Here is a 144,179-nt window from a genome sequence, read left to right on the forward strand (position 1 = left end):
CACCAGGCAGTCATTTGAAATTCATATGTATGTAATTGAAAGCTACATTTCCTCCTGCAGTGCAGGAACCCACCAAGCAGTGACCACAGTGGTGATTAATAATATAGCTCCCCCAGCCCCCAGCCCCTAGGTTCAGGGTGGAAGTCAATTAGATTTCCACCTCTAAGTTCTCTGCGGCTCCGAAGCATATTATTTTATTCAATCTGTCAGTAATTTCCAACAATCTGGTTATAAAATCAAAGTACAATCTGTGGGGCTTCCCCCCCCATCCTTCCTCCTACAGGTTCTTTCTCCCCCCAGATGAAATAGTGATGAAATCTGCACAATGAGGCTCTGATCCTGGGTTGCGCGCTGTCCTTTGCATGTCCCCGTGTCTGTGGGCTTCTCCCGACAGAGGGCTGGTCCTTCCCCAGCCCCGTTCACGTCTTGTGGCAGACGTGTCCCCCGGGGCGGGACTGCAGCTTTACTGTCTCTGCCACTGGTGCAGACTGACCTGTCGCAGCGTGAGGAGCCTGTGATCCTCTGTAACTCCCCTGCTGGGAAGCGTTTCGCTTTGGGTCATGGGCACAGGTCAGGGCGGGGACACGGACAGCGGGGACAACCAGCCCTACCCAGGGGCCCCGTGCCACCTGGAAGCCACCAGTGGTTTAAGAACTTCAATGTTCTTCATTCTCAAGTTTCCTTAATTAAACACCAATACGCACCTTCTGTTCCCAGGCTCCCATCCCTGGCGTGTCACCTTCTGACACTCAGAAGATGACACATTCTGAAGTGCTTCCCCCATATCCGATGTGCCCCTTGGCAGATGTGGACCATCTTTGTGAGTGCCGACAACTCATCTACACTGACCCAGGAATTGGTTTTTTAATTGGATGATCTCTGTGGGGGGAGAGCTCAGCTCCTAATTGAAAAGGTTAAGCTTTCCAAACTTTAAAACCTGTGTTAAATAAGGACTCAGCCTGTAGAAGGAATAAAGCGGCCGAGGCAGGTGGGAGAACCCTGAGAAAGACCACAAACCCTCACAGACTGTTCCTCCTCAAGCCCAAAAATAGGCTTGTTTTTCAAATGCTTCTCCACAATTCTCAGTGAAGATGGAATGAGGGATAGAGAGAGAGAGAGAGAGGGAGGAAGGGAGGGAGAGAGAGAGAGAGGGAGGGAGGGAGGGAGAGAGAGAGGGAGGGAGGGAGAGAGAGAGAAGGAGGGGGAGAGAGAGAAGGATGGGGAGAGAGGGAAGGGGAGAGAGACTCCAAATGTAAGTCCCTTCTGGAATCTTATCGGATTCCAATTGATCTAGACTCTGTTCCTACACAGGTAACACTCCACAAGACATGACACCAGACAGCAGACATTTGGAATCTTCTGGATGTCAGAGCCACCTTTTTCTTTCATCTTTCCAACCAGATGAATGCCAAACTTGCAAGGCGGGTCAAGGTATCCACTCCTTTGTTAGAAAGTTTACGGACAGCAGTTCCCAAGTCCTGTGGTTGATTGACCCTTTAAGTATTTCATTTTACAGCCTAGGTTATCCCATGTAGATGGGCTGCTGTGAAAATGACAATGGCCAGGTTCAGTGGGATGACAAAAACCTAAATCAGTCTGTCTGGAACTTTGGGCAGTCCTGCCCGGTCTCCCTTAGGCCACACTGAAAGAAGCCAATTCAATCTTGGGTACCTCGCATTCTCAAAAACAATACAAACTTTCGGAGCAAGATTGCCATTTACATTTTAAATCAATTTCTAGGGGCGCCTGGGTGGCTCAGTCGGTTAAGCGTCAGACTTCAGCTCAGGTCATGGTCTCGTGGTTTCTGAGTTTGAGCCCCGTGTCGGGCTCTGTGCTGACAGCTGGGAGCCTGGAGCCTGCTTCGGATTCCGTCTCCCTCGCCCTCTGCCCCTCCCCCGCTCATACTCTTGACTCTCTCTCACTCGAAATAAACAAACATTAAACCAACTTCTAGTTTTCCAGTCCCAGAAGAACCTTCCTACATCCGCAAGCATGGCATGGATTTTCAGGTCATGCTGTTTCGGATCAAAGCACGCTGCTTCGCTCTGCCCATGGAATCCTCCAGATCCAGCCCTCACCCCACAGTTTCATTCCTGCTTCCCTGTGGCCCACGGGCCTCACCTCTCCTCCTAGTCTCCAGCTCGGAGCCTCCTCCCCCGGGAGCACCGTTCTCCTCATCCCAGGTCAGCCTTCTGGGTTCAGCCCAAAGTCTCCCTGATTCTTTTGGTTCCCCCAGATTCTTCTCTCTTTTCTCACCTGGCATGGTCCCTTGTTAGCGTTTGTCCAGTTGTAAATAAATAATGGGTAATATTTTGTCTAATGACATCTTCTCTACCAGGCTGTGCTGGGCAGATGGCAGTTGTTCAGTACGTATTTGCTGGGTAGTAAGGAAGGGAGGAAAGGAGGGAGGGAAGGAAGGAGGGAGGACAGTAATGGAGCCTCACTGGAGTTGACACTGTGACGTGCTTCCTAGCCCCTCTCATGAACGATACCACCCAGCTGCTGGGAGGGCTGTCTGCAGGCAGAGACTGTAGCTGTTGGTCCCTCCAAGGACTGCCTTGGCTACAGAGAGCCGCCTCTCCCAGGGGCACACCCTTCTCCAGCGCACCCCGTGGGTTGGCCAAGGCTCTCTTTGTATCAGAGCTCAGCCCCTCCCTCCGCCCCTTCTGCTTCCCCACACTCCTTTGCACAGGTGTCGCTCATCCCAAGGGCCCTCCCAAACCGACCTCCAACACTGAACTCTGTTTCAGAGCCTGCTTCCAGGAAAACCGACGTGAAACCCTCCTAAACCTCTCCTTGCAAACGGGTGCTCTCCAAAGCCTAGGATGCCCCAACCCCTAAAACTCAAGTTCCGGTGGGGAAAATGCCGAGTGATATTCCCCAGCTGTGCCTCGAAGCCAAACCATAAGTCTTGGCAAAAACCTTAGAAGAAATGGCCTTACTGGAACCACCGCTGGAATCAGCAGTGAGGCATCTAGAAGTTTCTTTGCCATGACTGAAAGTTATTTTAAAAGTAGAAAAAGTCCCAGAAAGTGTAGCCAGGTACCTGGCAACATACCAAAAACCCAAGAAATGTTTGTTGAAACAATGAAAGCTCCTTTTTTCCTTGTTCTCTGCTTCTCCCCTAAGAATTTAAAAACCAGAAAAAGATAATAAGACTCACACACTCAGCCCCATGCAGTTATCTCCTCCAAATCACTTGTTTTTAGCACAAAAGGGATAACTACGTATGATGTATTTTTCCATTATTTTCTTTGTGCAGGAGGTTTTTAAATTAATTTATTCTCTCTCTGCATCAGGTTGTCTTATAATTGAAGATGTGAAGTGTTTGTCTTCCAGAGGCTTTCTGGTGATGTCTTTCTCGCTGTTAACATCTTCTTTGTCTACGCTTGTGATCCCTGCCAGATTGCCCACGGAACAGCAACTCAAGTGCATAAATTATGAGACCACATAGGCTCCGCTCACATCTCTTTGAGTCTAAATGTCTTAGGAGAGAAGTTTTCTTTTTGCAAAACAAACACAATCAAACCTTAATTAACTGGAATATTTGGGGAATGGGATAGTCTAGATAATTTAATTTTCTGAGTTATTTCCAGCTAACCAGAAATTCGTCAATAGTTTCAAACCCTGATGCAGAGGATCTTTAGAAAATGTATTGTTCTTTCTTTGTGCTTTTTAGTAAGGACAGTAGAACATAATGGAAAATTTTCAGAGGCAGAATGTGATCACGTCACGGCAAGAATGTTGGACGTCAGGGCCGAAGCGCAGGTGTTAGTCACAGCTAACTCTGACTCAAGCCAGGACAAAATCCTCCGGTTCTCAGTTTCCCCTAAAAAAAAGAAAGCACGCACCGACAAACCTCATCTTAGTCAAATCTGAAAGCTTCCTGGTGCCTAGATCAGCACCTATCTCTTACTTTCCTTTTGGCTCCGGAGGTCCAAGGGGACTGTTCTAGAGTTTGGGCTGCATTCATCCTCCCCGCAACATCCGAGCTTTTGCTCTAGAAATATTTTTTGAATGTCTACTCCATACTCAAACATCTGTTCGTGTGGATCGACCTTCCCGTGTCCTGGTTCTTTTTCCTCAAGGTGGAATAAAGAGTAGAAAGAGCAGATGAGGTTTGCGATAAACCCGACCATAGCCGGCAGACGGCCTACTGTGCGCAGACTCTGGAAGCGTGTCCTCGTGTGCCCCTGAAGGTGCAGACGTGATGCTGTGGAAGGGGTGCCGGCCTGCGCCTGGGACACGGAGCCTGCACTCTGCTTCGGGTCCAGTCTCACCAGCACGAGGACCAAACTGTTCTCGGGCCTCTTATGGACTATGTAGCCTCACCGCCTGAGCCCCAGACTCTCAGCCTCAGTGCTCGTGGCTTGGTGAACCAGATGCCGTTCTGTGGGGACGGCCTGTGCACTGCAGGGTGTTGAAGAGCATTCCCGGCCTCTGCCTACGGAGGCCAGAAGCACCCCTCACCCCAAGTTGTGAAATCAAGACTGGCTCAGACCTTGTCCGATGTTCCCCTCCCTTTGGCCAGCCACCCTCTTTTGAGAACCACTGCCTTTAAGGGTGATCTCTTCACCTTTCCTGAGAAAAAGAACCCAGGACTGAGATCCCCAAGCCTCAAATGTTTGATGGCTTGTGTCAAGGAAACTGGGTCTAAAACAGTGCCCACCTGCTACTATGGGATCCGAGAAGCCTCCATCCAGAAGTGCTGGGGTACCTGCAAATCAGCGGGTCCGCGTAGCAGACCCAAGTTGCCACATTCCGCCGGGGGGTCCACCAACTACACTAACTGAAGCTATCAAGAAAGTGAGGGAACGTGTAAGCATGAGACGCATGAGCTCACTCAGCAACACTCTGCTTCACGTGAGAACGAAGGTGGCTGCCATGAAGCAGGGCACATCTTACTGCATAGGACTCCTCTCGCTTTGCTGAGGACGGCAGAAGAAAAACGTACGTTTGCATGAAATGGTTTGAATTAGGGCAAGATACTTTCTCACGCCCCCTTCGGTTTTCTCAGCCCTCAGCACCACCTGATATTACACTGTTTACCTACTTGTCTGTCTGGTTGGTTCATCCATCGACATTCCCTCCGCCCAAACAAAAGCTCCATGGATTCGGCCTGTATTTTTCAGTCCTATATCCTCATATGCCTACCACGTGCTTAAGCACTCAATAAATGTTGGGTGAACAAACAGGATGGAGCAGGTAACGGGAAAGCGTTGCTAAATTCTGAAATGGGGGGACAGAAAGTTCTCCATATGCTCTCGTTCATCTCTGATAATGAGGCAAGGGGTGGGGCCAAATCACTCATCTTAGAATCTTTCTTTCGGGGCGCCTGGGGGGCTCCGTCGGTCGGGCATCCGACTTCGGCTCAGGTCATGATCTCACCGTCCGTGGGTTCGAACCCCGCGTCGGGCTCTGTGCTGTCGGCTCGGAGCCTGGAGCCTGCTTCGGATTCTGTCTCCCTCTCTCTCTGCCCCTCCCCCGCTCAAGCTCTGTCCCTATCTCTCTCAAAAATAAACAGACATTAAAAAAAAAATTAAAAATAAACTTTCTTTCCTCTCCTTGACCAGCAGTGGGCCACTTCATCCACTGACTTAACAAATGTGCACCAATACCCGCTATGAGCCATGCACTGTTCCAGCTACGGAGAACGCCAACATGAAGTCACCATGGGCCCTGCTCCAAGGCGATCCCTCCTGGGCTGTATATGTGGTTATCTCGTTTCCTAGCTCACTGGCCCCACTCTACTCAGTTCTTGAACAAGAAGACAACTTTTTGAGCAGGTCCCCAACAGATGACCTCTACGTGAGTGGGGGGCATGGGAGACATAAGGGGAGCAACCCTCAGAGCACAAACATGTCTGACTGGAACTCTAGTCTATAGAAAAAACAAGCCTGAATAGCCAGCCTTTCATTTGTAATGGTGTCGAGAGGCCTCATTTTTGCTGAATTATATACCCTATTTCACACTACGTACACACAGGACAACTAGATCTCCACTGTGGCCAGAGACAGGATTGGGCCACTCTGTCCCAGAGGCCACATGTACAAAGCCACCAATTTCTTATAGGAATCCATTCACTCATGCATTCATGCAGAAAAACAATTCACTTACTTCGGGGCAGAAATCGCCAAATGCTCAACCATAAAGGGTGTTGAATTTGCCTCTGGGAGGGAGACTGAGAGCAGATGTCCGTCACAGCTGGAGACAAAGGTCCGAGACGCCACAGAGCCAGTCCTTCTGCGTTCAAAGCCCAAACATCAACAGGCTGCCACCACGCAGGAGACTGGAAAGCTGGTCTCCTTGATTGTTGGAGCCGCCAAATTCATCTGCTTCAAATCCAAAAGTATGGAAGCAGGTCCTTGAGAGGAACGGATTCGTCCTTGCGGCTCAGCATGAGTCCCTAACTGTGCTTTCCCGTGTACCATTTGGTACTCACCAACCAACCAATCGACCGACCGACCAACCACCACAACAAAAATGTGTTTATACCACAAGATATCACGGGACTCTTCCTTTGAGACTGAAACGTGGGCTAATCCCTTCACTTGGAATGGTAGTTACTTACCTGTAAAGTTTGACTGAAGAAACTTACATGATTAACCTACAACGCTACTTGTGGCCTCAGTTCTATGGGCTCGGAGAAAAAAAATGGGGAAAGAGTTGTGCTTAAGAGGAACTAGAATAACAAAAGTAACAAACGATGTGTGTACCTTTCAGATTCGCTCAATACTTCCCCCAGGGTGAGGGAGATACCACTGCTGGTATGAAGATAGTATGTCACGTGGAGGAACAATTTTTAAGAGTTTAGTTTAATGCAGATCAGAAAATATACAATACTATCAAATTCAGGCTGAGATTTCACACATAATTATTATTTAGGGCAGTGATCCCTTCTTTAAGACAGAGGTGACAAAGAAGGTGTGGTATATACACAAGGGAATATTACTCGGCCATAAAAAAAGAATGAGATCTTGCCATTTGCAGTAACATGGATGACCCCAGAGGGCATTATGCTAAGTGAAATAAGTCAGACACAGACAAATACCTTATGACTTCACTTACATATGGAATCAAAAAAACAAAAATAAACTGACACTCTTAAATACAGAAAACAAACTGGTGGTTGCCAAAGGAGAAGTGGGTAGGGGGGTGGAAGAAAGAAGGGGATTAAGAGGTACAAACTTCCAGTTCGAAAATAGGTCACCGACGTGAAAAGTACAGCATCGGGAATATAGTCCACAGGATTATTATAAAGTTGTATGGTGACAGATGGTGACTGACTGAACACTGAGAAGTGTTTAAAACTGTTGAATCTCTATGTTGTACACCTAAAACTAACACCACGTTGCATGTCAACTACATTTCTATAAAAAAAAATTTTAATAATAAAGGCATGGGACAAAAAAGACAGATGATTTAAACAAAAGTATCAAGTAAATAATATACCCACATGTGGACACATATGGCAAAAAGCATTAAATGGTTCTCAAATGACTGAAGGTTGGAAATAATGGGCTAATTTATTACTGTTTAGAGTCGGAGGAGTTAGAATAAAAGCTCCTCAGATCCATCAATAAGTGTATCTGTGCCTTCTATTGTTCCTTTCCTACTTTTTCTCCCAATCCCTGTGTCTCCGTGGACTTCAAGTGCCTTCAAGAGGTATAGATGTAGAAGACTAGGACTGTGTTGGTTCTCCTGTGAAGAACACATAAGCTATCTTCATAAGGAGGTACTGTTTTGACTTATGAATGTTTTCTGTGTTAATGAATACCATTAAATATCCAAGAGACATCAATTCTAAGGGGAAAAGTTCTGGATTATTGCACTGTGGATAGTGCCCTCATGTGGCTTCAAAACTTAGCTACATTTAAGAATTTAAAAACACATTTTTAAGTTAAGAAGTCTAAAATATGGCAGACTACGACAAATGAGCCACGTGGGAAAAGGAAACAGCACAAGAAAATGTGGTGATTCGCCATCACCTAATCCTTTTGTTGAGTGGAATGGGATACCAATATGGCGGACAGGATGTCTGGGTAACTACTTGGGAATAATCAGATATCAAATTCATACAGGATACTGCCTGTGTCGTTTGGGTTAAAATGTTAACAAATCACACGAGACGTTTTTCTTTTCAATTTTATTTTTATCAAAACAAAATAATTTAACCATATAAAGAAGAAGATAAATTTCAACAACCAACCAAGAAGCCAATAGCTTTCCTGATTACGAACAGTCAAAAGAGTAGCAACTTCTGAACAACTGATTGCATGTAGAAGATTCTGAGTCATGCCCTAGGGCTCCAAGTGACAGAGACTATTTTTCCTGGCTCCTTTCCTTCCAGTGGTGAAACGCTACACTCAAATGTTCCTAGGCTTCTTCAGATCAAATTATACATATGCCCACAGAAGTACAAAGCATGGGAGAAGAGAACTGTACAGGTGCAAATCTAGCACACGAGATTTTCTGGGTCCTGACGCCTACATTTAATGAATTCTGAAAGATAAAGGCAGGAAATTTGTGCTTAAATATCAAGAAACGTAGTGTTTCAAAAGCCAAAGAGGCTCCCTCACAAGAACCGTGGGAATCCCAACTGAAGTGAGGAAGAAACACCAGTTCTGTTCGCTGCGGCTGCAGCAATGTGACCGCCACAGAGCCAGGCAGACCGTTTTCTCCTCACCATATTAAATTATGTCTGGAGAGTTGAGCAGCAGCACATTCCAATAATGATGACAGTTTCCATAACTATGAAAATCTGCTGCACCAGGCAGATTTTGTGCAAGATGCAAATTTCTATGCCGGGGAAAAAAATGAATAATGTGATCATTCTAAGTAATGAATGTAAATGCGAGGAAATTCTTTTTGGCATAGGGCTCCAAGTCGTTCATCTTTCATGCCAAGAACTGTGGTCGCAATGCTCTGGCAAGGCTACTCTTCTCAACTGAGCCTTAAAGGAGGGAGGGATTTTAGGAAGGGGAAGTGTAACTCGCCCTCAGTGACCCATCATGCTATTGGCAGGGTTTGATGAGAATCTAAAGGCACCCCTCCGCCATCTTTTTTTTAATCCCTTGGCAAATGAACCATAGGTTCTCCTGGGTTGTTGAGTCAAAGGGATATTAGCTTCATCCAGAATCTCGAAGGTTATGAATGACAGGAGGCATGAGTCGTCCTCCATCGTGCCTTACAACAAGGAGCATCTGGGTTGCCTGTTAAACACCAGGTGACTTTAAGAGTCACTTAACAGTACCGGCTGCCAAGGGGGGGTGTGGGGGGGGGTGAAGCCTCTTTCCCCCACACATCTTTAACAAGGGATGTCTGGCCGGTGTAGATGAAGCTGCAGAGGTAAACCTGGTGGTGAGTCTTGAGCATCATGGGTCATGGCACTTGGATACCTTGCCCTGAGAGAACAGCAAGGAGTTCAAAGTGCACTTGACTTTAGTCTATGCCAGAGTCCCTAGAGTTATTCTCTGTGGAAGAAGCTGAGCACCAATTGACTTAAGACCCTGACCCAAAGGTACAATAAAAGTAACAGCCCTGGGGAGAGACAGGAATGAATCCCTGATCTGTAAACTCTAGTTTGCCTTGTTTTAAAGTCAATCTGTTTTACACAGGATGCACTTGAAGAGTAAAAACTGCAGCAGTTATCAATTAATAACACTGAAATTTTATTTTCAATAACCCAAAGCAGCGATACAGATCGCTGATGTTATCCCCAAAAGGTAGCCCTGGTGTTGCATTTCTCTTTATGAAAACCCCATAGGAAAGCTAAGACTTATAAAAGCAGACATTATTGGGGATTTATAAAAGGATTCTTTATTTTAAAAAAATTGTGTTTTAGGATGATTTCCAATAGCCAATTCTGCTAGAGTCATTCAAAATACTTTGTTGTTGCTGTTGTTTGATCCACTGGAATGTAGCTTTTCACAAATTCATGCTAACACAAAGTAAGGCGCACTTGGAAACACTGCCACCTGCCAGCTAAATGACCAGCTGACAGGATGGTTTGGCAACCGGCTCACCTTGGGAAGAGACACGAGGAGGCAGAGAGATGGAACCAGTGTTCCGCCATATTTGATCTAGGGTGGGATGTGGCAGCCAGCAATGGTGGCTCTTAGAAGGACAGGGCTTCCGTCACCATCTGGAGGTCAGTGTTATTTGGAGCTGTGACTTTACTGAGTTGGAACAGCAATCCTGCGGATAGCTTAGCAGCTACCAGGAAAGAAGGATCTGGAAGATGGTTTTCTTCCCCTGATCAGTGCCTCCCAGACAAAGTACTCAGGTCAGCCTCTAGACACGTTGTCTTCCCCTCACACAGCAGTGTTCTGGTTTTGCTTCTCATCTTTGAATTATCAGCCAGACTTGTACCCTGAATGACTGCACCCCCAAAATCTGGAACTCTGGGGGAAAAAAATCATATGGAGCTTCTCTGAGCTCACGTTCTTTAGGGCAACACTTGGCAGCAGGTGTTCATGCTTCGGTTCTCCCCGGTCTCCACCCAAATGTCTTGTGTGGGGGACCCCTCCCCATGGGGGCCACCTCTGAGCCCCCGAACCCCCAGAGGTAGAGGAGAGAGAGCTCATCTCACAAGGAGATCACATAAGCTGGAGATGCATCCAGTTCGTCTGGTCTAACTCTCATTCTCAGCTGGAGAAACTGAGGCACAGAGAGGGCACGTGTCTTACCCAAGATTTCCCAGCTCACTGCGGACAAGGTCAGGCCCTCACTCTCTCTCCCTCCAAGACTCAGACCACTCTCCTAGACCTCCTCTCTCATTACAGGAGCACGGGTAATTCAGAGGGTAGATAATCACCACATCACTTTTGTTTGGCTTAAAAAGTACAAGACGAAGAAACAAATAGTACACAAAATGAATGCCTGGCATCCTTTCATCTCCCTTCTTATGTTTTTCCTGGCTGGGCTTGAAATCACTCGGATATTTATGAGCGCACCTGAAATGACCACAGACACGTGCTAAGCCACCCGGGGAAGCTGGTCCTGCCTTGAAGTTTTCTATGAATAACCCTAAATTTGGAAAAGTCACATGATGGTCCTTGAAACGACCACCCTCAGGCCCAGGAAAGGACGCGTTAAAGCGCGTTCGCGCCTGTGTGCTGCCGCTTTGGATACGGGATGTCATACAAACATCGTCACAGCGCAGCTAAGCCAAAAGAGCTCGGCTGTGCGTTTCAAATGGTACAAAATCACACGAAAAGAAAGTATAAAATGTTATCGAAATGCAGCAGTATAAATCTCGGTTAAGTTTTTCCTCTCCTCTTTAAGGAGAAGGAGAGGAACACAGTAAAACACAGTAAATCCGAGGCTTTGCTCACTGAGTTGGCTGACGTAGATCAGCTCTTCTGTTCTGCACAGGGGTGCGCTGGCTTGGAATACTGGGGAATTTTATCTGTACTGTTCTGACTTGCACAATACAGAGGCTGATTTAATTTGACAGCAAAGTAACACCAAGCCCCCAAAATAAAATTACTGAGATGTAAAACAGCGTCAAAACTCCAATTAGTTTTGTATCCTTGAAGCTTCTGGAGGAAATCTAAAAGGCTCCCGTCACGATGAGCAGGCATCAATTTAAGCTGTACAGATTACTAAAATGTACCCCTCTAATTGAAATTGCTCAGAGCACAATATGACAGAGAGAATCAGAGAAAAATAAGTGAATTTTTCCCCCTCAAAAAATGACTCATTCCAGAGACTGTTCTATCAACTTTTAACACGGCGTTCCTTTGCAAGAGCTAAAAACACCGAGGGTTTCGGAGGCCTCAGCACAAAAGGCACCGGGCCCGAAAGCACGACATGCTTTTGCTGTAGGATCGTAGGTAAGCACTGACCACTTGGGTGACATGTAAGGACAATCGGCATTTCACCAGATCATAGGCATTTTGAAGGATATTTACAACTTCCACTAAGGACGCAAGTTATTCTAGCCAAACTTCAGTTTTTTAATGCATCTCGATTTCGTTTCTAGACTGAACAGAAGTATCTTGATGCCCACGTCATACCCCACCTCCTCTGCCAAGCTACCCCAGTGACCCAAGCATGCTTACCACCTTTGAAGCAAACCCTCAGCTTACTGATGGAGGAAGTCGGCCGACTCGACTCTATGGGTTCACTTATACGTAAACGAGTCGACTGTGACTGTGGCTCTCCTGGTTAATGCCACGTGACTGGAAGAGGCAGCGGGGGCCGATGCAGAGGACGCGGCTGGGAGTCCAGCACGGTCACCGTGCGCCAGGCGTTCTTAGGCTCTGCTCCATTGCGACCCCTGCCCTGCCTGGCGCCTGGTATACCGCCAGGGGATCTGGGGAAGGGAGGCTGGAGCCGGCTGGGGATGTCTTGCAAAGATCCCCCAATGGCTCTCCTAACATGGAGGTGCTTGGCGAAATAGAGTTCAGCCTTCCTGCCAGCCCGACAGCATGCGGTCTCTGACTGCAGACATCAGAAGCCTCACATCTCTATCACTAACCGGTCCTCATCATCACTGCTGGTGTCGCTGACCTCCACTCGCGTCTGCTTCCTGAGTCCTTCCAGGCCCCTCCTCTTGACAGTTTTCGAAGGGGCTTCAGGGGATTCTCGGGGCTGCCCTGGCTTAGAAGGAACCACACAATCCTTTAGGGAAGTTAATCCAGAGACTTGACATTTCCCACTCTCATTTCCTAAAGGAGGGCAGGGGACCACCATTTCCCCACCCCCATACTGTCCCCCAGTGGGAAAAAATGTCTTGTGTTCTCCTTCCTCTTGGTATGAACTAGCTGAACCTGGTGCTGGCATTTCCAGATGAGTCTTTCCAGTTGACCCCAACAGAAGCAAACCTGACCTTCTTTGCCCACATGAAGGTTTCCCTGGCAAGACTGATGGCGACACGGCCGCGGCGATAGCCTTTCTATCTGGGGAACTTTGCGTCAGAGCCTCCCCCGCCGCTCTGTGGTCCTGTGGCTCCGCACTGTGAAGTCCCAGGGTTGTGTGACCTACTCTCTCCCCCAGAGCACAGATGGCAGCCACACAGGGAGCAACATCCTGGCGGAGAGGGGTCCCTCTGGACCCAAGGGAAGAAGGCTCTTGAGTATCTGAGAAAATGGACGGTTTCAGATCCACCGAGACTTGCTCCCGGGTGGGCGGAGGGCGTGTCTCCAGCGTTCCCACGCCAGGACCTCTGCCTTGAGACGGAAGGCTATCAGTAGCCATGGCCACACAGGAGTCAGAGCGCTCAGACGGTCCCGACCCGGAGGCAGTGTTCTGCGTGCAGCGGTCACCATGCCCACTGGGAGCTGCCGAAATCTGCAGAAAAGTGCAAAGGAAAACAAATGGGGGGGGGGGGGCGGTGGTTAATTGGTACAAACAAAAACAAAAGCTTGTGGTCAGAAACGTGGTCCTCAATGAAACTAGGTCCTGAGTTCCTAATGATTCTTTCCCAAGCGTGAACTTCAATAGGATGTCCTCAATCAGGTCCCATTAATAACTAATTGGTGCGGTAACTCGAGTAAAACTCCCTGTTGACACAAAACAAGTCTCTGAGATTGCTGTGTGTTATCTGACTTTGTGAAAAACCACATTGCTCCAGTCCCTGTCCAGTCCTGCGCATCCAATTTTAAGCTACCACCGCGCGTGAGGTAGATGTGCTATTTCACAGCACCCTGTACTTAGGTTTTTCCACAGGAGCATTCCTAGAAGTGTGGTCTGGATTAGCATCTTTGTGCTTTGCAGCCCACGGCCCTCCCAACCTTGCCTGGCGGTGACGTCACGTCACGGAGATGCCCACAGCGCGACAGCTTCTCTACCCTCTTCAAGTACAAATTCAAAAGCCTATTTAGGATTTTTAGTGATCGCCCCATTCTTTCAGTGCCTGGTGTCTGGAGGTGTTTGTGTACCTGCCAGACTTTGTGTGCCGGGCAGGGAAGCGAGCTCTGCCACACGGGACGCCAGCAACCAGGAAAGGAGAGCCATTCATCGACACGACCGACGGACAGAGTCAGCTCAGAACCACGGTTCCCCCCTTCACGGTTACCTGGTCCATTTCACTGCCGGCCCTTGAACTGGTGTTGGGAGAGAAGCTTCCGGAAGCTGGTCTGGAGACATCCTCCTCCTCCTCTCCATGCCCACAACAAACAGGCGATTCTGAGGCGGTGCGAGATGGCTCCCCTCGCAGATTTAGACCTAAAATGGGGAGGTACATTTACACACACCGGAAAACATCAGCAAATGGTGATTCCCCAGGACTCTGCCTTCATCACCCACTCCGATGAGCTCGTCAATCCTTGTCTCCCACAATGTGTGCGGGAACGTTGACCTTGAGGCACTTCACACAAATAGAAGGTCTAAGCAATGGCAAAACCAACTCCCAAGGCAGAAAAATCCCCAAACTGTATATATATATATATATATATATATATATATATATAATATATATATATATATATATACGTATATATGTGTGTATATACACATATATACACACACATGTATACATATATATATTTCACATGGCTTTCTTCTATCAGAGCCATCTTCCTGGCCACGTTTGTTCAGGCTCACTTCAGACTGGCTTGAAGTCTCTGGCCATGCATCCGGGGTCAAGGGTAGAAATCTCCATCTATGTGGTGTATGAGGTTCTGTGTCCATCCGAGCACTGGGCAGCAGGAAGCAAGGTCAGTTTTGGTGCTGCTGTTGTTGTTGAGATGGTTATTGCTGTGATCTGGGTGGGGAAAGGGGCACAAAGATGGGGCCTTGATAACATCTGCAAAACAGCAGCTCCCTTGCAAGGGCCTCACCCTTACTCTCTCCTCTGTCTGCCATGGTGGCCTGGGATACGGGTCAAAAGGACCACAGAATCGCAGGCAGGATGGCTTACAACATGAGATGAGATCAGAAAAAATTCCAGAATGGCTGGGCCACCAGAGACAAACATCTGATTCACTCTCAAATTTGCTTCCATTTTATTAAAGTTACATAGGCACAGAGTTTCAAAAAGTTGAATCTGTCAACTTACTAAGAAAAATAGCGACGCTTGCCCGCCCACTCACCTTTTCCCACTTTGCATTCTTCTGATATTTATCTCCCTCGCTTTTAACAACATGCTTCATAGCACTCCTTGACTTCTTTTTTCCAGTTTGGAGGACAGTCTGTGATTTCTCCCAGGGGGACAGGAGCGTCGATCCCTTCCTCCAGCCCCCTCGGTCCAGAACCTTCATGCCCCGCCGCGTAGGCACACTTGCCACCCCGTCTCAACAGTTACATAACTATGACGTCATAGTTTCGTTTAGGAGAATATTCGGTGTTCACATGCTCGGGACCATGTCTCTCACTGCCGAGCCACGTCATGTACTGTGATGACAATGCCTTGCTGGCCAACATGGTTTTCCCTGGAGTTAATAATTACCTTGTTTTTTAAATTGTGCTTAGTTTTCTGTAGACCCAGTACTAAAACCCTCCTCCTACCTCCTTCTCAATTGTCTACGGGTTTCATTTCCTTTCCCTGGAAAGATCTCTCTGGAAGTTCTCTGAAATGCCTACAGGGGACTGCTGCTCCCCGGGCCCAATGTGTGGCCATGCCCCAGGACCCCCTTTCATGCCACTGTGGCAATTCTTCTCACCTCCTTGGTTCCTGGGGCCCCACACTTCTTTTTCCTTGCTTTCCTAATGCAACCCTCCCTGCATCTTCAGGAGAAAGGGTGCGTGAAATAAAATTGTTTAGACTTTAATCTGCCACTTGTTTGGATACAGCATTGTGAATTAGAATTCATTATCTTTCAGAACCCAAGACACGGCTCCACTGAATTCTAGTTGTTCAGAAGTCTGGAGCCAACCTGATTTATGATTCATGATCCTTTGGGCAAAACCTTTTTGTTTTTCGTCTCTCTGGAAACTCCTAGACTCTTCTTTGTTCAGTGTCTCTATGGGACTGGCTCTATTTTCATTCATTGTTTGGGCATTCAACGTGACCTTTCATTCTGAATCCTGTCCTTCGGTTTGGGGAAAATGCATTGCTATTTCTTTGATATTTATTCTCCTTCTGTTTCATCTTTTCTCTGTTTCTAGAACTGTTCTTGGTGAGTTATTGGGTTTCCTTGTCTAACCCTCCTTTCTCTTCTCTTTTCTCTCTTTCCTAGCTGTCTTTTTATTTTACTCTTGGGAGAATTCCTTCAACTTTCTATTCCAACTCATAATCTTCTATTTCTATCATGTTTTTTTAATTTCTAAGAGCCCATCATGACTCCCTTCTGTAGATTTAATTTCTAAGAGCCCATTATGACTCCCTTCTGTAGATTTAATTTCTAAGAGCCCATTATGACTCCCTTCTGTAGAGAGCCCTGTTATGACTTCAGAGCTCCAGGGTCTTCCGTTGTATCACTGGCAAAATTAATGACGACTTGCTGTCCCTGCCGTTAATGCCGAAGTTCGCTTCTCCATACAGAGTCTCTCTCTCTTCCAAGTTCCTTTTGTTCTCATTTGTTTTTTTCTTTCTCTTTCACATGAAAGACTTTCCTGAGGTATCCAGCAACCTTAATATCTGTCCACGTTCAGAAAACAGGCGCTCGACAACTGACTGGGAGCTCTTTACATGCGCAATTTGTCAGCTGGGGCCGCCCTACAGGGTCATCTGGTTTGCCGCATTCGAGCGGGAAACCCTAAAGGAATTCTCTGGGTCTTCCGAATTCTCAGGTTGGCTTCTATGCAGGGAGTCCTCCAAGCTCCTGCCTAGAAAGTACAGACCTACCTCTTCTATCTCGAGGGGTAGGTCACTAGATTATCAAGTGCATTAATCCTGAGCAAATCAACTTGGAAAATCTATAGAAAAGTACAGCGGCTTGGGAAAGGAAGCAGTAATTTTTCCTGTAATACAATTTTCACGTGAGCACCTGTGTATTGACACAGAACCAGGCTTTTGGTATTCCATTCGTTTGCTCAACAAATACGTCTTGTGCCCATTCGATGAAGCGGGCACCACGCTGCTCAACCCCGAAGCACCGGAGAGCAAGGCCAAGGCGCCCTGGCCCCCAACAGCCTCTGCTCCAACGGGGAAGAGAAACGACAAGTCAACTGGTAATTCACAGTTGTGCCGGGGGGTCATGAAAGAAATGAACACAGGGTGGGGATGTCACAGACAGTAAATACAACCAGGTGGCTATGACAGTGACTGGCAGCAAACAGGGGAGGTAAGCACGTTCCAGAGAGTCACAGTAAACGGGGGTCTTAACGGAGAGTCGCAGACAATGGCGGCATACCACAGAGAGTGGTGGGCGGGTGACTGTTCCACATAACTGAGGAAGGCCTCTCTGAAAAAGCGACATCCGAAATGAAACCTTGGGGACAAGAAAGAACCAGCCCTCGGAGGCCATGTGGGGTGAGGAAGGAACCGATGAAGGTGGAAAGAAGCCCAAGGGATTAAGGAACCAGTGGGAGGGCACCCTGGCGGAAGGGTGGTGGGCAGGGGGCAGGAGGCAAAATGAGGGTGGGGAAGCCACCCGGGGCTCAGGTCTCGTGGGGTGCAGGCAGCCGCGGGGAGGGGTTTAGATGTTATTCCACGTTCGCCGTGAAGAAACCAACGTGGCTACCGTGCGGACGGTAGAGCTTGCTGGGGTAATCCAGCTGCCAGAAGAGATGGCTAGCCAAAGCAGTGGAAACTGAAGCGGAGAAAATGGATGGATTCAAGCTAGATTTTCATTCTCCCCCAAGAAGAATCACCGAAGGATAATAACGATGATAAACGTTTCTCTAGCCCTGTACTTTACCAAAGCATAAGCGCCCCACCGTAAGTGGATTAAGCTGTGTCCCCACAGTGACAAAACAACGAGGCAATTCATTCAATTCAATGAAGAAGGAAAACCAATTAGTATAGAGAAAATAATCAGATTGGCCAAATGTCTTCTCAGCAGGTTGTGTGGGTTCTGAAGCTTAGCGGAAAGGCCGTGTGCGCGTTCGACCAATGCTTTCTGACTCATCCGAGAAAGCGAAGGAAGAAAATCCATTGATTTAATTTGCTTTTGACCTACAGTCTACAGAGAAAAGTCGGTTATCTTTAATAATTGTGAAAAATGCCCAAATAATGTCACTGAAGTGTGTTAAACTAATTTGGATTATTGAAGAAGGAGGCTAACTTGCTTTTAAATGCATGGCCCTTTCCAAAAAGTTAAGTAGCGCCCTGGCCAAATGTTAAAGCACAGAATGTAATCCTGTTGAGGGCACAGCGTCACTCTGTGAATCACTTCCTCCATCTTCCGAAATGATGGACTCCTCCGTCTTAATGCAATCTTCAGAAACCCGACCGCTCTTGCACGATCACGTGGATCTCCTTAAGAAACCACCTCTCATCCAAGCTCTGTGTGCCGTTCTGTTCTCCCCCTTGATTAAAGGCTGTGCTTTTAATAATTTCCCTCAGAAATAATTGCCAAGCCACGGTGAGAGGAAGAGACTGCTTAAAAACGTTGTAGCAAATTTAAATTTAGCCATCTTGAAAAGGCTACCAGAAACCGTAAAATAATTAGGAAGAAAATGGAGTGAAGCAGCCGGATGAAACTCACAACAGAAGCGTAGACCTCTTTAGTGCCAACCCTCTTCCCACTGTCTCAGTTCCTGGGCTTTATTTTTAAAAATGCCAATAGACATATGACTTAAATATCATTATCTGAAAATGGAAGTACTTTGATGCATTTCCTTCGGTTCCCCCAATACACCAAGAACTCCATTAATTTGGAGTCCACAGGCTCTGGAATTGTACATAAGGAAGGGCTGAAAATGAGTCTATCATGTTGGCCTTCTAAGCAAGCTAGATGCATAATCAAGAACACAGAAGTGATCTCCTAGACTATTACCTGATCTGAGATTGAACTGTCTAGAAGCGTACCTGCCACTGAAGGACGCACAATGCGTTAGCAATTAAAATTTACAGTTACTGGAGAAAAGCTGGGCAGAACTCTAAAAGCTACCACCAAATGGGCAGATACTTGCTCATTTATTCAAATATTTGTCGAGCCCACTTTTCTGGAGTCTGTATTTGTCAAGCCCATTTATGAGCCCATAATTTTAAGCCTAAAGAGTCAGTGAGCCCATGTTTACGGAGTCCTGAGTACAGCCAGTACTCTGTGCCAAGAACTGTGCCAAACACAGGCAATTAATTCAGTGGCAAACGAGGCGGACACCTCGTGGAAATTACAGTCTAATGGGGGAGCAATTCGGCCAGCAAATAATGACACAGGAAATGCACCAAGAAAATGCAGTCAACGCTACGAAGGGAAAAGTGGAAGGAGCCATGAGGTGGTGAAAACGGAGCCCTGACCCTACCCAGACTACAGAGAAGACCAGAACCACACACACTGTAAGACTGTTCCGACAATGCACCTGCCGAGGCTGGTTTTCTCTCTACAAAGCCACAATCATTCACTCATGTAATTATTCGGCCACTATCTTCTAAGTCTCTATTTCATGCCGCACACTGCACTAAAATTTTTTTGCAAGCAAATTCACCCGCTTCCGTCCATCCTACTACAATTTTGGTTTCTATGGGAAAGAGAAGAGGAAAGATCTTGCCGAGGATGATGGAAGACAGGACTTCTTCCTCTCAGACAGAGCCTGGAGGATGTCGATTCCAATCAGAAAATGATCATGAGCCCGTGGGCAGCAGGCAGCAGCCCGAGACCTCAGTTCCACAGGCAGGGGGGTGGCGTGAGGGAGAACCACAGAAACATCTTCATCAAGTAGAGCCTTGGTATCTCTGGGCCATCCTAACGCAATCTGTTCAAAGTCTGCCTCTAAGTAATCACAAACACATCTTTTATTTCAGAAACCACTTTTCTTCGTGGTTTTCATCTCTTTTCTATTTCTTTGATGAAAGGCAATCAGGGCGACAGTCCTTCCCACGCAGAAATTGTGGGAAATACACTAAAACTGTGTTTAGTGCAAAGTGAGGTTCAAAATCTTGCTTTCAGTTAAAAGTTCTGTGGTGTCCAGGTAAGAGCGTGACTTTAAGATGCCCGGCAAAAGCAGGATTATGAAATCACATAAGGAGAAAAGAAGACTACGAAAGAAGCGCCACTGGAAATGTTACAAATGCCAAGGCCGCCCCTCGCCAATCTACTTCGTGTGTCATTATTCCAGAATCTTCTTGTGGCTAAATGAGAATTATCTACGCAGGTCTCTTCTCTAGGACATTCGCCAGATAGACCCGTAGCATCCTCTCTTTTCTTCTCCAGATTTATGCCTTAGAATGAAGGAGACACTCTTCTATTTCAGCAATTTTGGAGCGCTAAGACCTAACTAAGAGCTTTCGGGAAAGAATTAATACTTCTCTATTAATTCTAATGGGAAAAGATGTAGAGAAGTCATTAGCTCCTGTCAGAGAAGGAGAGCGAAGGCATGGGGAGAAGGGCCCTGGAGAGACTCCTCCCCAGCCCTACCGTGTCTTCCTGACACGTTCGGAGGGGGACCCGGGTGAGGACGGGAGGGGGAAAGGTTAGCTGCCGAGGCCCCATGGTGAACCCACCGAGGGAAACTACTGCCGAGAGCCCGAGTGAACACAGGCAACAGCTACCTTTATTCCGGGATCTGTTCAGCCTCTCCACACGCTGGTTAGAAATTGTACCTTTTATGTGTGTGTAATTAGGTAAAGCTTTTACTTCAGAAACTACCTGTAATCACAGTGTCTCTACATTTCTGTTCCTGAGATGAAAGCAATGTGTTTTGATCACTTGCTCCTCTCAGATATTTTCTCCAAACTCGGTGCATGGGGCTGGTATGAAACATTTCAGGGACTCTAAAGCTTGGTCGTGGGCAGAATTCAACAATGTGCCTTCACAGAGTAAGATGTTAGGCCCACGGAATATAGAAACATAATGAAAATGGCTCAGGACCACTCTGAAAAGTTTACGTCCAAACTGCCCCAGGAAAATGGGTTTTGTGGACCTGTCTAAAGCAGTGGTTCTCAACACGGCTGCTTAACGCTGGCCAGTGCACAGGATGGCCCCACAGGGAGGGACCGGGCCCACAGGTCAGCAGATTCACGGCACAGACACCCTGCTTTAAACCAAGGTCACGATCTCAAATGCTATAGGGGCCGGGCAAATAACATAAACGAGACAAGTTGTCTGGGGCCGGGGACCGTGGGGAATGGAGGGACGCCCAGGTTCCGGCACGCGGCTGACCCTTAGCTCCACCAACTGAGACCATGAAGAACCAAGGATCCGGTCGGTCACATCTGTCCATTTTCCAAGAGAAACCAGAAATGTCGATTCCATGTGTTTTTAAACACGGATGATGAATCCGCTTTCAGACAATAACACGGTGCCAAACGACGTGCCCGTAGCCTGAATTTGGCCAGGGAGGGGGTCAGTTTGTGACCCCCCGTTAGTTTATGAAGCTTAATAATCCGCCCACAGTGACGGTTAAGACTTTAGGCCTTACCCAGGCCTCACTCGTACAGAAGCGAAGTTTCTGTTAAAACAAAAAATGCCATTGAAAACTATGGAAGAGTAAACATGTTTTTGCCAAGTGCTCTGGTGGTGTCTTACGCAGTGAAACATGTAATCATGAAACACGTTGATCCACGTTTTGGGAAACTGACCCAGAATGTCTCCTGCAGCAAAAGAGCTGTGGCAGAAAAACAATAACATAGCAATCGACAGGAACACAGGAACATCCACGGACACAGGAAGGGCTGGAGAGAAAAAAAACTGCGGTGCAGCTAAACCATGGGATTTTATGCCATTATTAAAATGATCTATCGCTCATCTATCTATCTTTCTACGACACAGGCCTAGAATTTTACACAAGATATATGAAGAGAAGTCGCAGATTTCTACATATGGGATGATTCTATTTGTGTAAAAACAAAACAAAACAAAACAAAACAAAACAAAACCAGAGACCAACACGGTCTGTTCATGCTTGTATGCATGTGGAGGTGGGTGCGCAAGGAACATCAGCTGGCCTCTGGCTGCCGCCGGGGGTCATGAGGCTGGGGACCGTCAAACCTCCCTCGGATATGTGGATGAAGCTTTCTTTGTTGCAACAGGCATGGCATGGCTTTATTCATTTGAAAGAAAAATCAGAAACAAATAATGACACTGGCCCCCAAATTCAGGCTGAAAGTCATAAGGAAAAGCCCCCGGGTGTGCCCGGCGTGTCCAGGCAAAGCTAAGGGTCGGGTCGGTTCGGTCAGAACACCCCGCTTAGACGGGGATCTGAAGCCTCGCACTCTGGTACGTAACGAAAGTTCTGCTTCTCAGCCAGAGAACAGACGAGACTTGCCAAAGGAGAGAAAAACACATTTTTCCATCTCTAACCAAATCTGGAGCCTTTCTGTACTCTCCTAATTTTTTTCTGAAATCTTGCCTCTTCCGAGTAATCATTTTTCAAGTTTTTTTGTTTTTTTTCCAGAAACCACTTTTCTCTGTGGTTCAAATTTCTCTTCTCTTTCTCTGATGAGAGGCAATCAGTTTGAGAACACTTCACTGACCGTTTTCTCCAGAAAAAAAAAAAAACCAACATATTTAGGGGGAAAGTATGCTTAAAATCTTTTGGTAGGTTGAAACTTGAATCACGCTCAGACAATAAGAGAATGCTCTAAAATGAAGAGAGGACAAATTGTAGGGAGGAAGGAAAACTAAGTGGAGAACAAAAAAATTGCTAATGTTATTTGAATTATTTAGTGCCAAAATTTAGTCAAGAAAATTCACTTTACAGACCATTACTTTCAAAGTTTCTTAACTCTAAATGAAACTGTAGAGAAAGAAGTCCAGACTTGGGAATATAATTGATGTGTTTAAGCAATTGTCTTTTCATTTCTTAAGATTTACACCCTGGAGAAGGAGGTGTTATCCTGTTTCAAGCAATTCTGTAAGCAGTATTACTTAACTAATGGCTTTAGGAAAAGAATATCTCCCCATTAATTCTGACAGGAAAAATAATGGTACAGAGCCATTAGCTCCCGTCAGAGAGGCAGAGAGGGAGTTCGTGGATGAGGGAACCCTGGAGTTCAGGCTGCCATTTTGTTTCTCTGAGGAAAACACTCTGAGGTGATTTGTGACAGAGGGAGCAGGGCACGAGTGACACCACGGGAGCCCCACCCCTCCCACTCCACTCACAGCAGACTAACAAAAGTTTAAAGGCTAAAAGGGGGGTGGGAATCTACTCTCCTTCATTTCAGAGAATTACATCACCATCCTCACATAATATTTAGCCATTCTACCCCTTCAACATGATTAGGTAAACCTTTTATCTCACAAAGTACCTGTCAGAGAAGTTCTCTTTACCTTTTCCATTTTTTTTTTTTCAACGAAAGACAGCTGCTTTGATAACTGTTACCCTCGGAGGCATTTTCCCTAAACTATGTCAGTGATTAAAAAAAAAAAAAAAAAAAACTAGTTAAAATCTTTCAGTCACTTAAAAGCTTGGTTATGTGCAGAATTCAAAAGAAGAGATTCTGGTGAGAAAGGAAGTAGAGGAGACAAAGAGAATAGAGGGGCTCCCTCACCCTGCAATTAAATGCGGGTTTACTGTCAATGATTTAGAAGCTCAATTCTACCTAGTTGATGCGACGTACGCAGAGCTGACGAGAAGAAAATTAGGACATAATTACACGATGATTGGCATTGTGGTGAGTGCCAGAAAGGAGAGGAGTTATGAATCATACCACAAGGACATCTCCTCTGGCTTGAGACTCAGGAGTGACCAGCCGAAGGACCCACTAAAATGTCACCGCACAAAACCATCCAAGGAGCCAATGTGATCAAGAAGCCTCAGCCTGGTTCTTCAGAGAGAATGTGGCTGGGGGATAGGAAAGCAGAGGGACACAAAGATACATTTATCGAAAATCTGACTACATGCCCAAGTGTTTCCCTCTCCTAATGCAATTTTCTAAAAGTTTGCCTCTTCCAAGTAATCATATATTTTATTGCAGAAACTACTTTTCTTAGTGGTACTCATTTCTGTTTCTTTGATGAAAGGCAATCAATTTAAGATGTTCCTCTCAGAGAATGTTTCTTTCCCTGGAAGATGTTTAGTGGAAAGTCATGTTGAAAATCAATCCTTAAGTTGAAAGTTTATGCCCAGACCATAATCCCGTCCCTAAAATTCAGAGAGCAAATGTGGACAGTGAGGTGAAGTCGGGGGAAATACAATCACTGGAAATACCATTTGAAATCTATAACGCCAAGACTGAAAGTCAAGAGTATCTACTCTTTGAACTATTATTTTCAACACTTCTCATTACTAAATGAGTCTATAAAAGACAGTTCATTGCTCGAAATATAACTGAGGTATTTGAGAGCTCATTTTTCCTCAGGATTTGCATCCTTAAAAAGAAGAAACTGATCCATTTCGATGATAATAGCTGGGAAGAAAAATCTTCCCTTTTCTACTTCATTAATCCTGAGAAGGCGGAAAAATGGACTAATGTCAAACTCGAAACAAAGACAAGAAAGAAAATACTGGAGTTGGCCTCATCAGTTTTGGTTTTCCAATCACCCTAGGAAAGAAAACGTTCTCGGCCCAGTCTCGGTGAAAAGATAAATGTTCAGGGAGAATCTAGCTCTTTCTTCAATCCTAAATTGTAGATGACTAACTCAACTGGACCAGAAACCCAGGAAAAGAGGAGGAGGGAACACTTCTCTGTTTTCCTCACACAGTCAGATACTCTCTACCTCATGTGGTGCTGAGGTAATTTCTTCCTTGGGAATACCTGTCAGTGTGGTTCTCTCTGCTTTCTTGAGGAAGGGTGGGTGTTTGTTTGGAAAGCTGGAAACCCTCTTCCACTCAGATACTTTTTCTAGACAACACTAGTGGAAGAGCCTGTTTAAGATACTCCAGTAATGTAAAATCTTGCACACGGACGGAATTCAACAGCATTTCTTACATGCTATTTAAGAGTAAGAGGGCCGGGAAAGAAGAACAGTGGCCCCAAAACGCTCCTGAAAGGCTTTCGTACCAAAGTTTACTCAAGAAGGTGTGGTTTTCTTCACAATGGAAGAACCTGGGCCGGGTGGACTAGGCCGCCATTGAAAGACTTTCAACGTGGCTTCTCTTTTCTCAAGATCTCCACCTCCAAAGAAAGAGGACTTCTGTAAGTGTGATCCTGTAGCAATGCGGCTCCAGTAGTGTTCTCTGAGCCAAAGCCTCTGCATGATTTCTACGGATCATGATAAAGAAATAAAAGGGGATGAGTTCTTTCAGACCAAAGCGGGGAACGAAGGATGAAATGGGACCTGTCCTGCTTCTGAAGGCCACGGACACTTGCACTTGACTGTTCCCTGTGCCGCGGAAGCTCAGACGCAGGCAACAAAGAGAGGAGGAGGAAAAACAGGAAGACGTGGGCCAAATTCTCACAGAATTCTATGAAATCACTCTTTTGTCCTCATACCAGCTTTAGAAATCCTGCCTTTTATGATGTGGAACTTGAGGTACAGGGTTTTTTCTTTCTACTTCAGCAACTACCTCCCAGACTCAGAGTAGCGCCTTTATCCTCTCTAAAACCTAATCAGTCTGCAAATTCAAAAGCTCCAGTACACAAGCAAGCAAAAGCTTACCTAAAAATACAGGTAAGACCCCTCGAGGCGACAGTAAGGAAAGACAAGAGACTACAAAAGAGAGACTACTGCCTCAGAAGTCATTTTTCAACCCAACGAATCAAGAAATCGAATTTCTCGTTTTTGTTTGTTTTTTTTTTTCTGAGAGTAGCAGTTGACGTGTTGGAACCATCTAGAAGGTCCAAGCTTTGAGACATTTAAAAAAATCTTTACACCTTTCCTGAAGACTTCTACTCCACCACCCCCCAAAAGAGGCATCTATTTTGCAGTCCTAAAGCAACATCGGGAAGGAAATCCACGGTCTGACAGAAAATGGAAGGTGCCCTTTGACTCCTGTCTGGAAAAGAGCGCAAGCAACATCACACCCAGACATTCCACCTGGAGGGGGGGTGGAGGGTGGAGTGGGAGATGAAGCTTGAGGCAGACACACAATTCCTCACAAACGACCTTACAGGGACCGAGGGGGTGTGGGGCAAGAACGGAATTTAAGCCACGCAAACGATCTTTAGGAACCCTTGCCTTGGAGCAGCTCCCAGAATGCTCCCTGGTGGCAGTCTCGGGCAGGCTTGGGGTGGGGTCACCGGCGCCCCTTATCACACAGCTGTCCACTTGCTCATTTTCTCGGAGAAAAGTCAGCTAGGCAGGTTAAGGGCAGCTCTCCGAAATTTTCTCCCAATAGAAAACTCACTTACGTACGGAAAATGAAGGTCCCGCGACAGGAAACTCAAGGTGGGGGGGGGGGGGGCGCAGGATGCCAACTGCCACTGAAGCCATTGTCATTAAAAAATCATTCAGGAACTCCTCTTGACTTGTCTTTAAAAATATGTTATTACCAAATTCAAATCAGAGACAGAGTAACACAGCTCAAATTATCATGGGGTAAACTAACATAATGGCTCTGAAATAAAGTAGTTTCCACTGTTTCTGCGGATGCTGACAGGAAAATAATGAGAAAATTGCACGAGCATCCATCAAAGACGGAGGGCGGGAAGCGCCGAGAGCGGGTTCTGGGAGACTTGCTCACTCGGGCCCCTCACGAGCAGTTGAGAAAAAGGGAGGAGAGAGCAGGAGCAAATGGCAAGTGGGCTTCAACCCCAAAGGATGCTGGTCCGCAGAAAGAGAGCGCCACGGCAGCCTGCCACGGAAAGAAATACTCATAATCACGGGATCCCACACACTCTCACTCTGAAGAGGGCTCAACTTCTCTACGCAAAGGCAACCTTGAAAACTTCTCTTTCGAGAGGTCATCGGCCCATTTTACCTCAACTATTCCTCTCCTACAGGAGAAAACAAGGCTATCTGCCCATTTCCCTTGCAGAATATCCTCCACTGCTGTATTCGTGGGGAGCGCCCGTGAATGAAGTACACTTCGTTACTGTGAAAGTTCTCTCAGGGAGAGGAATCCACACCCGGCCTCTAATAAACACGAGGGGGAGAGGACGAGACGAGGCGAAGCAGCATGAGGTGCGTCATAAAACTGAAAACAGGCTGTAGCGCAGAAATGTACCCTGTACGTCAGATCGCAGCTCGCCACCCATTACAGCTTCTCGATTACAGATTACAGCTTCTCCGAGCACATTTTCTCAGCCAGAATGCAGCAGCTTTGATGCTCTCTTCCTCACAAATTTCAAAGAGAAGAGAAAATGAACCCCTTTCCTTCCGTGAGTTAGCTCTGAAAAGGAAGGGAATGAAGGTGGCCTTTCACCACCGGTGAGGTGGTGGGCGAAGGCCCCGGAAAGCCCCTCCACCTGTCTGCCCTTCAGTTGTGGTGTGGGGCGGGGAGGCCTCAGGCCCTGGGAAGAAGGAAACCCCTTGCGTTTGAGCCAAGGACCCAGAGGGAAGATGGGCAGGGACACTCGGAGGGACACTGGAGGGTCCAGACGCCCGGTGACTGGAACCAGCCTCCCATCCCTCTGAAGAGACAATCCAGTGACGGTGTCACAGTCCAGAAATCAACCCGGCCACAAGGAGGGCCCCAGGGAAAACCAGGCAGAAACGAGCAGGAACCCCCAAACTGACCGGGATTCAGAAGTGCAAACAGATTTGAAAGAAAGTTCAGGGTAAATTTTGAAACACATGGAGTCCCCCAGGGAGGTCTAAGCCAGCAAGGGTGCTCTGAGGGTCCTAGGGACAGTTGCCAGATAAAATGTGGCCGCCTGCTTAAGTTTAAATCTCAGGTCAGCAAGGAATCATTTTTAGCGTTAAGTATGTCTTCTACAATGTTTGGGGCACACTCAAGCTGAAAAAGAAGGTATCATTATCCGGAATTCAACTTTAACTGGGTGCCCCGTATTTCCATTTGCTCACTCTGGCCACCCCGCCTTAGGGTGTAGGGAAAGGGGGAGCTGGCCGGGGGCCGGCTGTGCTCAGAAAAGTCGGACATCTGACTGAAGGTACCAGGTTGGGCAGGTGACCTCGGCCCCTGACTGGCTCCAGGCACCGCCCTGGAAGGCTACGGGGTCTGGACGGGGCGATTATTATCAAGCAAGACATCTCGTGACGGGGCCCCTCACAAAGGCCCTGACAGTCAGACGGCCCCGACTGGTCTTGATGGAGACACGGCTCACGGGCCCTCCAAAACACTCAGGAGCCAAGCCCACAGGCAAAGGGCAAAGCAGGGGCCGGCGTGGACAGCCAGCCAGCCAGCATCCCGCAGCCCATCCCCTGTTTTCAAGACGTTTTTAATGCCACCATGAAGAGACGACCTTCAGGCTGTTCTGGAAAATTATCAGGCTCTCTGGTGTCATTAATTCTCCCACTTCTGTGGATACAAGGACCCAAGGTTATTTTTTTTTTCCCCCAAAAGGTCCCCTAACCCATACCCACTAGAAAAGGCCTTCGGGTATAGTCTGTTAGCAGGAAGGTTCTTTTCTGGGTGAGAAGCCTCAGCTCGCCTCTAACCAACGCGAGCGGCAAGGACGCGCACAGCGGAAATGGCCCGATGCAGATAATAACACCGGAAAGGAGCATTACGTGGAAATGCATTCTAGAGTTCTGCGTGAGGCGGCCACACTCCAGTAATTGCAGGCTTGGGGACATTTTCTAGACGAGAGTTCCGTTATGCTCGTTGCTTCTCCCTCAAGGATTTTCACACACAGGGAGGGGAGAGAGAGACAAAGAATAAGCCCCTTTTTCTTCTCCTTTGAAGCCAAGAGGAAAAAAACCAGGGCAGGCCCTCAGCCGTTACTGGTGGGCTCGCCAACGGCACCCACTTCAGAAAAGGACAAGGGTCGGCTTTGTTTCTGCCAAAAAAAACCACGTCTCTTTCCCCCAGAGGGCAGAGGGCTCCTAAGAAAACGATCCCCTGTCCGGAGGAAGGGACTCTGCCCTCAAGGGGGGCGCCCTGAAGGGACAAGTCAACAGCCCGGGAAGACGCTTGGGCTTTCATTTCCCCTCTCCACCTGCCAGAGGACAGAGGAGAAGGAAAAAGGACAAAATGAAAGGTTTGGTCCAAATGCTCACTTTTGGGTTCGTCGTCGGTTACGTACAGCAACGCCAGGAAAACGTCTGGGGGCTGCAGGGGACCTGGGACAGGCCCAGAAGGAGAAACGAGTTTACGAGGACTTCAGGTGGACCCAGAAGGCCACAATACAGAGACAGAAAGTACCGGACTGACCGATGGCCAGGCCGAAAAATCAGTACCCCATATCCCTCCCGTCAGTTCAAGACATTTTTAACCTCACTATGCAAAACCAGCCTTCAAAAATTCTCTTCTAGAAAATTATTAGTGTATTTACCTCAGAAATCTCTCTGCCCCATATATGAGGCCCCAAGGCTATCCATTCTTCTCACTGAACGTCGCCTTCCTTGCCTGCCTTGTGCTCCCTGGAAGAGAATCAGATGTGTGCTCCACGATCGTGAAGGTCACTGAGGCACAGAAGGCTCTGCCCACCTGCTCGTAAATTCAGGGAGCAGAGATGGGAGTCGACGAAACAGCACAGGGTAAGTGATGAAAGTTAAAGCAGGTTTCAGTGCAGAAACGTACCCTATGGTTCTCCGTTTTTTCTGGTTGGTATCTCTCCTCTGATTACAGGCCTTGCATACATTTTCTCAGTGAGGACTCTATGCAGTTCACACCACATATTTTCAAGGAAAATAAAAGTAATTTACTTCTCCAATAATGTTTGGGTTCAGGTAAAGACTACACAAACTTGGTCTCACACAGCAGCTCTGGGTTATCTTTGTTCCAGAAATCCTGATTACACCATGCATCACGAGAGACAGAATCAGCTGAACGGGGACACCCTTGGAGGGCAGAGGGCAGAGTCTTGTAACTGAAGGGAAGCCATGCAAGAGCAGGGGAGCAGAGGCCGGACGCTTGTGGGAGACGGAAGCCAAGTCCCTGCAGGGAAGAAGTCAGAGGGTGGGCATACGGGTGACCGTGCCATGGAGAGCCTGCCAGACCTCAAGCCAGAGAGGGTCAAGGTCAACATCAACCGAGGTAAGTCAGGCTGAGAGCCTGCATTCTTGGTATGATAGGTCAAGGAGGGCACTTCACCTCTGGAGTCTTGCTCCCCAAACCATTACCCCAAACTAATCATGGGGAAAACATCCGATAAAATCCCAATACAGGGACATCCTACTGTTAATACACCTGGCCGGTTCTCCTCCAAACTGTCAAGGTCATCACAGACAAGGAGAGTCTGGGAGACCGTCAGAGCCAAGGGGAGCCTAAGGAGACGGGATGATAAATGCCATGTGGTGTCCGGGGTGCGATTCTGGGCCTGAACAAGAACATGAGGGGGAAAAAAATAGGGAAATCTGAATAAAGTGTAAAATTCAGTTATTGATTCTTTACCCATAGTTAATGTATGGTTAACTGTAACAAATATGCCATATTAATATAAAAAATTAAAAACAGGGGAAACTGGGTGTGGGCTATATGGACCTCTCTGAGCTATCTTAACCACTTTTCTGTAAATCCAAAACTATTCTAAAATAAAAGGTTTACTGGGGGAGAAGGCCAATGGGCCAGGTGCTATTCGAAGGACTGTGCACACATGTCTCCTGGGGGCAGAGCTTTGTGGCTCTGTGGAAGCCTTTTGTGGAAGGGGGTGGTCTCCCCCTTCCGTTGCTCTAGATGTCTCAAGACCTAGACAAAATCTAAGAACCTTCTAGAAGCCTACGCCTTCTCCCTTACTCTCTAGGACCCGTATGACACAATGCAGCTCTTCTGAGAGGTGACCGTGGGGCCTCTTTCCTCCCAGATGGGCCCTGAAGCAAACCTAGGCCTTGCCCCCCATTCTCCTCTCCAACCACTTTCCTCGACGGAATTCGGGGTACTGTGTCATCCAGACAAACTGCCTCATTGGCAGGCCTCATGCAAATGAAAACGTGGGCTCTTGTTCAAAATGATGGAGACCTTCAAGCCTCACGGCAGAGCCTGCCTGGACCACGGCGTGGGTCACACATGGGTCCAGACCCCCGGATGAGCTCTACTCTCAGGAAGAAACACGGGAGCCCACGGTCAGATCCATGTCCCTGCTATGCACATTCCCCCCACAGCACCCGACGGGCTCGAAGGCAAACGCTGGGAGGAGACCCCCGGCCACGACGGCAGCTCACAGAGATGGACAGGCACGGCCTATGCCCGGGGGGGGGGGGGGGGGGGGGGCGACCGCCAGTGAGCCCCGCATGGCATAGCTGTGAGGACGGCCGTCCGCTCTCGCCTCCATGCAGAGGTCCTGTGCCTCTCTGTGCCCCAGTGTCCTCGCCTGTGCGATGGGACGATCCTAGCCCGTCCTGCGAGGGTGGTGGAGAGGCTTCAGCAAGCTAACACAAGCGCCACGCTCAGGCTGCAAACGTGTGGGGCTCCTACTGCCCTCACCGCTGCCCCTACCTCCACCGCTGTGACGTCTGGGTGTCGACCGGCTCACTGCTCTGGCCTGGACCCATCCCCATTCCAGTACAGTCAGCTCCGTGAGGGACAGGCCCTGCTCTGTCCTGATTGTAGCTTTTTCTGGCACCTAAAACACTGTGAGCGGCGTATAATAGGTGCTCAAGAAACAATCTGTTGAATGAACTCACTGAGTGAAGACCAGTCTGACTCCAAACCCCAACCATATGCTGCTTTTCCACTTCACTCCTCAAGACCACAAATAACAATCTTTACAGAGCCTTTCCCCTTTGATGAGACTGCAGATCCCGGGGAGGCTCATCAAGGGTTAACCAAGTGTCCAACATCCTGGGGGGCCGGGAGGGGGTGTCCTGCAGCGGGGGCGGACCCCAGGGAGAACTCACAGTTGGACAGGCTTTCCAGAAAATCTCTTCTGATTAATGTGCCATTCTTCCCTCCCACCCCCACGAGTGAGATCAATAATGATTTGACTCTGCTCTGCTATTCTCACTGATTATAATCATATTTAAAAACCCTGATCATTTTCTTAAACTCCATTTAGTGTCAATTTGCATTCATCAAGGGTTTTTCTTTAAAGGGGTAGTTCTCTTTAACGGCGAACTCTGAATTTCGAAGGTAACGGGCCCTGTGCCTGAAGAGAGTCTGAGGAAGGAGATGAAAGGCACCCACGTTTTCGGCCATGTTTCCGCCAGGAGCCTCACCCTGCAGGGATGCACAGTGTCCCGGGTTACAAGCCAGTGCACGTCTGCGTGTCCCACAGCGTTTCTCCCCTCCCAGTTACACAGATATCAATGCTCTTTTTAGGGGGCATATGGGTACAGCCATGAGCCGTCCCTGGGCCATCGGTGAAGCCCTGGGAAGGAACAGGAGAATACGTACGTACACACAATGGGCCGCTCCGTGTAAGTAACTGCAAGGTGTTTTTACCACTCTTAGCTACTGCGGAAGCTCACCATATAATTTGAGATTTCTTCGGCGGGCAATGGTGGGAAGCAGCGAGGACCGAATGGAAATGACAAAGATGAAGCCAGCCACCATCGGTTGCGGCGCCTCGAATCTCGGGGACAAAGGAGGAAGATGTGTGCCTGGTTTTACCATCCGGGGCGGGGGCACACAAAAGAGGTTCAAAACAGAAGCGTCTGAAAGTAGAAGGGCTCAGGAAAGAAAGACACATGCCCAAGGTTATCAACACGAATGTAGCTGTTTATCTTAAAAAAATTTTTTTTAATGTTTATTTATTTTTGAGACAGAGAGAGACAGAGCACGAACAGGGGAGGGTCAGAGAGAGGGAGACACAGAATCTGAAACAGGCTCCGGGCTCCGAGCTGTCAGCACAGAGCCCGATGTGGGGCTCGAACCCACGGACCGCGAAATCATGACCTGGGCCGAAGTCGGACGCTGAACCGACTGAGCCACCCAGGCGCCCCCCCCCTTTTTTTTTTTAATTCTTTTTTAATGTTTATTTATTTTTGAGACAGAGAGAGACAGAGCATGAACAGGGGAGGGTCAGAGAGAGAGGGACTGAATGTAGCTATTTAGTAACAAGACCCTTGAAGCGGGATCACCTGCCTTGATGCGGATAAACAGACAAAAATGTGCTCTTCTCCAATGAGGATTTCAAAGTTCTAGCTGTATTTTTTTTTCTAATTTGACTCATTTTTGCGACAGAGAATACAATCACGAACACGATTTTACTGCTGCCTAGAGAGGCACATGGTCAGGGCCCAGAGAGAAATCGAACCATGTGAACAGTATCTGGAAAAAGGCATTATTGCACGAATGCTAACTGAAATGTTTCCTTCTAAGGAAGAGATTTCTGGACGTCCAGCCTGTCTGCATCTCGAGCTCATGTGGCAGAGCGTGTGCGTCGCCTCCTTATTTCTGTTCCTTTTTCTTGGGAGTGAGAACCCACTTTCTAGCTGAGGCGTGTTACCGCTCTGCTTAAAAACTCCATTTTTCAGTTTTTCTTGCAGACAAGTAGGACCAGGTAATTAAGTTCTGGCCAAAAAGATGTGAGAAGACATGATCTACGGAATTTGTAAAACATGCCCTTAAAGGGAGGGTGGATACTCTCTCCTTCCTCTCTCCCCTTTTCTCTTGGCTGGAATGCAGACCTAATGGCAGGAGTTAGAGCAGCCATCCTGTACCGCAGCAACAGGAAAACTGATGGCAAGGAGAACAGAGCAACAGGACAGAAGGAACCTGGTCCCCACCACACTCCGGAGCCATCATACCAGACCAGGGTACCTACCCCGACAGTTGTCTGTAAGAGAAATAAACTATGTCTCTTTGAAAGTCATGGCTACCTTCAGCATTCATGAGAGAAGCCAAAGCCTTATTGTGCCCGATACCATGGTAATGAAAACTACTATACTGCGAGAGTCTCAACTTCAGCCTGTTTCTTTTTTTTTTTTTTAATTTTTTTTATGGATCAGCCTGTTTCTTAAAACTCTGATTATCCACACACGACCTTGCTCAGTACAAACGCCATGTCTGCTGACTGCTAAAAGTATTAAGCCTTTATCATTTTGCCATATTTGAAAATTATGTGGACCAGGAATCAGCAAGCTACAGCCTGTAGGCCAGTCCGGCCCTCCACCTATTTTTATAAATAAAGTTTTATCGGAACACAGCCATGCCCATGTATTTACCATATATACATATATGGCTGTTTCTGCCCCATAATGTCAGAGTTGTGTAGTTGCAACAGGGCCTGTATGGCTAGCAAAATTCAAAAAATAAAAAAAGTAAAAAATTACAAAAAAATTTTATCTGGCCTTTTATAAAGTTTGCAGACTCCCAATCTACACTATTAATTACATGAAAACTTCTAATTAAGTCCCTTTCTCACTTAAACGAGACTCTTTTTAAAAACCAGATTATGTTTTAAGATCAGCTCTACATCACTGCCTCGGATGAAATGCTGGTGTCGCTTAGGGGGCAGGCACTGCACGTTGTCTATCCGCTACTATTCTCTATTCCTTCCTATCAACGGAACCCCAGAGATGTTTAGTGCACCTCTAGAATGCTCTTTTCCTGGACTCCCTGCAGCCAGAGGTGTCCTTGCGACCCAGCCCAGACAACAAGACATAAGTAGGGGCCGCTGACTGCCCCCGAGAAAGCTTTCAAAGGCACACCCTTTGGGGCCTCGGGCCCTTTTTCCTGCCTTTGGTGCAATCTTGGGGTCAGGCTACCCACAGAATAAAGGCCCAGGGTGGGGACAGGAGGGCAGAAAAACAGAAGGGCCCTGGGTCACTGTGGGGTCACTGCTGGGCTCCCTGGCCAGCTGTACTAGCCCAGACCACTTATCCTTAGCCTACTTGTTATAGGAAAAGACGAACCACTTTTTTTTTAAGAACTCCTGACAAATGTGTTCCAAATCGCTACATGTGCCACAAAACAAACAAATAAACAGCCCCAATGCTTCACCGTTTCCTGTATCCACACCCCCTCTGCCATGTGATTTTCAAGGTCTCTCATGGGATGTGGGGTCAATTTCCTCACCCTTGAATCGAGGCTGGTCCTGTGATTCTCCTTGGCCACTAGAAAGCCACAGAAGTGATGTGCCAGTTCCAAACCTAGGTCCCCAGAGGTCGGTGTGAATCTGCGTTCGTTTTCTCTCTCTCTCTCTCTCTCTCTCTCTCTCTCTCTCTCTCTCTCTGAAATATGGCAGGTTGGGAGACCCAATCTTCACTTCACCCTCATTCCCCATGCTGATACCCAAGGAACCTCCACGCATGTGCGTGAGGCCGGCCTAGACCAGCCAGCTCCCCTCCAATTTCCCAGCGGTTCCCCCCTGTGACCCCGCAGATGTGTGAGCAAACCCAGCAAAGCTCAGACATGCCAGGCTCCGGTCAACAGAATGCCCGGCGAGCCCAGAGACTCACAGACAATGATAAATGCTTACCGTTATGAACCAGTGAGTTTGCTCTGTACGCAGCAGTAGCTAACTTAAATCATAAGTAAACATATATTTGATATAAGTTAGCTACTACTATATAGAAGATAGATGTACGGTTATTACCTTTGCTATTTTATATATATATATATACACACACACACACACACACACATATATATACACACACACGTGCATAGTGTGGGTATGTGTGTGTGTGTGTGTATATATATATATACACATATATATACGTGTATATATATATATCTTCTCCAACTCTATGAATCGTTTCCACGAGAACCCGAGATAACAGTTACCTACAAACCCTGTAATGGGGCTACTCACCCCTTCCTCCCCACTGTCTGTAAGGCTACCCCTCTCTTCTCAACACAAAGATCAGAAGGAGTTTGGGGGCCAACCCGAAATACGATAAACAGAGATACGGATGAAGTAGGCATATGTCTACTGACAATATTCGATTTAAACCTAGTGGCGTCCACCCTGTAAGATCGCCCGTCACATCAGCTATTAATTTAGCAATCTTGTGCTTCCGGCTTCCACTTCCCGAGGCCGTTCTAGCCAGACTTGCAGCGTGCTCCTCTGTATGGCCATTAAGATATGTATTTTCCTGACTGATGTGTCTACTTTTTGATAATTTAAATTCTTTCTGAATATTTGATTATAAATCACAGAGGTAAACATACTGTACGTTGGGGCTTCCAATGATAACTAGTGAGGTCTGGAGTGAGAAGCATGGTGGCTTATGACCTGGGACTCTCTCTGTCCCTCTCTGGCTCATGCTCTGTATCTCTCTCTCTCAAAAATAAGTAATAAACATTAAAAAAAAATTTTTAATATAATTTAAAAACAGTTTAAAGGAGATGATAAAATGGCTCAGAATAATGACTAGTCCATAGGAAGTGTCCCAACTATATAAGCTGAGTCCTAGGATTCTTAATAGATAATATGCGACTTGACAAGCAAATTATAATGTGACTGAGCACTTAATAGAACCAGAGTTTGAGAGTAAAGTTGTTCACACTAAGGAAGGCTGAAACAAATGACTGTTTCCAATAACGCACAGGAAAACGTCACTGCCCCAAACAGCCTCCTCCGACTGAGTCATCGCTTAGATGTGGGGTCCCCTTCTGCTTGTTGTGAAGTGCAGAAAGCATTCCTTGTCCGTACCCTCCGACGTTTCACTGTACTTTCCAGATGTCACCTCTGAATCAAGCGAGGCCGGTTGCTCGCACTCGAGCTCCTTGGCCGAACACTCAGAGGGTGTGTTATCTAAGGACCAAAGAAGTCACCTGAGTGTAAGAGGGGCTCCCCCACATTCATCCTTCAGAGAAGATGGAGCTGCCTCACAATCAAATCCTTACCAAGAGTCCCATTTTAAGAGGAACTCTCCCCATTACTCCATTCTGAACTACAAAATACCGTTTAGGAAGGTGTGCTGCCCTGAGAAGAGCCCAGTCCGTGGCCGTTTGGGTCCCTGACAGACATCAGCTGATAAAATCAGTGTTAGAGGTGATGGGAGGGGGACTTTAATTCAGTCATCCTTCTTGGGCACCTGGGACACAGTTATAAGCACTGACTATTGTAAATAAGTCTCTTGAGGACTGCCTCAAAAAGCAAAATAGGCCATGACTCTTTGGTGCGAATTACCAACGGCCATCTACCAAGAGGAATGGAGGTGACAGTCTGAAAACAGCCGTGGGCAAGCTGCTATGACAGCACTGCACTCAGACTCTAGAAACACTAAGTCTCCAAGAGCCGAGATGGAAGTGAAGGCACTGTGCTCTGAAAACTTGGATGACTCAGGCAGGTGGCTCTTGTGGTGACAAAGGCCATACAGAGGAGCACGCTGCAAGTCTGGCTAGAACGGCCTCGGGAAGTGGAAGCCGGAAGCACAAGATTGCTAAATTAATAGCTGATGTGACGGGCGATCTTACAGGGTGGACGCCACTAGGTTTAAATCGAATATTGTCAGTAGACATTTGCCTACTTCATCCGTATCTCTGTTTATCGTATTTCGGGTTGGCCCCCAAACTCCTTCTGATCTTTGTGTTGAGAAGAGAGGGGTAGCCTTACAGACAGTGGGGAGGAAGGGGTGAGTAGCCCCATTACAGGGTTTGTAGGTAACTGTTATCTCGGGTTCTCGTGGAAACGATTCATGGAGTTGGAGAAATGGGAAGGAGTCAGACAGAAGTGGGATTTCTGGAGAAGTCCAGCCCTTGCCTGACCCCACGTGAGGCTCTGCAGTGAGTGCTGCTTTGCACAGTATGCCCCGGCCAGGGGTGAAGGACTGGGGGGTGGGGGGGGGGGTCCTACCCTGCATCGGTCAGTGTCGCATGTTATGTTGATGGCGAGGGGGGCACATCAGCCAAGGGCTATTTGGAGAAGGGCACGGGTGAGGGCCGGAAGCAGCTGAAACCCACGACAGCAAGCACGGGGGTGGGGTGCACAGGTGCCTGGCCGGAAAGGGGATCTGGGCAGGGCACCAACAGCGCCCGCCTCAGCTACGACACGGTAAACCTGCAGCAGCCCGCAGGGAGAACAAACCTGACCGCCAGGTTCTGAGTTCCCGCACCCAGGAGCAAGAGAAGCCGTGACTGACGTCTGTCATTCGGAGCCAGTTCATCCACCTGGATTCTCCATCGGGGAACATCGCTTCTCAGCAGAAGTGGGCTGGCTTACGATCACCTGTCCCCTCCCCAGGTATGGGCACATTCTACCCATCTGACCGAACAGAAGGTTCAGGACTAGGCACATGACCCCAGGAGCCGTGGGCCACGCCAAAACATTCTCCTGACTCGTGCAGACCTCCGCACCTTCCTCGTGCCCCAGAGAAAGAGAGGGGTGGGGGCCAGGAATACCTGCCCACCCTGAACTCCCCCTTAACCATACTGAAGGTGGGATTACAGATTTCCTTAACGTTACCTAACGACAGATTTAAAATTCAAACCTTGATTGTCTGCTCCCACCCCTGGAAAACCATCTAATGTGTTTGCATAAGAGACGCAATCATGGCTTTGATGAAAGAAGCCAGTCTTTTTCATAAAGAGACATTTCCAACAGACATTGATTAATCTAGTTTCCCATTCTTCTAAGCAAAATAATAGAGAAATCATCATTTTCTTCCTTATCTAACTACACAGATGACTGCTTCGTGACTCCTCAAATTTATTGAGTGGCAACACCGGAAGAAATATGAAGAAGAAATACGTCCTGTGTCCTCAGAAGCATCGAGATCCTCAACGTGTCAGGACCAAAGCAAGCGCTGCTAAGCCATCTGAGGACCATCTAAGGAAAGGTGGGGATCGGTAAACACAAAATCAGAACGAGCCTCCTCCTCCCCCTCAAGGAGACTTCCAGAACAAATGGAGGGAGCTAAGCAGGTTTTCTCAGCTTGAATGCAGAATGGCTTAAAACTCACTAAAAATGTTCCCCATTTATTAATTAGACAAAGAAAAAAAAAACGGTATTTATGCACTGATCTAGAATGAAACATTACTTAAATGAATCCAAATTAGTGGAAATTAAAGACCATGCAGAATGTAAAAGGCAAAGCGGATGGAGATTAATAAATGGGAATGAAGTGCGCTCCTCCCCTCCCCCTCCCCCCCACTCCCCCCCCCCCGCCCTGAGCGGGAGTGGGTCCGCAGAGGGGAAAAAGCGGGGCGGGGACCCTGCAGCAGACGCAGGAAGCAGTTTCAAAAGGGCAATCATTGTTTTCACACGAAAACATACAAAACCAATTTCTTCTGAACCACTAACGTGTGGATTTGTAGAAATCAGTAACATAGTATATTTAATCCAGTTGAACGGAGATAAATGGGACTAGGGGTCTTCGGTTCTCAGGAGTCTCAGGAGTCACCGCCAACGCTTTTTGGAATCGCCGTAGCATGCGGTTTCTGTTGTTGTTTTCTCTATTCAACTGGGAAAAGCCTGGAAGTCTCAACACTCTCCCCACTTAGGAGACAGGGGGAACGCAGCGAAGCGTGTCGATCTGCCCTTGGGAAAACCATGTCGGATGCGACGCTGTAGGTGCTCAGTAAACAGCCAGGATGGCACGGACGCCTGGGTGAAGGGAACTACGTCTGCCAGGGCTGGAACAGGCACAGAGCACAGTCGGACCGATCACAGTCACAGGGCAGCACGAGCGGAGGGCAACTGGCCACACCATCAGGGCAGAAGGGCACGGTCTCAGGAAGGGACAAAGGAAACCCAGAGGGGGCTACGGGCAGAAGCGCGGCCCCCGGCTCCCGCTCTCCTGGTGCAGGGGGGTGCCGCTCTGCCCCCCGCACCCAGAGTACGGGAGAAGCCAGCCTGGGAGCGGATGGCAACAAACCACAGACAGAAGCCAAGGTGAGCCTCGGAGCACCGAGGCTGAAAGGTGTCTGGGCTGGTGAAAAGCACGCACCTGTCGGGAGGGGAGCACAGGGTCTCCAGGGACAAGGACAGGAGGTCATGCCATCACATGTCCACTGTGGCTTCCAGAGATCTCATGTTCTTGTACTCACAGGGGGATGGGGGGGGGCCACGACTCCAGGATCCACTCACCCCAACGGAAGCGTGACCACAGGGGCTTCAGCATCTGGCTCAACCGCCCTGGATGTGGGGGCGGTAGATGGCGGCCAGCACCCGCTCTTCCTCCTTCTTCTCCCTCTTCTTCCTAGCAGCCTGTACAGCAAAGGTCTCAAACTACCGGACTACGTTTGGGGTCCAGACCAGTGTGTGTGTGCGTGGGTTTGAATGTGAATTCACTACCATCGGGTAAAAATTGGGAGATTTTATTTAATGGGAAATTCTGTGTCTCTGTCTTCTCTACAGATTAATAATAAGGAGCTGGCATGCTCACCATACAACATGATGCTAAGCTCCATTTTAAATTATGGGGGATTAAGTTATATATTATAAGTACTAAATTTTAAATTCGAATACATGATACAAATGATAACCCAACAGCTAGCAAACAGCAACTGCTATTATCAGCTTCATGTTCCGGATGGGGAAACTGAGGCGTGGAGTTGCTGAGACCCGTCCCTGAGACCACACAGCTCCCGGTGGTGGCCACCAATCGTGAGCCAGGGCGAGTCCCACCCCCCCCCCCCCCGCCCCCAGGCTACCCTCCAGATGGCTGTGACCCTGTGGGCCCTGCCAGCCAGGCTGCTGCAGCCTCTCTTCTAGATGTTTGCTTTTAACATTTTTACATGTGCTTTTTAAAAACGTGGCCAATTCTGAACGAGAGGCTGGTGTGCTTCTTAGTTGGGGAGGAGAGAAACGTCTCCTCGTTGGCAGAGAGAGACCCGGAGGTCCTGCTCAGTATGGAGACAGGGAGCTTGACCCGGCAGAAGCCTGGGTTCTCCATCACATGCCTCAGGACGGTGCTTGAGCCCGGAAAAGGTCCTTGAGGGCCCCGCGTGGTCCTTCCCATCTCTTACCCCCATCTTCGCATGTTCCTCCTCCCCTCTCTGTCCCTCCTGTTCTCAGCCACGGCTTCCACCTCCTCTCCTCTGCAATCATTTCTCATGTGTGCAATCGTGTGCACACATGCACAGCACTCATGCGCGAGAAACACAACTAGGGGTCTTCCTGCTCTGACGATGGCAGGGGTCCAGCCTGTTTCCGGAAGCAGCAGGGCTTCTGTCTCTAAACCCTGCTGTCCCCTCTTTTGGCTGCAGCCCTGCACATTTCAGCCACCTGAACCACTAAGAGCATAAGACAAACTTGTGCCCAGGGCCCCCCCCTGGTATTCAGAGCAGCCCCCCGCGTGCCCAGGCCCCCTGGCGAGGTGAGGTCGGGTCCACGTCCAGACCCCCGTCCAGACCCGCCATCAGGCGCCCAGGCAGAAGGGGATGGAGCTCAGCTGCTGGCGGTGCCTGCCTGCTCCTCGCAGACCAGCGCTAGGGGGCTCCCTTGAAGTTTGGAAGACGATTTCACATCAAATAAAAAGCCGTGCTTCGCTTTTTCCGGGTAATAAATTCGCAGAGCTTGTTTTTCACCCCCACCAGAGGTTAAAATAGTTTCATAAAAAGTTTTGGTAAATTCATGGGTAACTTTTGAGGTTATGTGAGGCTGTTGTCAAAAGAAAAAAAAAAAAAGAAGGGAAAAGAAAAAAAACAGAGCCTTTTCTCTCTGCTCATGTTAGAATCCGAATCACGGAGCCCGAGAGGGCGGATGTGAGGGGGGGGGGCTTTGGGCTTTCTTGCTCCCTCTAGAAGGGTCCACGCAGAGACATGGTGCCCCCTGCCCTCTAATGCCAATCAGTGAGGGGGGCGGTGGGGGGTGGAGAGGCAGGAAATTAGCTGAGCTCATCCTGCACCGTGGCTCATACTGCCGACAGCCCCTCCCTGCCCAGACTGCCCATCCGAGGCTACCCGTGCCACCTTCCTGATCTTTCCACTGCTCTCACCCGCAGCCTGGGGTAAGGGCTGGCCGGGGCTTTTGCACCCATTTCTTCCCAGCAGGTAGTCAGGAGTAAAGCAAAAGTTCCAGTCCCTGAGCAGGGGTTAAAAAGAATAAGAACTTTATCGGATTCATGAGAAATCAAAGGAGACAAGAGGAGGCAGAAGGGAAACAGCGCAGTTAAGGGAGGGGGCGTCGCACATTAACTATGATTCAGAGACTCAAATGCACTGAGTTCATTTTTCAATCTGCCTTTAGCTAGGGGAAAAAAAAATAAGGAAATTATAGAAAATTGAGAAACAAACATCTCCGAGAGTGCTGTGCACCCGGGGGTGCTTAATGAACACTTAATAATTTCAAACGCTGGTACTTAGAAAAATGGCTTTTGTCCATTCCCGGCACGCCAGGTGCCTCGTAGCAAAAAAGGGAGAGCTGGAAATGACTGAAAATGATCACTAATGTCTATGTGGAGGGGGCACAAAAATTACTTTTTCATGTCTCTGGAAGTTAAGGAAATAAACAAGCCAAAATGTTAAGAGTTTTAGCAAGGGAAAAACCTTGGAATTGAATTTGTGTGTCTTTTTCTCAACGTGTGCACTCGGGCAGGACTCCTAATTGGGATGGAGAACAGCCACCACGTCCCCCTGCCGACCCCACAGGGCCGCACTGAAACTCAGATGGGGAAAAACACTTGGAGGAAACTCTCCAAAGGCTCAAGCAGAAAGCAGCGCTCGTTGTTGGAACAGATTTCCTATGCTCCCTGCCAGCATCCAACGTTGGGGTGAAGGCCAGATCCCTAAGCAGAACCCGGGGCTGCCAGGGAGGCCTGAGACGGGGTGGGGCTGGGGCATCGAGGATTATCCCCATCCTTTTATCTTCTCCACCTTCAAGGGTCTCACCGGGAGGTGGGGGGGGGGGGAGTCACCTATGCAGCCACGTGGCACAAATTACATTGCCCCCACGATCTCCCCAAATGCCAGTGAAATTCACCATTCATGGACTCATTTCTTTGACTCATAGATGTCTTCTCCAGACCTGGGGTGAAAAGTCAGCCCCCCACAGAGGCCCCCACTGTCAGTCGTGATAGCCATCACACCCACAAAGTCCTTTATGGCTGACAAAGCACTTTCTACTCATCATCTCAGGTAGCTTGAGCCTCTCAACTGCCCAATGCGAAGATTCCTAGACTGGCTCGAGGGGGATTTCAAGGGCCAGGTGAAATGAATCAGTATAGGTGAACACCTCTGAGACCCATCTACACCCCCATTTTACAGATGAGGATGTGAAACAAAGACAAGGGATGACCCTTGCCCAAGAAGGTAGTAAGAGGGAAAGTCAGGACTCAAACAAATTCTTCTCAATCTAAAACCAAAATTTCTTCCCCAGTACCAGTCTTGGGCTAAAAAAAGGCTAAGAAGGGGGCAGTACTGGGATTACGGGCTTTCTAAGGTCTATTACAAGGTGGCTGGGCAAGACGAGATGTCTAATGTAAGAGGGTACCTGTACACATGGATCCAATGAAAACAGAACTGTGCTCTCAAATTCTAGCTAGATTTCAAACCTAACCTCTCTCTGCCTAAAAGGGAGATTAGGAAAGAGTGGTCAGGCAGGTGTTAAAGGCAGAGTAGCATCAAAACCAGACTTTCTCCATATGTAATCAAGAGCCTTAAAGGGGAATGAAGAACAGAACTACTTCCTCATTATGATCTGATACATTCTAATGTTAGTCTACATGCCACTCGTGATTACTTCTCCTCTAGGCTCACCGTTTGTGCCACCATTCTGCCTCAACTTGCCACTAACACCCTGGTTAGAATGAATCCCCCAGGCTCACCTGTCTGTCTCCAAAACCAAAACCTGTCTCCTGAAGACCGGGTGTGGAGGTGGGGAGGGGACGACCCACCAGGGTGAGCCCCAAATCCTTGCTGATTGTGCACCCCCTCTGGAGGTCTGCTGGACACCAACACCAGAGATCATCACTTCTCATTCTGCCTCAGCCTCTGATTCCATTTGGCTACTGGCTTCAGCATTACACGTAGAAAATTCTAGAACAAGACTCAGATTCCTTTTGGGGGCTCTTCCAACTCAAAGTTAAGAACGGTTTTCAGGAGGTCCTTCAAAAGGAGAACAGTCTCCATTTCAGGTTTGGGACTGAAGGTATGTCGATCCCTCTCTCTCGCTCTCAAACCCTTAGTATAAACACACGTTTACCTTGCAAATACCCATATTTCAACTTCTCTTTAAATGACTCTGTCATCCTGCCCTCCCACCTCCCCAACGGAACCAGCCAGGAGCGCACTAGCCATTTTTGCCTTCCCACCTTCTGTTGGCACAGAAATCAGAATTCAGAACGTGTCGCTCCGTTTCTACAGGAATCTATTAGTGACTGCCAAGGGAAACACTTAGCATTTTAGATAAATAAGTAAATAGTAGTTAAGTGCTGTGCGCCCCCATTTCCAGCAGTTTAGTGTATGTGGCAAAATTTCTTTATGATGCAAGGAGGGGAAAAAAGGTCTGCCGTCCCTCCCCTCTGCAGTGGGGGCCCGGGCCGAGGGGCCCTCGGGATGGGCGTCGGAAGCATCGCGGCCCCTCCTCGTCATGTTCCTGTTTATGCTAGCCTCCTCTCCCTTCTCGCTCCAGCCGGCCTTGTCAGAGTCCCTCATTTGGAAGCTTAATCATATCAGCGAGCTTACCGCATTGCATTTGTAATGACTTGTTTACCAGTCTGTGCCGGCTCCCTCTGCCAGACTGGGCTCTCCCTAAGGACAAGGGCCGCGTCATGCTATCTGCCTCTCTTCCTGCTCCCACACACTGCCTGGCACAGAGCAGGCCCCTGTAATCGCATGTGAACCCGAGGCTGTGTGACTCTAATCTATGCCACAAAGGTGTCTCCGTTCACCAGTCCCTAAGCTCCTCAAGAAGAGGGCACACGGCATCGCCTGCCTCTCCCCTCTCCAGGGGCACACGGGGGCTCCACTGCTCAAACATACGCCGCGCTGCGTTAAACCATGAGTGAGATGGTATGATTCGGACGTCTGTAGGGTTTACCTGCCTTGCCCTCTCTTCTCTGGAGGAACCAGCTCCCCTTCACCCTTAGCTGCCCTGGCAAAGGAGGCCCTGCCCATCCCTCCGCACAAAGACAGGTGAATGATCCACACCTGAATCCCCAGTGATCGGTTCAGGAGACACAGGGCCCCAACCAGGCCAGCAAGATTCGGTCTGGGGACTCGGGCCGGAGTGAGGCAGAGAGTGTGGACAGGCCGGGCAGACCCCGGAGGAGCCGATGCTGATGACCCAGAGAAAAGAGGGGCCAAGTGATGGAGAGAAACCGCGTCCTGATGGCAACGGCGGTACCTATGGACCCAGCCAAGCCTGCGGCCATTGTCTTATGTGAGATGATGTTTTTGTCCAGGCCAGTTTCAACTGGGTCCCTTTTCCCTACATGCAGAGTCCTTCCTACAACTGAATGTGGAGAGAGCATGGAGCTCCGGTGGCCACATTTCAGAATAAGACAGCCGTGGTGCTGTCCGGGGATAACAGAAGCTTGTGAAGAGGAACACTGCCATTATATTGGCAGGTGCAGCTCTGTGAGCCTTCTCATTTTATCCTGGGAGTCTGGTCTGTGGCCCAAATCCCACACCAAGCCAGAAAGGGCCGAGAAATCCGTCTCTCGGGCTCCTGTTTATAATGCAGCGCAAAGACGCTGCTCGGCCTCTCACCAAAGCCTCACATATTACTGTTTGCTCTCTTGAGCTCCCCGGCGGCCTGAGCTTTCTGGGAGGCAGCTGAGTAACGCTTAGGGCCCAGCAGCCTGCAAATCAATTAATCTCTTCTGCAAATTGCTAACCGGGTCTAATGAATTGGCGAGGCACAGAGGAAGTCCTGCGTGGCTCTGTGTCCTTTGCAGTGACAGAGCTCTCTTGGAGCAGACTGAGACGTCATGCCTTGACTGAGGAACAAATCTATTAATATTTGGAGAGAACATCAAATTGTACCCGGTGGACTTAAAGTTGAGTCAAGAGAAACTCACTTCTCTGTGATTTAAAACAAAAACAAAGACAGTCTTCTCATCCCTCCATGTTTTTCCCTATTGGATAAGGCCAGCCTTCCGTGTGGTCTGTCTGGGCAAGGCCCCCACCCCACCCCCCATCCCCCCAGTCCCCAGTGGGCTGCCGGGTGGGGTGGGAAGGCCATGCTGTCCACGGGCACTGGAGGTAGCATCTTTTATGCATCCGAGGCACTTTTTTAAAAGTTGGAGAAGGTCAAGAAAAGAAGACAAACTCTGAAATGCTACAGGTGGGAATGTAAACTGGGAAGCAACCTGGAAAGATCAAAAATGTGCAACGTGGCCCCCAGAGGCCCAGGGATTCCTCTTCTCAGCTCTCCCTAGAGAAACGCTCTGCTCGGGCCGAGAACTATGGACAGCACGTCCCAGGGGAGTGACGCAACAGTGAAATGCTGACGGTGCCAGACTCCCCCTGATTAGAGCGGCTCCGTAACTCTGAGTGCTCCCACCCAGAGAGGCTCTATCCCCATCTGCAAGGTTGAGATAGGTCTCTCTGGGTGTATTAACACTGTGGAAAGCTATGGAATGTGGCCGAGTAAAATAAGCAAGTTGCACAACGAGATACGCATGTGGCCGTTATGTCAACCACGCACACGGGCACACGCATGCCTAACGGTCTGGCAGATTCCCTCGGAACAGCCGTTTCATCTGCGGCGGAACTGGCAACGGGGGTGGTGGCCACGGCGAACACCAGCCTTTTCCGCCACACTTTTTATGTGTTAAAGGAAGCATCACACGCATAACCAAAAACGAATAGTTCACTATTTCGTACCTCTAGGTGGAACATCGATTTTCCCCAGCTCTTTTCAAACACAAACGTGCCCAGCCCGTCTCCAGGGCCTTCCAGTCTGTTGTGTCCCGGTGTCCACTCCATCTGCCACAATCCTTGCTCCGCTCCGTGCCTGGAGCGATCTTTTTAGCACCCCCAGGGGACGGTCTCCCCACTGCCCTCCTCCCTGCACCCAAATCCTTCAGCAGCTCCCCATCTCCCTCGGAAGCAAGATCAAGCCCCTTCCCCAATGTCTGCAAAGCCCCGAAGAGTGCCCGGCCTCTCGCTGCACCTGGGCTCAGGGTCTTTCTCACCACCCCTTTCCTCGGCAGGTCGCATGCCATAGCAGCTTCCGCGTCGCTATCTGGGAGTCTCAGAAATGGAGTGTGAGGCTGCCCAGGAGGCCTCTGGCAACCCCTGTCCACTACCCCCCAACGAGGAGGAGAAGGTAGAGGCTTCCAGGAAGGTCTGTGTAGGTGGGTCAACCCATGGCCTCTGCAGCCAACTCTGTCGAATGCAGAGTTTGAGTCTATACAAGTCAAGGCCTTGTAAAAGTTAAAGAAACACTAGACTAGGATGACACGAGTGGATGTTGGGTGGGGAGGGGGGGGCCTTCCCTTTGTCAAGAAAAGGGCATTGCAGCCCACAAAGTCCCAGGGAGGGGCGACTCACAGCTTGGAGACAAGTAAAACTGAATCACACGGTGAGAGAGCGGTGCCCTTATAATCTCTCTGGCCAAGGAAGGAAGAAAGTCTCAACTGGGTGCTAATGTATTTCTAATGCCCCTCAAGACGTCACGGTCTCTTTCCAGCAGAGGGGCTCTTCCCAGGGCTCGTGGCCTTCTGCCCACAGCAGGCTGGAGCCAGGCTCTTATTTACCATGAAATATTAGTGTTTTCATTCTGCAGTGCTCCCTCAACGGCATATGATGTTGGCTTCCCAACAGTTTCTCTTCAAAAGAAACGTATTTGTGTTTCTTCTGAGTTTCAAGGACAAGAGCAAACGTTCACAGGGGTGATGTACAGACGTGACGTTTCTGAAGGTGGCACATGAGTTCTGAGACTTTAGGAGACACTGTTGACCACCAGCTTCACCATCCGGGCGGCCTTCCGCAGAGGGAGCCCCTTATCACTAGTTTGCTGGAGGGATTAAAAGTGGCCGGGCCTCCGACGCTGAACGTGCCTTCTGGGTTTTGTTACTGGGACGGTTTCTGAAGTCTCGGTGTGAAACGCGGCCCCGAACTTCACCGTGTTTACGGCCATAGGCATGCTGGCTGCAGGAAACTGCAAAACCGTAAACACCATGTAGTTCTTAGAGCTCAATAAAACATCTCCCTCCATCGATGTGACTTGGGATGTGTCATCCGGGCACAGGGCCACGCTCAGCTCCTCTTCGGTGTCCCAATTTTAGCCTGTGCCCCGGCAGGAGCAGCACCACTGCCAACACGCCCAGCAAAACCCAAAGAATTACCCTCAACCACATCAGCGTTCTCCACTCCAGCCCACAAAGCGCATTTCTCAGGAAATCTACAAGAGCACTCGATAGCAAGGGATGCTCTGATGTACCCCAGCTTTGGAGGAAACAGAACGGGTCTCAGTTAATGGAGCAGGCCCTCTGAACACAAAGGAATCCAACAATAAATAATAATAACAAAAGCTGATATGTCGGCGGCTAGAGAGAAAGGGATGTGCATATAAACACAGAAACAGGGCGAACCTAATTATGAGATTCGTTTCTGCAACCCAGGGGCAGGAAGTGTGGTATTAGAACAGTAATAGGGTGGCAGGCTCATGGGTTTTAAGCTCCCAGAGACTCGAAAGTCCCACTTGAGATGCAAACAGAATTCAATGATGTTGTGTTCGTCTCCACTGCAACCCCCCACCCCTCGCCCCGCTTCGCCAATTCTGAAAAGAAAAGTATTCATTTCAGGGCAGTGACCTCATCAGGAGAAACATATCAGGAATTGTGTAACCACAACAAAAGAGAATCAGGAGCTGCTTTCACTCAGGTGGTGTCATCCATTCTATAGGGACATGTGGGTTTTTCACCTGCTTTTTCTGATGGAAAAACAGCCTTCGAGTGCGAGCATGTGCACGCACCTGCAAAGCTTCTCTTCTTAAGTGAGACCCCAACGCGGGAGGCGAAGAGTGGAGAAGCCGTCCTTGCGACAGGGGTCGGTGGCGAACTTCCCCCTACACGAGAAGAGATGGTCTTTTGCTGTCCTACACCAGCGGGTTCACGGTGGCACGGAGTAACTGCCCCCCCCCCAAGTCCCGAGCTGGCACCAGACGAGGGACACCACCCTCTGCCCCCACAGCAGGGCCCAATCACACATTTCACCTACGCTTAGGATTGTGAAACACTGCTCCCCACACCGCCCAGAAGGCACAACGCCAGGATCTTAATCCCCACCACGACAAACCGACCCATGAAGATGTCATAGCAGTCTTAGAGGCTTAATGCTAAAACCAAACGGCGAACGCTGTGTGGCAAAGCAGGGACACCATATCCTCACCGGCTCCTTAGACAGCTGGCTGTTCATCTTCAAACAGCCCGCGCAGACAGCCTGCCTCTCTTCTCGCCTTCCTGGACCTCGATGGTGCTCAAACACCTCGTGCGTGAGAACTTCTGCTCTGAGTTCTAGGCAACAACACATTCTTGTAATTCATCTACAAAGCTTTCAAAGATAATTCTGACCAGAGACTATTTTGACCCAAGTGCTGGCTTTGGAAGTAAATCTCCCCGATTAAGACTTAGTCCTATCTGTGATGTCAGAGAGGTTAAAAGACATCAAAGTGAACATCTTCAGGTTCAAAGTCACCATCCCTTCCTCTCCAGAGCTTTCCTCTTGTACAAATGACGTGGCATCAGACAGACAGATAATCCTTAAGGTTGAAGGCAGTGGTGCCACAAAACTGAGTCCAGCAAGGGTAGGGGCTGGAAGTTGCTTTTTTAGATGAAAAGGTTTCTTTTATGAAGAAAATAACAAGTTTCTTTTGTTCCGCTTAGCTCACTGCCATCCATACCAGACACCCTCTGGACTCTTCTGTTGTTGACGCCTCTCCAAAACACAATCAGACATGAAATCTGCAGATTGCCTGCGCCTTCCTTCGTTCTCCAAGAAGTTTTGGGGGCTGATTTGGATCAAGCTTTCAACGGGGCTGAGCCTCAAGGAGACCTCCTTCCGCTTGTTCGGTGGTTCGTTCAACAAACACCTACTAAGAACCCAACGCTACGTGAGGCACTGAGGCAGAGGCCGAGATGACCCATCAGCTTGGGAAACAGGGCCCGATTAACTCCAGTCACTGCCACTGGGGAAAGATCACCTAAGATGAATTCATTCACCAAAGGGACCAAAACTTCATAGCAAATAGTGGGGAATTAAGGACTTTGAGAATTTCTCTTGCAACCAAAAGCTATGAAGATAAGCTGATGAACCTACAAAGATAAAAATAAACCTTCAAGGTGAGGGGTTGTTAACAGCAAACTGGGAGCTAACTGCTAAAATCAACTAAGGTTAATCAAGTGCTAATGGGGTCAGAGTACATTTTTACACAAAACTGTAGAGCAGACCGATGGGCTAGTCTTGAGTTTACGTTTCCTCTCACAGGAAGATCAAGAGGGACTCCCCACCCCCCAAATGTTATAGGGCTTCCTCCGTTTTCCCAAGGCCTTCTCTTCACTCCCTGGTATGTACCTCACTCTGCTGGAACTACCTCCTCGATTTCCTCTTGCTCATTTGTCATCTAGTCAGATTCTGTCAACGAGTTTCAACCAACCCAGTGGTCACTTCCATCGGCGTCATGAAAGGCTGCGCCCTGAGCGTGATGTGTGGTTTCACTTGGCAACCCATTTACATTATATTGTGAAAATTCTTCTGAAGGGCAGGGATGAGAGCTAACGGTGAGGAGAGAGGGACAGAGAGAAAGTGGTGTTGACAAAGGGTCTAAGTTTATAAGCAATTTATTGGAGAAGGGTTTCATCCTGTGATAATGGTTGTCTCCCCAGGCAACCTCTGAACTGAGGTGTCCCATAAAGAAAGTTTGGATTACAAGGTCTTTCCTCAAGTAGATGTGCACTCTCCTTGGGATATTCATGCAAATCCTTTCCATGAGGAGCCCTGAGTTTCTAAGATTAACCCCACCTAACATCACAGCTCCACCTTGATCCTGAAGTAAATGTGACTGAAGAAGTTCTCTGAAGAAAGCGTGAAACTCCTGCCCACTGATAGTCACGTTTAGCCGGGCTGTCTGGTAACCTGTTGCCACTCGGTATTTAAAAAGAAACTTCCAGCCTCCCCCGTCCCCTTGCTGGAAACCTGGATGGGACAGACCACTGAATTCAGGTTTCAAAAAAAGACTCCGTTCTCAAGAGGGTCTCAAAGACTCCAATCACTCTAAAAATTTATAAATTAGGTCTTTATCCTTCATAACTCCTCTGGCCTTCTGCCTGCAGATGACTTCACTGCCAAGCCATCTGTTAATTCCAGTGATTAGTACCAAGCTATCAGAATAGTTTACAGAGGAGGGAAATTAACCATCCTTTAAAAAAATATTTTTCAAAAACATTCTCTTCCTCTCCTCTTCATAAGTTGTTGATAGGAAGATTCGCCAAAAATGAAGACGACGAAGAGTCAGTTGCAGCATCTTATTTCAGCCCCTGGACACAAGTATTCTTGCCTACTTAATTTAAGAGGTTTCACTGATTCTACTTGACCTACAAGGATCAGGACCAAAGATTTTCCCTACCTTTTAATTGGGAAATTCCGCCCCCCCCCCCCCCCGCCCCAAAGACCCTTTCCAATTTCTTTGTTGGGTTTCATCAAGTCCCCCCAAGTTACAGCCCCTCAGGCACCCAAACTAGATGATTCTATCGCTGTCCCGCCATGGAAAACAGGTCCTCCTTCCCCCTGGACCCTGCAAAAACAAAAACAAAAACCAAAACCACGTACACAGCTGCATGCATTCACGAGCACTGGTGCACACACACACGCACACACATGCACAGACATGGCGAGGTCAGCTCCCTCACTTAGAAGCCAGCCCTGATCTCTCCATGCGGGGCCTGCCAGGTCAAAGGATGGGAGAAAGCTATTTGTCCATGGTGGACGACCTAGGCCCATCGTCAGGCTCCTATGAAGTCACGGTACTTTTCTTCAAACACCCAACACTCAGAGAACCTGTCACTCCTCTGTGAAATGCTGGTATGAGCAAGTGGTGGCAAAAAAATTCCCAAGCCCCTTTGATTTCCAGGAGGTATTTATTTTAGTGCACTCGCCACCCTCCAACTCAACGTTGTCCAGCACGACCTGTCCAGCCCACGCTTGCTGCTTTACCCAACCAGCCATCCCTGTTCACACTCTGACACTTCAATGAGGGACTGGGGGTGATTAATACTCCCTGGGCAAACGCTCAGCCCACATCCCACAGGCTCACACCTGCTCTTAACGGACATCCACCACGTTCTTCCTAATTGCAGGGGAGGGAGCCCTCTGAAACGGGCACCAGTGACCCAGGCCTCTGGCTCAATCCACTTCTCAAATAATAAACACGAAAGCATTTGTCACCACTCTGGGCTATCGCTGGGACATCATAATACCTCTGTGTGGGCTATGTCCCCGGAGGGGGGGGGGGATCTTAAATATGAATGTCCCCTCATTTCTTAGCTCCCCATTTAGACTTTGTTTCTGAAGGGGTGTGTGTGTGTGTGTGTGTGTGTGTGTGTGTGTGTGTGTGTGTGCATGTGTGTTTACCCATCATTCATTGTGCCCCAGTTTGTTCTGAAGCTTTGGTATGAAAAGCTCACACCGAGATAAGAAGTATACAGAAGTGGGATTTCTCCCAACATGGAGAGAGTCTCGAGATCCCCTCCGGGAGCCCATATGGATAGGAACAGACCCTTCCCCCCCCCCCCCCCCAGGATGAGAGAAGCTTTTAAAGGGAAGGAGGAGTAAAAGGGACAATGAAAGGTCAGAGGCTTCCCAACTGGTGTCCCTGCTCACACTGGGGCCCCCAGGGTCACCATGAGCACTCCAGTACGTGTGCAAATTAGGAGGAGGCGCCCATTTCCGCTGGTGGACTGTGACAGGGAGGGAGAGGGGAGCTGGGGCTCCCTGCTTTGGTCTGACAGCCCCACAGAGTGCAAGGCTGGGCAAACCGGGCAGCTGCTGGCACAGTCCCTGTGGCCCTACGCAGCGGGCCTGCCTGCGCCCTCCCCAGCCTGCCCCTGGGCTTCTCCCTAAAGAGGAGCCGATGGGTCCCCTGGCCCGACACACCCGTCCTGGTATTGAAGCCACTTGGAGCCGCTTGGACGACTGTTCCCCCAAGTGGGGAACAGGCCCGGCCGCTGGTGGGCTGCACGACTCCCTCTTAACGACTATGCGCCAGTTTGGTTTACAAAAGAACGTTCCTGCCTCAACTCTTCGCACACAATAAGAGCACACTTGATGTGCGTCCCTCGACACCGAATGTCCACACGTGCCACTCCTTTTTTTTCACCTAGAAACACATTTTAAGGTCGCTTCCGTTGGCTCACAGACAGGGAGAGAATCGTAGAAGCCAAGCGGTTCAACGATGGCCCCCAAAATGGTACGTCCGAGTCCTAACTGCCAAACACGTGACTGTGACCTGACTCGGACAGAGTCTTTGTGGGTATAATTAAATTGAGACTCTTGAGTGAGATCATCCTGGATTTGGGAGCGGCCCTAAACCCCACAACAGGTATACTTACAGGGGGAAGACACGGGCGGCGGGGGGGGGTGGGGAACCTGATCCACAGAAACACAGGGGAGAAGCCCAGGTGTCGACAGAAGCAGAGGCTGGACAGACACAGCCAGGGGATGCCTGAGCCACCCACCAGAAGCTGGAAGAGGCAGGAAGGCTCCTCCCCTACAGCCTTTGGAGAGCGTGTGAGGCAACCGGCCTCCACAACCGTGAGAAAAGTAATCTTTGTTGTTTTAAACCACCAAGTTTGTGGCGATTTTTTCAGGTAGTGCCCAAGTGAGGCACCGCCCCAGTGACCGTCTCCCGCCTCCCACCGGGGCCCGGCGCGCCCTGGCCCATCTGGGCTGTCTGCCCTCTCCGGAGTCTGCGTTCTTGCCCCCGAGCCCGTCCTCACCACCCGCCAGTCCAGAAAGCTTCTGTTCTACTCTCCCTACATCTGCCTTTCCGGACGAAACCCCTCGTCTCTCAAGAAAACTCCCCCAACGCTGACCTTGTCCTGTGCAGACAACGAAAACACCTATCACCGCATGCCCCGCGCTCACTGGGCGCTCAGCCCACGCCGGTTTTTACGGAGGTAGGCTTGTCGTGCCTGGCAGATAATGACAAGCGGCATTTATCAGCCGCCGTGGGGGCGGCACGGTGCCCAGTGGATCCTCGTGTGGAGCCACTGGGTAGGTAAAGCCTTCGTCGACGGCCTAGCTGTGCGGGCACAGACCCCCAGTGTGATCTGAGCGAAGGGCGAACAGCTAGTGTGTGTGTCGTCACCCGTCACCACAGCAGGGACCGCTGTCCTCTTCAGGGCAGAGTGCGCTCGCTGCTCAGCAGCATAAACGTGGCCCCAGATGTGAGTCTCCCGCGGCAGCCCGGTTTCGCCGTCTTTAAGGTGCTGGGAGACAGCTGGTGGGAACGTTCTGTAGTTTGGGATAACTGGCAGAGTTCCGGGGGGTTCTGGTGGGTTCTGCGGGGGGGGGGGGGGGGGGTACCACACAACCAAATCCCTCCGGGCAGTTCCCCGGGCTGCATTGATGGAGGAGGAAAGTAATGGAGTTGGGGATGTGGACATCCACTGGAAGAAAGGGTAAAGCTGGGCAACCTGAGGCATTCCGCCTACTGCCCCGCCCCCGCCCCCGCCCCCTCCCAGCCTCTCCCACGTGATTTTAACCCTTGATGTTCCATAGCAAAGACAATGCATTTCCTGGCCAACCGGTGGAACAAATACTTACCTCGATTTAAATTCTCACCAAGAAAAAAAAAAAATAAATTCTCACCAAGAAACAAGCCACAAGGAACCCTTGTCCTGGCCTACGGAAGAGGGCTTTAGGGCCTGGGGGATGGCGGGGGGGGGGGGAGGGAGAGAGGAGGGGACCACAAAAGAGCCACCCGCCTGCAGGGGGCACTGGTGCTACACAAAGGTGGAGGGGGAGGTGCCCCAGCCAACTCTCCCCAGGGACCAAAACCTCAGCCATCAGACACAGCCCAGGGTCAGCCCTTGAGCCAAAGAGACAATAACCAGCCACAAAAGGATGGTAATTCAGTCACTGCTGGCCAGATGGGACCCTGCAACCTTTCCACAGACGACCTTCATTTTTCCCAGTCGACACCTTGCAAACAAGACTAAGGCCGGGCGCGTTATTGCTGGGGAGGGGGAGAGAGCAGGGGGAACGGAGGTCCAGAGAAGCTGAGTGATTTGCCCTGATTGCCCAGTGATTACGGCTTAACATAGTCCTTTTTCCAGGAAGCACCGCCCATTAGTTCATCCTTGGTTTGTTTCTGGGCGTGACGAGGCGCCTCTGACGGCTTGCGTGTGAGCAGCTCTCGTGCGTCGTCGCCGCTCATCTTTCTAGTTCACACGGACGCGCAAGCCCCCCGTGGACCCACCGCAGAGAATCGAGTGGACTTCCGTCTCAAAGACGGGGTCCCCAAGAGTTCTGACTCACGTTTTCGAGGTCCCGGGAGAATCTGCACGCAGCGCAGGGCCCGGCACACCTGGCCAGCGCTGAAGGATGTGTGCCCACTTCTCAATATCTCAATGTTCTCCCCGCTACTTTGGGGTCACGGTGACTATCCCCTAGTTGTCACACTTGAGTCCTCACACCTTCAGGGCTCTTGAGGGCATAGCTGGCTGGCTGTTGCCCACCCTGCATCCCCAGCATCTGACGAGGGGCCTGGGCCCTTGCTGTGCCCAGTTGGGACTCACCTCCAAGGAGAACATTACCTGCCGTTTCTGAAGAAGGCTTCCTGGGGGTCCTGCGTGGGCCCAGCCCCTCGAGTGGGGGGAGGTGGCGGTCTTTCCTCAGCACCCTGGGTGGCCTGTGCAGGCTGCCTCCTCTCAGCTGAACGCGGCTCTGTAAGAAACCCCCTCTGCGCCTGTGGGACAGAGAAGCACGTGTGTGGTGAATGGTCTTGAGAACGTGTGCCCGGGAGCCCACGCACAGACACTGATAAAGGCGACGCTCAGACAGTGAACCCCGAGTCCCCGTGGGGCGCCCGGGAGAACACAAGGCCTCCACCTCTGAGCAGCCTGTCAGCTCGGAAACTCCTCATCCTTCCTCCCACCGTCTCCCCGCTATGACACGGGGCTAGATTGTTGTAGGGACGAAATGAGATGGTGCTTACGAAATGCTTTCCATGCGACTTCGCACAGAGCAAACGCTCAGCGAAGGTTAGCGGCTGTGTAATTAAACACCGAATCACAAGGGCTTGACTGCTTAACAGGCAAGCTTCTCAATACAATTCCCTGCAATGATGGAAACGTTCTAGAATCTGCACTGACCACAGAGTGGCCACGCACCACGGGCGGCTACTGAGCATTTGAAATGTAGTTAGTGTTTCTGAGGAACTCACGTTGACACTTTATTTCATTTTACTGAATTTAAATCACCACGTGTGGCAAACGGCTCCTGCCTTGGACACCGTGGGCTCAGAGGGTCTGCTTTGGAAACATGGGCACCGTAGACTTGCCATGCGGAGAAGCCCTTCCAGTGGTCTCATCCCCAGAAACAGTATTCAGATCCCAGTGGGAGGACACGACAAGGGTTGAGAAAGAAAATACTAGGCCTTACACTTATTTGTATCCAGACTTTCTTGGATCTACAGCTGTACGCCCTTTTTAATATACATAATACATTAGTGGAGTAAAACGAACACGTAATTCCTAGGTAAACAATCGCGCATTTATTAGGATATGCAGCCGAAAGCAGACCAGCGAGCTGGTCCCGTGCCACCATTTTGCAGGCGAAAGAACCAAGACGCAGAGCAGCTGCCGTGTCGCCCTATGATACGCAAGACCGCGTAGCCAAGTGGGGCCAGACCCTTGATCCGGCGGCCCGCACCATTTCGCCCAGGCCGCCATCAGCGGTCAGCTCTTCGAAAAGACCTTCGCACTGCCTCTCCCTGCCCACTTAAGTAACAAGGACGGCCTCTCTTTTACAAGCCCCAGTTCACAAGAACCCTACTCCCAGACACTCTTCAGTCTGGGGCGAAGGTGAGGCGACCTGCTTGGCCATCTTCCTTTCTCATCTGTCTGAGCCGCTGCCAGCTTCCAGCTGCAATCCCCTAATCATCAGCGCTGCTCACAGAATTTTAAGTAAGATCTGCAGAATGCTGTATTCTCTTAGGAGCTGATTTTTATGGCACCAACAATGAGAAAGTGACTTTTTGTTCGTCTTTCTGCAGTCTACGCGTTTGGGAGAGGCTCGGCTACCTCCCTGGCCTTGGACAGGAGCTGTCATCCCCCAGGGGGCCCTGCCTTGTTCTCCGAAGCAGTCGCCCCCGCTTGTCAAGACCACAGGTTCCTGAAAGAGCTATCTGAGCCAGGGTGGGGAGCTAATCACAAGCCCCAGAACCAGTCAGGGCTCCTGCTGGGCCCAGACAGAGAGTGATTTCAAAGTGTAGAGACAAAGGGAGGGAGGAGGGTGGGGCGATGCAGGCAGAATTCTTCTCTGTGTGCTGTGGGTCACCTTTACCCCAAGCCAGTGGGTGACTGCCACAAGCCTTCAGGCGTTAAGAAAGGCACAGTTTGAACTGCAGAGAGGTTTTGCTTTTGGAAAACGGCCTAGTGAGGGACTGCAGTCAATGAAAATAACTAGGAGACTGAAGAGTCCCAGCCCCTGAACCCAGCTCTCATTAAGGTGGAATCTGGGCCCCCTTTGGCCCTCACGGGGGACTGCCTTTGGAGCAGTATTTGATTTGGTCACGGTCACGGGTCTGCTTCTCCCGCCCCTGGGCTCTTCCAGAACGTTCTGCGTGCAGCCCCTCGTGGAGCGCCGTCCTCTGGGCACGGACACACCGGGTGTGGCGGGGGGGGGGGGGGGGGGCAAGCCTGTCACCATCACCCAGGCCTCCTGCAGTTTAGCAGATGCCACAAATGCCCGTCTCGACCGCCTCCCCCCACCGCTCCAGATGCTGGGGTGTTGGCTGCTGGTGACTCACATCTACCCCCTTCTCGAGAGGACTGCCCTTGGCTGACGGGAGCCATCTTGCCTAGAGAAACCTGGGAGAGCTTGCACACACCCCAGGAAGGGCCCCGGCCACTGGCAGCTGCAGGGGGTGATAGCTCGGCCCCTGTGTCCCGTGGTGGCCACTCTCCAGGGCATTCCACACTCCAGAGCTCCCCGTGGGATCAGGCAGGACTGGACACTCAATGCCACAGCCTGCTTAGTCCTTCCCTTGCCCTGGTCTGCTTCTCTCACTCCTGAGAGCCCTCCCTCCGCAAATCACCTGTCCAGGAATGCCCATCTCGGGCTCTGCTTCTAGGGAGCCCGACCCCAGACACATGATTCGCATGTTTCCCGTCTCCTCTAACCCCCATTTGCCTATTTTCCCCCCAGAGACGCTCACTCAGATACGTCTGACAAACATCCTTGGATACGCGAGGATCCTTATAAATACGTGGTGTCACTTTTGCGTGTGACATTGTCCCACAAAGCCATGCTTTTTCTCACTGTGGTTTTACTCAAGGCTACCTTTTTACATCCTATCTAGGTTTCTGTATTTACGTCTAATTTGCTGTTAGCTGACCTGTAGAGTGGTTTACAGGGTTTTTAATAAGCTGCCACTTAAGGTCCAGATTTTAAATTGAATTCCTATATTCAGTGTACCCTCTGCCCTCTTGCTCTCTCCAGAGGTCTGCCTTCAAGAGCCACCATTACTGACACACGAGATCGGCACAACGTTTTTGTTTATAGGCCTCATGGAAAACTGCTCAGAGAAAAAAAGCCTTCTTGCCCCGCATCCGCTCCAGTGGGGACACCGGTGCCTGGGTGGCCAAGGTCAAGAGCTCAGGGGACACCAGTTTTAACTAGAGTTCAGTGAGAAGCTCTCCAAAGGAGGCAGGGTGAGGTTTTTGAGGCCGGCTGAAAGCCACCGGCCACCCTGCCTCCTCCAACCACACCCTCCCCACCCCACACACACTCACTGCCCCTTTGATCAGCCAAGTCTGAGGGGCGGAAGGCGGATCCGAGGAGAGGGCCTTACACGTTCATCCCGGGGGGTGGGGGGAACACGTGCTGTCATATCATCCCTTTCGTTTCATCCCACAGGGAACGAAGCAAAGCGATCGGAAGTGGAGGCAAGCAGACCTCAGTGTCCCGCTAAGCAGAACACTGTGGTCAAAGCTTCCAGGGCCTTGGTGACGGTGACAGAGGGTCTCAGCCAGGTGTGGTGGCAGCCACCACACCTCGTTTGTGTCTCCACCTCACCTCAGAGACCGTGCCATCACTCCCGAGAGCCCTACCTCGTTGACCAAGGAAACTCGGTCGGGACTGAAGTGAGCAGGCCCCCGCCTCGGACAAATAAACGCCCGCTTTACAAGGAAAAATGTCATTCTCGGCGCCCAGTTTTCTCTCCGCCCCGCACCTTCGATGACTCACATGTACCTTGGGGTCTGCAGTGCACGCCTCCCCCAGATGACCCCCAATGCCTTCCTCACTCACGCCGACCCACTCGGGACTTGACAGCTCATTGTTCCGTTCGGCAGAAGCTTCACAGAACAAGCGTTTCGTGCTTCATATGGCACTGGCCACGGTTACAAATGAATCAATAAAACCCAATTCCATGGTCCAGCACTCGCTTTGGGCACGGCGGAGGCGCGGTCTGTGGGCACTCTGGATCTCTATGCCTCTGGTTAATGTCAGGGCAATTAGGCATCCAAGTACGAACTTGCTACCTTTTTCCATTTCCACTCTGAAAACAGATCCTGCATTTTCTAATCTCTCTCCTTTAGCTCATGGACTTTCCTTAATGGAAACAACCTCTTCCATTACAGTGTGGTATTTGAAGTAGGGAACAAACGAAGAGACAAATGACATCTAATGGAGGACCCAGAAATGAACTGTAGGTAGGAGTGGGAAGTGAAAATACAGCAAATAGGTGAGAAAAATAAAGGGGGGGGGAATCAATCCGGAGGTCTGCAAGCTTTTTGTATCAAGGTCCAGATAGTAAATATTTTAGATTTTGCCGACCACATACCATCTCTACCACATATTCTTTACATATGTAACCTTTTAAAAATGTAAAAACCACGTCTAGCTCTCAAGGGCATACAAAAACAGGTCAAAAGTCGAGTTTGACCGATGGTCCGTAGTTCTCTACGTGGACAAAAGTAAAAATAAATCCTTCCTTACATTGATATGTATACAGAGAAAACACAGGGGAATATCTTTCTGTGTCTGTGATACCGGGAGAGTGAGCGTAAGATAAGACCTCTTAGACAAGACCAAAAAGCAATGCTCATAAAGGACAAGGCCGTTCCACCTGACTAGTATCAACATATTCACGTTCTCGATGATGAAAAGAAGTCCACTTGCAACAGTGCAGCTGGCGAGTTACTCTGGCTGACTACTACCACACTCACCTTTACACTGAAAACAAGTAAAAATGCAGATTGAAGCATAAAAATGTTCAAAACTTTATATTTAAAGTTCAAAACCCAAGTGAAAACTGAAACCTAAAAGGAGAGTTTTCATCTTGAGAGCATTTGCCAAACAAACCAGGTGAGCTTGATCTTGTGTTTTTGTTTATTTTTTAATTTTTTTTTTTAACATTTATTTATTTTTGGGACAGAGAGAGACAGAGCATGAACGGGGGGAGGGGCAGAGAGAGAGGGAGAGACAGAATCGGAAGCAGGCTCCAGGCTCCAGCCCAGAGCCCGACGTGGGGCTCGAACTCATGGACCGTGAGATCGTGACCTGAGCTGAAGTCGGAGGCTTAACCGACTGAGCCACCCAGGCGCCCCTTGATCTTGTGTTTTTATGGTCTGGGGAAGGGGGGCGGTAGAGGGAGCAGGATTCAAACCCAAACCCAGAACCTACCCTGGGAACCCTAGAGGCACCCAACGTCTGTACTCCTGCAAAAACTGAGACCTCAGAGGGCCGTACCCTTGATACAAGGGTGAATTAGAAATAAACACCCTATCCCCACCACCTTCCCCGGGGGACACTGAAAAACTCCACTCTTATCACTAAGTGACTAAGTGAAGGGGGCAAAAGTCTCTTCCGTTAATTTTATGACAATAAGACGGTCTTTTCATGGGTTTGCAATCTGAATTCACACCACACATGACACAAAAAAGCCTAAAACTAAGAATTTTACTTAAAGTAGTGCCCAGTACATGCCTTCAGGCACCTAGTGGGTGGGTGGGTGGGGGGGTATTACTGGAGAAACCTACCTCCAACCCAAGTCCCAAAGTTCCAGAAATCTCAGCTCACCATCAAAAATCCAAAAACAAATAAGGAAATAAGTTCCTGCAAGTGAGAACTAATACCTAAAACAGAGTCAGACGTGCCACAACTTTCTATACTGACATTATCGGATGTAAAAAATTAAGTGTGTTTTTAGAAAAGGTTGAAAATAAGAGCAAAGTTTATAGAACTTAAAAAAAACCCTAAAATTCATATGGAACCATAAGAGACTCCAAATAACCAGAGCAATCTTGAGCAAGAACAAAAGAGCAGGCAGCATCACACTTACTGATTTTAAAATATATTACAAAGCTACAGTCATAAAAATATTATGGCACTGGCATAAAAATGGATATATCAACTAATGGAACATAACAGAATGTGATAAAGAGCCCAGAAATAAACCCACACGTCTATTGTAAGCTGATTTTCAACAAAAGCGGCAAGAATATACAATGGGAAAATGAGTCTCTTCACAAAATAGGGCCAGGAAAACTGGACGTCCACATGCAAAACAGCGAAATTGGACCCTTACTTTATATCATACACAAAAATCCAATCAAAATGGTTTAAAGACTTAAACTGCAACTGTAACACTCTTAAAAGAAAAACAAAGGGGGAAATCTTGATATTGGCCTTGGCAATGATTTCCTGGATGTGATATCAAAGGCAACAAAAACAAAAATCACCAGCTGGGACCACATCAAACTAAAAAGCTTCTGCACAGCAAAGAAAACCATCAACAAAATGAAAAGGCAACCTACAGAATGGGAGAAAATATTTGCAAACCATATATTTGAGAAGAGGTTAATACCCAAAATATATAAGGAACTTCTGCAACTCAATGGCAAAAAAAAAAAAAAAAAAAAATGCCCGACTTAAAAACAACAGGTAAACAGCCTGTTACGTATGTCAACCACAGCCTGGGTGACTCAGTCAGTTAAGCTCAGGTCATGATCTCACAGCTCATGAGTTCAAGCCCTGTGTCGTGCTGTATGCTGACAGCTCAGAACCTGGAACCTGCTTTTGGATGCTGTGTCTCCCTCTCTTTCTGCCCCTCCCCCACTTGCACTCTGTGTGTTTCTCTCTCTCAAAAATAAATAAACATTAAAAAAACTTTTTTTAAATGGGTAAAAATATGAGTAGACCTTTCTCCATAGAAAATCTAGAAATGTCAGAAGACATACGAAAAGGTGCTCAATATCACTGATCATCAGGGAAATGCAGCTCAAAACCACAATGAAAGATCACCTCACACCTGCTAAGATGTCTGTTATCAAAAAAAATAATAAAAATAAAAGATAGTAAGTATTGACAAGGATGTGGAGAAAAAGGAATCCTTGTACTATGTTGGCGGGAATTAGTACATCCACCATGGAAAGCAGTACAGAGGTTCTTCAAAAAATTAAAACTAGAACTACCCCATGACCCAGCAATCACACTCTTGGGTATATACCCAAACAAACTGAAATGGGGACCTCAGAGAGGTAACTGCACACGCCTGTTCACTGCCGTACTGTTTACAACAGCCAAGATATGGAACCACGCCAAATGTCCATCAATGGATGAATGGATAAAGAAGGTGTGGTATACACAATGGAATATTCCTCAGCCTTAAAGAAACAAGGAAGTCTTGCCATTTGCTGCAACACGGATGAACTTGAAAGATGCTATGCAAAGTAACGTAAGCCAGATGCAGAAGAATAAACAGTACATGACCCCAAGTATCTCAGAAATCTAACACAGTCAAACTGATCAAAACAGAAAGGAGAGTGGTGGCTGCCAGGGATTGGAGGAAGGGGGAATCAAGGAGGTGCTGATCAATGGGTACACAGTTTCACTGTGTGAAAGATGAATGAATCCTAGGGAACTACCATATGCCACAGGGCACACAGTCAACAATGCTGGATTATGTACTTAAAAATTTAAGAAGGTAAATCATATGTCAATGTTCTTACCCCCCCCAAAAAAGGAAAGAAACTTCTAGAAATTACAGATAAGTTAAAGACATCATATGTGGGCATGGCTTCAGGGTGTACACTTATCTTCAAATTCATCAAGATGTATACATTAAATATGTCAAGCTTTTACGTATGTCAATCATAGCTCAGTAAAGAAAAGACTAGAGAGCAAGAGACTATAAAAAACGATCAAGCAGGTCTGAAAATAATTAAGTGGAACTTCTTGGAAATAAAGCATAATATACACTAACAATTAAATTTAACACTTGACAGATCAGTAAAAGTTGGGGGGCAGGGGGACAATTAACAGGCTGTTGCAATAGTCCAGGGGCTTTTTCTTCTGACCAAGATGGTTTAACAGCAGCGAGATTTATCCTCCCCCCCCCAAAAAAAAAAAACAAAACACAGGCAAATGAATAAAACAATGGTTTTCGAGACATGAGTCAAGTAATGAAGGCAGCATCCCCTGAGAGCAGAGAAACAAATGAGGCGAACTTTGTAACTGCTCAGCTTACTGGCGAAGAAATTTACCAGATTCAGCACCATCTGCTGAAAAGACTGTACTTTCCTCCCCGAATTGCCTTTGAACCTTCGCTGAAAATCAATTGACCAAATACATGGGGCCTATTTCTATACTCTCTAACCCGTTCCATTGATCTATTTGTCCACTATGATGCAAATACCATTCTGCCTTGGATATCTTAGCTTCACAGTGAGTCTTCAAGTCAGGCGGTGTAGTCCTGACAGTGTGGTGCTGCCTCAAAACAGACAGACGAACACACAGTACTGAAACAATTACACGTCCACGTGCAAAGATAAGAGATTTCCCCTGTCTGTCACATGACACAGAAGAATTAGGTGAAAATGGGCGGCAGGCTTGAGTGTTAAACCTAAAAGTAGAAAACATTAGAAGAAAACGTAGGAGAAAAACCTCTATGGTCATGGATTAGGCAAAGATTTTTGTAGCGATGACACCAAAAGCATAATCCAGAAAGAATGGTAGGTGGACTTCATCAAAATTAAAAATATACGCTCTTCGAGAGACACTGTTCAGAGTTAAAAAAAAAAAAAAGGGGGGGGTGCACCTGGGTGGCTCAGTCGGTTTTAAGTGTCCGACCTCAGCTCAGGTCATGATCTCACAGTTTGTGAGTTCGAGCCCCACATCGGGCTCTGTGCTGACAGCATGGAGCCTGGAGCCTGCTTCCCGATTCTGTGTCTCCTCCTTTCTCTGCCCCTCCCATGCTCATGCTCTGTCTCTCAATAATAAATAAATGTCAAAAAAAATTTAAAAAAAACGAGGCACAGACTGGAAGAAAATATTTACAAGTCACATATCTGATGCAGGACTTACAACCAGAATATGTAAAGAATTCTCAAAACTCAACAATAAGAAAACGACCCATTTTTATGATGGCCAAAGGACTCGGACAGATACTTCACCGAAGAAGAAACATGGAAGACAAGCCCATGAAAAGATGCTCGATGTCTTAGTCAGGAGGGAAGTGCAAATTCCAGCTTGCGAGACGCCGCCACGCATCTAGTAAAACGACTGAAGTGAAAAACAGGGCCACACGAAGGGTCGGCAAGGTCGTGGAAACACGGGAAGTTTCACGTGGCTAGTGAGAACGTGAAATAACATGGCTGCTTCGGAGAATGTTTTGGCAGCTTACCATGAATCACACATCTCCCGTATGAGCTAGACAGTCCGCTCTTCGATATCACTCAAGGGAATGTAAAGTGTACATCCATACAGGTAAGAGTCTGTTCCTTTGACTTTTTTCTTCTTTGTTTGTTCATTTCAGGGGTGGGGTGGGGGGGGGGGGGAGTGATGGTGAAACAGGTGCAGGGGATAAAGAGCACTCTTACCCTGATAAGCACCGAGTAACATATAAAGTGGGGAACGAGTAGATTGTATACCTGAAACTAATATAACATGGTGTTAATTATACTTGAACAACAACAAAAATAACCAGCTCAAAATTTTAAAAAGTATATATCCACAAAGACCTGCATATGGGTATTTATAGTTTTTATGTGTCACAGCCTCAAACTGAAACAAACCATGAATGTCTACCGACAAGGAAATGTATCAACTGTGACATATCCACTGGATGGCTTAGTACGTAGGGATAAGAAGGAACGAATTGATACACATGACGTGGATGAACCTCAAAATCATCATGCTGAGTGAAAAAAAAGTCAGCCCCCCCACCCCCCCACACACAAAAAAGAGCATATATTGTGTGATTCTGTTCCTATAAAATTTTAGAAGAAGGGAACTACTCCATGGTTCCAGAAAGCACATCCCCAGGCTGTCTGGGGAGGGGAGGGTGGCCGGAGGGAAGACGCATGGAAATTTGAGGGATTTTTGATACATTCATTATTCTGATTATGTTGTTGGGTTTCACAGGTGTATACACACATCAAAACTTATTAAATTTTACACTTTAAATGTGCATAACGTTGAAATTCAATATACCTTAATAGAGCTTAAAAAAATAACTTAGGGGGTTGAGAAAATTCATAAAATTTTAAAGACAGCATCTAAATTTTCACACAGAAAGACAAGGTTATTGAAAACAGAGGTTAAGACATGTAAAAGAGAAGATCTAAGATACGTTATTTCAGGGTTCCAGAAAGAGAAGACAGAGAACAGGGTAGAGACAATGTTTGAAGAATGAAGGCAGAGAATTTTCTAGGTAGACATCAATCCACAAATCACAAAAGCCCAAGGGACTCCTAATGGAATAAATAATAGTAACATATACCTTTATACATCAAAGTAAAACAGTGGAACACCAAAGATTAAAAGAAGATCTTAAAAGTAGCCAGAGATAAGAGACCAGAGAGGAGTACGTGAATAGCTGACTTCTCCGCCACAAAATGGAAGCCAAAAAACAGTGCATGAGATCTCTGACGTACGGAGAGCAAATGACTGTCAACCTAAGGTTGTACACCCAGAAAAAACAGTTTTCAACAAGGATGAAATACATGTACTTTCAGATTAATGAGAACTGAGATTTTTCTGCTCTAAAGGAAGTTTTCAGAAATATGTTTCAGACAGAAGAACGGTCCCAGAAGATCTGATACGTGAGAATGAAGGGGCAAGACGTTTGCAATTATGTGGGTAAAACATATATAAATGGGCTTTTAAAAGACAGAGAATACATGTGGGAAAATATCTGCAGTGCGTGTAATGGCAAAGCACACGTACAAACCTAGGATATATACAGAATCCTACAAAGTCTGGATGCGCAAACCATAAAAGCAAGCTAATAACAAACATCAGTAGGAATATGGGAGCAGAGCCAACCTTCACTTACACCTGGAGGAAATGTAAATTGACACACCCACTCTGGAGAGTGATTCAGTGATAACGCGTGAAGTTGAAAATGTGATTACCTTATAACCCAACAATTCCACTTTGGGGTGTATTCTTGGAAAACTTCTTGCATTGTGCTTAAGGAGGCATGCATACACATTCATTCACTGCAAAGTTAGCAAAAAAAAAAAAAATATTTGGAAACCATTTAAATGCCCACAAATAGGGGAACGGACAATAAAATGTGTCATACTCGTGCAAGGGAGCACACTACAGCACTTACAATGAATGAATTTGGTCCAACATGGCTGGATCTTCAAAAACACAACACTGAGTTATAAAGCGAACTGAAGAATGATGAATTCGGTATGATGTTTATACACACCCCCAAGGGGCGCTTGGGTGGCTCAGTCAGTTAAGCATCTGACTTCAGCTCAGGTCATGGTCTTGTAGTTCATGAGTTCGAGCCCCGGGTCGGGCTCTGTGCTGACAGCTCAGAGTCTGGAGCCTGCTTCCGATTCTGTGTCTCCCTCTCTCTCTGCCCCTCCCCCGCTCATGCTCTGTCTCTGTCTCAGAAATAAACATTAAAAAAAATTTTTTAAATAAACATTAAAAAAATATAAAGACACAAAACAATCACATATATTATTAGTATATACACCGATTTGTAAAGTATGAAGACACAGATCGAAACAATCAGTGCCAAATAGGTAAACCTACATAATTATCTTGTTTTGTTTTATTTTACATAATATATAGTATACAAACTAATATTTTATTTTTTAGAGGCTCAGAAACAAATATGACAAAATATTAATATTTGTTAATTCTGGATCATTACCTAGCAGTCTGTTATATATTTTTCTGAACTTTTCTGCATTTTCAAATGTTTTCAAAAAAAAAAAAAAAAGAATAAAAGAGAATACATACTCTGCGACACGAATTCCACCATTTGCTGTGACCTAGGGCCAATGGTGAATCCCTGCTACAGTGTTTCGTTTTCTGGTGAAACGTAAGACAACTGAAGTAAAATGGGAGTGTGAAGGAGAAAACAGACCCCTTTCCTGAGAACCCGCGAGCGGACGAACGACAGACATTCGCGTACACCCACGTACATGAGCGGGTAGACATGTACGTCCACGGATGCATACGTGCATATATACAGTCATACACATGTGGCTGGACAGACAGATGGACAGGTGGACGGTGTGGAATAATGACCCCACCCTAAAAGATGCCCATATGCTAATCCCCAGAGCTGTGACTAGGTTACCTTCCGTGGTAAAAGGGACTTTGTGAATGTGATTAAGGGCACAGACCCCATGATGACGAGGACGTCCTGGATTAGCCAGGTAAACTGAGCCTAACCACATGAGTCCTTAAAAATGAAAGAGAGGCAGAAGGTCAGAGAAATGAAGCTGGACAGGAAGGAGCAGGTGCCTGAAGGGTGAAAAGGGACCCAGCCCGCCCTTGCCGGTTCAGGACACACACGAGGGGCCACCAGCCACGGAGCAAAATTCTGCCAACAACGCAAATGAGTAGGAAGCCCATTCTCCACAGGAGCCTCCAGAAGGAACGCGGCCCTGCTGGCACCTTGATCTTGTCAGGTGACCCCCTTATGAGCTCTGACCTACAGAACTTTGAAATAATACACTGGGGTTGTTTAAAAACGCATCTGCGTTAAACTGGTGGTTTGTTACAGCAGCAACAGAGATAGACGGTAGCCAGGTAGGTGGATAGGTAGACAGCCCAAGCAACCCTTCATCAAATTAGTTTTTCCGTTTGGTTATCTGCAAAGTAAGTGTATGCAAATCCTATGTTACTATTAACTTCTGTTACAAATTCGCAAATTCGCCCTAAGTTACTATGCGAGAGATGGACAGATTTCAACACATTGAAGACAAAACACGAGCTCTGTGCATGGCTTCCAGAACAGTGAGCTGAAGCACCTCTAGGCACCACCTTTCAGCATTTTCCCTGCACCAGCACGGAGAGCGAGCGCCGATCCATGTCTCTGAAGCTGGACCAAATACGGAAGAGAAGCAGCACATTTCTCCAAAAAGCTCTATCATCTAACTGTGCCACCCACCACCAGAAAATGGATTGAGTTTGACACCTCATGCGAGTCAAACGAATTGGTCATCTCCTTTACCAAATCTTTGCAGGCCAAGTGCCATTGAACCAGTGGCTTCATAAGAAACTGCCTTTAGAAGGAACTTTCTTAGAAGGCCAGCATCATATTCCCCTCCGAACACCTCCCCAGACATGTGTGTCCTTCACTAAGAGGACCATTCATCATGAATGATCTGATGCAAGGCACTGGGTCAGAAAACTCAACTGGTTGCAACTCTAATTCCATTAGCTGGGTGAGCTGGGGAAAGCTGGGCCTGGCAGACACAGCCTGGGGTGATCCTGTAGGTCACGCCTTTGTGTAATCCTCTCCTCTTGAGGATTTGCTGATGCAATTAAAGTTTCTAATCAAAAGCCAGATTATCCTGGGTGGGCCTGACCTCATCAGGCAAGCCCTTCAGAAGCTCTAGAAGTCAGAGACAAGGCAGCAGAGGCACATTCTGTCTCCACTGCTGGTCTTTAAGAAACAAGCTACCACAAGGGGCACCTGGGTGGCTGAGCCAGTTAAGCATCTCTTAGTTTCAGCTCAGGTCATGATCTCACGGTTTGTGAGTTCGAGCCCCGCATCGGGCTCTGTGCTGACAGTGCAGAGCCTGCTTGGGATTCTCTCCCTCTCTCTCTGCACCTCCCCGACTCACACGGTGTCTCTCTCAGACAAATAAACTTTAAAAAAAAAAAAAAGCAGCAGGAAGCTACCATGAATTCTATGCCTCAAAAAAATGAATTCTGCCGACAGGCTGTGAAGGCAATGAAACCAGATGACGGGAGGGGGAACCACAGAAGTACAGAGGTCGAGGAGGTCCCACTGTGATAACGAGGTCTTGCCTGAGAGGAGGGGGAGCCAGCTATGTGAACAGCCACAGGTGAGCTCTGCAGGAGGAGGTGGGGGCGGGCTGCAAGTGCCAAGCCCTGAAGCTGACATGAACTCAGGACAGTTATAAGCCAAAAAAGGCACAAACGACAAATGAATCACGGTTGCCCAATAAATGCTTAATGGACATAAAAATTTCAGTGGCCCCATTCTCACTTCACCCAGTCAGGGGCTCCAGGACAGAGCTGCCCAGTCTGAATTCAGACCCCTCCTGGTTCTACACTGGGGCCAATGTCCCCTCGCCTTGCCACCCACGGGCTCTTGCCGAGAAGCTCGCTGGCTGGGGAGGCGGTCTTCTGCCCCCCCCCCCCCCCCACCAGGCCGCATGTTAAGACCAAGGTTTGCAAACTCGAACGTCACACGACAGGGAGAGATGGGGCCTGAGCAAGCTGGGGAGCACGGGCGCTGCCCATGAGGCGGTCACTCTCAGCTCCCGCCAGCTGCTGCCATGCAAGAAGGCGGGCCTGGCATCCCCAGGGCTTCAGATGTTTCAAGACAAGCTGGAAATCCAGATTTTTCTGTGAACTCTCCTGGTATTTATTTGGCTACTAAGAGCCAAGACTTTTAGATACGGTCAGGCCTAACAAGATTCCCACACGGGCCATGTGCAGCCCAGGAGGTGCTGGGACACCTCTCCGGGCCTCCCAGGGCGTGGGCCTGGCACCGGCAGCTGCGCTGGGAAGGGTTCCTGCACAGCCTCCACCCGTGGCACCCGGTACCTGGCAGGTACACGGTGCTGAGCTGTTGCATTGGGTGGGGTCCCGGGAGGTGGGAGTGGCTAACAGGCACACACGCTCCCCACGACTCCCGGGCCGTGACTGACACCCAGAAACAGCTTGGCGGCGGTCACTCCGTGTAACCTAGTGCTCCTTCCAGGTCAGTCCAATGTGGGAGATGCCGCTGGAGGGACGAGGCCACATGCCAGTGTCCCTGTGCTCCCAGAATCCACGGGCAGCTACTCTTCGGTCTGGCTAGCGTTCATTCAGTCTGAAAAGGGCACCCAAATATTCCCCGAGGGAGCCATCCCTCCCCCACTCTGCACGGTCCAGGGGTGCGGGGTAGGGCCGGATGTCCCCGTGACACAGAGCAATCCTTCTTTCGTTTGGCAACGGACAGGTGGGCTGAAACGTGGCTTGGGGCAACACTAGCGTGGCTCCTCCAAGAGTGCTCCCTGGGCCGGCACCCTTAGCATCACCTGGGAGCCCGTGGGAAACGCCAGCTCAGGGCCCAGACCGGAGGACTGTGACTCAGCATCACAAGAAAACTCCAGGCGACTGTCAGGCCCACCGCGGGCTGTGGAGCGCGGAGCAACCAGGCTCTGGGGGAAGACTTGCTGATTCACATCTGGGTCCGTGAGGCCACATCTGGCACCTGATCTGTCTGCGTCTCGGGCTCCTCGGGAGGAAAATGGGGCGGGGTCATTACACGGCACCCGGGGCACAGCAAGCCCTTAGACGTGTCAGCCCTGGACACACGGGCCTGGCAGACAGCTGAGCCGGGGCCCCCTCTCCAGGCACGTCCAGAGGACGTGTCTTCTCCAGCCGCCGAGGTTCTGAGCAGCTGCAGGGAAGAATTCAGACCCTGCCCGGCCTCTTGAAGAGTATCTCGGGTTTGGGTCAAATACTGACAATGGGGGCAGAAGGTGGGAGCCTTCCAGGGAGGGGAGAATAGGGGGCCAAGACGTGGCGGGGGATTTGGGAAAGCAGCCGGGACCTGGGTTCAGAGTGTGAATTTGAGAATGGGAGAGGGGGAGAAGGCTCAAAGTCACCGTGAGCAGGACAGGAGGCCATGGGAAAAATCAGACAACAGCTTCTCGGGTGGCACGGAGGGGCTGGGGCCTGGCTAAAGAGGGGCCTTTCCCCCTTGTCCACAGTGGTTAGAGGGTTTGGAGCAAAGGGGCGAGACCATCAAAGAACGGTGTGATGAAAGAGTGTATTAGTAAAAACCTGTGCGTCCCATTTGCTGTCAGGAGATGCTGTGTGTGCACACACATCACAGGGAAAAGTCTGGAAGGGAGCGCCCCACGCACTGGTGGCGTTACCCCGAGCATGAGGACTAGGATGCTTTATCATCTCCTCTTTGCTCGTCTGTATTTCCCAATTTTTCTGCAAAGGACATGCACCGCTTGCATAAATAAAAAAAGCAATAAAGGCTGTAAATAATTAATGCACTCTCTCCTCAGGACTTAAGCCAGTGGATGTGTTTTCAACTCAGTTATTTCAAATATTTATTGGACTCCTGGCCTTGGAATGTTTGGCCCTCCAAAGAAACACACGATCCGATCGGGGGTAGGGGGACTGTGCAGATGGGCTGATGGAGAACCAACTGATTCCTTTACCCACGGACCTCCAGACCCTCACTCCCACACACAAGCCCTTCCTCTGGAGCACACGGACAGCTCTGGAACCCCGCGAAGGTCTTCCCGGGAGTTAGTGGAACCGCCCCTTGTAGTTCCAGATATGCTGGGCACGTGTGAGACGGACAGTGGGTCACACACCCTACCTTCTGGAGCGGACGCTCAGCCTCTTCTGTTTGCCACTCCCCCGAAACAGCTTTGCCTTCCTCCAAGGCGGTCCTTTCTTCCATTCAGGCTCAGACACCCGCTCCTGGGACACCATCCCTGAGGCCACTGGGCAGAAGAGCTGAAAATACCCGGCACGTTGGATCATACTGCTGAGAGCCCTACAGTGCTAACTGGGGGCCCAGGCGACACCGTGGCCAGCCCTGCCCCCACCCCCAACTCCATCCATCCCTCTAGGAACCCCTGCATCCCGTGCCTAATTGCCTGGCGGAGGAAGGCTGGCCAAACTGGGTCTTGGACCCAGCACATTCTTTATTAATCGCCATTCTCGGGATCAAGAGCAGCCTGTGGGGCTCTGGAGTCCAGGCACTGTTCGGCACGGCTACACCAGAACCGAGGCTTCAGGATACTCTCCGGCTGCCCTGGCCCAAGATATCTCAGAGCAGGACATAACCCAGACATATGGATGCGCTCTTAAGTTGGGACCACACACCTACCACTTAGGTAACAGGTGGACACTCTGCAGCACTCAGCCCCCTTCCCTTTTAGCCACTGCTCCCAGGAAACTCAGACGCAAGTTGAATCTGATCATAGTAATTGTTTCCTCAGTCCCCAGTACGGTAACTCTATTTTTTTTTAAGTAATCTCTACATCCAATGTGGGGCTTAAACTCACAGCCCCAAGATCGAGAGTCACATGCTCTACCGCCTGAACCAGCCAGGCACCCCAACAACTCTCTCCTTTTAAGAGATGGGGTTTCACCTGGAATCTATCTCTCGGTAAGAGTTTCTGGTTTATAATCGTAGGTTACCCAGAGAACTCTCTCCTCGGCGGGGTTACATTTCACTTTTTGCTGCTGTTACCAGGAAGCTCAGAGTAAAATTTAAGGTCTAGTGATGAAAAGTATCTCATCCAGGGTCCTGGGTGCAGTAATTCTTTCCCTTGACATTTCTGTTTGCATGAGTCTGTTTTCTTTTGTGTTGCACATTCAGCCCTGTCCTATCTTGCCCCGTATGTGACAGCTCAGCCTCCTCTGGGAGCAGACGGCAGGTGTTACAAGGCCGGCTTCCCGCTCCCTCTCCTTCACTACAAGTGCCGCCTGCCAAGCACGCTCCCCCAGCCCCAGGGCCCTGGGCAAAGGGGTGGGGGGGTGTTACCTTTGCTGTCCGCACCTGCCCTCCTTCTCCCAGGGCCGTCCTCGTCCGTCCTCCCACGACCGCCCGGCTCAGGGGCCGGGCATCTGGACCCTCGTCCCGGGTGCTGCCACCGAGGAAGTGCAGAGCCAAGTAGACAGAGGCGGTCGTTTCCTTCTGCTCTGTGGGCAGAGGCAGGCTTCGGCTCAGGCAACACCACGTGAGTCGGGGCTCAGCCCTCAAGGATGGGAAGGGGCCCTGGGCCCTGGTGCTCCGCAGGGTTTCTGAGTGGGTACACGAGGCCAGCTGGGGCCAGCCCGGGGACGCGGGGGCCGTGAGGAAGCAGCAGCAGGAACTGAGCCCGGCCAGAGGCCCTGAGGGGGGGTTTTCCGGGGCATTCTCGGGAGGTCCGCCCAACTCCCTGCCGAGGGCACAGGGACTCAGGACACCCCCAGAGGGCCTGGCCCCCACTGAAGTGCTACCCACGCAGAGGTGTCGGGGCTCAGAGGTCCCACTCTTCTGGGTGGCACACGCTGGGGTGGGCAGGAAGGAAGTCGTCTCCCTGGAGGCACCGGAGGATGAGCCAGGGGACGGCCCTGCTGCTGGGGTGTCGGCGTCCAAGTCTGGCTTCTCCTCTCCCTGCACCCCCTTTCTCCTGCCCCAGTGCCTGGACCAGCCGGGATCCTCCTCGAAGATGTCTGCTCCACCGGAGGCCAAGCCTGTGGCTGGGCAGGGCGGCAGGCAGGTCCCCAGCCCTGGCCCAACAACGGAGGGCTGTTCCTCCGGCCACCTTCTCCTGCAGAGAGGGTCCTGGCCTCGTCTGGGACCCTGGGCGGTGGGAGGTGGGGGGCAGGCCTCACCCTGAGGCAGCCTGAGCAGGTACTTGGGGGGAAAGGCAGTGTCTGCCGGGGCAGTGAGGGCGCCGGGGGCCTGGGGCTGCGTGGCCAGCTGGGGGTGACGTCCAGGGGACACAGCTGCAGGACACCAGTCCTGCAGGACCTGCCTCAGGGCCACAGATGGAACAGCAGAGGAGACGCCACAAGCTTCCGACGGCTTTGCTGGCTCCCCAGCCCTGTCCCCCGCCATGCCATCAGCACTCCCGCACGGCTCTCCCAGCTTGTCCCCAGGATCACCGTCCTGGTTGTGAGATGGCGGGGAGGTGGCCTGCCCGGGGCCACTCGGGGTCTCTCCTTCTGCTCCCACGGGCTCTGGCGGCTCCTGGCAGCTCAGCTTCTCGACCTTCAGCTTCTTTCTCTCCGATGGGAGCTTGTCCTCTGAAGGCTGGGGCTCCCCAGTGCCACCGCTGGGTTGCCTCGACACCGTTGGGGCCTGCTGGCAGGTCTCCTTGCCGCCCCCACCGCGGGTGCCTCCTTCCAGGTTAGGGTCTGCCGAAACCGGCATGGGAGCCTCTAGGTTACCTCCCTTGAGGGGACCAGGTGCTACGGGCTGCTGAGTCCCCAGCTCCAGCCTCCCATTTGGAGGAAGCAGAGGGCTCTTGCTGCCCGAACAGGGGGGTTCTCTGCAGCTGAGGGTGGAGGGTAAGGTGGCCCTGTTCACCCTGGGCTGGTCCCTGCCTGCTGCTCTGGCCGCCGTCTCCCCCTCCGTGGCTGGATCCATCACCGGGAAGCCCTCCTGGGCCAGTGGACGTCCCCAAGGCCCCGGCTGGGTCCCCACAGACACGTCTCCATGGACAGGGGTCCGCCCGCCCTGCGATGGGGCTGTGCCCTCGTCCCCTGTTACCTCTTCCTGGAGAGGACGACCTAGCTCTGTCCCACTCCCCACCGGCCCCTCCCGTGCCTTCTTGCCTCCGTGGTAGCTGGTTTTCATTTTCTGGTAGATTCTCTTGAATGTCTCCTTCCCATACACCTGCCACTTGTCCTGGGAAAACATCTTCAGCGGCCTCTGGCCACACTTCTTCCCCGCTGCTCCGCCCCTGCTGGCCGCCCCCTCCCCCGCAGCCGCTCTACTTCCACCCAGGTCCTCTGTGGGGGCCGGGCCGTCTCCGGTGAGGGGACACGGCAGGTCCTCCACGGCCGCCTGTCTGACCAGGGCCCGGGGGTGACCGCCGGGGACGTCTGCCGGCCGGGCAGGGGCGGGCCTGGGGCTCAGAGGCTTCTGCCTCCGGGGACCGGCGTCCCGCGGGTCCGGCGGCTCCTGCCACGTTCCCGTGCCCTCGACGAAGGGCAGCGAGTTGCTCCTGGTGATGGGCACGCACGCCACGGTGGAGGAGAGCTGGGTGGGGACGGAATGGAAGAAGACTGGGCGCCCCTTGTCGGGGGGCGTGAAGGTAGAGCGGGCCGGGCCCAGGGCGGTGGGCTTCCTCCGGCCGGAGGGCAGCGCCCGGATGTCGAAGTGGAAGGAGTCCTTGTAGGTGTAGGGCATGGGCAGGTCGATGCTGCCCTGCTTGCACAGGACCGTCTTACGGGGCCGCACGTTGTCCAGCTGGGAGTCGTCCACCACGGCCTGGTTGTGAGAGATGAGCCAAGCGATGCGCTGTTCCAGCTGCCGCTCCAGCCGCGGGCCCGGGGCCGCCTCCCCCTCCGACAGGCCACGCGGGGGGCTGCCGGGGGCCAGCGGCTGCTCCGCGCTGTCCGAGCGGGACAGGTAGCCCGAGTCCGTGCTCTCACACTTCCTCAGCCGGCCCTCCGAGGCCCTGACGTCCCGGGCTTTCTCCGAGGACGGCGCCGCCTGCTGCCGCGGGGCGCACGGCAGGCCGGCGGTCGGAGACAGCTGCTCTGGCGACTTCTGCCTCAGCTGGGTGCCGCCGGCCAGGGTGCACGCGGGGGAGGCCGCGTGGGCAGAGTCCACAGGGGTCTCTCTGTCGGCTGGTGCGGACCCCGGACGGGGAACAGCTTCCAACTTCAGACCCAGGGTCTTAGCGACAGAAGACGGGTGCATGGCTGACACCGGGCAGCGCCCGGCACCCTGGGCGCCTGGAGAGAGGGGCCTCCCGGATCGGCTCTGGCTCCAGCCGTCCCCTGCGCCCGCTGCCCTGGAGCTCTCTCCGGCCCCGCCCCCCTCCTCCGGGAGGCTGCCGCCCCCTCCCTCAGACTCCGAAGACAGCCGGGAGTGGTTGAGGTGCGTCTGGGTGCGCCTGTGCTTGTACAGGTTGCTCTGGGTCTTAAAGGCGATGCCGCAGGTGGCACACGGGAAGGGCCTCTCGCCCGTGTGGGACCGGATGTGCTTCTCCAGAACACTGGGCTTCAGGCAGTCGCGGCCACAGTGCGGGCAGAGGTACTTGCCGGCGTTCCGTACCTTCCCCGGGCTGCCCAGCATGGGCCCCAGGCCTGGCGACAGGACGGGCAGCGTGCCCACAATGTTCACGGTGAGGGTCGGGGCCGCCGGCTTCCCCGCCTGGGTGGGGCCGGGGCCTTCGGGCTGCAGCAGGGGGCTGAGGATAAAGGGTCCGCCGCCCCCACCCAGGCTGCCCGTCACCAGGGGGGCATGTGGCTGGAGGCCCCCCGGGGGCCCCGTGTGGTACAGCGGGATGGGCAGGGCCTTCAGGAACACAGCGGGGGCCAGACCCTGCTCCGGTGACAGAATGACGGGGCCCAGGGTCAGGTGAGGTGAGACCTGCCCACCTGAGGCTCCTGGGTGTCCAGGGGCAGGAGCTGGCTGGTCCCGGGCAGGCGAGGCAGGGCGAGTGAGTTCTGGCACCTCCATCCTGCATCATCCGGGTGGCCCAGGATGCCTGGCGACCTGTGGGCAACAACCAAACTTTACCATGGTACCTCTCTCCTCTGATCGTGCAGTAAACTCTTCCCTGCCCCCACCAGGCATGCCGTCGCCCCACTGAAGCCCGGGAACAATCCCCCAAGAGAAGCACTGTCATCCCCACGTTAGGAAAGGGGAGACAGAGGCTCCAAGAGCGGAAGCGACTTCACAGGCAGCTGACACATGGCAAAGCAGGATCCGGACCTAGGTCTGTCTGCATCCTGTCTATTTCACATGCCGAAAGGGAACTCTTGACTCCCGCCCCCTACCCAGGCCCACGGCAGTCTTGTCACTGTCACTCCCAACACCCAGCACAGGGCCCTGTGCAGAGGGGACACTCAGAAAATGTGCTGACTTCATGAGAAAGAAAAGTTCACGCTGGGACTCAGTTTCCAGACCTGTAAAACGGGCAGAGAATCGGCACTGCCCTCGGACCCTTTTCACCCTGGGGTTCTGAGTCCCTGCTGTTGGAAGAGGGCAGAAAGTTAGAACGCTGACCTGAGGGAGAGCCTAACAGATTCAGCAAATGAAAACACAAGATCCCAACTAAATGAATTTCAGAGAAACAATGCATAATTCTTTAGTAGAAGTCTACCCCAATCTCGCACGGGTCACGCTTATACTAAAAATTATGGGTTATCTACCTGAAATCCAAACATCGCTGAGCATCCAGTATTTTATCCGGTTACCCAACCAGAGAAGGGGCACTTTCTCAACCTCAGGATCAGGCTTGGGTCTCTGCTCACAGGTGGGGCTTCCAAAAGCCCTCCACACCGGCTGGGACATAATCAGTTCCCTCTGAGCCAGAGGGAAGAGCTGGGCAAATGTGGAGGCAAGACAGGCAGAGAGACCCAGCCACGTTCTTTGAACCAGGGGAGGGGGAAAGCCAGATTCAATGGCAGGAGGGTGGACGAGCCCATGGCTACAGGAGCAGGGGTCTTCAGATGCTCCTTGCCCAGACACTCACTCCCCAGGAGCTCTGTAAGCACACTGTGGTCATCCCCCAGCTGGGCTCCTTAAGAAAAACAAATACAAACTCCTGCCTTTTGCAGCAAGCAGGTAAGGTGGAAATAGTCGCTGAAACCATTTCATATTGGCTCATATCAGCTCACACTGCCTCCTGAGAGCTGATTTTCAGGAATTGTGCAAGCCGGTTGTTAAACACGGCCATTATTAAGAGTTAAATTACATAAACTTACAATAAGCTATGTTAAAAACAAAGATATACTACTGGATGGTCACATGTAGAAGAATGAAGTAGAACTCCCTATCTCACATCAACTGAAAATCGATCAAAGACCTACATGTAATAACTAAAACTACAAAACTCTTAGAGGAAAACACAGGAGTAAATCTTCATGACCTTTGATCCAGCAGTGGATTCTTAGATATGACACCAAAAGCATGAGTGATTTAAAAAAAAAAAAAAAACCTTTTTAAATCAATTTTATATAATTGTATACTAAACTTTCTTAAAATATAATTTTATACCAACTTTTTACATTTTTTTTTACCAAAATTAAACTTTTGAGCGTCAAAGGACACTATCAAGAAAGTGAAAAGACAGCTCACAGAATGGGAGAACGTACTCGCAAATCATACGTCTGGTCCATGCAGAATAAAGAACCCTTACAACTCAATAACAAAAGAACTACCAAGTCAACTGAAAAACGAGCAAAGGACTTGAACACCCACTTCTCCAAGCAAGATTTACAAACAGCCAAAAGCACATGCATGGATGCTAAACACTACCAGTCATTACAAAAAAAAAGCGTACATCAAAACCCCGATGAGACATGACCTCACAGCAGCTAGCATGGCTAGGAACTGGAAATGACAGGTGTCCGTGAGGATGCCGGGAAGTGAGGACACACGAGCACTGCTTATGGGAATGTAAGATGGCGAACCACAATTCGGAGGCTCCTCAAAAAGTGAAACTTGGAATACCGTACGACCCAGCAAGCCCACTTCTGGGCACATAATACCTCCAAAGAACTAAAGAGAGGAGCTCAAATAAAAATGTGTATGTGAATGTTTACAGCAGCACATTTCGAAACAGCCAAAAGGCAGAAACAGCCCAGATGTCCACTGATGGATGAACAGGTAACCAAAACGCGACATACCCAGACAAGGAGGCCCCTTCAGCCACAGCAAGGAAGGCAGTGCTGAAACACACCGCAACGTGGACGAGCCATGAACACACACGCCACGTGCAAGAAGCCAGACCTGAGAGGTCACGTAGCGTACGATTCCGTTCGCGTGAAAAACCCAGATGGGGCACATTCATAGACACGGAAAGCAGATTACGATGACAGCCAGGGATGGAGAGAGAGAATGAGGGGTGACTGCTTGATCAGGTTCAGGGCTTCCTTGGCAGGGATGAAAATGTTCTGGCAGTGGATGTACTTCATGCTGCCCAAATGTCCACTTTAAAATAGTGAAAATGGGGCGCCTGGGGGGGCTCAGTCGGTTCAGCGTCCGACTTCGGCTCAGGTCACGATCTCGCAGTTTGTGACTTCGAGCCCCACGTCGGGCTCTGTGCTGACAGCTCGGAGCCTGAAGCCGGCTTCGGATTCTGTGTCTCCCTCTTTTTCTGCCCCTCCCCTGCTCACGCTCTGTCTCTCTCTCTCTCTCAAAAATAAACAAACATTAAAAAAAATAATAAAGTAAAATAGTGAAAATGGTTGGGATGAGCACTGGGTGTTGTATGGAAACCAACCTGACAATAAATTTCATATTCAAAAATAAATAAATAAATAAACAAATAGTGAAAAGGGGGAGTGTGGGGCTACGTGGATTTTACCTCCCTAAAAAAGGTACTAAATACTCGAAGCTCGTCACTTGCCAATTATTTGATTCCATCTCACCATTCTCGGTGCCCTCGGGGTCATTCTCGCTGCGTCAGCATCGTGGGCACGCCACACAACGGTGTGGCACTCCACGCTGCCGTCACTTCCCACCCGTCACGTTCATAGCTTGGGACTGGCCGTGCTGGGGGTGTTCACACCACAGGAATCGGCCCACGCCGTCAGACAGACTCCTCTGTAACGTGAAACCCGCCCTCCAGGTCGCTGCCCCTCGAATGGCTCTCGCGCCACCGTCTCCCCTGCCGCAAAGCATCTGGCACGATGTAATTTTTTCGGGAAAGGCTCAAAGACGAGAGTCTGTAGAGATCGGAAGGGGGTCCTGGAATTCCTTGGTGCTGATGCCGACGGGAGACAATGGCTGACCTCGAGGTGCCGCAGCCTTTCTGCTGAGGAATTTCGAGGTGCTCCCCCTGGGAACCATGGGAACTGAGTGTCGGTCCCTGCTTCCTCGGCTGGCGGGCAGATTAGCCCCGAGACCCAGACCCCTCGGCGCTGAGAAGAGGCCATTCGGGCAGAGCTACAGGGAGGGCCGTCCGAAACGCTGTCTGTGAGAACGCTGGGTGCGGTGCCAGGCGTGGGGGAAGGGCCCACTCATCCAGGTTTCCAAAGATCCGCCTCGACAGTTTGAACTATCAACTAGTGAGTCTCTTCCCTCATCGGTCAGCAGGCCCCATTCCCTGCTTCTGAGAAGAGATGCTGTGTCATGTTGGGTTCCCCCCAAAAAGACGATGTCATTGCCAGGATTCTATTGGGGAGGTGACCCCAGGAAACACTCACAGAGGAGAGAGAAAGACAGGGTGAAGGAGCCTATAAAGTGTCATGGGGCAGCCAGAGCGTGACTCGACGAGGGAACGATGGGAGATCACATAGAACACACGCCTCGGCGGCCCCACAGGGCGAGAAGGCCGCTCGTGCATGGAAGGTCTTCCCGGGAGCAACGAGATGCTGGCTGTGCAACTGGCCCAGTGCACACACTGAGCAGCTCTGGGGCCCCAGAAAGCCAGCAGGCCCACAGCGTCCGTGGGCTGGCTCCTACATGGCAAGTGCAGGGGGAGATGGGCGGGCAGGGCTCATGCTGGAGTTGCTGCAGCAGAAACAGAGTAAAGACTTCTGGATTCCAGAGCTTAAACCCTAAGAAGGAAATCCATTTCCCAACCCTCAGTTCTGACGGTCCCCAAGTTGGGAAGAGATGGGGAGGAGGAGTGGGAGGGGAAGGAGGAGGTCCCCCAGAGTCGGCTTCAGGGTGAGCTGGGCGGAGGGGTGACCTGGACCCCACCCTCTAAGGCCATCAGGGGAGAGCCCAGGACGGAACACAAAGCACCCACTGTGCGAGTCCAGGCAGGCAAGACGGAGGAGGCCCACGGGGTTCCCGCACGCCAGGGTGAGTACCAGAGCCTGAGACGGGCCCAGGAGGGACCAGGAAAACTCGGGTTGCGTCCCGGGGGGCCTGCCTGGGGAGCTGAGGGCTGAGCATCACGTTGAGCATGGCCCCTGACATCGGCCCTCCCTCGGCGGAAAGAGAAAAGCGGCCTCGGTGGGGAGGTGCCGGGCTTCAAAACAGAAACCCCAGAAAAAGAGTGCTCCATTTCTGATACACCTGCTATGACGATTATTTGGCTCTCTCCGCAGCCTGTTCTGTGATCACAGCAAAATGGATGCCTTTTAGGAGCAGCTGATCCCGGCTGGCAAGATAATGAGCCAACTGACACCCTCCTCCAGGGAGACCTCAAAGGGCCACTACTAATTTTTCTCACTCCGGATGAAGGTGGCAGCAGGTCATACGATTCCCAATGGACTAATGGGGAAATTATTGAGGCACAAGGTTGGGAAGGCTCTGGGAAGACCAGCCGGTTGGCAAGACTCGCGGCCAGGGGCTCGCCTCCTTGCCATCCTCAGGGTCCACCACGTGGAGAGTGTGAAGGACCCCTCGCCTCCTCCATTCTGCCATGTGCACGGCCCCCCACCTCCTCCGAGCCCCCCGGGCCAGTAATATTGCTGTGAGTGTGCAGCTTTATAGGGAGGTGAACGGAGAGGAGGGAGAAATTTGCAGGAAAGAAGGGACTATTTTCCAAAGTCCCCTTTTCCAAAGACAACCCATCCAGGGACCTGGGCAAAGAAAGAGCACCGAAATGCCACCAATAGGTTGTAAAACTTCATGTTGGGACGCTGACAGAGAAGACCACACAGAAATATACCCCAAATGTATTACCCCAAATGCTGAACTTTTGGGGAAGAATGCGGGGCTGGGTCCACTGTTCGAGCTGCGAGTTTCCCAAGCCCCCGGGTGCCAGTCGTTGTGCCGTGTGGGGACCCCTCAGACCCTGACCTCCTCCCCACCCCTGGGTAACTGGGGTTTGCTGGAATACAGTTGCTTTGTTGTTGTTTTAAGTTTGTCTTTTTTTTTTAAGTTTATTTATTTCAGTAATCTCCACACCCAACTCAGCTCCAAGATCAAGAGTTACATGACATGCTCTTCTGACTGAGCCACCAGGTGCCCCTGGAATACGGTTGCTTTAAAAGGGGGACCGTGTGTTCAACAATGTGAATGTACTCGGTGCCTCTGAACTGCACACTTAGGAATGGTTAAAAGGATAAACTGTATGTTATGTGTATCAACTTTTAGAAAGTAAAAAAAAAAAAAAAAAAAAATGCCGTTGGGGAGACTAGATCCTCACCCTGTAAGCCACAACTTGACGCTCATACAAAAACCTGCCCGTGAATGTTTCTAGTGACTCTAATTCTGACTGCTAACACCAGCCAAGCTGTCCTTTAGTAGGCAAATGGAAACTGTGCCCCATCTGACGATGGAATGTTAACCACCGCTAAAGAGAAACGCGACCAAGCCACGAAGAGACACGGAGGAACCGTAAATGTATGTTACTGAATGCAAGCAGCCAGCCTGAAAAGGCTACAGCCTGTATGACCCCGTGAGACATTCTGGAAAGGACAAGACTCTGGAGACAGTAAAAAGACCAGTGGCTGCTGGGGCCTGGTGGGGAGGAAGGAGGGACGGCCTGGTGGAGCACAGAGGATGTTTAGGGCAGTGAAACGCTTCTGTTTAACACTGCAGGTGGATGCGTTATCACTACACGTGTCCAAACCCACCGAATGTGCAACGCCAGGAGGGAGCCCAATGGAAACCATGAGCTTCAGTTAATAATAACAGATTAATACTGGCCGATCGGCTGTAACAACAGCCACATGCATGCAAGACGGCAAACACAGGCAGAAGTGGATGAGGGCTAAGGGTGCGCACTCTTCAGGGGCCCTCTGTACTTTCCCCTCGTTCTTCTAAAAACCCAAAACTTCTCTAAAGAAGCAAAGTCTGGGGGCACCTCGGGGGCTCAGCCAGTTAAGCATCCAACTCCTGATTTCGACTCAGGTCCTGATCTCACGATTCATGAGATTGAGCCCCATGCTGCGCTCTGTGCGGACAGTGTGGAGCCTGCTTGGGATTCTCTCTCTCTCTCTCTCTCTCTCTCTCTCTCTGCCTCTCCCCCATTCACGCTCTCTCTCACAAAATAAATAAACTTTTAAAAAAAGTAAAGTCCATTAATTTTTAAAATTAAAATCAAAACAATTTTTAAAAAGACACGTGAAAAGACGTTTACCCTCACCAGCCAAGGAATGCAAGGTGGGTACCATGATGCCATGCTTTGCCCGTCAGAGTAAAAAACATAAATAAGTAAATAAGTTCTTGTCCTAACTGGAGGAGAAAAAAAGATGATCGTTTTTGTCCTTAGAGCTATTATTAAAATAAATATGTAACGATCTTCTTAAAAGTGTATCTGTGGGGCCCCGATATGACCTTGCACACTTGAATGTATAGCCCCATACTTCAGGGGATGCACCTCCAATTTAAGACCTTGACCTGGGACACCTTCAGCCAGACCTTCCAGAGAAACCGGACCTTCTTCCCTCTGCCCCGTGCCCCCAGTGGAGTAGCCTCTGGTGAGGACTGCAGGTGAGAGCAGGGACGGAGGAGAGTCAGGCCGGGACTGGCTCCGAGGGTGCCCTGTCCCAGGCGCCAGGCAGCATCTCTGCCCGGCTCTCCTGGGGCCCTGGGGTCCCTGGGCCGAAGAAGGACCACCTCCCAGGCTCAAGTCCCAGTTCTGCCACTCGGCTGCTGGATGGCTTGGGCAAGCTCCTCTAAAGTTAGGCTCTCATTTGTAAAATGAGGAGAACCAAGGAGGATAAAGGAGATGCTACCTACAGGCTCTTATCACAGCATAAGCACAAAGGGGGAACAATCCACTGACAGTTATTGGCCTGTTTCTCTCTTTCTTCCTTTTCCAAGTTAATCCAGTTCACCCTCATCCGCCTGAGGCATCTATCTGCCCAAAGAGCCGAGCATTTCTACAGGTTTGTATCAGGCACATCTGAGCCTCATTTAGTGCCTGCCGTGTGCCCGTCACCAGCACCCGAGTGCTTTACGTGGGCTGAGTCGCCCAATCCACACCAGGCTGCCCCTCTGGAAGGCAATGCTGCTCTTCCAGGGGAGGGGGCCCCGAGGGAGGGAAACATTTGCCCAAGGGCAAGCTGCTGGGAGACATATTCCCTCCTAAAGGAAGACAGACAGCGAAACAAGGTAAGATTCAGCTTCCCAAATGCAAATCAGGATTTCTGGAAAGACCATCATCTCCAGAGAAGATGTTGTTGACAGTGAAAGTTCTTCACAATTACCTTCTGTCTTTATTAGACGTCCTGGGCCCCAGTGGGCACTAAATCCAATGACCAGTGCCCACGTGAGAAGGGGGACGACACAGAGATAGCCATGTGAAGGCCACGTGCCCAGGCAGGCAAAGATGAGGGTTGTGGTCACAAGCCCAGGAGCACCTGGAGCCACCAGAAGCTGCCAGAGGCCGGAGGGGGTGTCCTGAGAGCCTGCAGAGCGAGCCCAGCCCTGCCCACACCTGGATTCCAGACCCCTGGCCTCCAGACCAGGGGAGGTCACAGTGCTGCTCTCAACCTCCCAGTGTCGGGGACTTGGCCACCGCAGCCCCAGGACACTCATACAGGAAACACACGAAAAGTCTCCAATTTTCCTGGCCCTGGAAGACGGTGAGGAGGGCTCGGGCCCAGCACAGGAAGGCAAGCAGGACAGGAGAAGGTATAAGCCCGGGCGACCCCGGGCTGCCCCCCATTTCCCAGAGGAGGCCATGGCAGGACACGGCCCGAGCAAAGCAAGGCTGGGCAGAGGGAGGCCCCAGGGCTGAGCTGTCCTGAGCTGCCACAGGGTCCTCTTGCGGGCTGGACGGGGTCTGGAGTGGGGCTCACAGAGTGCTGGGAAGGGGGCATCTGGAAGGCAGACTCACTCTGTAATGAACCCCCCTCCCCCAAACAGGCCGAGTGGACCACCAGACAACACCTGGAGACACTGCAGGGGGTGGCGGGGGAGGACACGAGGTGAGGGGACACTGGGGAGACCAGACATTTAATCTTCTCTGCCGAGGGGTGAGGAAGGGGGCTGGGGAGGCAAGGTTCAAATCCTGCCCTGCACCTACCTGTTAGTGCCGTGACCCCAGACGATCTGCACCGCCTCCTCGGGACTCAGTTTCCTCATCGTTAACACGGGGAAATAGCGGTACCTCCCCCAGAGGTGAGAGTTAACTCTCCCCCACGTGAGAGTTAAGCGGGTTGGAAGCATGCCTGGCCTAAAGTACCAGCTCGACAATCAGTAAGCCCGCGTTAACTCTTCTTCCGGCCTCTGCTAGCCAGGAGCAGGGCTTTAGGGAAGAGCCGGCCAAGTGGAGGCAGAGTGAAAGAGCCCTCTGCTCTTTGTGTATCCCACTCACAGAATGAGTTACATTTTCTCCTGCCGTGAAAGTGTCTCCAAGTCATTCCAGGTAGTGGCTGTATACTCTCAACCACTGACCCAGTGTCCCGAGCACCGCCCGGCACCTGCTAGGCCTTCGATAAGTGACTGGTGAGTGAATGAAGTGCAGGGTTGGAAAAGACTGCCAAGAGATGGCCGAACTTGGGTGAAGAGCTGCATCAGCCCCACGGCAGATTCAGGGGCCCATCCAGGGACTACCCACCCCATGCCCCCTCCCCCCCAGAAGTCAACGGTAAGCAGTGCGCAGTGAAACCAGACGGCGCTGCCGGCTCCCGTGTCCCCACGTGGTCCGCTCTGAGGAGCGGGTGCGACTCGGGTCCACGAAACTCCGGTCTAAGGAGATTCCTCCTGCGACACGGGCCAAGCCACGCTGTTCCAGTCTTTCACCTGTCAGAAACTCCCAAAGGTTTCTACAGTGGAGCCACGACACGCAGTGAGGCTGAACAAAATGAAAATAATGACTTCAATCTCTTGGCAATGGCCCCTAGAGGTCAACTCCATAAGCAAATACCTGTGTACAACGAGCAGCCTCAAAGCCCACTTGATTCCCGCCATGAGCAGCTCGCTGCTGAGTGCAATGCCGGAGCCGGCAGTGTTTTTCCTACACGTGTACTGAACACACAAGGCCCCTACTGCATGTGTACTGATTAAACATGGAAATAGGACAAGTTTCAGCACCAAAGGAAAAACTGGCTGAGGTTGAGGAATACAGTTAGGGGCTGCAAAAACTATAGTCCTTCACACCTCCCTATTTCCACAGACTTTGAAAGGGAGGCTTTGCAGGGTCCCCTAGGTGGCTCAGTCAGTTAAGTATCTGACTTCGGCTCAGGTCATGATCCCATGGTTGGTGAGTTCCAGCCCCACATCAGGCTCCGTGCTGACAGCTCAAAGCCTGGAGCCTGCATTGGATTCTGTGCCTCCCTCTCTCTCTGCCCCTCCCCTACTTGTGCTCTGTCTCTCTCTCTGTCAAAAATAAATAAACATTTAAAAAACTTGAAAGAAAGAAAGAAAGAAAGAAAGAAAGAAAGAAAGAAAGAAAGAAAGAAAGGGAAAGGGGAAGGAAAGGAAAGGAAAGGAAAGGAAAGGAAAGGAAAGGAAAGGAAAGGAAAGGAAAGAAGAGAGAGACTTCGCTGCCCTTCCCATCATGATCTGGAGACTTTTCATCTACCCCTCGACCCTGGGTAACAGAGTGGCATTAATGATAGTGAGCTGGTTTCCCAGCCCGGCACTCAAGAGCTCTGCATGCTTCAGTTCTGCTTCAGCCTTGGAAGCAAACCCACGCTAGCCGCCTGGAGGATGAGTGACCATGTGGAGCTGAGACAAGCCATCCCGGGGAGGCCACCTTAGTCCGACCGGCCCCCTGTAACAGAGCTGGCTGCTGCCCACAGGCACATGAGTAAGCCCAGCCAAGACAAGGCCCGCTCAGCGGAGCCCGGCCTAAAACACTGACCCATAGCGTCGTTAGCTAAATAAATGGTTGTCATTTTAAGCTGCTATGTTTTGGGCTATTCGATAGCAAGAGCTAACTGAATAGTATGATATCAACATGGTACCTAAAAGAATTTTAAGGGTAATTTTGACCAGTGGTGATTTTTGCCTTACGACATCCCTCACATGCAGTGACTCCATGATAACCCACGTTTCCGGGGACACGCTGCTCTCATAGGCAACCGCATCAGCATCGAAAGGGTCAGAATTGATTAGCTCCTCTGGCAATGGCATCGTACTTTCTATTTTCTTCAAATATCGAAAGGTCTTGACGCAGAGTTTCCTCAGCTTCCCTCTGTGAACCTTTGGTCACCCTCCCAGGCTAAGTTAGCATCGATGACGGCCTCTGTGTCTGACCTCCGCCATCTGTTTTCTCACCCGTTTCTTTGAAGAGCCTAGACAGCTCGTAAATTAGCATTTTAACCCCCAGCAAGATTATCTTCCACTGTTTCTGACCGCAACCCAGCTCAAGTACTCACATGCTTTTTGACATCCATTTGAGATCAAAACTGTTTGTTGGAATGCAAAAGAGGCGGCCAGGAGAGAGGCCGGTGGACACACAGAACCCTCACTGGCTGACAGAGCTGGCAGGATGCATCTCCCATTCTCCCTAGCTGAGAAAACCGTACATTCTGCCACACTGGGTCTCATCAGCCAGACACTGTGCCAAAATGATCGGGACATTCGCATTAACAAAGCACTCGGTTTATTTAGCAAAATATTTGAAACGGAAAGTGGTAAAACCAGCACCGTTCAGGAAGACATCAAGTAGAGTATTTCTGTTTAGTTTCCACCTGTTGAAAATTCATTTTCTCATCCACTCAAATGTTTATGGAGCACCTACTCTGGGTCAGATACTATTTCGTGTGTTGGTCTCTCTTATGATACACCCCTACACAGACAGGTAAGAGAGTTCTTTGAAATAAATTATATAAAATACCAGAAAATGATAAGTGTTACGGAAAAAAACAGAGCATGGTAAGGAAGGGGAGGGGTGAGGTGGGGAGAGGAGCCAGGCAGGGAGGGAGGGGTGCCTCTGTAAATGGGATGAGTCAGGTGAGACCCACCTAGAAGGTGAGAACACAGGAAGCTAGCGATGGAGTGAGCCACACTGGTATCGGGGGGAAGAGGTTGCAGGCAGCAGGAACGGCCAGTGCCAAGGTCCTGGCGTGGGAATGTCTGGTCCACATCTGGGAATGTATCGTGAGACATGATACGCTAAGTGAGAAGGCAATACATTCACAGATGCCAACCTGCCCAACTATATTTTGTGATTCTTTCGGGGGAACTTCATTTCCCTGGGCCTTTGTTTCCTCCACTGCAAAAGGGGGAGAAAGACATCTAGGTACAAACTCGTAGCTACAGAGGCACCGTTCTTGCTTAAATGACAAGAGGCGTGTCCTTAGCACCGCTGTCACTGTCACTCTCCTCCATGGCAGACGGAGAAGGCGCAGCTGGACGCTCTCTTGCTGACTGGGAGAAGGGGATCACCCAAGGGGGGACCCCGACCCCCGGGACCACCTCCCTTTTACACACACACACAACCGCAAAGGTCACCTTGGCCTGCTCCCACACCCCCCAAGGCCAGCTCTCGCCACCGCAGGCCTGGCCACGCTAGAGGCCGATCGTGACCCCTCGCGGCTCAGAACGCATACGATAAAAGGGTACAGAACACCATAATTCATGATGGCCTGACAGGCTATAAACAGATTTGTGTGTTTACGGTATGAAACAGCATAATTCAGAATACGGTATTGGTGATGCTTATTGTTTTATATAATTATATTAATTAGGCAGGCAAAACAGCAAACAGATGGCAGGGCTGAATTCAAAGCAGGATAAGACAGAGAGCCCCAGATATTGATGGGATTCAGAGGATTACATGAGTAACCCCTACCTTCTCAACCGCCCACTCAGGGAATGCAGCACACAGCTGGGCATTCTTGGTACGTGTGCACCCTGTGTGCACGGACCGCGACGCACAGATCTGCGTGACAGGGGCCTGCGGGCTCCGCTCGTTAAAGGCATGTCGATTGGGACCCACAAAGATGACCCTCTGGCTGACAGGTGTGGGGCTCCTTAAACCTCTCCTCCATCTTCTGGTGGTGCCAGCCGGCACAGAGTTCTGTTTTCTAATGAAGCTACAATTCAGGGGTGCCTGTGGGGCCCGGTCAGTTACACATCCTATTTTTTTTTTTTAATGTTTATTTATTTTTGAGACAGAGAGACACAGAGCATGAACAGGGGAGGGTCAGAGAGAGAGGGAGACACAGAATCTAAAACAGGCTCCGGGCTCCAAGCTGTCCGCACAGAGCCCAATGGGGGGCTCAAACCCACGGACCACGAGATCATGACCTGGGCTGAAGTTGGACGCTCAACCGACTGAGCCACCCAGGCGCCCCTACACATCCTATTTTTTACCTCGGCTCAGGTCATCTCACAATGCGTGGCATCGAGCCCCGCGTCGGGCTCTGTACTGACACCATGGAGCCTGCTTGGGATTCTCTGTCTCCCCCTCCCTTCCCATCTCCTGCCCACTCTCTCAAAATAAATAAATAAACTTAAAAAAAAAAAAGTTTAGGGGCACATGGGTGGCTCAGTCAGTCAAGCATCTGACTTCGGCTCAGATTATGATCTCACGGTCCGTGAGTTCGAGCCCCGCGTCGGGCTCTGCGCTGACAGCTCAGAGCCTAGAGCCTGGAGCCTGGAGCCTGTTTGGGATTCTGTGTCTCCCTCTCTCTCTGCCCCTCCGCCATTCGCGTGTGTGCACACGCGCGCTCTCTCTCTCTCTCAAAAATAAACATTTAAAAAAAGTTTAACGAAGCTACAACTTACATACAGTATGGTTCACCTTTCTAGCGTATGGCTCTGTGAATCTGGATAAGCAGACACAGCTGCATAGCCACCAACCAAACTGGGGTACAGAAAACCTCCACCTCCCAGGTACCCCACACCTCTTCTGATCAGCCCCTTCACCTCCCCCAGTCTGGCAACCACAGACCCAGTTCCGTCCCTACTGTTCTGCCTTTTCCAGATGTCACATAAATGGACTTATAGACCGTGTAACTTTTCTAACCTTCCACGACACCCCTGAGATCCGTTCGTGGTGCTGCACATTTCGTTAGTTCACCTTCGTTGCTGCTGAGTAGTACTCCAGTATGTGGAGGTGACCTATTTTAGTTACTTCCCCTCCTTGCTAGGCGGTGTCTGAGGAGGCCTGGGGGGGACAGTCGGGACATTCGCTGCTGCCTGACAGCAACAAGGCCACCCTTGCCCCCGGGAGCAGTGGAAGGCACGTGGGGAGCAGGAACGGGCATCGTAGCTCCCCCAGGCATCACTCTCTCCCGGGGAGTTACCCAGGGTGGCCTGGTGGGGAGCCACCCTCTCCCCAAGGAGCAATGAGAAGCTCCCCCCTGGGGGGTCAAGCCTCTACCCACCCATTTCCCCTGCTGAGCAAGGTCAAACAGGAGGCTTGATCAATCCAGGCTCTCATAACACAGCACCCAAGATGTCCAAGTTTCAATCAAAACTCATTTGTCATATCAAGAAAAAGTCCACAGATGTCAACACCAAGATGCAAGAAACGTTGGAATTATCTGACAAAGATTTTAGAGCAGCCGTCATCAAAATGTCTCAATGAACACTTATGAATATGCTTGAAACAAATTTTAGAAAGTAGAAAGTTTCAGGAAAAAAACAACCAAACGGAAATTTTAGAACTGAAAAATGCTATAACAAAAATTTTTTAAATGCTGTGGATGGCATTAAAGTGTCAATACTATCCAAATAAATCTACACATTCAATGCAATCCCTATCAAAATAACACCAGGGACACCTGGGTGGCTCAGTCTGTTAAGCATCCCACTTTGGCTCAGGGCATAATCTCATAGTTCATGGGTTCATGGGTTCAAGGCCCACATCGGGCTCTACACTGACAGTGCAGAACTCTCTCTCTCTCTCTCTCTCTCTTTCTGCCTCCCCCCACTTGTGCTCTTTCTCTCTTTCAAAATAAAATTAAACTTAAAAAATAATAATAATAACAACACCAGCATTCTCCACAGAGCTAGAACAAGCAATCCTAAAATTCGTATGGAACCAAAAAAGACCCGGAATAGCCAAAGTAATGTTGAAAAGGAAAACCCAAGCTGGAGGCATCACAATTCCAGACTTTAAGCTGTATTACAAAGCTGTCATCATCCAGACAGTATGGCACAGACTCAAAAACAGACACATAGATCAATGGAATAGAATAAAGAACCCAGAAATGGACCCACAAATGTATGGCCAACTAATCTTTGACAAAGCAGGAAAGGGTATCCTATGGAAAAAAGACAGTCTCTTCAACAAATGGTGCTGGGAGAATTGGACAGCAACGTGCAGAAGAATGAAACTAGACCACTTTCTTACAACCTACACAAAAATAAATTCAAAATGCTTGAAAGACCTAAATGTGAGACAGAAAACCATCAAAATCCTACAGGAGAAAACAGGCACCAACCTCTTTGACCTTGGCCACAGCAACTTCTTACCTGACGTGTCTCCAGAGGCAAGGGAAATAAAAGTGAAAATGACCTATTGGGGTCCCATCAAGGTAAAAAGCTTCTGCCCAGCAAAGGAAACAATAAATAAAACTAAAAGGCAACCAGCGGAATGGGAGAAGATACTTGCAAATGGCATACTGGATAAAGGGTTAGCATCAAAAATTTATAAATAACTTACCAAACCAAACACCCAAAAATAAATAATCCAGTGCAGAAATGGGCAGAAGACATGAATAGACAGTTTTCCAAAGAAGACATCCAGATGGCCGATAGGCACATGAAAAGAGGCTCAATATCATTCATCGTCAGAGAAATACAAATCAAAACTACAATGAGATACCACCTCACACCTGCCAGAATGGCTAAAGTTAACAACTCAGGAACAACAGATGTTGGTGAGGATGCAGAGAAAGGATGCACTGTTGGTGGGAATGTAACTGGTGCAGCCACTCTGGAAAATAGTATGAAGGTTCCTCAAAAAATTATAAATAGAACGATCTTATATCCAGCAATTGCACTACTAGATATTTATCCAAAGGATACAAAAATGCTGATTCGAAGGGGCACATGCACACCAATGTTTATAGCAGCGTCATCAATAATAGTCTAATTATGGAAAGAGCCCAAATGTCCATCAACTAATGAATGGATAAAGAAGATGTGATGTCACACACACACACACACAATGGAATACTACTTGGAGATGAAAAAGAATGAAATCTCGCATCTGTGACAGCACAGATGGAACTAGAAGGTATTATGCTAAGCGAAATAAGTCAGATATAGGATTTCACGCATAGGTGGAATTTGAGAAATACAACAGATGAACATAGGGGAGGGAAAGGAAAAATAAGACAAAAACAGAGAGGGTGGAAACCCATAGAGACTCTCAAATACAGAGAATAAACTGAAGGTTGCTGGAGGGAAGGTGGGTGGGGGGATGGGTTAACTGGGTGATGGGCATTAAGGAGGGCACTTTCGGGGATGAGCACTGGGTGTCATATGTAAGAGACGAATCACTGGGTTCTACTCCTGAAGCCAAGACCACACTGTATGTTAACTAACTTGAATTTAAAATAAAAAATAAAAGACCTCTGCGGCTAGCAAGCACCCCGGAAGCAGCCCCATCTCAGGGTCATGATGGCAAGAAAGATGGCGTCTGCCAGCAGGGTGGTTCAGTCAGTCAAGCCACATACTCCATGAATAAGGAGTGTCTCCTGACAGAAGAGACAATCCTAAACCCAATGTATCAGAAGTTTGGGGATCAGCAGGACTACCACCTCGCTCTTCTTCACTTTCATCAGAGCATTTGAAGGGAAGGAAATCACCAGATTTGCTGATGCATCAGGGTCCACCAGACACCGCAGAAATAATAAAAACGTTACCTCAGAAATACAGAAGGAAGCTTGTGTCTCAAGAAGAAATTGAATTTACCCAACGCAGAGGTCCAGAATAATCACTGACAGTGTGGCTGCTATTTGTCATCATTCAAAAGAATAGTCTTTACGATGAAGGACTTCTAAAATGGCACATGAGAAATTATACATTAAACAACTTGAAGAAATGTTCTATAAAAAAAAATGAAATAGAAAATTTAGGTGGACACTTGTATCTCCTAATATATGTATGTTGGTCAGTTTTTCCACAAGCTTACCTGATTGTTAATGTACTTATTGAAGTACACATTTTTTAAATGTAAAATAAATAAAATAAAATAAAATAAAATAAAATAAAATAAAATAAAATAAAATAAAATAATAAAAAAAAACCCTCTGTGGATGGGCTCAACAGCAGAATGGAAGAAACACAAAAAGAATGAATGAATTTGAAGATAAAATAATACAGATTTCCAGTCTACTACAGATGAAAAAAAGGCTGAAAAAAAGAACAGAGCCTCAGGAATCTGGGGGACTAATGAAACATATAACATTCATGTCATGAGAGTCCTGGTAGGGGAGTGGGCTCACACAGCACTCAAATAATGGCTACAAACTTCATTTGGCAAAAGACCTAAAAACCTACAGATTTGGGAAACTAGTGAATCCCAAATAGGACAAAACCAAAGAAATCCTAACCAAAATACATCAAAGTCAAACTTCTGAATTCTAAAGACAAAAGAAAAAAGGATCTTGAAAGCAATGAGAAAAAAGTCACACCTTAGGGGAAAAACCACTCTAATGACAGCGAAGTTCTCATCAGAAACTTGGGAGGACAAAAGGAAATGGTACATTCCAAAAGGGCTAAAATGAAAGACTGTCAACCCAAATTCTATATCCAGGAAAAAAAAAAAAACCTTCTTCAATGAAGGGACAATCTAGACATCTTCAAATAAAAGAAAACAAAGATAATGTCACCTCAGACCCACCCTAAAGGAAGAGTTAAAGGACGTTCTCTAAACAGAAAGGAAATAATGAAAGAAGGAAAACCTGGAGCATCGAGAAGGAAAAATGTGAACAGAAAGAGTAAAAATATAGACAAATACAGTAGTTCCTTCAGAACTTTTTAAATGATGGTGGATGGTTAAGACAAAAATAAAACTGTCTGATACGGTTCTAGATGTACGTAGAATCTAGATGACCGTAAGTGGGGGAAGGGAGGAAGGTAAAGCTTCTACACTTTGTTCCAAATGGCGAAATAGTGACACCCACGGACTGTGATGAATTACAGGTCTACTCTGTCATACAGAGAGCAATCGTATAATCAATATGAGGATATCCAACAGAGTCTGCCTGAACCATGGGCCACAATTGTGGTCTCCCTGCAACCGTACAGCCTGAGATTGGAAATGATGTGTCTCTGCAGCCTTCTTGACGGGAACTAGGGCCCCGGCAGTAAGAGTACAGCCCATCTGAGCCGGGGGGTTCAAAGTTCCTGCTCCCTCAGCAAGCCCTACTTCCCACCACACAGCCCAGGAGCTCTGAAGACCTCTGGCTCCGATGGTGTCCAAGCTCCCAGTGCACCCCCACATCTCCTGCTTCCTGCCTGCCCTCCAGGGTATTATCTACTCTGGACAAGCTCCAGTCTGGCTAAACCAACCAACTTCTCTGCTGTTCGGTGGTAAAACCACAGCTTCTCCAATGAGGTCCCAAGCCCTTCCACGTATGCCTTCTCTTGGGTACTATTCTCTCTCAACCCTAGGGTACTGCAGAGAGTTCCCTTATATCTTATAGCTGCCCTTTCACTACAGTGAATCATTCTGATGTTAAACTTCCACAGTGTGACCTACTAGGTTTTCTACTTCCCGATTAGACACAGACTACTACAGAATTCTAGGAGTGGTCCCGGAAGAGAGATCCCTAAAGGTGGGATCTAGGGATGGGTCCGGTCATGTTCCTGGACTTGAGTGTAATGCTGAGCTCCCTGCCAATGAGGAATGTGCTGCTTGTAACCCATGACATACAACAGCATCGCAATCAATCAAGCTGTCCTCTGTGGTTGGTTGCGACGAAGTACCACTGGAGCACGTGCCTCGGGAGCCCAAGTTGCTTCCGCTCTTGCCGCGTGGCAGTAATGGTGACTACACGGGCTGTGGTGCGGGATGAGTTTTTCTGAGTGCCCTTGAGTGCTTACAGAAAGAAAGTGACAAACTCAGGTCTGTTAACTCCCACCTCAAGTCACGGTCTGAGAATCAGACAGCGTCCATGACAGCCCTGAACGAATCTCCCATTTCTTGTAGCCACAGGACTGACATTGCTGAAAATCAAACACAAAATGTCACGGTGTGAGTTGCTGAGTTAAAATGGCAGTTGAATTCACAGTCTTGCCAGGTTTCTCCTGTGAAAATTAGGACATTAATGGGGGTGGGGGGAGAATGAGATCCTGAAACATAGAAGAAGGGCATCACGAAACTGCCAACGTTGACACGCAGGTCATTCTGAGCCTTTCTTACCAGCAGCAACAGATTCCCCTCCAGTGTCCAAGAAGACCCGTCTCTGACAGCTTAAAAACACTGTGATACCCTCATTTGGGACAGATACCTTGAAAGGGGTTCCTCCTTCTTCTCCAAACCCACCCAACCACCCTGTTGGCAGTAGACCCCTAACTAGAATCAAGTCTCTGCACGACCCGGGTGACGGGTATACACTATGACCCAGGAAGAAACAGCTTATCCACCAAAAGAGCTGGAGGCCTTTGCTAATACATCCTGGCAGAAACATGGGGAACATATAGGTGGGAATAGAGCCTAAGGTCATTGAGAAACACCTTAGTGAGGGGCCACTTGCACCCCTGAAAACCTCTGTGGCTGCTCTTTTTTCAGGCCAAGTATGACTGGGCAGGATGCCACCCTTGAGATGGGCTCCCTGATTTCACTGTGATGTTTGAATCCTGGCATAGCAGAGGCTAAGTGGCAGCACTTAAGTATCAAAGGCAAAGTGGGCATGTCAACCACATGGCGGTAGGGACCTACCAGTAGCCAGAATGCTCTGGGTCGCAGAGACCTTTAGCCGGAGCTGACTGAGACTGACTCCCTGGGAGTGGAAAAGGTCGTCAGCCTGCTAGGACACTGCCTGACCCACGCAGCGAGAAACACGCTAAGTGTGGTGCAAACAACCGGACTTGAGTCACCAAATGGAGAATCAGAGCCCTTCATCCAGTTTTCAGACCCAATTCAGTAGTTCACAGACCAGAGGCCCCTGAATGACACGGGCGTCGGGTCCTATGGCCACCCAGACACGCTGTCGATTTCCCTCCTAGCCTTCCCCAGAGGGACCCTTGGCCACACACCACACACTCGAGTGGCTGTAGTTTGAGGAAAAAGTAAATACTGGAACTTTTTAGGGACTACTAGATACACCAAAGGTAAAGGACCCAGAGCTAGCTGAGGCCCTGCCCTGAGAGCAAGGAAACTCACGACCGGACAGCTCGAGAAAGCCACAGACGGGGACTACAATCTCACGGCCAAATGCAGAAATGAGGACTGGACTAGCTTTGCGTGTGATCTCTATGCGTGCTGTATGGTTGAGTTTGTTTCCATATACTAATCGCTCTCGACTTCTTTCTCCTTCCTCGTATTTTTAGATTTTATACATGAGTTATTGAAGGTTAAGTTTACAACTTAGTCTTAGAGAATATACAGGAAGCCCTTGACTGAATTTGAGGAGTAATTACTATAGCCCATGACGGATTAAATGACTGGCTGTTCTCATTCTGAAAAAGAGTTAAAATTTCTTCACTTGTAAGGAGGAAAGATGTATCTCATTAGGCAGAAAATACAGCGCCTTTTCATAGTTTCAAGGAAGTCCCAATACGCATATGGAAGCTGAGGGGCCACGGGGATAGGCCATGTCAGTTATGAATTTATTGCATCTCAGCTCTCAATGCACCTCTGACAAATGCTGTATGATAAACAATGCAATTCCTTTAAGTTTTTAAAGTAGGCACAATGTTAAGGGTGACTGCAGGAAGGAGAGGCTTCCTGCAATTTTCAGCGGGGGCCAAGGAGAAGGTCAGTGGTGTGGGTGTGAGGACATCTGCTAGAGCCTGCCCCCTGCCAAAGTCCCCAGATGCTACTCCCTCTGCAATCTTGCAGCCTCGGGCCGGTGCTAAGCTGTCTACAGCCCCGCCCACGAAAACCGAAGCTTCTTCCCAGCCTGCCAATGGCCAGAGAGTCGCGTGGCCGCTGAGCCCCTGCTGCATCCTGTGCACAGCGCACCTCTGGTTGGGGCGCCCACAGAGAACCACTCCGCCTCCCACCCATGCAGACCATCAGCTCCAAAGGCCTCCATTCCCCCTGGTGCCCAGATTCCCAACGTACACCCAAGTCTCCTGTTGTCCATCACCCGCTTACCGCCTACGCTCTAGAATGCGGTCCACGGTTCACCCAGCAACTCCAGGCGAGCTCCGGTCTGGCTAAGCCAGCCAGCTTCTCCGCAGCTTGAGAGCCAAGCTATAGCCTCTCCAATGAGGCAGGAACCTCTTCCAAGTCCGTCCTTCCTCTCAACCCTAAAGTACCCCATAAAGTTTCCTTACATCTTACAGCCATCTCTACAGTTATTAGTACTCATCTTAACCTTCTCTTGTTTAACCCACTGTGTGATTTCTACTTCCTGATGGGACCCAGAATGCTGCTCCTAGAGAGGTCCTCTCCCAGGCCGTAACACAAACCTTAGCAAATTGAAACAACTGAAATCATACAGCGTGTGTTCTCTGCTCAGAATAAAGTCAAATTCGAAGCCAACAACAGAAAGATAACAGGAAAATCTCCGAACGTTTGGAACGAGTCAGCATACCACAAAGTAACCCACGTGTTCCAAGAGGAAGTGTCAAGGGTAACATCAACAACAACAAACACCGAATGAATGGCAGCGAAAATACGCCATCTCAGAATGTGTGGGATGCAGCTAACACAGGGCTGAGGGGGAAATGTTGAGCACTAAAGGCTTATGTTAGAAAAGAGAGAGCACCACAAAGCAATAATTTAAACTCCTACCTCAAAAAGCTAGTGAAAGAAAAGCATAACAAACCCAAAGAAGGCAGAAGGAAGGAAATGATAAGGAAAATTGAAGAAATAAATAAAGTTGGAAGAGAAAAATAATAAAGGGAATGAATGGAAATGCGTATGCTTTCAGCAGATCAATAAAATTGATCTTTAGAATCTCTACAAAGCCTGGGGCGCCTGGGGGGCTCAGTTGGCTGAGCGTCCAACTCTGGCTCAGGTCATGACCGCACAGTTTGTGAGTTCAAGCCCCATGTCGGGCTCTGTGCTGACAGCTCAGAGCCTGGAGGCTGCTTCAGATTCTGTGTCTCCTCCACTCTGCCCCTCCCCAGCTCGCGCACGCTCTCTCTCTTTCTCTCTCTCAAAAATAAACATTTTAAAAAAAAATTTTTTTAAAGAATCTCTACAAAGACTGAAAAAGGAAAAATAAGAGAAGGCAAGAATTACCAGTATCAGGAGACTAGGAGGGATAGGACTTCAGACCCGGTGGGTATCACATGGATAAAGGGGAATTCTGTGAATAAATGTGATAGTCATATGAACATGATAACCTAGATACAATGGACAAATTCCTCAAAAAGCACAAACTACCACAATTCACCAATTATGAAACAGCTCATTTGTAGAGCCCTCTATTAAGCAGCCTGAATTTGTAATTTTAAAACTCCAAGGAAAGAAGTCTCCAGGCCCCGATGGTTTCACTGAAGAATTCTACATAATGTTTAAAAAAAGAATTCACACGAATTCTATACAACCTCTTCCAGAAAACAGAAAAGGGGAGAACGCTTCCTAATTAATTGCACGAATCTGGCTATCATCCGGACCCCAAGACCAAAGATGGTACAAAAAAGAAAACTACGGTGCAAAATCTCTCATGAATGCAGATGGAGAAAAATATTAGCAAACAGATTTACGATGTGCGAAGAATCATATATCATGGCCAAGGGTTGCCCAGCGATGGATCAGGGTGATCCACCGCATTAACGGCATAAAGGAGAAAAATCACACGACCGTACCAAGTACTGCAGGAAAAGCTTTTGACAAAAGTCAAAACCTACTTGTGATAAAATCTCTCAGAAAACAGAAACAGGGGGCAAGTTTCTCAACTTGATGAAAAGTATCTACAAAACATCTACAGCCAATATTACACTTACTGGTAAAAAAAAAAAAAAAAAAGAAATACTTCCTCCTGAAGATCAAGAACAAGAGAAAGATGTCTCCCTTCGCGCTCTTATTCAACATAGTTCTGGAAGTTCCAGATAGTGCGATAAAGCAAGAAAGGAAATGAAAGACATACGGGTAGGAAAGAAGAATAAAACTGTCCTTTTTGCAGATGACATGATTGTCTATGTAGAGAACCCCAAGAAATCTACAAAAAAAATTCCTAGAATAAATAAGTTCATCAAAGTCACACGATACAAGTTCAACATACAAAAGTCAGTTCCAGTTTTATTACTAGCAACGAACAACTGGAAAGCAAAGCTTAGAACACAATGCCATTTATAAACACTCAAAGAAAAAGGGAAGACTTAGGTATTAATCTAATGAAGCTCGTACAGGCCCTAGATGCTAAAAAGTGTAAAACACTGATGAAGAACTCAGTGTGAGAAAGCGTAAACAGAAAGAGACACTGTGTCCATGGACCGGAAAACTGACCTTAGTAAAGAACGTCCGTTCTCTCCAGACTACTACGTAGGCTGAACTCAGTTCCTATCAAAATCCCAGTAAAACTTCGTGTGGGCATAGATTATTCAAAAATTTACATTGAAGGGTAAAAGAACTGGAATAACTCAGTATTTGGAAAAGGATAATAAAATAGAAAGAATCAAATCAGTCTACCTGACTTGGAAAACCTATTACACAGCACAGTAATCAAGACTGTGTCGTATTAGCTGAGGAACAGACACACAGATCAACAGAACAGAATTTTCTTAAAAAAAAAAGAAACAAAACAGAAATAGAACCACACGTGTATGCCCAACTGATTTTGAACAAAGGTTCAAAGGCAATTTAGTGAGGAGTGTGTAACCTTTTCAGCAAATGACACTGGGGCAACTGATACCCACAGGGCACAAAAAATACAGGTCAGCCTAGACCTCATACCTTGCTTCAGCAAATATTAACTCAAAATGGGAAACAGACCTGAATGTAAAATGTAAAACCATCGGGCTCTAGGAAAACACAGGGGAGAAAAATCTTCAGGATTGAGGGCAGAGGAAAGAGTTTTCAGACCCGGCACCAAGGGCGCAAGCCGTAGGAGGGAAACTGATCAACAGGTCTCATCGAAATGAAAAATATTTGCTCTGTGAAAGTCCCTCCTGATAAGACAGTGAAAACAGTACCTACACACCCACAAGCTCATGAAAAAACATCCAACATTATTAGCTTTAGCCATCAGAGAAATGCAAATTAAAACCACAGTGACACAGTGACATATCACTGCACATCTATCGGGATGGCAAAAAGTACTGACAACATCCGACGTCGGCGAGGATGTGGAAGTTACTGGATACAGTGGCCGTGTGAACAAGGAGTAGCACAGCCATTCTGGAAAAGAGTTTGGCGGTTTCAAAAAAAAAACAAAAACAAAAACAAATTTAAACATGCAACTACCATTCAGTCCACACCTCCTGGGCATTTATCCCAGAGAAATGAAAAGTTATATCCACACAAAAGCCTGTACATGAGTGTTCACAGCAGCTCTCTTTGTAAGAGCAAAACGACGGGAAGCGGCCCAGATGCCCTTCAACAGATGACCTGAAACCAACTATGGTGCATCCATATCGTAGGCCACTCAACACAGTAAGAAGGGACAAGCTATGGATACACAGAACAACTGGAACACCCCTGCAGAGAATTACGCAGAGCGAAAAAAGTCAATCCCTAAAGGCTACACACCGTGCGACTCTATTCATGTGATCCCCCCCTTTTTTTTAATATACTTTATTGTCAGACTGGCTTACCTACAACACCCTCAGGTAACACACTTGAATTGATAAATGATACAACTGGAGTCCAGGCTGATGGTTCTGGGGAGTGAAGAGGAGGAAGGCAGGAGAAAAGTGAGCATGACCACAAGGGGTACCTGTGATTTACAAGATGTCGCCATCAGGGGAAAGCGGGTAAAGGTATGTGAGATCTTTCTGGATTATTTCTTACAACCGCATGAGAATCTACAATGACCTCAAAACAAAGACGAATTTATTAAAATAAGAAATAGTAAGTAAGTAAATAAAAAGAGAACTGAAAGAGGAACCACCTTTCCAGTGTGGGAGTCAGTGTATTTAACGCAGCACCTGTAGTTTCCCTAAAACCGTGTCCCCAGCTTGGAGCGCCACAGGGCTCCCCTGGCAGAAACGGACTCAACGCACAGCACCTTCCTTGACACGGGCTTCTTTGTATCGACCTCTTTTCTTTACATGCCCTTCTATTCAAAGGACATTGTACATCGCTACCAGAGATGGAAAGGCTCCGCCGTGGCTTTGAACACAAAGTGGTCCTCCCGAAACTACAGCTGGAGCAGTGAAGATCTGCAAAAGCCCCTCCCTCGGTTGCAAGCCAGAGCGGAGACAAGGCTTCCTCGGGACGCCCCAAGCGGGCTCTGCAGAAATCCCCAAATGCGGCCGTCCCAGGGCAGCTCGGCCGCGGCTGTGGCACCACGTCCAGAGCGGCGGCGTCAGTGCCGGAATGCCCGGAGTCCAGACACAGCGCATGCCTTTGAGGCGGCCGCGACCCACAAACTCCGTGACTTTGATAAGCCACCCATGCTCTCCAAGCCGAGCGTTCCTGATCTCGGAAGTGGGGCTCGTGTCCGCTTTTTCAGAAAATCAGACAACACGGTAGATGTGATGTGTGTGTGCACGGCAGGTGCTCCGCCTGTTAGGTCCCCCCCCCCCCCCCCCCCCGCTTAATCAAACAGACCTCCCATCCCCCTTCCGCAAGCTTGGTTCTCTGCGTCCACGTGTATGACCTCTACCAGGAGAAGGGTCCCTGCCTGGTACCTAGTCGGCTCTTGGAGTGGCCACCAGGCAGTGATCATTTAGGCTCTTCTGGGTGACCCTGGTCACACGGACCTCCCCCTCCGGGACTGTGCCCCTCCCCTGACTTCCCAGCAGAAGTACAATGGGGGTAGCACACCTTCACTCCTCGGCTTCCTCAGAATCTCCCCCCCAGCCCCCAAGATCGCTGCAGAACCAAACACCCGCTCTAATTAACATCAGCCTCGCGACCCTAAATGCCTGCTCGTATCTCTGGGGCAGGAGAATTAGGCATGTTATTTTAAACCGGCCCTGACGTTTATTCTGCTTTTCCCAGCCAGCCGACACTATCGTTTTTCTAGCTTGCATCCTGCCCCTCGCTGCATTCTGGCCGATAACATCTCTGGTTTCATTCTTACAGAAAGATTTGCTACGGGAACAGAGAAGCACGTTACCTCTCAGAGCACGGTCCCATGCCTTATCTGACAGACCCTCCAGCTCTCAGCTATTTTGGACACTGGGAAGCCAAGTATGTGTCTAAATACGTGGACCAGGGTCCATGGTCCCTTGTAAATCTCACTGAAAAATGCTACCCTTGGGTGATCGGTAGACTCACTATAAATAGGATCTGTATCAAATACCTAAGTATTTATAGCGTCCTGTACACTCAGTCTTTCAAACTCTTGGGCTCACATAGCTAGTATTTCTAAACCATTCACACCGTCATTTTAATTAGATGTAGCAATGGGGAAAAACTTCTTACAAAGCCACAAATTGCCTTATAGGTTTAGTCTGCCTTTTTTGTTTAATCGAACATGGACTGTGGACCTGGTTTCTGACAGCCATTATGAACTGCAGTAAATATTTTGACAAATAGCAACAGTGCTGTTAGGCACACAAGAGAATTACTGAACCGGGTCAGACCCAGTTTTATGTAGTATTTCTTCTCAACTGCGTGCTTGAAGATAAAGACGTCATTAAGAACACAGGGTAAAAAAAAAAAAAAAAAAAAGTTTGGGTTTTTTGGTTGTTTTTTTTTTTTTTTTTAAGCTTCCATTTTCTATATGCTTATCCCATAGGGCATGTCACATACCTTTACGAAGAGTGACGATCTTTGGCCAACGATACTCCGACTCAAACACGAGTGACCTAGCCGGAAACCAAGAAGACACCCATGGTTCCAGAAAAGACGCGTGCGCTGGCCACCCCAAGAAGCCAGGGGTTCACGCGCCTTCCTCCCACTGCGTGTAGGGAGTTTGTGACTCTTTGCTGAGAAGGTGTCTGAGACATCTTCCACCGGTCCCCACTCTGCAGGCAGCATCTCGAAGGACAGAGGGAGAGAGAGACGCTCCCTATGTCTTAGAAAATAAAGCAAAAGAGGATGGCTCCCCCATTGCTTGGCCTTTGAATCAACTCTGTGTTTAACTGAGAAAAAGTACCATTTTGAGCAGCATGGAGGAGACTCAAGCAGAGATGAAACCCAGGCTGGCTCAGAAATAGGAAGTACACTATTTTCTATACATCACTTAATGTCACGGTGGCAGCCCTTAGAAAACAGGAAGAGATAGACACAGATAGTGGAAAAAACAGAGCCTCAGCTCACGTCTAGTAATTGCGACTATTGATCTAACAACCCATAAACAGAGACGGGTGCCAGAAAGGGAGGTACACGGCCTACTGCATCACACGTTCTGGGCAGGCTGGGGAGAAATGGAGCCAGGGTGGCCCTTTTCCTGGGCGCGGCCTTGGAAAGAGCATCTGCAGGGCCTCTCCGTGCACGCCTGGAGGGTCCCCAGGGCCCACAACGAGCATTCCCACTGCAGGTGATGATGGCAGGAGACCTCACAAGGATCTCTGTGATGCTGTCTCTATTTACAACTTGGATATTTTGTTCAACGTGCAACTGCATTCTTCTTTATTTTTAACATACTGCAGGAACTGTGATCCTGATGGCTGCGTTTTGGGTCCCCTTAAGTTGTGCACCCACAGTGAGCCCCCCTCTCTCCCCCCGACTTTGGAAGGAGCAAACGTGAGGGTGATGGAGAGTGAAAAATACACTTGTCTAAGTGGTGGAGCCTGACAGGCAAAATGGGGCACACTACTGGAAAGACGTGCATTGAGGGGAGAGACAGGACAGACCAGATGCCACACGGCCATACAGGCTGGGGGCATATTAACACCTTTAAGCTGGTTTCCTATCGCTTTGCCAGTTTTTCACTGGAGAGAGGATGCTTCTTTGCCCACTTTGCCATCAGTAATATCTAGCTGGTCATGTTCAGCTAGGTTCGGTTTGGGAAGGGGGAGAGTTTCATTTGGCTGAGTGATCTAGGCTTTGGAAGAACCAAACTGTGCAGATTCACAGGGTGTCAACTCCCCGCCCCTACCCCCCCCCCGCCCAGCATCAATGAGCAGGCACGTCACTGGCTATGCCAGAGGCCACAGGAAATGTGAAGGTGAAAATGGGCAAGTGACCGACGCAGAGCCAGCTCTGATGCAAGTGGTCCACGCGAGCGAGACGGAACTCAGCCTGAGGCCACACTTCAGTGTCCCCTGCCCTCCTCTGGGACCCCCGGAAATCTCCACAACCCAGCAAACAAGGAGTAAATACCTTCCTAGCACTGACCCCATCCGTTCTGATTTATTGGCACTTGCACTTCTCGGTCATTAAACACTGTAAGAAACACCCCTGGCCTCATCACACACGTAAACAGAGCCTTGCTGGAGCCCCGAGGAAGAGGGTTTCTGGAGGCTTCCTGGAGGAAATGACAGATGAGCTGGGCATTGCAGGATGTATATAAGTTTGACAGGTAGAGGGGCAGCAGGAGGCAAGCTGGGGGCAGACAACCTGTGAGTGCCCTTTTCCCCCCGGGGAGGGAACCCGGCAGCCGTGGACGAGTCGGAGCGGGTCATCCTGGGAACACAAGCCAGCCAGAGCCGACGACACACCCAAGCACTCACCCAAGCGGCAGACACGGGCCTCGCCTGCGGTGGGGAGGGCCCCGGCAGCTTGGGCACTGTGGGAAAGGAGGGACCGAAACAGAAAAGGCTGAGGTGGCTCCCTGGGCCGCTGCCACCCCCATTCTATGAGGGGCCTGGGCCAGACGTGGCCCCAGGTGTGGCTAAGAAGATCCTCAAGAACAAATCCACCTCTTTATCCTCCAGGAGGACATAGAGCCTTTTTCCTCCAAAGGTACAGTCTGAGCAGACTTCATTGAGATACACGAAGGAAGAAGCTTCCTATACGAGAACTCAAACATTGTTTAAAAACAGTAACAACAACAACAAAAACCTTTGGAGTTGATTGAAGGTAAACACATCAAGGAGGAACAGATAAACAGAATGCGGTGCATGCATCCAAAGGAATATCATTAGGCAACAGAAAGGAAATGAAGCCCTGAGACCCGCCAGCATGTGGGTGACCCATGAAAATGCGACGCTAAGGGTGAGAAGCCAGACACAGAAGGCCACAAGTTGTAGGCTTCCATTTATAGGAAATGTCCAGAATAGGCAACTCTGGAGAGAGAGAGAGAGTGGATTTGTGGTTGCCAAGGGCTAGGGGAGGGGGGGTGGCTGCTCATTGGTACAGAGTTTATTTGGGGGGTTCTGAAAATCTTCTGGAACTAGACCATAGTGGTGACTGCACAACTCTGTGAATATATGAAAAACCACTCCATCATCCACTTTCGGAGGACGGATTTCATGGTAGGCGACTTGCACCTCAACGTAGAGCCATGACGTATGTAGGTCAACCTTCCAGAGCAGGTGCAACCGATAACCACTGAGCTCAGCGTTGGCAATAGTCACCCAAAACAAAGAAACGTGATTTCCAAAGAATGGTGACCTTGCTTTCTCCAACCTCTTTTTTCCCCCAGGGAAACAAAAAAAAGATCTATCACTCCCTCGCCAGGATCAACACCACAGTCCTCGGTGCCTCATCTTTACAACACAGCTACCTTGTGCAGTTACAAGCAGCAGTGGCAGCAAAACCAGAAAACCTCAGACATCCCAGGGATCCCGGTGACAACAGGCGTGAAGAGTCACACACACACACGTTCCTATTGAGAAGCCACAGCCAGAAAGGACAGAACGGTCCGCTGCCTTTGGGGTTCGGTCTCAGGACCTTCCCCAGGCCCCCCGACTGTGCAGACCCGTGGCAGAAAGAGGAAGGGAGAGTCACAGGCTGCAGCCAGCCCCCCGCTTACAACTCTGCACACAGCCACCTGTCACCCCAGACTTTCTGGGGACTGGCCCAGCCTCCTTGCAGAGAAGCAATTCTCGCTGCCTCATGAGTCAACAGTGGCTGCCAGACTATCTCTCCCAGGCTGGTCCCCAGGTGCTGTCCCCGTCCCCGCATCCCGCCACCTGCCTTTCTCGGCCCCAACTCCAGTGGCGCTCTTCAAAGCACTCAGTGGACCTGGAACAGCGTCTAGAGCACAGCGCCATGGTCCCCAAAGAGTATGTGTTGAATAAATGAATGAGAACGGGTGGATATGTTTGTTTCACCACAATGCACGAAGAACCCAGGCCAAACAAGGCCAAGCAAGACGGACGCCATCCCTTCCCGAGGTGGACCCTCCTAGCGCACGCCCAGTTCTGTGTGGGCACCCCTTCTCCTGCCAGGCGTCCCGCGTGTCTCAAACACTTCATCTCTGCGTGATGCGGGCACGGGATCAGCCCTCTGTCCACGTCCGCGGAGCGATAAACCCCATCAAACCCCTGGCTCCCCAGGCCAAACCCAGACCGTGTGCCGGGAGGCTTACAAACAGACAAACCAGGGGACCCTGCCTGACAGGGAAAGCCTGGGGGGGGGGGGGGGGCAGGCCCACCCTCCAAGCAGAGGCAGCTCTGGGGACTTTGCAGCGCGGTGCCTTGGGGACACGCGCACTCGGGTGTGCATTTAAGCCTATTCCTCTCCGGGTTCCGGTCCCCTTAGCGTCCCCCACACACTCTGCTGTCAGAAGAGGTTTGTAATCACAGCCCGTGTGATGGGAAACGAGGTGTGCCTGCCGAGCCCCTTCGGAGAGGAGCACTCCACAGATGTGTGACCCCGAGCCAAGGGCCGCCGTTCCCGTTTCTGTGCAGAGAGAAAAGCGCCCCCCCCCCCCGAAAGGGTAATTGCACGAGTGCCCCATGCAATTATCTGTCTGCACGTCCTCAGGGCCACTTAAACAATGTTTTTATTTAAAATATGATGCATCCAGCCAGCTTTTGATTATCCATGGTAATGGGGGTCAAGGATCAGCTGAATAATTGAAATGGAAACTTTATTCCCACCGAGAGCGTCGCTCTCCCCCACCTCCTTCCTTCCTTCCGCTGAGAGTGGCGCGGTGGGATCGTGGAAGGGGCGCTGGGCTGGGAGGTCCAGCCCAGCCCCGGCCCAGACTTCGTGACTGCCTTTCTGGGGGGCGGGGGCCAACGCCCTTCCCTTCAGGGGCACCGTGACGGGAAGGGGCCGGTCCCCGGCGGCCCTCATCACCAGGCCGCGCGCGACCTTTGTAGTTAGAGCACGTGTCTTCAGAGGCACCTGCTTTCACCACGTACCGTGCCCCCGAGCCGTGTTATCGCCATTACGGTAATAATAACTGACGCGGCCCTCAGACACGTTTGTGACGTCCGTGAAGATAACTCCCTAGCGTTACAATGTTTTAAAAGGCTCCGTCCAGAGAGACCACCAGCACTTCACTGAGATGACGTCCCTCTGACTCGCAAGATGCTCTCCCCCAAAGCGGCCGCTCCCCGCGCGGCGAAGGCTCTTTGGGAACACGGGCCCCCCCTTCCCGGAACAGCTCCCGTCGCGCTGATGGAGACGGTCCACGCAGCCGGCTCGCGCCTCGCCCCCGGCGACTGCGGCGTCGGGGGGAAAGGTACAAGGCCTCCCAGGGCCCATTACACCCGATGTTCTCCGCGGTAATTGCCTGCCGCAAACCATCGCCCCTGGCTGCCTGAGTGACGGACGAAGGGCGAGGGGAAGGCAGGGCGTTTTGTTTCCCTACAAATTGTATCCCTATTTAGGAAGGCGCACCTGGCTATCAGACTCGTAATCACAGAGCATGAAACTGAAATCATTTCCAGCACCTGAAGTGATTTCGTTGGCGTCACCCAGTTTTTGTGGATTAAGTTTTTACAGCAGAAAGAAAAAGCCTTACACTTCAGCGATAACAAGAAAAACTGGTTTCTTCCCACCCCCCCACCCCCAAATCCCAAAAGTTTCTTATGTAAGGACTCTGGGTTTTATTTTTCTTTCTTTAAGGAGAAGAGTTCACTGGTCCAGATGGGAAACAAAATGGCAGGGTTGAGACGCCACCCCACTCCACCCCACCCCTTGGGAGACTGGCTAATCAGTGTCTTCTGGATGTATTTACAAAAACAATATGTTTAAACATTTCAATAAACAGATTAAAACACAGATTTGTATATCAGCCTCTGCCAGCTACTTCTCCAAGCCAAGAATCCTTTTGTCCTTATGAAACCACATGATGATTGTTCCTCGAATCCAAGTCCCGGCCTGAGAGGCCCTGGACCTTCCTGGAGATTTGGTTTTCTCTTCTTTCTCTCGGTGGCCTCTGATCTCACGTTCTGGCTTTACTTCCCACTGTTCTACCCCCGGGTGTGTTCTTACCATAAGTTCCCCCAAAGCCTTTTTGGAAGGAAGAAGAGCTCAAGTTGTAAGCCACCCAATTTCCCTCCAAAGCCAGAGTTCAGAGTGCCGTCCACATCCAGAGGGAAGAGACGGCATGACCTTGATGTCATGCTTCCAGTGGCACGGGGACCTCCAGCTCCCAGCAGGACCTGCCTTTAAGTGCTGGGAACTTCTGGGACTTTGGTTGAGCCCCAGAAGAAACACACAACTCACCCAGACCTTCCTGGGGTTGTCTATCACTTGCTGCCTTCCAGGAGAGAGCTTCTGTAGCACATCTCTCAAGACCAGGCTCTGAAGATAAAGTCTTCCCAAGTGGGAGAATTGGCCCCTTCGCTCAGGTTCCCCAACCCATCCCCCACCATTCCCAAAGGACGAGGGCTCCTGGAATTTAGACTTAAAGCTACTGCAGGGATCACGTGACCCCGGAACACCAAGTACAGGGGCGTATCCCCTCCCCGACAACACCCATGGCTACTTGGTCACGGTGCTCTTCCCCACAGAGCCAGGCATCAGAAGCCCCTTTGCCCGGACCTCCAGCCAGATTCGGTACTCGAGCTAAAGCCGATCTGCCACCCGCCTCGTTTTATTTTTTTTTTAATTTTTTTTTTCAACGTTTATTTATTTTTGGGACAGAGAGAAACAGAGCATGAATGGGGGAGGGGCAGAGAGAGAGGGAGACACAGAATCGGAAACAGGCTCCAGGCTCCGAGCCATCAGCCCAGAGCCCGACGCGGGGTTCGAACTCCCGGACCGCGAGATCGTGACCTGGCTGAAGTCGGACGCTTAACCGACTGCGCCACCCAGGCGCCCCCCGCCTCGTTTTAAAGATCACAGAAGGGGGACCAGAACCCGCCTCTCGCCAGAGCCCACGCCACTACCCGTGATGCCGAGCTCTGGCTGTCACGAATTCTGTCCTGGTGTAACCTGCACGTGTGTGTAGACACAGACACACGCTCACACGATGCACACGTGTGCCCAGCCTTGCCTGTTTTCCTGACCGCTAAAAGGTGTCCTGGCTTCGTGCAGTCGATTCACTTCCCGCTGCCTTAAGAGGGTTTGGGCTTCACTAACATGCTCTTTCATCTTTCCTGTGATGCATAATCAAGATAACTGGGGAGAAAATACGGGTAAATTCCAAACAGGCAGATACTAGCCCAAAAGAGCAATGAAAAATGAAGACATTGCCCCCCCCCCCCCCAGGTGTCTGGGGATTTGCATTCAACAGGTACACGTTCACCAAATATTTCTTGAGTACCAGCCAGGTTCTAAAGTCTGTTCTAGGTCAGAGGATCACGGGAGAAGAAGACAGAGAAGGTCCCTGCCCTCGTGAGGCCGACAGCATAGTGAGAGAGAGAATCATAACTAAGAAAACACACAAATGAGTGGGGTAACTTCCGAGAAAAATAAGTGTGTTGAAGACAGAAAAATGGAATGGGTTGATGAGGGGTGAGAGAAAGGGAAGGGGGAGCATCCTTGGGAAGAGACCTGAAATAGAAGAAAGATTCAGCTATGACGAAACACGAGCGCGACGGGTTCCAGACGGAGGGAGCACTGTGTACAAAGGCCCCGGGGCAAGCACTCCTTTGGCAGGTTAAGGCCGGCAGAAGGCCAAGGGCATACGGAGTAATAATAGCAAAGAGGAGAGAGCAGGATGACAGGGCAGAGGGCGGGCAGACAACAGACGATGCAGAGCTTTTTAGGCCACAGGAGAAATTGTATTGTAAGAAAGATCAGACGAGGTGTGAAGGCGGGGAGAGCAGCCGAGAGAAACAGCAGGGTCAGAACAGAGGAAGGAACTTTTCACAGAGTCTGGAGAAGGGAAACACCGCGTGAGAGAGAGCGAATGGAAGAAGAAGAAATCTGACATGTGCTGCTGTGGAGCATGCGGGCCCCCCAGGGGCCGAAACAAAACTCCTAGCAAAGGACGTGTGCTACCGAATCACTTACTGTTTTCTGCCCTGAACCTGGCACTCGTCAAGCTGCTCGGAGACGAGACCACACGGGTGCCCGTTCGAAAGGGGCCGTACACGCCTTCCGCGGGATTTAGCCGCGCGTGTGAACACGCAGAGGCGCGTCCTCGGAGAAGCCCAGCTCTGGGTGCACGCCTCCCTGTCTCTGAGCGGGGAAAAATGGATCCGGGCTGTTTAAATGCTGTGTCCTCCACAAGGCATGACCCAACTCGCTCGGGCAGCGGGGACCCCCTCCCCTTCCAGGGCCCCGTGGCAGCTTCCACCTCCTGCCTCCTGCCCCCGGCTCCCAGCACAGTATACCCCAAGGACCACTGGACATGACACTTTCTCTGACTACACTATGCCCTCCTTGAAAAGATGGACACAAATCTAACTTTCCGGGCCCAGCCCCAAGTAGGTGCTTCATAAGTAACTGCTGAACAAGGCCTCGGCCACCTTGGGAGGGCAAGTGTCACCTGTGGCTTTTTCAAGGGAGTTTGCCGCAGCGTGAAGCCACGGGGCGGTAGTTCCCTCTGTGAGGCTGGTCTGGCCTGCAGAGTCCCTGTCCCTCGGCAGCTCAGCACGGCGGGGACACCCCATCTCTGACCTGCCCCCCACGGGGACAGGCAGGCATGTCCCGCCAGCCTCCCAATCAGGTCCCGGCAGCTGGGAGACCCAAGCCGCCCGGACAGCATTCGGCACAGTGACGCTCTTCACCTCGCGGCCTCCCCGGGAAGCCCAGCCCGTGCAGATGCGCCTGGCCCCCTGAGGACAAACGGGAAGCGGCCCTGACCTCCTCCAGAGGCAGCCAGCAGATGCTGAGCGCGCTGAACACCTTGCAGACTCCTTCCTGTTCCCCTCGGGTCTGGCCGTGCAGAACACGGTGAGGCAGGGAAGAACTCCGAGCCAGAGGGCCAGCAGCCGATGCACGCGTTCTCCCAAGGAAGGTGGCGGGGAGGCCAGGGGAGGGGGGACCTCAGGAACGGGGTCGGTGCAGACGCCACTCCAGGCGCCAAGCAGGTTGGGGACGACGAGGGCAGCCAGGAAGGATTTGTGGTCCGGTCGCGGGGCCACGGCTGGCACAAGCCAGTACCAACCTTCCCCCTTGTCCCTCACAGACCCACTCTCCACTCCACGGCCAGAGGGACAGCCCCCAAACACACGGTTACACCCAGCACCTCACACCGGTGACAACCCCTTGGGGGTCCCGTAACTCCGTGATCTGCTCCGCCTGCACGACCCGCGGGGCCCCGGCCTCTGTCACCTCTGGAGTCCCTCCCCAAAGCCCGCATCCTGTTCCTGCGTCCCAGCGGCACTGGCCTCGCCACAGTTCACACTCCAGCCCAGTCAGGACCGGGCCCCATGGCCAGAACTCCTTCCTTTCCCCCTTGCCTCACCGTCCCCGCGAGGCCTTCATCTGTCAGCCCGTCCCTAGCCCCCAGGGCAGCCTTCTGAGATGCCCGCTCTAAGGCCAAGTCGGACCTCCGGACTCATCACGGTTGTCACAGAACGTTACTGGTGTCATGGCCTGCTCGTGACGCAAACCCCACAGGCCGGGGACCTTTCTACCTTGTCGCCAGCTCTGAGGCCGCCGCCCAGCAGGAGTGAAAGAGTGGACGAGCCCTCCCCACAAACGGAACAGCTCAGGACCCCCCCCCCCCCGCCGCCCCAGCCCTGTGCTCCTGCTCGCACCTGCTCCTCCAGCCTGGCATTCCCAAAGCTTACTGTTGCTTGGTTCTCTGGACGCCGGGACCTTCAAAGGTCAGAGTCCCACATTTTCTACCGCCGGACCTCTTGCGGCCCCCAGCACACAGCAAAGACTAATAACAGCCAACACTGGTGGGGGGACAGGCCAGCCACACCTCCGAGCCACGACGGGGGGCAGGTGGTCACTACGCACGCCCGCTTTACAGAAGAGGAGAAGGAGGTTCACGCAGGTGAGGCGGCTTGGAGCCACCCACTCGGCCAGTCGCCAGCAAAGACGCCATTCAGACCCAGGCTACCGGCCCCACCAGCACGTGTCGTCACGACACCGAGCTCCCTGCTTCAGCTAACAAGAGAGACGGGCGACCCCCTCTCCGTCAGCAGCCCCTGTGCTCAGACCCCGTCTCAGAGAACGCCTCCCAGCGCCCCCGATGTCCGAGGCCAGCCGTCTTAACTCTGAGAATACAAATCCCAGACCACCTCAGTTCATCTGACGCAAACCCCCACCCAGAACTTTTCAAGACGGCGCTCCCTCTTCAGAAAGTCCGTGCCCAGGATCAAGGTCTGAATACTGTCTTTGATTCAGCGGGCCGTGATGCACCTGGCTGGGCGGCGGGCCGCGGGAGCCCGAGGCATCTGGGGGTGAGCTCGGCCGGGTGTCTCCTCAGTCGTGGGCAAGCCACCTTACTTGTCAAAGCCTCCGTGTATCCGCCTGCCTGTCAAGCGGGGACAATCATCATCACACAGGCACTCGGCAGAATCAGGTACGAGGCGCTCGCCACGGGATAGGCCGACCTCCGGGCAGACGTCACAGGCGCGTGACGGTCGCAGTCACTGTCCTCAGTAGCATCCAGTGCCGGCCATCTCAGCACAAGGGTGCCCAGAGAAAGGGGCTGCCTCCCGCCTCAGGAGAGGTCACCCCAGGAGACGGAAGCCACGCAGCCTGCGCGCACAGCTCAAGGCGGCAAAGTCACGCACATGTCAACACGCCTCCTCCAGCCCCACACATCCACCTCCACGCCAGCCCCCTCGCGTCTTCATCCGCACAGAGAGAGCACGTGTGTGCACTCGCTCACGCACACACACACGCCTCCTGTCCCGGCCCACGTGCGCCCGGGGACGTGGACCTCGCCGGGGGCCCAGCAGCGCTCAGCCGGGTACACCTGCCCTGCCAGAAACCCAGGGTGGCAGGGGCTGTGCTGGCGGGGGGCAGGGGGGGTCCCATCGGGTAGGTGAGCCTGCGAGGGGGCCAAGTGTATTTGCATATAATTTGCATGTATTGACACAGCCTTCCCATCTCTGCACAGAGCACTCCCAAGCTAACCTGTCATTACTGCTCCTCTGAAGCCTGGTTTCTCTCAGTGATTCGTGCTGCTTACCACCCACTACTAGAAAGTACTACGTGGTGAGACGGGCCAAGAGCTGACTCTGAGCACCCAGCAAGTCACACCCGCCTCCCTGGGCCTCAGTGTCTCCCCACGAACGACCGATAAAACGGCACCCCTCCAGCGGGCGCACCCAACGAGCCCTTCCCGCACAGAAAACGTTGGCATCTGCCTGGTGCCAAGCACCTGCCAGAGTGCGACGGGCCGCCTCGCTATTATCGGAGGGCCGGGGGGAAGTCTGGGTGGAGAAGCGGGCCCCACGTTCTTCCCGGATGCAGTTTCGGGGTCTCGGATGCTGGGCCCCCTGTGCTATGGTCGCGAGATGTAGCAAATACATACAAATGCGGGTGCCAAGTTAAATCTGAACCTCAAAGAAACGATGAATAAAACACTAGTGTGAGCATGTCCCGTGCAGTACTGAGGACACATTTATACCAAAAGCAAGACAAAAACGTTATCTGGCTGCATACCCGGAATTCACATTGTAACTGGGGATCCTGTTGTTTTATGTGACCACCCCACCCGGGACTCGATGCCCACCAGCTTCCACTGTTCCTAACGCTCTCTTTTCTCACAGCTTCCACCTACACCCAGAGAACACGGACCTGATTTCCTAAGTGCCCGGCTTCCCAGTGTAGGACAGGGGAGCAGAGGTTACACGTGAGGTGAACTAAAAATTGCTGAGGGAGGGAGGGAGGAACGTGTGTTTCCTAACTTAGTTAAAAATCTAAAATCTGTTCCTCTTTGGTTTCTGCGAGGAGCCCGGTGGTTGTCGCTGCGAACGTGAGGCGACGCTTCCTGTGGCGAAGGGTACGTGTGTTTGCATCAACAGGGCCCGTTTCTAGGGTTCCTCTCAGGATGTGAGGCCCGTGGCAGGTCGCGGAGGAAGAGGGAGGGCCTGTGGGCAGGGGCCGCTGGGGAGGGAGGCTCTCCCTTTGGGGGCTCCCAGGAGAGCCCCGCCCCACACGGGGTAAGAGCCTCCTCCCCCGAGCCCCTTGCCCAGCTTCCCCATCACACGCCAGTCGCCTGGGACCCTCTGCAGAGCACAGGGGTGAGAACGTGCCCAATTCCTTATTCACGCGGGGGAGCTGGCCGTGGCAGGGAAGGGACACGGCTCGGGGAGTCCAACCTCTGACTGGGAGTCACCATCAAGCGTGGAAGGCGCAAACACAAAATGTGCACAGAGCACTGCACCCGGGGCACTGCAGGCTGACCCTCCAGTGGACTCAGCTCGGGCTTGTCCAGCCGGGACACGTGTTCTTCTGGAATGGGCGAAGGGCCACAGAAGGACCACCAATTGGCCCTCCAGGTGAACACGGGCCACGCTTGGGAGTGACCATTTTCCTTCCAGATTTCTTTTTTTTTTAGCGGCGAGTGTGACTTCACAGTATGATCGATGGATGCACTATGGAGTGCAACGCAAGTTTTTCATATTTTTAAGATAAAAACACTAAAAATAAAAGGGGAACGTTGCAGTTTCCTCCTCCTTAAAGCAGTGATGGGAGAGCACACCAGCCTCACGGGCCCATTGCAAGGATGAAAGGGAGAAACGCAGGTAAAGCCTTTCCCCGACACAGCACGAGGCAGGAACAGGACCTTCTCTAGTTGGGACTTTCATCACCACTGAGACAGGGTTCAAGGATTAAGATCTCATCTGATCTCATATATCGGTCCTCCCCGCGCATAGAGAGATCACAAAGCAATCAAAGAACTCTATAGGCTTTGGGAACCGGAGGAAGATTTCCTTTGATTTCTAATGGCATCCTCAAGTCAGGTCTCAAAAGTCTGAAAGCCACCTGCCTTATCTGATATGCAGAGATGGCCCTCAGCTTGTACAGCCATGGCCACGGACACGGCTGGCCTGAAAGGGGCCAGAGATCCTTATTACCAATAGAGAGACGATTCTTTGCCTCCCCCTTCGTGACCTCTCGCCATGGCTGAACACAGGTGTCCCCAGCCCAGAATAACCCAGCGGTGCCTGCTCAGGATGCCAGGCCAGAGATGCCCTGGTGAAGGATGTGGCCAGCAGCATTCAAGGGGCATGGGGTGGTCAGGAGGGCCGAGGCACTTAACTGAGACTGGGGGGCCCAAGACCCTTGAATCAGCTGTCTGGGTGGAGGGATGGAAGGGGTGGGGCCTCAGGGCATGACACCCAAGGTCAGTGCCCTGCTTCCTCATACCCTCTGACCCGTGCTCTTAACAACTTCAGAAATTCAGTTGGCACCTCTTCTTCAGGACTGAAAACTGACTTGGCCAGTGCTCATCTACGCTCTGTTTCTCCACTCGACACAGAGGCCAGCCCCACGCCCTGGGAACTCTCCCGGCCTGCTCGGAAGAGGTCGTCCACGCGCCTGTCTTGGATGGGCCAGCCAGAAGTGAACTGTAAACTAAACGAAGACCTACACAGGCCTTGACAAGTGGCACTGAACCATGAGCAGCTGGCGACACGGTCTGACTCTAGAACAGCAGGAGAACAGACTGAATAACGTCAGAGAAGAGAAGGCGGGTCTCTTCTGATCAGGGCCCCTGACGTACTCCCACTTTCCTATTGACCGGATCATCGTTGCAAAGATACAGAAACAGTTGTCCCCACAGCTCCACAACCGTTTGGCCTCCCACCTCTCATTCTTGCCTCTGACTCAAGCTGGCTGCTGTCCTGTTGTCACCTCAGAAAGCAAGGTGCCACGCCCATGCTAAGTCCTACATTTAAACTGCTCGTCAGGTTTACAGCCTCAGCTCTGAAACACCAACAGGCTTTTTCAGGGTAATTAGCTTCACACACATGCGACCGTGCCAACATGCGATCAACCTAGACCCAAAATTAGTTCCTGCTAAAATATCACACTGTGTCTAAACTACATCGGGAGGTGTTCCTGGGTCATGAAATGGGCTCTATCAAAATCAGCCTTGTTTGGAGATCGGGGACCTCGCTCTTCTTCTCTGGGGTGGCAGAGTTACTTCCAAAGCCAGTTTTGTTTATCTAAGCTATGATCCAACATCGTTTTTCTCCCCCCCCCCCCCCATTTCAGCTCGTACGGCCTTTCCTTTTGGAAAAACAAAGCACGGCAAAATCACAACTCTCTCTTGGCCAGTGGCCAGACCTCCAAGGGCTGGAGCCAGGAGATTAACGGATACGCCCAGAGAGGGCAAGGTCAGAGAGCAGAACATTCTGGACACGTGTGTGTCAGAGACAGACTCGTAGGACCGGAGAGCGCCCATACACGAGGGCCGGCGTCTCCCGCTTTGAATGACATGCTAAGGCCCTTCGGAACCAGTGGGTGAAACATGCCTGTGACACTAATTAATGCCAGGCAAAATGTAACAGCAGATCTTGAAAACTAAAAATAGACCTATTCCAACTGATTCATCCCCTGACTGCACAGAATTCGGAGTTTTTTCATCTGTTTCTCTCCTACGTGTACGTTAGATGATGGCCTCTTTTCTCTCCCTCCATCTTGTTCTCCTACTTCTCTCCTTCGTGTTGTGTGGTTCAAACCTTCCCGAAGAGATGTCCCCACTTGGCTACCCTCCGGCCCACAAACATGCTTAATAAGCAAGGAAATCATCTCTTTTCCTGGCTCACATGGCTGGGAGCTATGTAATTTGTCCTTAATATTTTCCATGCGGATGTTTCTACCCTGTTGCATCACACACAGAACTCTATGGCTTTGTTTCCGATTACAGTCCCTTCTATTTTAAACTTTGTTGATTTCTACTGGGAAGGAAGCCTATTTCGTACAGATTAGCTGGACAGCTGGGTCTGATTGCTTCTGATGACTGGGCTTGGGGCCACCGGGGAAACAGGTTTCCCGAAGCCCCTTGCATGGAGCCCCATTCCATACGGCCCCAAAAGAACGGGGTCAGCGCTCGCTTCGGGGAGGAAGGGTTAGCAGCCTCAGGTGGAAATCAACAGGTCAAGCCAAAGGCGGGTTCAGACCTTATTCCACAGCTCAGGCTTGGGAGGCTGTGCTGGAAAGTGGAGGAGGGGGGAACCAGAAGCCCCCTGGTTCGAAAGCTCTCACAGGGACCTGACTGGGGGCTTGTGTCAGAGAGACCTACGTGTGTTTGGAAGGAAGCATCCATCATGCTTGCCTGATATAATCACTCGGGAGGCAACAGACAAGGCTCAAGGATTAAGGTCCCTTCATCTGGCCTTGCATCCCAGACCTCCAGGTGCATAAAGAAATCACAAAGACCTCTCTCACCTTCACGTGCTCAGTCCACAGGCAGGTGGGGGCTGCCGCGCTCTCCGGAAAACCGGTGGCTCCGATGAGGCAGGAGTATTCTCCCTGCTCGTCCCATCTCTGCCTTGCTTCTCTCTATGCCTTCTCTAGAGAAAACCGAGTGCTGGAAATTTAAAAAAAAAAAAAAAAAAATCGTGTGTGTGGAGGGTGGTGGGTGTCGGGGGTGCCGGGGCGGTGGGGGGGTGGCAGAGGGACACCGGGGGGTAGGTGTGCAGCCTGCCCTGGTGTGGGTTCGGGTTTAATGGCCGACGCTGGTGATAGGGTTTGCCTGCTGAAGCTCAGTGCCACTGCAGCTCTGTGTGTGGGCGGCGGCAGCTACACGTCTGGGTTTCAAACCATTACACTGAACATTTGCAAACAGATAAAAAAACAAAACCATCCGGTACAAATGGAAACTTCTGTTTTCCCTTCTCTTTCTGCGTTCTGGCCCCATTCACCTCTCCGCCGGAGGAGGAGGAGGAGGAGGAGGAGGAGGAGGAGGAGGAGGAGGAGGAGGGTGGGCGCGTGGCCCTCTGGGCTCCCCCGCAATCCCCGGCCCCGGCTCCTGCGGCCACACCGCTCACTGCCACGGCCACTGACATGGACAGGCGCGTCAGGTCGTCCAGACTTACCGCCACGGCTTGGGGAAGGCCTCCTCTTCTCCAGGGTCCTGCTCAGAATCCAGCCTCTTGGGAGCCATCAAACCCAAGGGGCATTGGGGTCTCCATACTGGGTCCCTGCTTAACCCTCCTGGTCTCAAAGCTACCTTAGAACTGGCCAACGAGGGGGAATCAGGTGCGCCTTCCCATCCGGACGACACTCTACCCGAAGAATATCGCGTGAGCGGCGACGTGAAGGTACGCCGTGAAACGAAAAGGGGTCCTGTGGTCAAAAGACTTTGGCAACTGTTGTATCTGGTATTGTCCTGTGAGAGTCACGGAGCACATTAGCAGCTAAAGGCTCTGAGAAGTCCTGCAATTCAGAATCCCGTCCCACTTGTTCAATCCAGCGTTTCCAAAGCGTGCGTGAGGTTAGCCCACGGGGCACCGGGGCCCTGAAGAGCAGCGCCGGCCATCACGACACGCGCACGCGCCCGTCCCCACACCACGAACGCACACGCACGCAAAGGCGGTGAGCGACGCAGGCGCGCGCGTGCGCGCGTGCACGCACACCGCGCACGCGCACTCCCGCCCGCCCAGCCCGCCGTGGAGCTGTCGCCCGAGTCCGCTACCTGCGCGGGAAGGGAAGCCGGCGGAGAGAGATGCTGAGGGGGCGGCGTCACGGTGCACAGGGTGAGGTCGCGCGGCACGCGGTGAGCGGTGAGCCCGAGGCCGCGGTTCCAGCGGGACGGGGGACACACGAGGAGTGCAGAATGTTCTCCGGGGGCCCGGGGGCGCCGTCGGCGGCTTAGCCCCCAGCCCGGTGGCTCCACTCCCGCCCCTCCCGCCCAGGGGCACAGCCACGCGAGCTCACGGGGCGCTGTGGGGCACGCGCCCCCGACTGGCTTGAGAGCCCCCGGCGCGCCGTCCCCTGCTGGGCGGTGCGAAAAGCGGACCCGTCGTCTGATCCTCAGGAGCCTGAGGCTTCGGAGGCGGAAGAACCGAACATGAAACCCTGAACGTCCAGGAGGCAACTTTGCCGAATGGAGACGTTCATGCTGGAAATGGGCAGCAGGACAGGCAGCGGGACGCAGAGCAGGGGACAGGAGAGGAAGAGGTGACGCGCTCTGCTGGATTGGGGGCTGCCGTGCCCCCCCCCCCCCGTGCCAGGAGATACCCGCCCCACGGTCCCCCGTTGATGGGCCTTGAGCCTCAGCCGCCTCCTCTAAAAACAGTTTTTAACCAAGGATCATTTTGACCCCCCCCCCCCCAGGGGACATTTGGCAAGGTCTGAGGACATTTGTGGTTGTCGCAACGGGGGTGTAGTGCTATTGGCATCCAGTGGGTAGCATCCAGGGATACTGCTAAACGCCACCAGGAGAGAATGATCCAGCTCAAATGTCCGTAGTGCAGCAGAAGCTGAGAATCCTGTCCAAGTGGACCCTCCGGTTCCCCGCGGTGGGGCTCAAATGAGACACCGCATGGGATTCGGACTAAACCAGAAGGCAAGTACAGTATGTTTGACAAGAAGAACTTCCATATCGTATAGATGGCAGTTCATTTCTTATTGGGCAACAAGATAAAGAGTAGAGTGAAAGCTCTCTGCTTCAGCCCGAGACGAGAGAGAGCCTGCCTGCCTTACAAACACTCCACATTACATGATCAAAAAAATAAGTAAGAAAAGAAATGCCTCCTCTTGCTTAAGTACACCAGAGAACTTGAACTCTGTGTGAACAAAGTGAAATGGGTGTAGAAAGGCTTTAAAAAGCTTGCAAGCACTTCGATGGATAATCATTGGTAATTAGAGCATTTTATAGAATCCATTAAAGAGGCTTTAAACAAAGCTGAAATTATTTGTTGACCTTTCTTCTGAAGGAGGGTAACAGTCGTGCTGACAACACTAATGTGTCCGGCCTGGTTGGGGGTTTTCTTTTGAAGAAATCTTCAGCCAGGCTTGCAGTACGGTCCTCAGGACGTGGCAGATTATTAGAGACCGGCAAAAAGAGAAAGTGAAATTAAAGTTCAGACTCCTGTTCCAGCTGACTTCCCAGAGGCAAAAAGAAAAGCTGACTAGGCCTCACTCTGGGCCCCCATTCAGTGGGACCCTGAGGCAGGACTCAGGGTCCAGACCCTGGAAACGGTTTTCTCCTGGCCAGCGGCAAAGTCCCAGGTGGGTGTGAAACCAGGAGAGGCAGGTAGGGCCGGGCCGGCTGTGATGGGAGTGAAGGAAGACAGGGTGTGTTCGAGGCAATCAGTGCAAAGACCAGCGCCCTTGCAAAGAGGCTTTCGAGGAAGGAATGACCAGCCAAGTTTCTGACGTGGACAGTGCACTGGGCCCACACGAGCCAGTTACATCAGCTTCCTACAGGAGCCAAAACAGAGAGCAAGGCCAGGCCGTTAGTTTTTACTTTCCCGTGCCTTCCTCATTCACCTGTCTGCTTGCTAACCAAGACAAGCAATAGTCACGCATTCGAGGGCTTCCTGTGCCAGCACTTTGCTTGGCCCTACGAACAAAACAGTGAAGGAAAAGCAAAGCACAGTCCGTCCCTGCCTTCACGGGGCTCAGAGTCAGAGGGAGTAGAAAAGGCAAAAAAAAAAAAAAAAAAAAAAAAAAAATCAAATAATTATGAAAAAAAAAAACCGTCCAATTCATTCAGTTAGTCATTGGCTAAGAATCTGAACCTGTACTTTATACTAGGCCGTGTTCAAGGAGAAAAAAAAAATGCATGAGCAAATTACTATCAAAAACTACAATGAAGACAACAATGTAATGAAAATCTACCTGAAAAGAGTAATGCTCATCAGGAGCTCTGAAGCCAAGGCCACCTCTCTTTGTTAAAAGCGGATAAGAGGGCCTAAGTGTTAAGCACCTACTCGCCTAGGCTAGGCTAACTTCTCATTTTGGCAGTGCATCATTATTCAACTCCAGGTTCTGTGCCACCCACAGTTTCTATGAACCCCAAGCTTTGGAAACACTCCCTTAAGCATGGAGGCATTGTTGAAGAAGAGTATCTAGACCATCCCAACCATGGACTTGAGGTCTTACCAAGGGAAGAGGACTGTTCAGGACCTAGGACAGCTCTGGAATTCCTGGTTGTCTAGTTCCCCACCTTCCCTGGGTGCTGCCAGGCCAGAGGAGGCACACCAGTGCTTCCACCATGGCGGACAGGATAACCTTCACACAGGTGTCTACGGCTTTCTGTGTGCCTCACTCCCTCGTGTCTCTGCTTTTTCATGGCTTTCACCCTATTCCCACTGCCAATTCCTGACTCTTTCCACCTGACACTCAAGTAGAACAAGGGAGAAACTGGTTCATTTAGTCTATACAGGGCCTCACAGTTGGTCAGAGCTTGACCTTTGGGTTAACCCAGAAGCTGCAAGCCATCTTACAGAGAACTGGCTGCTGGGCAGCCAGTCAGCCACTGCTGAGCCAGCCCTAGACAAGGGACAGGGTTTCTCCAAAGGGCACAGCTAGCATTCCATGGAGAGCCTCCCTCCCAATACAGTGGTGTTAGGAGATGAGGGTCTGGACCAACCTGGTGGTCCAAGAGATCATTTCACATGACTTACAAATGAATATTTTAAATTGCAGTAGATATATTTTTATTCTGATGTCACTTAGTATGTCTGTAGCTAAAAGATCAAACTTGTGTTTCCCTTTTCAATACATTTTAATAGCTAACTTAGAAGTATTAATTTTATTCGAAGACTTATATGGAAATCTAAATGAACCAGAATATCTAAAATGATTTTGAAAAAGAAGAATAAAGTCAGAGGAATCATACTATCTAATTTTAAGACTTATTATATAGCTACAGTAATCAAGACAGTGTGGTATTGATGGAGATAAACACATAGATCAATAGAACAGAATAAAGAACCCAGAAATAGACCCACACAAATATGCTTGACTGATTCTGGCAAAGGTGCAAAAGCAATTTAATGAAGGAAGGATAATCTTTTCAACAAATGATGCTGAGCAATTGCATGTCTTAGGCAAAAATAAAAAATCTATGCTAAACCTCACACCTTAGACAAAAAGGAACTTGGAATGGATTGTAGATTTAAATGTCAAACATAAAACCATAAAGGTTCTAGAAAAGAGGCACCTGGATGGCTTAGACAGTTAAGCATCCAACTCTTGATCTTGGCTCAGGTCATAATTTCGTGGTTCATGGGTTTGAGCCTGTGTCGGGCTCTGTGCTGACTACACAGAGCCTGCTTGGGATTTTCCCTCTCTCTCTCTCTGTCTCTCTCTCTCTCTCCCTCTCTCTCTGCCTTTCCCCCACCCGCTCACTCTCTTTCTCAAAATAAATGAACTTTAAAAAATAAAAAAAATTTTAGAATAAAATATGGGAGAAAACCCTCGGGACCAAAGGTGAAGGCAAAAAGTTCTTAGATATGACACCAAAAATGCAATTCATAACAGAAAAAAAATGAATAAATTAGACTATTAAAATTAAATATTCTGCTCTGCAAAAGACTCTCAAGAGGATGAAAAAGAAGCTTTATTGAACACATGATGTTGGAACAACTGGATATCCACATGCAAAAAAAATTTTTTAATGAATCCAGACACAGACCTTACACTCTTCACAAAAATTAACTCAAAGTGAATCATTGACCTAAATGCAAAATGCAAAACTATAAAACTCCGGGAAGATAACATAGGAGAACACCTAGATGACCTTGGGGTTGGCAATGACCTTGTAGATAAAACACCAAAGTCACCATCCATGACAGAAACAGCCAATCAGCTAGACTTTGTTAAAATTAAAAACATTTTAATTAAAAATTTTTGCTCTGTGGAAGACAGTGTAAAGGGAATGAGGAAATAAGCTACAGATGGGGAGAAAATATTTGGGAAAGACATCTGATAAAGACTGTTACCCAAAACATACAAAGAGCTCTTAAAATTCAACAATAAGAAAGCAAACAACCCAGTTAAAAAATGAGCTAAAGACCGTAATACACACCTCACCAAAGAAGATATACAGGTGGCAAATAGGCATATTAGAAGATACTCAACATCATATGTCAATAGGTAATTGCAAATTAAAACAATGAGATGCTACTGTATACATATTAGAATGGCCAAAACCTGGAACACTGCCAACACCAAAGGCTGGTGAGGAACTCTCATTCATTGCTGGTGGGAACACAATGACAGTTTCTTATGATATTAAACATACTCTTACAAATAATCCAGCAGTCATGGTCCTTAGTGTTTACCCAAAGGATCTGAAAACTTATGCCCACAAAAAAACCTGCACAGATATTTATAGCAGCTTTATTCATAATCGCTAAAACTTGGAAGCAACCAAGATGTCCTTCAGTAAGCGAATGAATAAAGAAGCCATAGTCCATCCAGACAATGGAATATTATTCAGTGCTAACAAGAAATGAGCTTCAAGCCATGAAAAGACATGGAAGAAACTGGAACACGTTACTAAGTGAAAGAAGCCAATCTGAAAGGCTACCCACTGTATGATTCCAACTATATGACATTCTGGAAATGGCAAAACTATTATACATTTGTCCAAACCAATAGGATGCACACCACCAAGAGTGACCTTATTTTAAACTGTAGACGTTAAGTGATGGTGATGTATCAGTGTGCGTTCATCAGTTGTAACAAATGGCCCCTTCTGGTGCGGAGTATTGGTAGTGGGGAAGGTCATGCAGATGTGGGGGCCAGGAGTATGTGGGAAATCTTTGTACTTTCAATTTTGATGTGAACCTTAAACTACTCTAAATTATCTATTTTTTAAACATTGGAAAGAATATTTGCAAATAATATGTTGAATAAAAGACTAGCATCTAGAATACATAAAGAACTCTCAAAATTGAATGGTTAAAAAAAATCCAGTCAGAAAATGGACATCAGACATGAACAGGTGCTCCACCAAGAGGACAAACAGATGGTCTAAAAGCACATGAGAAGACACTCAACACCATCAGGAAACACAGACTGCATACATCACTGCATACCTATCAGAGTAGCTAAAATTAAAAATACCAACAATACCAAATACTGGCAGAGATGCAGATAAACTAGGTCACCCCCATGTGATCACCCACATGAGAAATCGGACACTCTGAAAAACATCCTGGTGGCTTCTTATGGAAATAAACATACATTTATTAGACAATTTGGCAATTGCACATTTGGGAATTTATCCCTGAGAAATGAACACTTATTTTCACATACAAACCTCTATATGCATGTTGATAGGTACTTTATTTGCAACAGCCAACAACTGGAAACAACCCAAATGCCCTTCAACAGGTAAGTGATTCAACAAACTCTGGTGCATCTACAACATGGAATACTATTAAGCAAAACAAACAAACAAACAAACAAACCTGATTCACACAACTTGGATGAATCTCAAGAGCATTGTGCTGAGGACAAAAGGCCAATATGTACCATAGGATTCAATTTTTATGTAATACTCTCAAAATGACAAAATTATAGAAATGGAGAACATGGTTGCCAGCGGAGGGGTGTGTTAGGGGGAAACAGTGAATTGAGATCACAAAAGGGCAGCACAGGCAGCTGTATCTTGATAGTGTCTCCATAGGATAAAATTGCACAGACTTACACACACTCACACAAGTGCATGTGAATGCTGGTGGAATCTGAATGAGGTCTGCAGCACAATTAATTGCATTGTACAATGTCAGTTCTTACTTCTGCCATTGTACAGAGTTATTAAGATGTTGTCATTGAAACTGGATGAAGGGTCAACAGCATTTCTCTCTACTATTTTTGAGTCTATAATTATTGAAAAAGAGGCTTCAAAAGAAAAATATTAATTAAATACAAGTACAGGTAATTCATGAATTCAGCAGAATAACTGTGGTTGGTAACACAGACCTGCCCAAGTTTCCGGGGTGGACGTTCCTCTGGTGTCGAGAGGCCTGGTGCCACCCAGGGAAGGTCAGAAGCAAGACTAGCTCTTCTCCACTCAGGGCTGGGCAAATTTAAAATTACAGGCGCCTCGGATTCCAAATGAGCCAACTTTCTAAGTGGCCAGAGGCCTTCTTTAAGCTCAACTGAAATTGAATTGAATGACACAGCAGATGTCTTTGTGATAAGAGCAGCCTCCGACAGAAATACCACATTTCATCAACTCTAAGACACACAATTGCAAGAAGCACCATTATTTTTTGTTCCGCTATGGAAGAAAAATAAGCTGCCAATTAAACCGTGACACAATGCTTTCTTATCGCTTAGAATTTTTAATTTTACTTATTGAAAGGGTTCTTTGAGACTTAATTAGACAGATTTTTATCACATATTACTATTGTGCATACATAAAAATGAAAATACAAGGGAAGTAAATTGGTTGTTATTCCTCAAACTTCTTTATACTGAGTCCAACTCTTCTGAATCACTTCTCAACTCAGGCTCATCAATGTCTGGGTTTTTTCCACACTCTCTCATCCTCTGTGCATTCATCCATAGCGCTGATGATGTAGCATTTCTTTAAAGAACTCATAAAAGGATTAAAAGTAATGAGCACAGGGCTCTCAGCAGACTTTAGAGTTATATACAGTTTTTCTGCCTCAGTTCCCACTTCAGCAGTGTTGCTAAACAGGAATGATTTGCTCAAATCATTCACTCCGTTCCTACAACCATGACATTCGTAGAGGTTATAACAGGGCTCACTGTCCAATCCAGGATCTTCCAGTATGCTGACACTGGTCAGTTCCATATCAGTTACATGTGTTCACTGCAGAAAGGAATGACAGGCTTGGATTCTAGGCTTTTTGAGGTTCATGCATGCACGGACAATTCGACCATGTCGTGGCCTTCATGACATACTATGGACCCTAAGATCCATTCTAATTTCAGAAATAATATTTGTGTGAAAAATATTCATCACAGAAATAATGAAATGCAGTAAGTGCATAAATAAAATAATGTCAGATGGCCTTACGTGCTATGAAGAAAATGAAGCAAGGAAATATGATCAACAGTGGCTGTGGGGGAGGTGGACAAAGAGAACCTTTCTGAGGACAGGATACTTGAGAAGAGTCTGAAAAGTAAGAAGTCTTCGGCCAAAGGAAAATCAGAAGGAAGTGTCCCTGATGGTATCTGCCCGAGACGTTAGATTATGCTGCAAGACAAAACAACCCCGAGGTCTCAGTGGCATAAAACAATAAAATAAAAATTTGTTTATAATTTATACTTCTTGTGCATAAGCAAGTATTCTGAAGTATCTTTCTCACTTCAAGATCTGAGGTTGATGGAGAAGCCACTGGCTGGAAATCTCCAGTTGCCATGGCAAAGAGAAAGGGAGGGGGTCAATCCCAAACAGGTTGTGAAATCTACCCACCAGCGACACATGTCCATCTGCCCACGTTACTTTAGTGACAGCAAGTTACTAGGGCTGCCTAACTTCCAGGGGCCGGGCAGTGGAGTGCAATCTACCGCATGCCTATGAGAAGAGTCAAACAGATTTAGGGAACAGCAGTAATGATCACACAGGCAGAGAGAAAAGCAAGCACAAATGCACTGAGGTGCAAAGAAGCATGGTTTGGGGGGTGGGGGAAAGAGGTAGAAGGTCAATGTAACTGGAGAAGGGTGGAAGGGGGGACAAGGTGACAGAAGAAGACAACACCCTATAGAATGGAGAGACCTGTCCTAGAACCCAACCATGCTCTAGAAATCTCTATTTCATCTTATGACCTCCAATGCCTGGAGACAGAATTAAACAACCAATTGTGTAATGAGGTGGTTGAATTACACCTAATTTCTACAAATGCTTTTGTTGAGCAAACATTGTAGTGCCAGAATGTGGTTTTCAATCATTTAATTAGTCTTCCAAAATGCTCCAAAATCGGTGTTAATCACAGTTTTAAAATAATACATTTAATGTGTCCTTAAATACTTTAGTGTGTCTCAGCGTTAATCCCATAATTAAATACGTTGAGTAATTGATACATATTTAACACCTGCCACTTGGAATTTTGAAAATAATGCATTTCTGAAAGCAGGTAGCCAATGGGGAAAGCCCATCGGGCTTAGCAATTTTCTTTGGGATGACCAGGGACGGAGGGGCCTGGCTCTCAGAACTGGGGGTATGTGCAGAGATGAGGCAAGCATTCAAACGAAGGGCTTGGGGCTTGGTGCAGTGTCACAGCCTTAGAATAACAATGCTGCACCCAGGGGAACCTACAGGCACTGCCAGGCCCCTCCTCCTGGCGCTGGGTGCCTACAAATGCTCCGTGGACACTGCTCCCGTCTGTCTGGAGACTCTGTGGCCATGTTGATGATGCTGTCAAAGACCAAAGGTTGCAAACCACAGGTGGACTGTATCCTCACAACCCCACTCAACACAAGAACACCTGCCCAGCCCCTGCCTGACTGCTGCTAAAGGAAATGTCAAGGGGGAGCCGGGAGCTGATGGGAGTGCCAGGTTTGATACCCCCATAAAGTCTGAGCCACCAAGAGAACCCGAAAAGACTGAGTTTGAGGTTGACTGCCCCTTACGGCCCAGAGACATCAAGACACATCTCTGCTCTCCCAATTCATCCTAGCTTCATCAGAGAACAGAAATAAAGAGGGGGGTTATCACATCCAATAGAAAAATGTGGTTGAACACACAAGATATTTTTACCTTGTATACTGTGCTTCATTGATTCACCCCAGAAGAGGGTTTATTGGGAGCATCTAAAAGGCATATTAGCATGTATGACAAGTCAACAATCTGGATATTGCTGTTTGAGAGTGAAAGTTTTCACTTTTGTCCTAGAGAACCAAAAAGCAGAGTGGCATAAGCAAGATGAAGGTCTATTTTTCCGCTAGGTGACAGACCTGACACTGGATGCCACATCCAGAGTCAACAACCCACACTTCTTCTAACTGGTTGGTCCACCCCCCTGGCAGATGCCCTGCCCACACAATCCAAGATGGTGCACCACCTCTTTTCACGATGGGCGAAGGGGTGGGGCCTGGGCACACCCCTCCCCTATATGGGCTTGACATGGAAAGTGTATAACTCATTTCCCTTCACAGCTCTTTGGCCAGAAGTTAGTCATAAGGCCATTTAGAGCTGCAAGAGAAGACAGAAAGTTTTATTTTTATCTGGGTGACCAGGTGTACAGCTATGAGACAGAAAGGAAAAGTGATGTAGTGGACAACTTTCAAGCCTTGGCATGTTGCCCTCCGGGGGTTTGGAGTCTGCTGGGGGAAGAAAAGCATATGGCCCAATTCCAACATCTCATCCTAGAATGGGCCAAACACCTATTAGGGTGGAAACTCACAGGAGGGGGTAGTTTGGGGACCAAACTCAAGAGGGAGCTACAGTATCTACCGCAAAGGATAGTTATGGGCTTAACATGAACTCAAGAGTGCAGAGACAAGCTGGGTGGTAGAAGGCAGCATGGGCTCCACAGTCACAGAACAGAGCTTGAGCCCTGCCCCACCACTTACTTTCTGGGTGACGGTGAAGGAAGAATTCTAAAGGTCTCCCCCAGGATTCCCAGCCACTGATTATTCAATCAAACACAAGAGCAGGTACAGCTGCAAATGGCCTTGGCAGACAGCATTAATATTACTAAGTCTGCTGAGACTGTAAAGATAGGGAGAGTATTCTGGGTTATCCAGGTGACGCCAACGTAACCACATGAGCCCTTCAAAGTGGGAGAGGAAGGCAGAGGTGCAGGGGGAGAAGAAGGCAAACGATAAGGCAGTAGGAAGGGAAAAGAGGTTTGAAGCACGAGAACGACCCACCTGCCAATGCTGGCATGAAGGGGGCCATGAACCAGAGGGTATGGGTGGCCTCCTGAAGCTGAGAATGTTCCCCAGCCCCAATGAATAAGGACAGGACCTCAGCCCTACACCCACGTGGAACTGAATTCTGCCAACAGCCTTAACGAGCTTAAAAGTGGGATCTTCCCCAGACAAGAAGGCAGCCCTGCTCACCCCTGGATTTCGGCATCCTGGGACTTGGAGCAGAGGACCAGCAGAGCCCAACAGACTATGAGGCAACAGCTGGATGCCGCTTTAAGCTGATAAACATGTGGTCATTTGCTATGGCAGCAGTAGGAAACAAGGCCAGCGACCTTGGGCAAATCCCTTCTCTGCGGCCTGTTTTCCTCTTGGGTCAACAGAATAGCAGTCACTCCTGAGGGCTTGTATGAGGCTGAAAGGAGGCAATCCAGATGGCTGGTATACAAGAGATGGTCAACAAATGCTCCTGCTATAACACGGATGGTTGCTATTCCCACCTCGGAGATCCTGAGGCCATCGAGACACAGAAGGAAATGGGCACTTCCCATGCACAGTCTCACCCAACCCTATAAGGCAGCTACTTTTATTGGCCCACTTGCAAAGATGAAACCGAAGCACTGAGAGATTAAGTGATTTTCTCAAGGCAAAACAGCTAATAAGAAACAAAGCTGAGATTCCGCCCAAGCCATGGGGCTCTAGAGCTCTGAGGGGAGGGAGCCAGATGCTCCCATCCCAGCTCCATTGTGCATGCAGATGAGCAAAGAGAGGCCAGGAGCCAGTCTGCAGGGAGCCAACCTCCACACGAACAGCAGGTCTTGGGTTGAAACACAGATGACCACCTATCTTCTGGGCATGCCTACAATGGAGCCAGTGGTTTTCTCTCATCCTTCATGGATTGTAGGGAAGCCTAGGTTCTTTCTGCTCAGCTTCCAAGAGTAGTCTGCCTGAACAGAAAGGTCATAACTTCCATCCTTTAAAGTCCAAAAGAGAGACAAGTGGACAAAAAGCCCAATAGACTTCCTCCATTATTCAGCCATCATTGGGCTCCTTCTGGATGCCGGGCCAGCACCGTTCTTGGTGCTGGGTTACATCACTGAGCAAGCTGGGCACATTCCCAGCATGAGGGTTAAGACAAGAAGCAAGTAACTAACCAAGTGAGCAAATTTGATCATGATGGAGAGAGGGAGCTCTTCAGGCCTGTGTCTGTTGGTTGCTGGTGCCACTACCCTCTGTCCACAGTTCAGTAAGATGCTGGGCATCACTGTCCATGTTGGAAGAGTCGGGGTGGTCCCCAGGATGGAGAAGTTGTCACAGAGCTCACCCAGAGTCATACCCAAGGCATCCCCTGGAAACAAGGAGGAGAGTCTGGGCTGCCATCTGTCCCCATATCGGGGCACTGATCTTCCCTGACAACGGTCAGTGACCACCACTTCATGGTAGGGACAGGCAAAATTCTAGAACCTGAGAACAAGCTAATAGAAGTCAAGCAGAACCTAATGGAGGAAGAGGAGGAGCCATGAGGTCTCCGTGCAGGGCCAGCCCCGGCCACCAGGCTGCCTCCCCTCTCCGGGCCCCAATTTCTAAGCTTTAGATGAAAGAACAAAGGGAGATGAGCCGTCAAGTCTCCTCCCAGCTCCTGGTCTTGAACATGTGCTCGACCCTCCCTCCCTCAACCAGTCTTGGTCCGCCTCTGCTGTGCGCACACCCCTGCATTCATAACTATGAATTGATGCTTTCGGTTCCCTCTTCCTGCTTGGCAACTGTCAAACCGAGCCACACATAGGGCCACCGGGCTCGCCCATGGGCAGGGCTGTCTGGTTCTGCATGGAGGTGCCTGTGTGCAGATCGGCATTAGCATACGTTGCTTTAAATCATCTCAAAAATTGACTTTGGGCAAGCGCTTGACAGGTGAGCTGTGTTTTCCTACTAGAAAACAAGCAGAGCAACAACCCAAGGTGACCCCACAGAAGTCATGTGGGACCAGAGGTTGAATAGGCCCTAACAGATCAGTTGAGAAGCTTCCAGCTGCGGTCAACAGCATAAGGGGCCCCTGTCAGGCCCTGGGAACCTCAGCAGAGCAGAACCTCCATGTGGCGGGGTTTTCGCCTGGCTCGCTGGGGCCCACAAGGCTGGAGAAAGAGCCCATCGCCCCCAACTGGCTCACCTTCTTCCCGGCAAGGCATGCTTGAGGTGGAGTGCAGGGTTTACAGAGGATTTGAGTTAATTCACCAGTTGAGCAATCCAGTGGTTTACAGAGAAGTATGAAAAGAACAAAGAGCCCAGAGGAGGCAAAGATGTTCCCAGAAAATGTCCAAGGAGCATATGAAAAGATGCTTCACCTCCAGAAAAGCATCAAGAGGAAAGCTAGTGAAAAATGAGATCACAACAAGGGCGAGTATCACCAACATTTGACACAGGTGTTCTCCAACCCCACCCCCACCCCCCCCCCCCGACGAGGGGCGTGTAAAATGGTCAACTTTTTGGAGTCCAGCCTGGCACAACCAGCACAGCAATTAATCACCTGGGAATTTTTTTGCCTGGCAACATAATCAGACAAATTCACAATATGTGTGTACGAGGCGGTCTGTTGAAGCAAGAAAGGCCCCCCACCAATAAAAAATGCTTAAATCCCCAACAAAAGAGACTTGGCCAGTTAGATGAAGGGACATCCACACAATGAAATGCAGCGCAGTCATTTAAAAGGCTGGTATAACGTTACATTTTTTGACTTAGAGAGACGTCTCCATCGCATTATTGGGTGGAAAAATAGCAAGTTCCAGAACAGCACCCTGTGAGGTTCCCATTTATGCAAAATGGCTCATACAATGGGGCGTTTGTGTGCACAGCGCAGCAAGAGGCAGCAGAAGACCGACCACAATGTTACCCCTCCGTGGAGGGAACTGGAGGGATTTTAATTTTCATCTTTATGCTTTCCTGTGTGGTTTGAATTCTTTACAATCATCATGTGTCATTTTTATAATCAGAAAGAAAAAGTACAATAAAAACGGTTTCCATTTTTAAAAGAGAGCAAATTCAATGAGGCACAGAGTGCAGGCGTTCTGAAGGCCCTCGCCATGCCTGGGTGGGAAATAAATCTGCCGGGTGCCCCAGAGAGCAAGGGCTCGGCAAGGCCGTCCCTGCCCACGGCAACCCGTGCGGTTTCGGAGACCTCCCGCTGATGCGCTCACCGCCACCCCACTGGCAAGTTCTCATCCATGCCATGGAACAGGCCTCCCTTCTTTTCCCCAGGGTCCTGCAGGGACTCCAACGCCCACTAGGGATGCTGTCCGGGGTGCAGGAAGCCAGGGGGGCTGGGGCTTGTGGAGGCAGGTACGCTGGCCGGCCGTGTACCACTGAGTGATGGACCCCACCCCCTCTTCTGTCCAGCGAGGTGCAGCAGTGCTAGCCTTACGGGGACCCCCCGAGCCAACGCACGTGGGGGCTGAGCACAGCACCCAGACGGCCTGGACTTCACAGAGGGAACAAGGAAGTATGAATCCTCCTCGTTGCTGGAGGTTCCTGCCATCCGGAGGAGCCTAGACTCTGGCTGGAGACAAACTTTAAGTACCTGATGACCTTGGGCATCGGTGGTCAGGTTGCTGAGCATGAGAAGGGAAGCCTCTGCCGACCCCAGACCAGGAAATGCCCCAAGATGCTGGCAGGTTCGCACTGGGAGGACAGCATTTCTTTACCCACTGTCCTACACCAAAAAAACCACATTTTATTTTGTTTAATGTTTATTTTATTTTTGAGAGAGAGAGAGAGAGCGAGCACAAGTGGGGGAGGGGCAGAGAGAGAGGGAGACACAGAATCCAAAGCAGGCTCCAGGCTCCGAGCTGTCAGCACAGAGCCTGACGCAGGGCTCGAACTCACAAACCGCGAGATCATGACCTGAGCCAAAGTCGGACGCTGAACCGACTGAGCCACCCAGGCGCCCCAGGAAACATTTTAAATGGAGGCCTGTTCAGAAGCAGCTCATGCTTGCTGAACACCTGCTGTGCACCACACACTTTCACACTTACTTCTTTTGGGCCCCATGACAACCTGATAAGAGTGTTACCAGCCCTCATGGCAGATGAGGAAGCCACAGCAGACAGAGCTGAGTGACAGCCTACATCACACTGTGAGCAGACGTCAGAGACAGGACACCGGGTCCCGAGTTTCAAAAGCAGAGATTTGGAAAACCACCCCTGAATTCCTGAGCCTCCTGCCTCAGAACCGCTTGTAACCCCCAAAACACCAAGGTCACGGATGCTTCCACAGCCCGAGTGAATTTGGGGCATCTATTCTTTCTGGGTTAATCCTGCTACCCGTGGCTTCCAACACCACGGACAAGCTCTACGTGAAAGCACCTTGCATTTCAAAGGTGTTCCTGTGCATTCGGCGGGGCTCAAGTACATAAACATCCACAGGGCAGATGTGTGACGCCCGTCTCATACATCAGGAGAGGACAGGAGCAAAAGGCCCCCGTTTCCCAGCACTCACCCACTGACAGGCAGAAGGGAAGATGATGCGTCAGGTGACTGCCTGGAATGCCAGGGCCAGAACAGTTCAGCAGTTCAGAGCATCCTAGAAACTGAGGGGGCCTTTCACACTTCAAAACCCACACGTCACCCAACAGCCATGATGGTTCACATCCTGTTGGAAAAATACAAACAGGGAAGGAGCTCGTACGCTACCTGGCATCCTAACGGCCTTCCTCTTCCGTGACAGCAAATGCTGGGTACTTCTGCATCCTGATAGCGTTGGAGTCACATGAATGCACATGTGATGACATTGCATAGAACTATACACACGCACACACACACAAGTGCACGCAAACACAGGTGATACCTCAGTAAGGTTGGCAGCATGTTAACGGTATGGTGCAAAAGTCGGATTCCCGGTTCGGATAAGTGCTATGGCCCCACAAGGTGCCATCGTTGGGGGAAGCTGCGTGAAGAGCCCACAGGAACTCTCTGTACCATTTTCATAACTTTTCATGGGTCTAAAGTTATTTCAAATTTTAGAAATTTCAGTTTTCTAAAATACATCCAGTACAAAAATGCTGACTCGAAGGGGTGCATGCACCCCAATGATTATAGCAGCGCTATCGACAACAGCCAAATTATGGGAAAAGCCCAAATGTCCATTGACTGGTGAATGGATAAAGAAGATGTGGTGTATATATATTCGATGGAATATTACCTGGCAATTGAAAAGAATGAAATCTTGCCATTTGCAACAACATGGCTGGAACTAGAGTGTATTATGCTAAGTGAAGTAAGTCAGTCAGAGAAAGACAAATATCATACGACTTCACTCATACGTGAAATTTAAGAAACACAACAGATGAACATAGGGAAAGGGAAGGAAAAATAAGATTAAAACAGAGAGGAAGGCAAACCATAAGAGACTCTTAAATACAGAGAACAAACTGAGGGTTGTTGGAGGAGAGGTGGGTCAGGGGGATGGGCTGAGTGGGGGATGGGCATTAAGGAGGGAACTTGTTGGGACGAGCACTGGGTATCATATGCAAGTGATGAGCCACTGAATTCTACTCCTGAAACCATTGTTACACTATATGTTCATTAACCTGGATTAAAATAAAATTTAAAAGATAAATGCATCCATCCATCCAGGATCTGACCGCTTCTCCCAACTTCCCAGTCTAAGCTGCACCACCCCTTACCTGGTCACCCCACTTTGCACCTTTGCAGTACTCCCCAGGGGCCACCAAGAGCTTAGATGGACTGAAGGCCAGGTGCACCTGGCCTTATGTGGCCGCAGCCTTATGCGGTCTCCTTGCCAAACCTTCTGCTCATCTGCTCCCCATCATCCACATGGCCCCCTTGGTTTCCCAACATCAGGACATGATCAGGCCCGGCTCTCCTGTGGCCACTGCCTTCTCCTCTTTCGGGTCACAGAGACCACCTCTTCGGAGAGGACTCCCCTGACCCTTCATCTATAGGACCCCTTCTGGGCCTGACAGGGGAGGGCCATGGGACTTTCTACAGTGGTGGAATTGTACCCGGGTCAAGGTGATACGGGTGCATACGCTGGCCAAAGCTCACCAAGTGAGCGGGTTGGATCTGTGCAGTTTACCTTATACGATTACACCTGATGAAAAATGCAATCACAGGGACACCTGGGTGGCTCAGCCGGTTGAACACCAGACTTTGGCTTAGATTATGATCTCATGGGTCGTGGGTTCAAGCCCTGCATCAGGCTCTGTGCTGATGGCTCAGAGCCTGGAGCCTGCTGCAGATTCTGTGTCTCTCTCTTCTCTCTCTGTCCCTCCTCTGTTCATGCTCTGTCTCTGTCTGAAAACAAATAAATAAAACATTTTTAAAAATTCAGTCACAGTATTAAAGACCCCTGCCCATTGTGACTGTTCTAGCACCTTATTTATTTTCTTCATGGCACTCGTTATTTTCCATAATCATCTTTTCACATATATGTTTACTTGTTTATCATCTGTTCCCTGACACACACACACCATCAGAAGCCCTCCACAGGAGGTGAAGCACAGGCCTGCAGGACAGCGGGAGCCAGGTCTGGCCTATCACACTGCATGCCCAGCACCCAGCTCAGGTCCTTGCCGGACACGGTGAATAAACATCTGCCTGGCTTATCTCACCACAGATGCACTGTGCAGTGAACTCACCAGGAAGGATCTCAGATCTTTTCCACTCTGATGCTCCCGAAAGCCCTCTTCTTGTGTCTTGGCCAACTCAGTCCAAATGCAAGAACTGACTGGCTCATTTGATGAGTACTGAATGAGCGCTGTGGGGTGCAGCAGTGACCAAAACAGCCAAAGCCCAATGCTCGAGGGTCATCCGTTCTGGAGGGTGACAGACACTCAACACCTTGATGTCGCACAAGCCAGGAGATGAAAACTTCCCAGCAGAAAAATAAAGTCGGAACATCTGGGTAGAGATCCCATAAAGGGATGAGTAAAGCCAGGCACACACCTGAGGGAAGCAAGTTCCAAAAACGGAGGAAAGCAAGTGTTGATGCTCTGAGTTGAGGCATGTTGTTGGGACAACCCAAGTGGGGGAACAGGAATGTGGGGTCTCAAGGTCATAATGAGGACTTGGGACTGTACTCTGAGTAAGAGAAAATCCTAGGGAGGCTCAACCGGACAGTGCAGTGATCTGACTGAGGCTCTCACAGGATCCCGTGGACTGCTTGGGAAAGGGACACAAGGGCAGGGGGAGAGGTGAGATGGGGGGTCACCACCCAGGGCACACGACAGGGCAGCTCAGACCTAGTAGGTTGCCATGGAGGTGTTAAGACCCCAACTCTAACTCTTAAATACTGAGAACAAACTGAGGGTTGATGGGGGGTGGGGGAGAGGGGAAAGTGGGGGATGGGCATCAAGGAGGGCACCTGTTGGGATGAGCACTGGGTGTTATATGGAAGCCAATTTGACAATAAATTATATTTGATAAAAAAATAAATTAAATAAAATAAAATAAAGGCTATTTTAATATTTTAGCCATTTCAGCCACTAAAAAGAAAAAAAAAAGACCCCAACTCTACTTCAACTGGAGCATCCACGGGATGGATTCCATGGAGCGTGTGAGGTAAAGAGAGGAGTCAAAGCTCCAGGAGTTCTGCCCAGAGCAAGAAGAGGAAAGGAGTTGGCACGTCTCAAGAATAACTGAAGTTTAGCCCACGTGGGGAGCAGCATCCTCAGACGGGGAGTCAAGAAGCTAGGGATAGCTGGCAGTGAGGGGGGGACAGCTGTCCCGTGGCTGCCAAGCCATGGATACAAATACAAGCAGCACCATGTGGCCCACATACAGCACCTCACCTAGTAGAGAGTCAGGGATGCCAACAGCAGAGACCAGAAGACTGGAAGAATCCAGCAAAGAGCCCTGAGACGGAGCAACCAATGTGGCTGGCAGACCACCAGGAAAGAGCTGACCCTAGAGGACAAAGAAAGTGTTTCCAGAAAAAAAAGAGGGATAGACCACGTCCCGCTGCTGGCTGAAGGCAGAACGTGGAGCTGGGCCGCCTCGGGCCCCAGTGAGTGTGAAAGGAGCCGTATCTATGGGGCGTGGGAGGAAGGCTGAATTTCAATGGGTCTGAAGGAAAATGGCGGCCAGGTGCAAATGGGAGCAGTCCACTCTTTGAAAACATTCCAGGTAAAGGGGGGCAGAGAAATGGGATGGTGGTGAAGGGAAACGTGGGGTCGAGATGAGCCCTTTTCTCAAGATGACGGAAATAGCATCAAGGTATACACACCTCGTGGGGAAGGAGGATCAACATCCCGGGAGAGGGGACACAGGCCGTCGAGTGCGCACGCGCACAAGGGGAGGGTAGCTGACAGGGGAACACAGAACGCTTCCGAAATTGCATTTCCTAAAGAAATTCATTACTTTCCAGCATGGGTAATGATTAAAAGTAACTTCTAACAAAGTGTGCTCTGCCAGCCAGGGACATGTGCATAAGGGACACTCAATAAATATTTGTTGATGGATTGATTTTCAAGTACGGTTCCCGCTGAACTTGAACACGCGAGGTTCATTTATAATTGGAAGCATCTCGTTACATCCACCTAGTGAGCCAAAGTCCTTAAAAACAGTTTGCTCTCCATCATGCTCCCACTCCAGCCAGCCCTCAGCCTGGCCCCAATTTAAATTATCACTTCAAAATTGGTGAGGCCTGAATTAATGAGATTTTACTGCACTCACGGCTTTAGATTAAAATCAATGCTGTGCCCGAATGCGAGTCGATGAAAAATGGCTGGAGAAAGCAGAAACTAATAAACAGCTCACATTTTTCTGGGAGACGCCGGCCAAGGCTCTCTATCTTCCTGACCAGCTCCCCCGCTCCTTGGCTTACCTGAGACAGCACATCTGAACCCACAGACCCAACACCTCTTTCTTTGTCTTGGGGGCAAATCCAAAGGCCTTTTCGGTTGGGCCTGCTGAACAAAAAGCATACCCGTTAGGGCGGGGGCCTCTCAGACTTCAGGGTGAGTACAAATGGCCTGGGGTCACTCTCGGAGGAGCAGGGCACTTAGGACGCACTAATCTGCAAGTAACCGCGGCTGGCACTTCAGAACGGCTGAGACGGTAAGTCAGTATTTGGTTATCTCCAGTGACCAGAGGCCCTGCAGCCAGGCAGGGCCAGGGACAGCAAATCCAGGGGCTCTGCGGCTCCAAGCAGGGACCTGAGTCCTTTCCCTCCGATCTTGCACCCCCGGCACACAAGCTCTGTCACAAGATGGCCGGTGCCATCCCAGGTGTCACATCCTGTCCCGACAATGTCCAGCCAAATAAAAGAGCTATTTCTACCTGAGTCTCTCTTTTTTTTTTAATTTAAAAAAAAAATTTTTTTTAACGTTTATTTTTTATTGACAGAGAGACACAGAGCGTGAGCAGGGGAGGGGCAGAGAGAGCGGGAGACACAGAATCTGAAGCAGGCTCCAGGCTCCAAGCTGTCAGCACAGAGCCCGACACGGGGCTCGAACCCACAAACCGCGAGATCAAGACCTGAGCTGAAACCAAGAGTCAGACGTTTAACCGACTGAGCCACCCGGGCGCCCGTGTGCCTGAGTCTCTTTTCAAGAGGAGCCTTTTCCAGAAGCCCCCCAGCAGACACCATGTAGTGCCTCGTCGGCCAGGCCTGAGACACCTGCTTGCCCCAAAGCATGCACTGGACAGAGGAGTAGGATTGCCAAGGCTGACTGACTCTGGTCAGAGTTTAACCCCTGTGTGAGGATGGGGACACACCCCCGGCTTGGAAGAGGGTGGGCGCCTCCACCAAAGAGCTCCCGCCAGTGAGGGTGAGGAGTGGTGGGCACCAATGCCAGCTACAGGCCCGGCCATCACACGCCAGACAGAGCCCCCCCCCTTATGCGGGAGGAAGCTGGGGTACGGAGGGAGGTCACTTGCCCTGAGCCCCGGCTTCTGACTCCAAGCTCGCTGTCACCGCGTGTGACTTCCTCCTTGGCCCGATGGGAGGCCCAGTGGAAGGGGAGAAGGCTCCCAGACATGCTGTCCCCAGGGAGGCCTCTTTTCTTTGCCGACAGCGCCTGAGCGGTGACCCCGGAGGCTGACGCTACAGAGCACAAACACAGACAGCCCTGTGTCTGCCTCCCCCTCAGAGCCTTGCGAGAAGCAGCAGCCATGGGAGGAAAGTTTATTTTTCCTGAGCTGTTGGAGGATCACCTGACGTTGCCACCAACACCGAGTATTTTGCATCCGACGCCCTCCGCGCCTCATCCCCACACCTGAACCAACACGGCCGACCTTCGCGGGGAGCGGATGCATGCTCTCCGGGCAGAAGGGGGGGGGTCTGTGTCTCCTGCTGTCGTGAGCCCTGGCTAAGCTGCTGAGAAGTCAGACTTCAATATCCTTTCAACTGGTACCCACTTCAAAGAAGCTTTGCGGAGCCTCTTAATCTGGTTTATGTTCTGGGAATGAGAAGCCTGATCAGAACTCAGAAGTGCTCTGCGAGCAAATGCCCAGATCACAGACGCTCGTCGGAGAGCAAGATGCCTCTGCGGCCTGCTGACCCCGGGGCATGCAGGAAGTCCGCTGCCCTCCCGGGAACTAGTGGGGAGCCCCCTCCCCTCCTCCCGTGTGGACCCTGCCATCGAATCCCCACTCACCGCCGCCTTCTAGCCTCTCCCTCCGTGCTGGGGTTGTCAAACACGAGGGCTGCTGATTTGATCCGCAAGCCCACCCTCCCCCCAAATGACGCCCACCAGATAGGCTCTTCTTCCACACCGGCTCAGCCGGCCTGTTGGCCGGTGGACCTTGGTGGGCCCCTCCTCTCCACTGTGACACCAGGCCACCCACAGAGGCCCTTCCCCGTCCCTTAACAAAACTTACTTAGGGGCGCCTGGGTGGCTCAGTCGGTTAAGTGTCCGACTTCGGCTCAGGTCATGATCTCCCTGCTCATGGGTTCGAGCCCCACGTCACGCTCTATGCTGACGGCTCAGAGCCTGAAGGCTGCTTTAGATTCTGTCTCCCTTTCTGCCCATCCCTGCTTTGCACTCTGTCTCTCTCTCTGTCTCTCAAAAATAAATAAACATTAAAAAAAAAAAAAAAACGAAAAACAAAGCAAAACAAAAAACTTCTTACTTAGCTGGAATTGTTTAGGTGGGACAGGGTGTTCAGGTCTGAGGCAGGCCTCTCAACACGTGGGTGATATTTGCCATACGTGAGATTTCCACGCGTGGCTGGGCGATTCTCTGGGGGTGGGGGGGCGGGTTGTACCAGGGGAGCCGGGCTACAGCCCTCGGGCGCACGGAAGCTTCCTGGGGCCTTCGGGTCATGTCCTCCTTGACAAGGTGAGACCATAAAGCTATATCATCCTCCCATTCACCCAGCTGGGCTGCCGTGAGGAGGAAATGAGAGCGGCTTGGACGAGAATGAGCTATGACATCCAACCGCGGGAGACAGAAAATGACAGTGGGCCTTGTAACAGGCACCATCAAGCCTCCCAGGGAAGATTCTGGGTCCTCTTGGGCCTCCCCGGTGTTATTTCCGTGACTCTGCATAGCAGAGACAGAGGAACACGATTATAGCAAAAAATCAGAGCGAGCCGCTCTGCAGGCCGGATGCTGTGCTTTTCATGCGTGAGCTCACTGGGCCGTCCCGACCTTTGAGGCTGACATCGTTATGAGCCCCCCTTGCAGCAAGGGTCTGAGGGGTCCGCTGGCTCAGGTACCAAGACACAGCTAGTAGCTGGCGTCACGAGGACTTTTACCCGGGGCTGGCTGATCCCCCCACCACCCCCCCAGCGTGGAGCCGTCCCCCGCCACACTAGGACCAGAATCCTAGCTCCGTGGGTGACCTGTAGCTGCCCTGCCCTCTCTGGGCCTCGGTTTTCCTCTTTGCAGAAGGGAGAAAATGAGCCAGGGAGCGGACGCTCCGAGTCCCCTCCCAGCTCGGGCGAACTCTAATTCTCGGAATGAAACTTGGTTGAGAGCAAATTGCAAACTCTCTAAGGCAGCACTTAGTGACTGTGCTGCCTGCTGCTTCTTGGCTGTGCAATTTCCTGCCGCTGCAGGGACGGGCCACGAACAGAGAAGACCTTCCTGTTCCTCACTTTATAGCCCCCGATTCAAGCAGTGCCGCTTCTAATAGACTGACGACTCCATGGAGGCAAGTTCCTGTTTGGGGGGGGAAGCTTTTTCAGGCTAATGTTCCCCCCTCCTCCTGCTTCTTCGTATTTTCTCCCATCCCCCCCCCCACCCCAGTCTTTGCCTTACCAGCCTCAGATTTTCAAACCTGTTGTCAAGGCAACACTAGGTTTCTCTCTCTGCACTCCAGTGTCTCAATGGGGGTATCCATAGCAACAAGAATACCTTGCACTTTCAAAGTCAGTGACCTCCCAAAGCTTCGTGGGACTTGTGGAGATAAATTATGTTTAGACCACTTTTTACCACGGCTACCCATTTAGTACCTAAACCAGCCCAACCAATGATGTCTGTACCAGTTAGCTTCTGCCGTGTAACAAATAACCCTATGGCTTAAAGCGGCAGGCGTTTATCAGTGCTCTAAAGGCTACCCGGGAGTTCTCCCCATCTCAACTGGGCTCACTCTTCTGTCTGCAGGAAGCTGCAGGTGGGTGGGCACACAGCCTGCTTGTCTTGGCTGAGCTCTTGAACTTCTTTGGGGGTCATCTGGCCACAGACGGGATCAGGACAGGCTCAGATGGGACAGGATTCCCCTTCTGAGGTACAGGGAGGTAGACAGGGAGAGACCAGAAGCCTACAAGGACTCTTGAGGCTGGCATGAGATCACTTCTACACCATTCCATCGGCCAAAGCAAGTCTCAGGCCAGGCACAAGGGGCAAAGAACTAGACTTTACCTTTTGACGGGAGGGACTGAAAAGCCACATCACAAAGAGCGTGGGTGGGTGGGGAGGGGGGGGTGGAGAATTGTGACCATTTGTGCAAACAATCAACCACATTTCTTGTGGAGAGATTCAGGCACCACTTACGTATGATCTGGGCTTCGACAGCTAAGAAGTGGCCTTAGCACAGAAGGAATGGATCCCTTGGAATTCCCCGGGTCTCCCGGCCCTTCTGGAAGCCGCCCCAGACTCCCGCTCCTCGCAGACATCTTTAGCCATAGCACTGCTTCCCTCTGTGCATGTTATCGGTTCGCTTGATCCCCACAGGCGGAGAATACAGGATGCCCCAGCAGAAAAGAGAGACCCTGCCCCCAGAGAAAGGGACCTGAGTGCTGGACAGTCAAAATCAACAGATGACTATGGCCAACCCCAGCCAGCCTCCACCGGCCAACAAGCAGGAATCTGTGCTGGGTCAACAGTCGGCAATTTAGCAAGAGCGATGGAGTAGTTTCTCACTGGGTAAAACCTTCTCCCCCTGGCTTCTCACCAGGTAAAACCTTCTCCCCTCTCTCTGGCAGGCTTCAGAGCTCAAACAAAACTATTTTAAAAAACAAACCCTTAGAAATCTCAGCTTGCCTAACCTTAGACCAGGAAAACACAAGCACTTTGCACTCTGCTGCAGGATTCTGCATCAGTCCTGAGGCTGGCAAAGTATGCTGTGCTCCAGAGGGGTCCGGAATGAAGGGTCACGGCGCATGTGGGGCTCGCCAACAGCCCGACAAAATTGGTGAAAATGCCCTTCTGCTCAGTGCTCACCACATGCCCAGAGCTGCCCTCACACAACGAACGTTAGCTTCCCCTTCCTCAAGATTCTTTTGGGGGTAAGTGACCCAAGCGCCCCCACCCCAGACTGGCTAACTTCCAAAGGAATTCATCAAGCCAGGGAGTAAGGTCGGGCTCAAGCTGGTCAGCTCAGATGTGGCCAGGCTGGGGTTTCAGCAGCCACATCTCTCTCTGTCCCGCTGATCAAGGGCAAGATCCTTCCAAACACAAGCTGATTTGTGAGACGTCTCAGCCCCTCAGTAGAAACCCCAATGTCTTTCATCGTGCCAGGGACCTAGCAGGCACCTTGAAAGAGAACTGGTGACCAAACCATCATGCAAAAAGAAATCTCTCGAGCATCAGAACTTCCTGGGCAACGTGGTACTTTTCCACTGTCACCTTGAAGACTGTCTCACCTGCTCACAGCTCCAGCAGGGGAGAATGCGGACAGCTGTACCAGAGGCCCAGACCCCTCCTCTTGAGCTCTCCTCAGAGGCCAGGGGAGAGTTAACTTTCTTCTCAGAGAGATACGACCTCACGCCAGTCAGAGTGGCTAAAATGAACAAATCGGGAGACTCTAGATGCTGGCGAGGATGTGGAGAAACGGGAACCCTCTTGCATTGTTGGTGGGAATGCAAACTGGTGCCGTCGCTCTGGAAAACAGTGTGGAGGTTCCTCCAAAAATTCAAAATAGATCTACCCTAGGACCCAGCAGTAGCACTGCTAGGAATTGACCCAAGGGATACAGGAGTACTGATGCACAGGGGCCCTTGTACCCCGATGTTTATAGCAACACTTTCAATAGCCAAATTATGGAAAGAGCCTAAATGTCCATTGACTGACGAATGGATAAAGAAGATGTGGTTTATATACGCAATGGAATACTACTTGGCAATGAGAAAGAATGAAATCCGGCCATTTGTAGCAACGTGGATGGAACTGGAGGGTATTATGCTGAGTGAAATAAGCCAGGCAGAGAAAGACAGATATCATATGTTTTCACTCATATGTGGATTCTGAGAAACTCAACAGAAGACCGGGGGGAGGGGTGGGGGGGGGGGAAAGTTACAGAGAGGGAGGGAGGCAAACCATAAGAGACTCTTAAGGACTGAGAACAAACTAAGGCTCGTTGATGGGGGGTGGGTGATGGGCACAGAGGAGGGCGCCTGTTGGGATGAGCACTGGGTGTTGTATGGAAGCCAATTTGTCAATAATTATATTAAAAAAATGAAAAATAAAAAACTTTCTTCTCAGAGCTGGGATCCACCTGTGCGGTCCCCCATCCCCTGCTGCCTGCTCTCCATGAGTCAGCGGATTAGGTTTTTCTCCACCATTTGACCTTCAAAACGCAAAAGTGCAGTGTCGCCTTTCAGAATAAGCCATGTGCTCCGGCTTGAAACCCCCGGTGATTCATCCGCTTTAAAATTCCCGCTTTCCTCCCCACTCCTGGAAATGTCAGGAGCATCCTGTCACCACCTAATCAATTCCCTAATCCCCGGCCGGAAAATCTATTCTTTAAAAGGCGGTTGCTTGAAACAGGAGAAAAAGGAACAGCGTGAGTGTGGAGTCATGACAGCCTG

General features: G+C 50.0%; 2 protein-coding genes across 3 annotated transcripts; one reads left to right on the forward strand and one right to left on the reverse strand.

Moving 5' to 3' along the window:
• Nucleotides 1-9,803: 9,803 nt before the first annotated feature.
• Nucleotides 9,804-118,726, reverse strand: ZNF831 (zinc finger protein 831). Of its 2 annotated transcripts, XM_027046557.2 has the most exons (7): nucleotides 118,265-118,726; nucleotides 117,615-117,756; nucleotides 72,896-76,570; nucleotides 71,720-71,859; nucleotides 55,470-55,621; nucleotides 14,024-14,172; nucleotides 9,804-13,296 (listed from the first exon to the last, which is right to left on the reverse strand). In XM_027046557.2, exons 3-7 carry the CDS (start codon nucleotides 76,532-76,534, stop codon nucleotides 12,466-12,468), a joined length of 4,911 nt encoding a protein of 1,636 aa, XP_026902358.2. In that variant the 5' UTR covers nucleotides 76,535-76,570; nucleotides 117,615-117,756; nucleotides 118,265-118,726; the 3' UTR covers nucleotides 9,804-12,465. The 2 variants fall into 2 exon arrangements, with proteins under 2 accessions (XP_026902358.2, XP_014921936.3); XM_015066450.3 differs by lacking the exons at nucleotides 117,615-117,756; nucleotides 118,265-118,726 and adding an exon at nucleotides 102,825-103,626.
• LOC106969939 (alpha-ketoglutarate dehydrogenase component 4-like) lies at nucleotides 92,456-92,786 on the forward strand. Its single transcript, XM_053199767.1, is given in 2 exon segments — nucleotides 92,456-92,527; nucleotides 92,529-92,786. Coding segments are annotated over 2 exon segments (318 nt in total). The 3' UTR covers nucleotides 92,775-92,786.
• Nucleotides 118,727-144,179: the final 25,453 nt, after the last annotated feature.

This window comes from Acinonyx jubatus, chromosome A3, assembly GCF_027475565.1.
Source record: "Acinonyx jubatus isolate Ajub_Pintada_27869175 chromosome A3, VMU_Ajub_asm_v1.0, whole genome shotgun sequence".
NCBI lineage: Eukaryota > Metazoa > Chordata > Mammalia > Carnivora > Felidae > Acinonyx > Acinonyx jubatus.

Coding starts and splice junctions, on each gene's coding strand:
- ZNF831 (XM_027046557.2), bottom strand. CDS start 76,534: ATGGAGGTGCCAGAACTCACTCGCCCTGCCTCGCCTGCCCGGGACCAG. Junction 14,173..55,469: donor GCCTTCTTCAGAAACGGCAG/GTAATGTTCTCC, acceptor TCCCCATTTTAG/GTCTAAATCTGCGAGGGGAG. Junction 13,297..14,023: donor CCGGCAGTGAAATGGACCAG/GTAACCGTGAAG, acceptor ACTTTTCTGCAG/ATTTCGGCAGCTCCCAGTGG.